Source organism: Grammomys surdaster, unplaced genomic scaffold (assembly GCF_004785775.1).
Source record: "Grammomys surdaster isolate TR1022 unplaced genomic scaffold, NIH_TR_1.0 262, whole genome shotgun sequence".
Classification (NCBI taxonomy): Eukaryota; Metazoa; Chordata; class Mammalia; order Rodentia; family Muridae; genus Grammomys; species Grammomys surdaster.
The window spans coordinates 1,650,690-1,762,248 of record NW_021604703.1 but is presented as its reverse complement, the minus strand read 5'-3'; the positions used below and the strand labels follow the sequence as shown (position 1 = coordinate 1,762,248).

The 111,559-nt window shown below is 41.7% G+C and overlaps 2 protein-coding genes across 4 annotated transcripts in view; one reads left to right on the top strand and one right to left on the bottom strand.

Annotated features, from left to right (window-relative positions):
- Rapgef6 (Rap guanine nucleotide exchange factor 6) overlaps positions 1–36,270 on the top strand; it is a 168,327-nt gene extending 132,057 nt beyond the window's left edge. For 2 of the 3 annotated variants that reach the window (XM_028775866.1, XM_028775867.1), the window contains 9 exons: positions 2,574–2,785; positions 6,934–7,057; positions 14,790–15,010; positions 17,571–17,759; positions 21,312–21,446; positions 27,314–27,542; positions 29,124–29,626; positions 31,451–31,765; positions 33,065–36,270. In XM_028775866.1, the coding sequence (XP_028631699.1) occupies positions 2,574–2,785; positions 6,934–7,057; positions 14,790–15,010; positions 17,571–17,759; positions 21,312–21,446; positions 27,314–27,542; positions 29,124–29,626; positions 31,451–31,765; positions 33,065–33,090 (1,954 nt within the window). In that variant the 3' untranslated portion in view covers positions 33,091–36,270. Of the gene's footprint in view, positions 1–2,573; positions 2,786–6,933; positions 7,058–14,789; positions 15,011–17,570; positions 17,760–21,311; positions 21,447–24,559; positions 25,057–27,313; positions 27,543–29,123; positions 29,627–31,450; positions 31,766–33,064 lie in introns of those variants that run through there. The other variant, XM_028775868.1, reaches the window with a different exon arrangement.
- A 9,934-nt stretch (positions 36,271–46,204) lies between these two features.
- On the bottom strand, positions 46,205–107,708 carry Cdc42se2 (CDC42 small effector 2). The gene is made up of 6 exons (XM_028775981.1): positions 107,606–107,708; positions 77,454–77,583; positions 63,037–63,350; positions 52,186–52,287; positions 48,976–49,090; positions 46,205–48,427 (listed from the first exon to the last, which is right to left on the bottom strand). The coding sequence occupies exons 3-5, from the start codon at positions 63,088–63,090 to the stop codon at positions 48,992–48,994; spliced, it is 255 nt and encodes an 84-aa protein (XP_028631814.1). The 5' UTR covers positions 63,091–63,350; positions 77,454–77,583; positions 107,606–107,708; the 3' UTR covers positions 46,205–48,427; positions 48,976–48,991.
- Positions 107,709–111,559: the final 3,851 nt, after the last annotated feature.

Sequence of the window (111,559 nt, the reverse complement as noted above, 5' to 3'; positions counted from 1 at the left end):
GGTGGTAGATTAAAGATGTACACCAACACACCCAGCTAGGAAAACTAATGTTAACTTTTGAAGAAGCAGCTCACAACTATCTGTAACTTCAGTTCTAGGGGATCTAATGCCTTCTTCTGGCCTCTGCAGGCACCAGGCATGCATGTGGTAAACATACATGTAGACAAACACTCATATACATAAAAAAAATCTTTAAAAAGTATAATATGCTGTTAAAACCTCAAACATAATTGGTCTGTTTCTACATTCTAGCCTAGTGATTCAACTGTAGTCGCTAGAGCTTTAAAGCTTTAAAAGCCTTGAGTTCTCACAGAACTAGTCAAGCTCTTTGTTCCTTTTCCTCCTCCTTTTTCTGGCTGTTGCTGGTGTGTTTGATACGAGCCTCAGAGTCAGTTCATTTATGTCTTTAAAAAAGTATTGTGGAATATTTTTGTTGAAATTACACAGAATACATAGATTTATTTAGCAATGGCTCCTTTACCCCCAAAACACTGCTACACTTCATTTTCCCTCTGTGACATCCATAGTTTTGTTCATGTGAGTCTTGCACTTCTTTGAGTGTTCAGTATATCTTATGACTGAATGGCATCCTTATATTGTCTTGATCATTTGTTGCTTCTGCTGAGCATTCTTCTGTATATATGTATCAATTCCATATATTGGAATAATACTCTTTTTTTTTCCTTTTGATTTTCCTTATGGTTTTGGGTTAATATTTTAGGGGGCATTGTATAATCTCATTTTCTTGTTTCATTCAAATAATAGTAAACACTTAGTTTCTTCCCATTTACCTGTGTCTTTATCTTATCTGCTTATTTCCTCTTATTTACACATTAAATAATTACAGATATGAGCCTTTGCACAATTGTGGTTCATAATAAGTATATTTTTAATATTACTCCATTAAACATAATGCAGTCTTTAGATTGAAAAATGGGCTATTGATTTTATATTGCTGACTAAAAATTAGGAATGAAAATTGAATTTAAGGCTTATTTGATTTTTTTCACACAGTTGAGACTTGAACCCAGGATCTTACACATGCTAAACAAGCATTTGGCTGCTTAGCTGTACCCTCAGCCTATATGATATTTTAGTATCAAAGTGACCATAAGTTATATAGTAAATTATTTTAATAGTTTCACAGTAATAATTACCCTACAATCTGATGGAAGGGGTGTGTGGGTGTGTGCGCGCGTGCACACATGTAATCATGGTAAGTTTTATCACAATGTTCTTTAATGGTCTTATGGTTTGTGAATGTTAATGTCAGTTCTATGCTGGGTTCATAAAATTTGGAAGCATTGTACTTTATCCTCCTAAGGCAAGTGTTCTTTAACTATTCTTTTGCTGTATGTATTTGTTGCATTCTTTCTCAGTGAAGACTTTCCTATACTAGCTATTTACCGAGGCTCATCTGAGAGAGAAGCTGGGGCACAATCCCTAGCTAACAGGATTGGCCTTGTAAATTATTTTGCCTTTGGCTTTTTAAGTGAGTGGAGATTGGCAGCCTTAGGGCTATGTACAACTTAGTTTCTCCCTGCTATCCTCCCAAATAGCTTCCTTTTAGAATTTATCTTTACAGGCACTGATTTAATATTACTGCCCTTGACACTCATGTTGTAGAAATCAACCCTTCCTGATGTCAACACATAGACTTTTTTTGCTGTTATTCCAAATGAGGAATTGTTCTTTGTTTCTGGTAACTTTGGAGCCCTGTTCAGTCTTCCTTCATTCTTTTAACTGTATGTGTCATTTTTTTTGGTATCTCTAGTTACTGCTGTTTAACCTTGGCTAATTTTTGGCAATCATTCTAGTTTGGGACTTGGCTGAAGTTACATTTTCTGTTTTATCCTTCTTACAGTAGTGGGAAGATGATTTCTTAGAAACAGGGGGGAACAAACATTTAATTCCTACCTTAAAATTGGAAGTTGGAGAACGTTTTACATGTAGTGGTGTAAGTAAAAATCAGAAGCCTGAGAAGCAGGGAACTAAACTGTAGGAATACTGATGTATTAGATACACACTGTTTATTGATAGCTGACCTTTGGCATACAGCATGAAAGGAAAGGAATGAGGAGAGAGCGCTACCTAATGGACATGAATTATATTTTCAACTTAGGGAATATCTGAACTTGTCTAAAGTCTTCTGCAACAGGGATAGTGGATATCTGGAGACTTAGGGGGCAAAATGGGAGACTTGAGATACAGAAACTTGAAACTACCTCAGTCAGTCATTTAAACTGTTTGAAGTCCATGTTGTTTAAGTTAGTTGATAAAGAACAACACTGATGCTTACGTTCCTTTTAACTATTATGTGCTCATTACATTTGTCTCTTACATGCAGAGTCTAAAGCAAGTGTTATACTACCAGAGGTCCTTTGGAAGAGATTTTTCTTATTTAAGATTAAAAGAGTCCCTTTTGTTTATTTTTTTATAGTTCTTTTTTGTTTCCAAGTATTAAAATAGATCCTGCTTATTTCCTCCTATAGATCATGGTTGTGTACTTTATTGACCTGAACCTACCCTTTCCTTAAAATTCTTTCTTAATGTTTTTATTCTCATTTTGACAGTGGCTTGAACCTGGCACCAGTAGCACGACTCAGAGGCACTTGGGAAAAGTTACCAAGCAAATATGAGAAACATCTTCATGATCTACAAGACCTCTTTGATCCATCTAGAAATATGGCAAAATACAGAAATATTCTTAGTAGTCAAAGCATGCAGCCTCCAATTATTCCACTCTTCCCTGTTGTCAAGAAGGATATGACATTCCTCCATGAAGGTATTTCAGTCATTTGAAAATTAGTGTGTTTAGCTTTAGCTGCAGCGTTTTAATTTATTATCCATTTCAATATAATTATTTCATGTCACTAAATCTTCTTAAAGTTAAATGCAGTGAATTTATGACATCTAAAGCTGTATTGTTGATAGTAACAAATTGAAATGTTCACAGTAAAAGTTCAAATATAAACTTGACACTAAGATGAAACTATTTGCTGACACTTAATATCCCGTGTGAGGTATGCTTGTTTGAAGTGGAGTCTCTCTGTAACCCCGAGTGCCTGATCTTCCTCTGTCTACCTCTCTAGCACTCGGGCATGTACCAGACATTCCCAGCCTTGTATTTGCTTTAAGTTTAGTAATATTTATTCCTCCCAGTTTTTTAAAATTTAAGTCTCACATAAGTAAAACTGTCCAAAACAAATGAACAACTAATAAAATCTGACAACATAATAGTTTTATGGGCAAAAATTAAGCATTGCTAGTATCCTAGAAGCATGCTCCTGCTCACTCCCAACCCTCCCCTCTTCCTCTCCCCAAAGGTGACTCCTATCCTGATTTCTTATGCCGCAGTTAAGTCTCAATTGTTCTTGAACATTGGACAAACAGATTTACAGAATGTTTATTTGATTTGATTTTTGGCTTATTTTGGTTAACATAGGATTAGAGAGAATCTTCACTGTTGTCCAAAACTGCTTAGGTTAGTGTTCCAAGTCTTAGTGCTGTACAGTGATTTATTCTGGTTTGTGGGTTTTAAGTAGTTTCCATTGTTGTCCTGCTGTGAAGAATGCTGTTTATTCTCTTTTCATACTCTTTAGGCAGATGTATTCTTAATGACTATACAATATATTCTGAGAAGACTCTTTGGTTCAACCCTTTAAAAAACCTGGTGTGGTGGTGAGGTTGGTTTCTAGCACTGTGGGTATTCTCTCACTGCTCATCATTAACATTGTCTGTTAAGGTCAGGCTCTGTTTTTACACATTACAATAAGCATGTGCTTGTATCTTGACGTTCTTATAATGTGTACTTCCATGACTATGAATGAGGCTGAGCATCCTCTGTGCAGTAACCCTCTTGACAGTTACCAGTTTGGATTCTTTGCTCATTTTATAGTAGGTTTCCTTTTTTGTTTACAATTTCTACAAACAAGAATAACTTGCCCTTTGACTGTTTTAAGGTTATTTTTTGATGAGTAGAAATTCTTAGCTAAAATTGTTTTTTAATCTTTTACCATTATAGTTCATTTACACTCTATTTGCATTAACTTTTCTGTGATAATGGTATTTTTCCTACTCTGTTCCCTTAGTAACCATGTACTGTTTTTCTATTCTTCTGTTACACCAGATGATGTAAATGTCAGTGCGTTTGCCAGTATTCATTAGTGTTGTGTTATTTTAGGCCATGTGAAGAATTTGGACTATTCAAGTTTTATTTACTCGTCTCCAATTTTATTCACCCATTGTGCTGTCGGTCCTACGTTGTTTTACTGTCAGTTACTAAAATCAGTGTTTAATTTCGTGTGTGTCTATTTGTGTTTGCTGCTGTTTCTTTCATCCTACGTTTCTTCTGTCTGTCCATGTGTTTAGTATACCTTGTGGGTTTGAGGGCTTTGTTGTCTAAGTTGTTTAGGAGTTTGATTTTTGTTTGGTACATCAGACACCATTATTACCTTAAGGTGATGGAGATCTCAATTTTTGTTCATCTGAAAGGCCAAGACATCAGTTTCAGAAATGTAGTTTTGGATTGGCAGCCACTTTCCTTCAGCATTTTGAAGTCATTTTAGCATCCATTATTTTCTGGCTCTCATTGTCAGGATTGAGATATCAATCATAGTCTTACTATTCTTTTCACTGCCTCTGCTGATAGCTGCAGTTGTAACCTTTGCCTTCTCATGTCTTTCTGTTTTGCTAGGTTTTATAAGGTATGAGGTTTGTAATTTTGTTTCATTGTAGACATTTATGGGTCATATGGAAATAGATTATTTTCCTTCAGTTTTGGAACATTCTTATTTGCCCATTTCTGGCTTCAGTTTTGGGGCTCTGGTTTTACTTTTGTCTAACTTGAGTACTGTGCCTCTTTAGCCTCACATCTTTCTGCAGATTATCTTGTTGTCTTGCTGTCCTCCAAGTATTATCATTCTTGTTGACACTCCTTCTTCTGTTCAGCTGTGTCCAGTCAGTTAACCTGTTACTGAATTCCTATTCTAGTTCATTGTTTCTCAGTTTTACTATTTGTTTTGTTTCATATTCTCCGTTAAAGTAGCAGTTTTGTATCTTTGAACATGTTTAACATGCGTATTTCAGAGTTTCTCTGTAGTGACTCTGTAGTCTGGGTCTTCTCTGGTTCTCTTTCTGGATCCTCTTTCACATCTTTTCATGTTCACATTCATTTTTTTTTTAATGTACGTTGCTGTTTTTATTTTTTGTTTTGTTTGTTTGTTTGTTTAGAGAATAATGGAAAAGTTGCCCAAGAAACTCGGAAATTTATGACTAATATTCTATTCTTCCAGAAGGGATCAAACCTTGCTCAGTTAAGGCTGTTATTTAATCCCACATTTCTTTAAGATTTATTTTATATACATACATACATACATACATACATACATACGTACGTACGTACGTACGTACGTACGTGTATATATGTGTGTGTGAGTGTGGGTGTAGGTGTGTGTGTGTGTGTGTGCGCGTGTGTGAATGAGTACACTGTAGTTTTCTTCAGACACACCAGAAGAGGGAATTGGATCCCATTGGGGATGGTTGTGAGCCACCATGTGATTGTTGGGAATTGAACTCAGGACCTCTGGAAGAGCAGTCAGTGCTCTTAACCCCTGAGCCATCTCCCCAGCCCCAAGCCCAAATGTTTTTAATTCATTTCCAGGTTTTTAGGCTTTATTCCAGTCTACATTTGGTTCCTCCTTATCTGCAGAATAAAGTCAGAGTCCCAAAGCAAAACATTGAAGTTTAATTGGATTTAACTTGGTTTTATTCTTGTTACCTCAAAACACTGAAGGGCTCTATTCAGCTCTTGTTTCAGCTCCCTGTCCCCTGTCTGCCCTTGCTAATTGTCATCATCAGGAAGCGTCTCCTAGTTGCCTAGTCTTTCTGCCTCAGAATTTTATCATTATCACCACATTACATAAGAAGAGATCCTCACAGACTTCTGACGTACTCTTACAACATTGATCTGACTTGAGCATAATAAGTTGGTGGTGTTTTGTTTCCAGCTGGCATTGAAGCCATGAACCATTCCTGTGACCAGTGTACAGATGCCACTTACTATGAAAAGAGATGTGATCTAGATCCATAGAGTTCTCAAACTTGGCTTCAGGGCCTATCTTGTTAGAAAAATTGGGTTGCACTAACAGTTACAGACGTGCAGTTAAATGCTACTATGGTCAGGCAAACTGAATTTTGAACATTGACATTTTTGCCTGATGATTATGGACTAGGTAAGGCAATAAATGGGCTCCATCTGGTCTTACAACAAGTCTCTCCAAGAAAAGTTGACAGTCTTCAAAACTTACACACAGGGATTTTCATACCAATGATTAAAGTTTCAGGTATAAATTCAGATTCTGAGACACAAAAAAGGGAATATAAGACCAGAAAGTACCCCTATGCCACCGCTACCTTAGTTTTAGCTAATTTTTGCTGTTTGAGAAAGAAATCCAGTTCAACTTAATCTCCCACTATTTAGTCCTGTGAGTATATCTGCTACTTCTTAAATCATTTTTATTTATTTGAAAATTTTTAAGAATTATAAATGAAAAAAAATTGTAGGCCGACTTAATTATTAATAAGTAAGTAGGCCAGACAGTGCCCTTGTCACCTGGCTAGCCTAAGTTTTCAGGTGCTGTAGTCTCCTTCCAATAGAGCAAAACATGTACAGAACGAGATTGTGTGCTGTGTAACTTGCGTACATGCCTGAGAGACAGTGAACTAGTTTTATAAACCCTAGACATTCGCTTTCTGTATTCAGAGTGATTAATCCCATGGGAAACACAGCTCTTAGAAAGTCATTCCCTGGGATCACGGCAGAAAGGAGTTGGGGGGACACTTTAATAAAGAAAGCTCAGGAGTAATAACTGAACTTATGCTACTTGGAGATAAAATTATAATTATGAATGTTTAAAAACATATATTTCGTAGGAAATGACTCCAAAGTAGATGGCTTAGTAAACTTTGAGAAGCTAAGAATGATTGCCAAGGAAATCCGTCATATTATTCGAATGACTTCTGCTAACATGGACCCTGCCATGATGTTCCGACAGAGGTATGACATGGAAATTACGTTATGGTAGCGTCAAGGGTGGTGAGGTAATGATGTCTGTCCTCTGTTGTGTACTGTGCTAAGTGTTGTATGCACATCAGTCTCCAGTAATCTTTCATTACGATAATCCTCACAGGTAAGCAGTAGTCTACTTCCCTTTACATCTGAAGAAATTGAACCCCAAGCAATTTTGTTTTATTTTTAATTTATATATGTTTGTCTGCATGTGTGTCTGTGCAATGCTTGCAGAGTCCAGAAGAATATGGTATTGGCCTCTCTAGAGCTAGAGTTGCAGATGCTTGTGAGTTACCATGTAAGTGCTGGGAATTGAACTCAGGTCCTCTGCAAGAGCGGTCAGTGCCTTTAACTGCGGAGCTATGTCCCCAGGCCCTCAAGCAGGGGACATAGTTTTTATATAACTTGCTAAGATTTGAGCCCTAGTTTTTCCAATTACTTTTCTGACTATACAAGTAGTTCTGTATGGTTGTTATATAGAGTACCAACAAACAAAAAGAAGAAGAATGTTGAGCTCCCTGAAGTCATCTGAATGCATATTGTCTCATCTCTTTGAATTATTCTGCTTCTCTTTTAAAGTACTAGCACATCTAACTGGTACTTCAGTTTTCTAAAACATTTCTTTCCCAAAAGTCACAGTTATACTGTAACTGTTGGCTTGTATGTAAACTCTTTCCCAGAAAGTACATTTAGCCATGCTACATCTTCATGAGAGTTTTATTTATCTTTTAATTTTATCTGAGAATTCTTTTGGACTCACTTTGTAACTGAGGCTGGTCTAGAACTCATGATCCTGCCTCCACTTCCAATTGCTGGTATTACAGGTGTACATGGCCATGCCCAAAACGAGAATTTTTTTTGGTACTTTGTGTCCTATAAAGGCTACCCCAGATTTATGTATAGAGCTTATAGAAAGTGTGTTGTTAAGCTGTCCCCAGTGATTTTATAGTCTTCAGTATGTCAGTAGACATTACAGTTTACCTTTTTTTTTTTAAATCAGATTTTCCTTTTGTACCTCTCCAAATAGGGCATTTATAAATAAAGTAATTTTAAGGACATACAATTGCTGTGTTTTTAAAATACATATATTCTAAGATACTTGATACTTTATAGTGTGTGTTCAATTGAGTTTGGCTGGGAGAGGTATTGCTTTCACTAGCTTCACTTATGTCACTGTGGAACAGTCACTGCTTTTCTTAGTAGATGATCTCCTGTTTGCTCTAGTTTAGAGATTCTCAGAGTAATGTGGAAAGAGTGCCAAATTTCTTTTCTTTCTCTTGGTAATGTAATGAAATGTCACTTCTCCAAAATGTGGAAACAAAAACCACTAAGAACCAGGGACCGAAGCACACCTGGAGGAGGCTTGTTGTCTGTTTTTGTTTTTGTTTAATGTCCGAGTACAGTGGATTTTCCACTGTCTCTTGTCTTATGTGAACCTCCATTTACTCATGCATGTTTTCATTCTAGTGCCTGAAGACATAATAAATTAGTTCCCTGCCAAACATTTGATAGTGTACTAAGGTGCCAGCTGTGCTTCCAAATTAACATAAGAGCCCCACCCCGTGAAGTGCTTGCAGTGAGAGCTTAAGTCCTTATCAGTCCCAGCATCATGGAAATTGGCTAGCTACCAGCCAATGAAGAGAATCCTGTCTCAAAAAAGGGGGAACAGGTTTCTGACACATTAGAAACAACACCAGAGGCTTAAGCACACATAAATGTGCACATGTACCCGCATACATGCATGCAAACAATTAAAAAGAAGCAGCCTGGCTATTTGCTTGGGAATAACCTGGGTTGAGTAAGAAATGCACAGGGAAATAAATATATTTATTCTAGTTCAGTTGTTTCAACCAATACCTAAATTATTAGGGTCTCATTGTGTTCCCAGACTGGCTTGGAATTCATAGTGCACAGTGCATAAGTGCACACCATCACCCCTGCTTTGATATGTTTTTATTTTCAAAGTTGTATTTGCTAGTCAATTTTTCTTGTAAAATACCTTATTAGAGAAATTTCTTCACTTAAAAATGGTTTTATATATCTGTATGTTCCGTGTAATTTTTCAGCATTTAAATGAGTGGCTCCAAAAGTATGTAGAAACTCTGTTCTTAAGACCAGTCCCCACACTTCCAAAAACAGAATAGAAAGTTTGGAGTAAACAGATGGGGTCCTATAAGCTGCTTAGTAACATCAGCTTATAATGGCAACCCATGGTGGCTCACACTTTTGATTCCAGCACTCAGGAAGCAGAGGCAGGCAGATCTCTCTGCATTTGAGGTCAACCTGGTCTACAGAATGAGTTCCAGGACATCCAGGGCTATATACGAAAACCCTCTCTTAGAAAACAAGCAAACAAACAAAAAAAACTGTCAACTAATGGCTAGACAGGTAAAAATTCAGTTGATCTGAAGCATATTTTAAAGTACATGCTATAGAGGGATTTGACCTTCAGGACTCAACGTGTCCTTCCCATTTCTTCATTTCATTAAAGCCATTTTTTACTGTTAAGATACAATTTTTTTTTTCCTGGTAAACTTTTCTGTTCTGTTCTGTCTGCATAAATTCTCTGACTCTCAACTGTTGTCTTTTTCTGTGCTTTCCTATTCAAACACATGCTTCAATGTTTGTGGCTCTTGCTTACAGGAAGAAGAGGTGGCGGAGTCTGGGGTAAGTGGGGAAGTGAACAACTGGAATGAAGGTTGTGCCACTCTTAACATGTGCTGCATCCTTTTCATTAATGCACGCCAATCAGATAGCATGCCTTCTATTAACTCCGTCAGCCTACACTCTGATAAATGCCTTTTTCTAACAAGGTGACAGTAGTGATAGAACTAGCCTTGTGTTAGTCTCAGTTTCATTTGTTTTGTTTTTCCATTATTGGCATTCTGTAATCCCTTTTTAGATTTAAATTTAACAGATTCATGAGATGTAGAAGATGATAACAGATATTTGTTGCATACTCCTGTGTCCTGTACACTGTTGTAAGCTCTCTAAATGAGTAACCTTTAAAAGTCTCCTTTTACACTATGAACTGATCTGTTATCCCCGTGGTGCGGGTGAGGAAGGTAACTTACCCAGTCTTGCAGCTTATTGATGGTGTACCAAAACCTAGACAGTCTGCTTTAAAAGCTGACTGCACCTTCTCTAATTTCAGTGCCTGTTTTATGAAAGTGAACATATATGTTAGTGTATAAAAGGTCTGTTTGTAAGGGTTGCATTTTCTATCAGTTTTCCAGAGAGACATCTTTATTTGATCTGTATTGTAAAAGTAAATAGAGTTTTTAACTCCTCATCAGATCCACTGAATGCCTGAAACTTGAAGCTTAGATTGAAATTGACTTTAAGTTTCAGCTTTGTATAAAAAGATCACCCTTTGTATAAAAAGATTCCCTTGTCTCCCTAAAACTTAACTGCTCAGCCTTTTGTGGTTTAAGTAGGTTCTGGACTCTTAGTTCCGCATTGCTAGCCATCCGGTTTAGAAACACAGATCTTATGCATCATTTTCTTAGACCTTTCATTTTAAATGAGAAAAGAGTTGGAACTGTAGGTATATGGAATTTCATACAGAGAACACAGATAGAATTTTAATGTTTAAAACTAATGAATTGTGAGGTTAGATACTTAGGCTACATATAAGAAGGTTTTTAACCATGTCTTTGAGTCTTATTTGTGGTCTTGTTTTTTATTTGGTGAACTTGACTTTCCTCCTCTAGTGTATTTCTTGTGTGTTTTCTTCTATGTCATACATTCGTGTCTTGGTCTTCCCTGGTTCTTCTTACTGAAAGTAGAAATTGATGGCATTACTACCTCAGCAAGACATCTTATGACCTAGTGACTGAGCTACAACAGCCACTGTTCAGCTGGTAGGGTTCAGTCCTGTAGTATTTGGGGCTTGCAGACATCTGGTGTTTTTATTTCACATCAGTATTTGATGCTTTGGCAGTAGTTCAGAAGACACTTTATCCTGTCGGTCTCATGTATTAGAACTTTTCTAATAGTTGGTAGGTTTGTTCACAAGCTGGCTTTTTTATTTTGGATAACAACTAAGATAAAATTATTAAATGCTAGCATTAAAAATTTGTTTATAGGGGCTGGTGAGATGGCTCAGTGGTTAAGAGCACTGACTGCTCTTCCAGAGGTCATGAGTTCAAATCCCAGCAACCACATGGTGGCTCACAACCATCTGCAATGATATCTGATGCCCTCTTGTGGGGTGTCTGAAGACAGCTACAGTGTACTTACATATAATAAATACATAAATACATAAATACATAAATACATAAATAAATAGTTTAAAAATAAAAAGAAAGCTAAAAAAAAATTTGTTTATAAATGTTACGGCTTCATTTCACTGTGAGTTTGATCCCTGGAACCCACATAAAAGTTGGAGATAACCAATTCCATACAGCAGTCCTGTGACCCTCACAGATCTACTGTAGCATACACATGCATGCTCACACAGTAATAGTCACCACATTATAAGATGTTTTATCTATGTACCAAGAAAAGCCAGTGCATGTGTACCATGCTTGTTTGAGCTTATTGACATGCTTCTCATGTGTCTGGATGCCAGTGGAGTCTTGGGGCTTCCCCAGCACAGAGAGGAGAGTTGGAGGGTCATAGCTGACAGGACAGCCAGCAGAGGAGATAAGGAAACAACCAGGGGAGGGAGGGAGTCAGGCATTGGTCAGGGGAACTTAGCAGCCCTGACTGTCTAGCATGCTAGCAACCAGGTGCTTCTTTATTTATATAAGCACCACAAAACAAAGACAGACTAATGATTATCCAAGTGGTACTTTTTATTACATGTCTAGGGTTACAAGTTCAGTCACAATTAGAAAATACAAACAGATTATTCTTATTATTAGCCATATAACTCCAAATTAAAGAAAGTATCTAAACCAGTCTTTTTGTCACATATTTTTTTAAAGATTTATTTATTTTGTTTATATGAGTACACTGTAGCAGTCTTCAGACACACCAGAAGATGGCATCAGATCTCATTATAGATGGTTGTGAGGCACCATGTGGTTGCTAGGAATTGAACTTAGGACCTCAGAAGAGCAGTCAGTGCTCTTAACTGTTAAGCCATCTCTCCAGCCCCTGAACCAGTCTTTTTATGAATAGCAAATACTAATACCTAACTTTTTACTGTGTGTTTCATCCTCTACGCCATAAAGTAGGAAAAGTTTGTTTTAGCCAACCTATCTTATTTACTGAATTCTATTCCTCCAGGGGTATACCCTGTACAACACCCCCTTTCTTTAAACTATGTTTTCAGAGCTCTAAGCCTATAATAAAGAGAGACCTTGAATCTGTAACCTATTTTCCTAGTCAGTCAGAGTTTGTCAGTTATGTCTGTTTACCCTGTACAAATTACGAGTTTGAGTTTGCTCAGGGGCTGCTACCCTAAGGAGATTCTTGGAGTAATGGCTTCATCTATCGATGTGCTTATCTGTGCTTAATGATCTCCAGGGCATAAGGAAGACTTCCAAATAGTGGCCAGATAGAGTTAATTCTAGAATTTTCCTAAAAAGACTCAGACACAGTCTTTCTTAGGAAAAGACATAAGTCGAATCATAATGCAAAAAGTATCCAAGAACACAATACACAAAGACCAACACCCAAAAGTTGGAGATAGGACAGTAAGTGTAGCAATGCACTCAGCTTTGCTGGAGCTGTGTCCAGCTGCTGTGCCATCTGGAATGAGTTTTGTGTTTTCCTCACGTAAAACCCTTACACAGACACAAAAAGGAAAATATAAGGAAACTGCATATTGAGAAGTTGAATCTTCCAGATCATTTTTAGAATCACCAATACCTGTCCCTTGACCCTGCTCACAAGGAGTATACACAGTACTACCCTCTATACCACCAGTATAATGGTCATCCATGACTTAAGGATAAATCAGAAACGAAGGCAGATCTGACCCTGTGGGAATCTAGGCTGGCTCAGCACACAACTAGGGCCTTGTCTCCCTTAACATCGTTAGATATTTACTGAATTTTTCAGGTTTCATCCTTTTTAATCAAGTACTTCTTAAAGGTTAAAGGGTAATTCACTAATTACTAGATTTTTCTTCCAAACCATTTTTGCAAATTTTGCAGTCTTTTCCATGGGTTGCTTACAGCCACGCCATCATTTCTGCCTGACTCACAGCTAGAAGTTGTCATCAGTGTGCCAGGAGGTTACTCTGCATGCCTTTAATCCCAACACTTGGGGTGCAGGAGTAGATGGATCTCTTGAGTTCAAGGACATCCAGGGCTGCATAGAGAAACCCTGTCTTTAAAACAAAACTAAAATGCAAGGCATAACTGTACTATTTCCTTCCTCTTTGCTTTTCTTTTCTTTCTTTTTTTTTTTTTAAGAATTGTTGGGTTTTGGCTTGGTTTGGTTTGGTTATTTCAGTAACTTCCAAAATAGTAGGTTTATTTATGACATTTTCATGCATCTGTCACTGCACTTTTGCCTCCTTTTTCCCCGTCTCCTGAGAACCCTATTTCAAAATTCTTAAAAATGTAACCCAAAAAAAAAAAAAATGCCAATAATAGGTTTTCAGTTCTGCCTTATATGATTTACAGTGAAACAGTAAGATTTGGTGTCTGTTTTAAGCTAGGTGTGTGAGCATTAAAGAACAAGTAGGCCATGTTTTAGAACATTTTCTGTAAATACGATGCTAGTATCAAAAATAGAGATATTCTTCTTGTCACATTAAAGACCATTTGAGCCATGCTAACCTGGAGTCATGAGTGGTACCTAGAGTCCACATAAAGGCAGGAGGAGAGAACGGCTCCTCAGACCTCACAGTCTTGCAGTGCCATGTTCCCACCTCTGCATACACATGGCAATAAGTATACAAACAATCCTCTGTAAGCATTGAATTTGCTAGCCTGTTAGAAATGACCTGCTACACAACAGTTGCTACCTTCCATTGGTTCTGGATGTGCGTGGTATAAGCAGGCTTGACAGAAAAGGTAGAAGTGGATAAAGTTGTAGTTTATTTGAGTAGTACTTATTTTTGAGACCCAGTTTGAAGTCCCATCATGTTCAGGAATATTACCAAGTGAATTCTAGAATGCAAATAATGTCTGACCATATTGTACCTGCAGAGATGGTAGCAATTTTTACTGCATTTCTGATCTCTCACTATCGTAGGTTGGAATGTTATTTTTAGATATTATCTTGGTTCTCTTTAATTTTTGGTCGAGATGTGGTTTCTGATAAAATTAATCTCTATTTTTGAAATGCCCTGGCTGTCACAAAATGATGTTTTAATAGCATACTGTAAGCAGCCCAGGTAACAAAGCTGCTCTGGTTGCCTTTGCTGAAGGGCTGAGAACAAATATATCCTGACCTAGACTTTTGCCACATCTTAGAGTGTGCATGGCCTGAAAGGACCAGAGGAAAGCTTTTGTTAGCACAGTGTGCCATGGGTTGCATAGGCACAAAGATTGTAATTACAAAGATTGTAATGGGATATGTTGCTCAGGGAGGAACTGGTATCTTACTCTTTTGAAATCCATGTTTCGCCGGATCTTGTTCTTAATTGAGAACATTGCCATCTGTGCCAAATTACTTTGCATTAATGCTCTTCATCTTTTAACTCATTTACATCAGCATGCAATAGCATTAACAGAAAAAAAAAATACTTGAGTCTTCCTTCTTTCATGCTTACTTCTCATCCTTACAGGTTCTCATTGCAGTTTCTGTCTTCTTACAGGTCATTAAGTCAAGGCAGCACAAATTCTAACATGCTAGATGTCCAGGGAGGTGCTCACAAGAAAAGAGCACGCCGCAGCTCACTGCTGAATGCCAAGAAACTGTATGAAGATGCCCAAATGGCAAGGAAAGTGAAACAGTATCTTTCTAGTCTGGACATAGACACAGACGAGGAGAAGTTCCAGATGATGTCACTGCAGTGGGAACCTGCATATGGTACCTGTGAGTAGTTTTCCTTTGTGTCCTGGGTAAAATAGACAGTTTGCTCTCCAGAATTAGTGCTGATTTCATTTGCACAGATGACTGCTGTACTCTAGCAGCCGGGGTCTGCTCATGAGATACTGAGTCCCATGTAGCCATTAAATAACTCTGAAGGAAGGAGAGGGGTCAATAGTTCTTTTAAAGGCTTTATAAATGAGGTTTTTAAAATTGGAGCATTGCCAGGCAGTGGTGGTGCACTTGGCAGGCAGAAGCACGCTAAGTTCAAGGACAGCCAGGGCTACACAGAGAACCCCCTCCATCCCGCCCCTTTTTTTTTTTTTTTTTGGTTTATCGAGACAGGGTTTCTCTGTGTAGCCCTGGCTGTCCTGGAACTCACTCTGTAGACCAGGCTGGCTTCGAACTCAGAAATGCGCCTGTCTCTGCCTTCCAAGTGCTGGGATTAAAGGCGTGCACCACCACCGCCCGGGCCTCCCCCCCTTTTTTTAAGGATCATTAATATTTTAAATGGAAGGAGATAATACACAGTCACTGGAGAGCTAGCTCAGGGGTTAAAAGCACTTTGCTGCTCTTACAGAGCCTGAGGTCAGTTTCCAAAACGTATATGGTGTCTCACAACTGTCTCTAATCCTAGTTCCAGAGGATCTAGCGCCCTCTTCTAGACTCCATAGGCACTACAAATACATGGTGCACAAACATACATGCAGAAAAAATACCCATAGACAACATAGGAATACATTTTTTATTGGAACATTATAGAAAATTGTTTGAGAACATTGTTGCCCTCACCTTTAAATGCAAAGTGACATCAATACACTAGCAGTGAAAACTGACCAGTCAGATACAAGAGAAAGTAGACACATCCTGACGTTGGGAGAAGTTTTCTCCTCACTATTGACACCTCAGAGTCCACCCTGCCCGGTGCTGCTCTACTCAGGAAGTACTGTATCCTCAAGGAACACCCTGACCAGTGCTACCTTCTTTAAGTACAGGCTTCAGAACACATGTCTCTGGGTTAAGAAAATTGTGAGTTACAGGAGGTGAAGTTGAAAAAAAACCTATTAAATGGTAAAGTAAATGTTGTAAGAAGCACAATGGAATTGCAAGTTTTCTGTTGACAGAAGGGAATGGTATTCTTCGTGTATTGACCTAAAACTTGATAAATGTGTTGGTATTTCCATAGTAATATAATAGTTTGCCAGCTAAGTAGAACAGAGAAACAACTACTGGTTTCCCAATGAGTTTAAAATACTGGGTAAAGGGAGTCATTCAATGTATCATACATTAGCAAGAGTCAGGCATAGTGGTAACTTAATCCCACCAGACAAAAGTAAGAGCACAATTTCTGAGCCAAATTTGAAGCAAGTTTCATTAAATACTGACCAGGACAATGGACACTGGCCCATACATGGGATTCCCAGAAAATGGCTTCAAATTATGTTAGTGAGGTGCTTATAAAGGCAAAACTCACAATATGTATTTTCGGGACAAGCATACATCTGATGTACTTTATACCAAGGCACCTCCTACCTATATGTGATTGAACACTTTCTGTGCAGCTGGTGGAAACAGCCTTGTTTACAGAAGTGAAAATGTGTGGTTTGTTATCTTACATCAACAGCGTTCAGTATTCCAGGAAGTTATCTGTCCCTGGACAAGTGGAGTTTACAGATTAGAGGCAGTTTTGTTTTATAGATTTCTTTTTTTTTTTGGGGGGGGGGGTTTCCGAGACAGGGTTTCTCTGTGTAGTCCTGGCTATCCTGGAACTCACTCTGTAGACCAGGCTGGCTCGAACTCAGAAATCCGCCTGCCTCTGCCTCCATTTTATAGATTTCTTAAGCACAGTAATTAATATTTAAAACATAATTTTAGCCCTCACATGTGTTCTCCAGTGATAAACAGTACTTGAGAAACTGAGACAGGATAGTATATGTTCGTGGCCAGACTGGGCTACATAAATAAGACATGTTTCAAAAGAGAGTGAGGATTAAGCTAGTATCAAAACAAAACAAAACATTGGATATTTAATAAAGAAAATTAGCGGGGTGTGCTTACACTGACACCAAACAGAGCAAAGGCTGACTTGATAGAAACCTCAAGCCCCTGACATGGAAGAGTGGGAAAATACATGGTGGAGGCAGGCTGATCGTCATGGCTTTACAGGGCTTGCTAGAGTCTTTTGAGAGTATGAGGAGTTGTGAGGTCTGTGGGACATACAGAGAAAGAAGGTAGTAGGTTACTTTTCCATGTTAGTGGTCACTCTGCTGTCATCTAGAGAATGGCTGGCAGTACACCTGAGTTGATCCAGTGAGAGAATTTCAGTCATAGAGATGTGAGAGTGTGAACTTGGCCTCAGGAGACATATAATGATAATAGATTCAAGAATTTAAGAAGCCAACAGCTTATTCCACAGCAGTTTTAGAGTTTCAATTTTTTTTATGAAAATAGGTCTTTGATAATTTGTTTGTATAAAAGTGTGTAGTTTTTAAGTAACTACTTGTCGTTGCTAATAGTCTTGCCTTAATAATTTGCAGTTGCCTGACCAGTCTCTCTTTCCATGTAGTGACAAAGAACTTAACTGAGAAGAGGTCAGCCAAATCATCTGAGATGTCTCCTGTGCCATTGAGGTCAGTTGGCCAAACAGCTAAAGTCCACTCGAATCAGCCACACAGAACAAGCCAAGTGCTTCAGGTGCCAGCAGTTAATCTGCATCCCATCCGGAAGAAAGGACAAGCCAAAGACCATGTGCTGAGTGAGTGCTCATAGCCCTAAACTCATTTTACTCTTAATTTCCAAAGGTAATTAGCTAAGTGCTAACAAGACTGTGGTCATGACATCATGAGTCAAAAAGCTTTCATTTTGCTTCAAAATAGTTGATGACAGCCTGTTTTAAATACTAGTGGTGGGATTTCTGTACTACTAAAATCTGTTTATCAACAGAAATCTTACACAGTTGTACATCTTTGAATATCTACATCAAATCTTAGGTACCACATCAAGCTGAAGTCCATCCTTCACTCAAAGCTGCATTTCACATACTACAGATGCAAGCCTCCAAAAGCTATGAGAATCAAGTTGTGTACTATGAAAAACACATATACAATGCCTTTTTCATTAGTGCCCCCTCCAGAAAACCTCATTAGGTGAAAAGAACATGTAAAGTACACAAGAATATGGGGCTAGAGCAGTGGCTCAGTGGATAAGAACACTGGCTGCTCTTCCAGAAGGCCTGGGTTTAATTGCCTACATCCACATGATAGTTCACAACCATCTGTAACTTTAGTTCCAGGGGATTCAACATCCTCTCCTGGCCTCTGTGACCACTGCACACATGTGGTATACAGGCACACATGCAGTCAAAACAGCCATATAAACACACACTTTATTCACTTTACATTTAAATCTCAGCCTTCCATCTCTCCTCTCCTCTCAGTCCCACCCTTACAAATTCATCCCACCATGACCCCTCCCCTTCTTCTCAGAGAAGGGGAAAACCCCCATGGGTACCACCCAACCCTGGGACATCCAGTCGCCATGGGCCTAAGCACATCCTCTCCCATCAAGGCCCTACCAGGCAATCCAGTTAGGGGAAGGGGATCCAGTGGCAGGCAGCTGAGTCAGAGACAACCTTCACTTCAGTTTTCAGGGAACCCACATGAAAGCTAAGCTGCACATCTACAAATGTGTAGGGGGCATGGGTCCAGCCCTTACATATTTTTTTGGTTGGTAGTTTAGTCTTTGTGAGCCCCATGGGCCCAGGTTAGTTGACTCTGTAAGTCTCCTTTTGATGTCCTTGACCCCTCCAGCTCCCTCAATCCTAACCCACTCTCTTCCACATGACTCCCCAAGCCCTGCCTGATGTTTGGCTGTGGGTCTCTGCATGTGTTTCCATCCCTTGCCGTATGAAGCCTCTCAGGAGACAGTTATACTAGTTTCTGCAAGCATAGCAAAGTATCATTAATAGTGTCTATCAGGGGTTGGCTCTCTCCCATGGGTCTCCCATGGTGCCACTTGTTGGTTGGCTGTTTCCTCAATCTCTGTTCAACCTTTATCCCTGCATATCTTACAGGAAGGACAGATTGAGGGTTGAAGATTTTGTGGGTAGATTGATGTACCCCTTCCTCCCCTGTAAGTCCCACCTGACTATAGGAGATGGCTACTTCAGTCTCCATATCCCCTGCTGATAGGAGTCTCAGCTAGGGTCAGCCCCATAGACTCCCTGGAAAAATTTTAATTGGAAATAAATGTAGAAGGGTAGAGAGATTGCTCATGAGAACCCAAGTTAGATTCCCAGCACCCACATCACATCAGGTGGCTCACAACTGCCTGTAACTTGAGTTCCAGATGTCTCTGGCTTCCTTGGGCATCTATATGCTCTTGCAGACACCCAGACACATAATAAAATCAATCTTTGTGATTAGTTTTGGGAGTTTGTGATTTGTTTTGTTTAAGTAATAGGGCTAGAGAGATGGCACAGCGGTTAATAGCACTTGTTGCTCTTGCAGAGGGAACTGAGTTTGGTTTCCAGCACCCATATAATGACTCACAACCATCTGTGACTCCAGTTCCAGGGGATCAAATGCCTCTCTGACCTCTGTGGACACCAGACACATTTGGCACACGTGCATACAGGCAAAACATTCATACACACAAAATAATAAATCTTTTAAAAAGTTTTTAAACATAAAATAAGTATAATCAACAACTCTGTTTTCCCCGTTGAGCCATATAGACATTACTGGAATTCACCTTTATTTGGTGTTTTAACAGTATCTCTATGTCCATTTTTATATGCAAAGCTAGATTACTTTTGTTTCCTGGTATTAACATGGTCCATGTATTATACATATTACATGCTTATTAGAAATATGTGATTTTAATTTGATTTGATGTGAGAGTACAGAATTGACTTAAAAAAATATGGCCAAGGTTTCAATCTAGTGTCATTATAGACACAGATTGCTTCTTTATTATGTGTATGCTAACACAGTACATTAAAAGAAAGCAAGAGAAGCCTTTAACAGGGGCAGGGATAATGTTTGTTGTCTGTAAGGAGCTACAAACACTTTGGTTTACTACAAATTGCATGCATGTTAAGAGACAGTAAATGAAAGTCAGGGTTGGGGATTTGAAGCTCACATTGAACACTGAGTTTCAGACACAGCCCATCTTTATTAACTTTGTATATTTACTTGATCTTCATGATAGCCTATGAGATGGTAGAATAAGACAGCCTCATTCTACATGGATTCTTAGTGATGGACACAGTGCCGGTACATGATCAGTCTGGCAGTTGATCATAGGCTGGTTGGCTCTAAAATCCTTGCGTTTTAACCACCAGACTAAACAGCCTCCCAAGGATATGAGAAGTAAAGTCATAAATATGTCTAGATTATAGAGGTGTCAAACAAAATTTGTCACTGGGAAACCACTAAAAAGATTGGAAATCTTGCATGGTGCATACCCCTCTAATTCTAGCACTTGGGAGACTGAAGCAGGGGGATTGTATGTTCAGTGTTAACACAGGCTACAAGTTTGAGACCAGCTTGAACCGCATAGTAATACTGTTAAGAGAGTAACAGGAGACAAGGAAGGGGAGATGGAAGAAGAGGGGGAGGAGGGAGATGGAGACATACTTGAACACGAGACAGTGTGGAGGAAGAGTAGAGCAAATCCAGAGGCAAGAGAGCCTGCTGGTGTGAGTGCCTTGTCAGAAGACTGCTGTAACTGTAGCAGCTCCTCACCACAGTTGTCCTTGCTCCATGTTGAGAGTAGTCTGAAACTCAGTGACTTCTTAGAAAATATGTAATAAATGAGTGGGCTAGAACCGTTTTGAATCTCGCCTAAGCTCAAAAGCTAGTTAGTGTAGGATAGAACTTCCTAAGAAGCATATAATTTTCCTGTCTGTTGCTTACTTTTGTTCTGTAATATGAACTTAGTGCTCTTGAAAAGGGCTGGCCTGGCAGCCCTGCAGCCTCATGTGCATACCTACAGCAGAGATGCAACTCGGGTGGTAACAATACCTGTACCACACGTAATTGTGAGGGTTAGGACACCATACCACAAAGCAAATTGCCTATTAATCTGGGCTGTACTGGCCAGCTGAGGTTGAACAGATAACGTAGAGCTGAGGCCTGTATGATGTTTCCTAGCCACTTAAGTCCCTAACTGCACTTACATGTCTTGGTTGACTATACCAGCCATTGTCTTTAGTTACTAATGATCTAGACAACTACATATATTTTCATTGTAAAATGTTGCTGATTTGCTTATTTGTTGGTTTGTTTATTCACTTTTTTTTTAGGTTCAGGTTTACCTCAGAAAGGTTTAGGACCAACTGAAGAAGTGAGTGGTAAGAAACACACAGAAGACACTATTTCTGTAGCATCCTCTCTTCACTCTAGCCCTCCTGCATCTCCTCAAAGCTCCCCTCGCAAAGGTAAGATGGACTGTTTCCCACTAATGTTTCTCAGACCAAATAGCACTTCAGCACAGTTTGCTTTCAGTCTATAAGCAAATGGCAGAAAGGTGAAAATGCTAAGGCCTAGTTTTGATTGCATACTGTTCAAACGTTTTTCAGGTGTTATCAGGTAACTAGGACTCCAGTATTCAAAGCATGATCCTTGGCTGTTTTAAAGAGGGCGAGCATGGGAAGAAATGAGACCATAAATCACAGTTGGTTTTGGTCTGTGCCAGTGCTCAATGCCATCTTCCCACTTTCATATAATTGAACATCTCTGTGGAGAATTTGCAAGTAAAATTCTACAACAAATTGTATTTACACTGGGTGTGATGTTGCACACCTATCATCTCAGCACTTGGGAAGAGGAGACCAAGGGGTCAGGGTTGTCATTTACTACATAATAGGTTCAAAGCCAGAAACCCAGCTCCCAAAAACCCAGCTTCTTTTGTTTTTGTTCAAGTACAAAGTGTAGAATAAGGAATACTAGTTGTGCATGGTGACGTAACCCTTTAATCCCAGCACTCAAGAAGCAGACACAGGTGGAGCTCTGTGAGTTCCAGAACAGCCAGGGCTACACTGAGAAACCCTATCTTGGAAAAAAAAAAAAAAAAAAAGGGGGGGGGTGGGTGGGAGGAAGAAAGGAAAGAAATATCTATATTGCTCCTTTTGGTTTCTTCTGTTTTTCTTATTTATGGGGATTTAAAATAATCTTGTTTAGGGGTTTTTACATTTACACAAAATCAAAAAAGATATAAGTCCTGATTCTTTACATGTATTTTCATGAGTTAGACTGAAGATTTTCTTGGCTAAACTAAATTATTGGGGTGCCACATGATGTTGACCACATGTAGGCATGTTAAAGAATATGTGTTTCTTACTCTGGTCTTCTATACTCTGAACCTATAATAGAGAAGGGGCATCCTAGTCCTGGCTTCTTCATGAGTGTAAAAGAAAAAAACACTTTATATAATCACAGTAGAGGACCATGCCTGGCCAGAGGGGAGATTATGTTTGGCAGTCCTGGCTATTAGAGCTCCCCCCAGGTCATTCTCTTCCCAAGATCTAAGTTTCACTCCTTAGGAGTATGCCAGCTGCAGCACAATAATATTAACATTTGAGGTTGACACTCTGTCCCTTGTTACTTCTTTGTTACTATTCATGACTTGTTCATAAGGTCCAGAAAGACCCTTTGTCTTAGGGTCTTAGGGTCTGTGTTTAACAGAAATGTTATTTCTATGTGTGGTAAGTGATTAATACATTCAAATGTCCCTTTTCCTGCTGTTACCCCAGAGTTGCACAGCTCACTTACTCCCCAACCAGCTCTTTCTGCTGTCAGGTAGCTGAGATTTTACTAAGGAATGGTTCATGAAAATCAAATAGGACATAGAAGGAGTATGTATAGTAGGTATATTCATAAAGCAGTTTCTGATTCTGCCTGCATCTCATTACACTTTGTAAGACACAGAGACCTATGTCTTCTCTCTGTCTATATGAGCTGATTATCCAGAATGCCTTCATCAGATCTCTAGAAGCAGCAAACAAGCCTGTAGTCAGGCAGGTGGTCAAATGTAAAGGGCCTGAGTTTGGAAACTGCACAGACAGTTCTGTAAGGAAGAAGCTGCTAGGTCTGATTGTGGTTTGTGCTTACTGTGCCTTAAAAAGAAATATTATGGATAAGGATATCCCAAGAAAAATTTACTGTTTTGCTTTTTCTTTTCTGGAACTTGCTATGTAGGCCAGGCTAGGATTGAGATCCACCTGCCTCTGCCTCCCAAGTACTGGGATTAAAGGTATGTGCCACCACACCAGTCCAAAAAGCTATTCTTAAACTGGTGTAAATTCTCCTTCTCTCTGTTGTCTTTCAATATGTAGCTGACTGTTGACCTTAATGTTTATAAGTGTGGGCCTGACATAGGGTTTTTTTTTTTTTTTTAAGAAGAATTCTCAGTTTCAGAGATTATATTCTTAAATATTTCAAGACTCCATCAAGACAGCCAGGCATAGTGAGTGGTACATACCTGTAATACCAGCACTCAGCCAGCAGAGGCAGAAAGACCTGACATGCATTCTAGGACATCCTTGGGGGCTATAGCAAGTTTGTGGCCACTTAGACCTGCATAGTGAGACCCTTCCAAAAAGAAAAGAAAAACCCAACCCCACCTCAGTACCTCTATTTCCATAAACAAGTACATGCTAATGGCCTGTGGGTGAACAAAATTTTTATAGTACAAGTCCATTGTTCGTCTGTTCTCAGTTCCTGTTAAACTTTGGAATTAGGTTTTTTCTCATCACTAATAAGGTAACCCTATTTCATATTTTCATAAGGAGAATTTAAACAAGAACTTAGAAGCCAAGAGCTGGGGAGACAGCTCAGTCAATAAAGCACCTACTATGCAAGTATGAATACCTAAGTTCACTGCTAGCAACATGTAAAATGGCAGGCATGGTAGCACCTTCATAATTCTGGGGAGGAGAGAGACAGATCACTTGGGCCAATCAATGAGCTGCTCCTTAGGGAGAGCATCACTTAGCTTGTCTTCTGACCTCCACTGGGGCACCTGCACATACACACAGAGTGCGCACACGCAGTGCAGGTTAAGCCAAACAACCTGAATATTCCTTTGTCTTGGAGCCCCACATGCACCAGAAACAGTGCTTTATAGAAGTGCATCTATAAATCCTGTGTATGTCCTATTTGGTTTTTACTGAGCTTTTTTAAATTAAAATCTCCTGAAAATTCTAAAGCATTATTTCTTTTAAGGAGTGGTTCAGATTACCTGATATTGTTGTCATATTTGTCTTTATAATTTTTACCAATATGGCTAGCTTTCAGCATTTTTTGTCAGCATATTCTGAGCAAGATACTGTCTATCCTCTTGTATTGTGGTAACAGATGTACAGCTGTACAGTAGCTATAGCTCTACAGTTTCTTGATTTATTAAAAAAAAACTGTTACTATAGTTCTGTTCTTAGATATTGTCAAGATGATAAAATTTTAAAATAGTGAAATGTTATGTAAACCAAGCTAATTGTGACTAGTTGAAAAGAATTAATTGACCATGTCAGGGTTTTTGCATCTCTTCCTCCAGTTGGCAGTATCCCATCTGATCACAGCATCCTGCTACATCTCTCAGGGCCTTCCTCATCCCCTCCCCGTGAGCCCAGCACCAAGATCAGTGGCCAGAGCTGCCCCGGAATAGGTGGGGTTTACTTGCAAAAGAAAATCCTTCAGATTACTGGGAGCACAGCCAAAAGAACAGACAGGACCAAGAAGGCCACTGAGGAGAGTAGAGACAGGACAAGTTGTGAGGACACTACCAGGAGAAGGATGACATCCCCGTTTAGAAGATTTAGGGAGAGAACGCTTTCAAGGGAGAGACTAGTCAACAACCAAAAAGAGGATGCACATCACAATCAAGCTACAGACAGCTGTGAGAAAGTGAAGGATGTTGGAAGCAACATCACAGATGAGAGAGGGAATGCCATCCACGACTCGAGTAGCCAAGGATACAGTACCGCGCTAAGCTGCTTCTGTACGCGGTTCAAGACTAAAAGGAGAAAGACTCTCTGAAAAGTTCCTTACCTAATATTAGTGTTAAACTTGTTTTAAGTTATTCATGTAAATGTAGCTCGAACTCAGCCATCTGTCAGACATTGGGCAGACGATGTAGTAAGTACTATTAAGCATTTTATGCATATTGTAGATCCTCTAACAGCAAAGAAATACTGATTTACTGTGCCTCACTTGTACATATGTTCTCTGACTGCTGTGTTAAGTTAGTAAATTTTTATCCACTTGTTTTCTGTACTTTACTGTATTTTCTTCTGATAGCAGCTGAGACTGAGTGAAATTATCAGAGAAAGCTTCCTTAGGAAGCTGTTTGCCATCTTACTACCTCAACTTTGGGCGCCCCCCCCCCAAAACAAAACAACAACCAAAAAAAAACCTGTAAGCCAAGAGGGCAGTTACCCCGGCAGGTTCAGAATTATCTGGAAACTTTTAAATAAAATTACCATGTCCACTCCAGATCATAAATTTGAATGGGTGCCAGATGTATATGTAATTTAATAAATGTTCCAGGCAGTTCTTACTATCAGTTACCTTTGAGAAATTCTGGTGTAACAAACATAAGGATCAAATTGATTTGGAAGAGTGAAACAAGTCTGTTCAGTACAGTGAAAAAGGCAGTGGTTCTCTTGGAAGTAGACGGTTAACTGGTTTGATTTTTCATTTGACATATTTATTGTCTTGGTCTTCTTAAAAACTGAATAATCATTTCATGGCACTGGTGACACTGACAGTGAGCCCAAATGCAAGGCTGTGTGGTAAAAGTCAGAAGCACTGGTTTATCTGTCTTACTGGGTTGTTGGCCCATAAGCCCAAGGGTAAATCACACTTCTGGATCTTGATTTTTCTGTGAAGTAACTAATGGCACCTCTTGGAAATGTTGTTGCTTCACAGCCATTTTTTTTTTTCAGTAAATTTAGTCACACATGCCAAAATCCTTAAGGCCAAAGGAGACCCTAGCACTTAGTTTGCTGTCTTCTTTGTGGTACTGAGGACCAGGAACATATAAAGGCCTCCATTTCTTTTTTAGTGATATTTTGAGAATTGATCCAAAACTCACATGACCTGTCAGACCTCACTTTGCCCTGTGAACAAGAAGGTATTGTTGCTTCTTAAAGGCCAGCCCCTTGTGGAACTGCTACAGCATTTTCTTTCATTTTGAAACCAAAGTATGATTTCTTGCTATTATCAAAATAGACCACTTTGTACATTTAGCCATCACACTGTAGATATGGTTTTAGATTCTTCACCATACTCTCTCCCTGCCCTTTTATCCATCCAAAGCAGACAGGTCTTTTGTGCTGGTGCATTATGCTCAGCTATTTAATTCTTAACAAAGTTAATCATGTCAAAATCTAAAACAATTTGCTTAAGTAAACTGAACCAGGGTTAGGAAGGCCTTTAAATGTGGGTACCTGAGTCCCTGTCCCCTGCATCTAGGTAAAAATCCATTATGCATTATATAACCCTAGCATGGGTCAGGGAGTTAGGGATGAGAGCACACCTGGGCTCTCTGGCTAGCCAGCTGCTGAGTAACAGATTCCGTGTCTTACAAACAGTAAGGCAGAGAACAATGTAAGGAGAACATCGTACTGATAAGCCTCTGACTTACACACCTAGCCACATGAACATGTGCATACACCACTAATGTGTGTGTGCACCCGCACACCTGTACACAAAAACAAAACTGGAGCTCTCACTGCTAAAGCCTTTGCCCAACCAGAACAAGAATGCCTGAATTGTATTCTTAGAATCACCACAAATGATTGATTGAAATAATGGTCCTATATTTGGGTAGAGTAAGTAGAATATCTGAGGTAAGTGTATGCATTTTGAAGATTTCCAAGTACAGTTCTTTGAGCCTGCCTACCGCTTCCACAGGGTGGGCCATGAAATATTTTATGTCAAAGAAGGGAATACAGAGTTAAAACAAGGTTGAAAATTGTAGTATATGTATTTGTTAATGTTTATAATGTATGCATCCACTGCTCTTGTTTTATTGAAAATTTGAAAGTATGTGAGTCTGGGACAGTAATACTAGATTTTGACATTTTCCTGCAATATGGAGTTCTATGGGTGTGGTTGTGGATGGTAGGTGAATGGCTGTACAGGGAAAAGAGTGGAGAAGTTGCCATCCTTACATCCTCAAGCATGAATCCTGACATTTCCTCCTACTTTGTTTTTTGGCCTTCATTTTTTTTTTTCTTGGCCTCCCATGGCTGCCCCTGTATGTGCCCTTATTTTGAAGTTTGATTGGTGTTCTTTTATCATTCAGGTTATACACTCACACCATCAAGTAAATGTGACAACTTGTCTGACTCCAGCCACAGTGAAATCTCCTCTCGGTCCAGCATTGTGAGCAATGGTTCTGTCGACTCCATGTCTGCAGCCGGGCAGGATGAACGCTGTTCCACCCACAGCCTAGCAGTTCCTGAGCCCACAGGGGCATTGGAAAAGACAGATCACCCTTCAGGGATCTCAGACCACAGTCAGCTTGCTCATGGGTAAACATCCATGTCTGCGTTCCTATCTCAAAAGCAGAACCAGTGTTCGACATTCAGAGCCTGACCTGCACCCTCCCCCAGTAGCTTAGGGATATGGCATACTGAGTAAGAGTATGAAGCTATATTTGTGCCCTTTGTACACACTGAGTGCAGAAATACATACTACTTGAAAGATAAACAAATATCCTTTGTTTATTGTTTTGTTTTGGTTTTTATTTCTTGAGACAAAGTTTCTCTGTGTGCCCTGGCTGTCCTAGAACTCACAGAGATCCCTCCACCTCCAACTCTACCTCTAGCTCCACCTCTAGCTCCTCCTCCAGCTCCTCCTCCACCACCCAAATGCTGAGACTAAAGGAATGTGCTGATGCGACCACCTGGTAGATACCCTTTGTGTGTTCCTGGACTCTCTTTATTCAGGTTACTTTCTGCCGTGTGTCTTGTCACTCACTAAGAACACTGTGTGCCTGCTGTTGTTACTGGAGATGTGGCTCTTGCAGAAAGATTGTATCATACAGCAGACTTCCAGGCTAGCATGCACAATACAGGAGCTAGGAGAGTAGGACCAAGCATTGGTCTGTATTCCCATGTCTAGCATTTTGACATTGAAACGATTTTGTCTTTCAAAAAAAAAAAATTGACTTTCAAGAAAAGCACAATTGAGTCCGTCTTTACTTCAAAAAGAAAAGAAAAAATGCCTCACCATGTTTTTATAAGCATATTTTATTTATTTATTTATTTATTTATTTATTTTGGTTTTTTTCGAGACAGGGTTTCTCTGTGTAGCCTTGGCTGTCCTGGAACTCACTCTGTAGACCAGGCTGGCCTCGAACTCAGAAATCCACCTGCCTCTGCCTCCCAAGTGCTGGGATTAAAGGCGTGCGCCACCACTGCCCGGCTAGCATATTTAATTTATATGCTTACAGATTTTGTATTGTGGTATGTCCGTAGCTATTAGTGCCAGCATGCGTGCCGCAGGTTGAATAGAAACCATCTCTACCCCAGACTGTACAGAAGCAGACTGTTGGCTGCGTGGAGCCCATGTTTGGAAACCTTGCTGTAATGCATCTGTGTAGTAGGCACTTTGGGAAGGTGTTGTTGACTTCCTTGCATACTTAGTTTACTTACGTTTGTGAAAAAATAAACCATGGCTTCTCTGCTTAGAAATGCTGAATTTTCCACATTGAGGGAGCAGTGTTTTTACAAAGATAGACGTTCCCATTCATTTCTTCTTTTTTTTTTTTAAGATTTTATTTATTTTATGTACACCATTGCTCTCTCTAGACACACCAGAAGAGGGCATCAGATCCCATTACAGATGGTTGTGAGCCACCATGTGGTTGCCAGAAATTGAACTCAGGACCTGGATGAGCAGTTGGTGCTCTTAACCACTGAGCTGTCTCTCCATCCCGTTTCCCACTCATTTCAAATTTCATCTTTTAAAGTCAGTCAGGATTTCTTAGAGGAAACATTGCCTAGCTAAGGATCTGATGTGTCCTGGTCTCTTATAGGAGGGACATGTGCTGGGAAGTCTCCAGTGCCCTACCGGATTGCTCATTGTTTCTCTGTTTGTTCTACTTTCAGGTGGATGCTGTCAAAGCCATCTCTTATCAAGGGTATAGCTGTCTCGTCTTCTCTGAGCAGCGAAGAGATGTCTCACGAGCATGTTCTACTGGAAGCAGCTGACAGTGGTCGGGGCAGTTGGACTTCCTGTTCCAGCAGCTCCCATGACAATTTCCAAAGCCTTCAAAATCAAAAAAGCTGGGACTTTCTGAATTCTTACAGACATACACATTTAGATGACCCTATTGCTGAAGTTGAGCCCACTGACTCTGAGCCCTGTGCCTGTCCTAAAGGCTGCTCAAGAAGTTGTGGCCAGTGCAAAGGCTGCCTAGAGACGAACCAGCTGAGGCAGAGTTGGGCCTCATCCAGTTCACTGTCTGACACATGTGAACCAAACTACGGGACAGTTAAGCGGAGGGTATTGGAAAGTGCACCAGCAGGGGCACCTGATGGCTTGGAGCTGAGGGATACCACTGACCCTGTTTATAAAACTGTCACTTCCAGTACAGACAAGGGCTTGATTGGTAAGTGCAGGTTTGTTTATCACTGATGCTGAGGCATTATTTGCCCCTCTCCCTATAAAGAGATATGGTGCTATCTTTACCAGATCTTATTTCTCTCACTCTATACTTTTTTTCTTCCCTCCATAATTTATTGCCCCAAAATTCTTGGCTTCTCCAGAGCTTTGTTTTCCTCTGTCATGCATGTCCTTGTATTTCTATTGAAACAAGAACGGAATTAACAATGATATTAACTGAAAACACACTTATCTCTCAGATACACGGAACACACAGACACACGGGTAAAGCCTTGGTGATGCCTTTTCTAAAGTGGATACTCAAGCCATTAGGAGTATGAGCAGGGGAAGAAAAGATTGTTGGGACCACAGTTGCTATGTATACATGACAGAAACAACGGGTCCTCTTACTTTTAGGCAGAGAGACATGCTGAGATACTGAACCAGCTCAGTGATAAAGCAGGTCTTAGCGCCATGCTCCCTGCACGAACTCCAGGCACCACAGAGACAGAAAGAGACTCCTCAGGGATTTTTGTGTACCTAGCCTGGTGTACATCACCAGGTGTCAGCTGATTTGAGGGTTGCTGTCTAGTAAGCTTTTGCAGTATATTTAGTCATCAAATTGTTTACTCCCTGAATTACATGAATACTTTCACATAATATCTCTACTTTCCTGTTACATGAAATGACCATCAAATGTGCTAATCTTGTAGCGTCTTGGGTTTGTGTAGTATTTCTCAGGATTCTAGGAATCTATAAGCATAGGTCCCTCTGAGTGTTAATTTTAATATCTTTCACTTCTTGGTGATTTGGGTAAATCCTTCTTCATTTTTCTCTTCTCTTGACAACTTTTCTACTGCCATCCATAGTCATGTGTGCTTGTCCTCAGATGAAAGCAGAGGCCTGTTCTGACCTTGCGAGTTTTACGGGTAGAAGACTAGAAATCCACAAGGACACAGCTCTTTGTTGTGATGGTGTGATGTGAGATGTAGAAGGGAAGATTATTTACTACCCCTTAAATCCATTCTGCTCGTGTGTTGGCAGAGTGCCTTCTTAAATGTTCTTTGTGGAATCAACAGGTAGTTGAGTGGGCTTCACTCCTTTCTTGTTCTGATGCTTTTTGGGCTTATTATACATTTAGCAAAAGGAAAAGTTACCATTTTCTTAAGGTCACATTTTCTAAACTTCGGGGGTTTTTTCTACACTTTAATCAAAAAGAAGATTTAGGAGTAAGATCCTAGACAAGGATGGTGGCATACGCCTTTAATCTCAGGAGTCAGAGGCAGGAGATCTCTGTGAGTTCTAGGCCAGCCAGGGCTGTGTAAAGACCCTTTCTCAAAACAAAAATAAGATCTCACAAAGAATTAGTTCGTCTAAACTTGGAAAAGCTCATTGGTTTTCATGCCTGGACTGAAAATGTGTCCCCCTGAGCCCCAGAAGACAGTCTCTGTGACCCATATGCCAATGCTGTGATTCAAAGTAGATGCTTCTCAGCCAGCAGAAGTGTGTTTCTGACAGGTTGTCTTCAGGCTTGAGGATTTGATTGAGCTGTTGGGTGTGAGGGCTGTCCCTGGGGAGAGGTGTCCGTCCTGTCACTGTTCTCTGGCTTCATGTAGCTGTCTGTGTTTGGAGCTTTCTTAAAATATCTGATAGGTCTAAATATTAGTGTTTGTAAGAACATTTTTAGTTTGCTATCATTGTATTTAAGTGTATTTATTTTGTCTGTTTTTAAGTTATATTTTTGCCATTGTGTTGTTCAGTGTGGAGTTTTCTTTCCTTTGTTTCTTATGTTTTTCCATTAACATTTCCACTGCTTATTTTTTCACCCCAGTGTACTGTGTCACCTCACCCAAGAAAGGCGATAGGTATAGGGAGCCGCCTCCCACTCCTCCAGGATATCTGGGAATTTCTTTAGCGGACCTAAAGGAAGGACCCCACCTGCACCTAAAACCTCCCGACTATAGTGTGGCAGTACAGAGATCAAAGATGATGCCTAACAGCCTGGCTAGACTGCCTCCAGCTCCTCCCAGCAGCCACACCTCGGCCTGGGTTCCCTCGAAGACCGGATCCCAGCCTCAGAGGCATAGCTTGCAGCCGTCCCATCCCAGACTAGCAGATGTGGCTGATGCAGATAGTGAAGCAGATGGTACGTTGACAAACTGTCTCGGTGGCTCTAAGTGGGTTGTGGAGCATAAAAGGGTCTTTCCTCCAGTGGCTGTGATAATCTATAAGGTTCTTAATCTCTTTAATTTTTTTTTTTTTGAAAGCTTGGATCTAGGAGTATAGCTCAGTGATAAGGGTGACTAGCCCAAATGAGGTCCTGGGTTCTGTCTCCACTGCTAAAAAAAAAAAAACAAAACTGTATTTATTATTCTACTGAGCTCATCAATAGTACTTGTGCAGGCCTGGGAGCCTGAGTTCTGGCCCTCAGAGAGACCAACACCACAAAAAGTGCTCCTGGCCTCCCCTCACAAATACTGTACACACACACACACACACACACACACACACACAGAGTCAGGCTGCTATCTCTGTGCCCACTGCTCTGATGCCAGCTCAAATGGAGTACCATTGTCTTTGATAATGAAATAGGAGAATTCTGAGAGAAAGCACCTAATGTCTGTTGAGTAAAGTTTTAGAAAAGACAGTTGTCTAAAAGACACCCTTGGCTTAGCTCCTCTGACAAGCAAAACTTAATGAACTTTGTAACTGTAGCAAAAGTTTAAAAAGTAGTGGCCGCACTAAAAATAAATGTTTTATTCTTCTACACAGTATAGTAGTAAAGTGATACATTAAAACTATCTGGGAAGATGGCTCCACGAAGATCAGAATTCAGAGTCCCATGTAAAAACTGGGAAGTAGAGTGGCCAAAATCCCAGCACTAGGGAAGTCAAGACAGGATTCCCAGAGCAAGCTAGCTGTGTAGACTAGTCAGATTAACAAGCGATCCTGTCTGGGTATAGAGAGTAAATAAAATAGAGTGATCCATCCATTAAGACATCAGATGTCAACCTCTAGTCTCCATACACATGCATACACACATATGTACCTATACACATGTGCATGTACACACAAAGAAAATGAACCTACAGGGACCAGCAAGATGGCTCAGGAGGTAAAGGCACTTCCTGCCAAGCCTGATGACCTGAGTTTTATCCCCAGAAAAAGAGAAGCAATTCTGCAAATTGTCCTCTGACACTTCACACATGCACAGTGGCATTTATGCACACACACACACAAAAATAAGTGTAAAAGAATTTTAATTTTGAAATGTCCAGTTTTCTATTAGCCCTTAGTGTTACAGTCAAACCTGGGCCTTGATGGGATATCCACCAAGATTTGTTGAGATAGAAAAGCTTCTTATGTAGCAGATAATCTGTCTGTTATTGTTTGATCTGCATTAACAGATAGATGTGCTGGCTAATTATGTCTTCATTATTTTCAGAAAATGAGCAGGTGTCAGCAGTCTAGCCTTTGGACAGCTCATGGGAGACCACTGGAAGTCAGGACCATGGACAAGAGCACGTGGCTCTGCAGGCCAAGGCCAGCAGCTCACTGCTGCCACTAGTGCTGTGGCTCCCACACTGGCTCGGAGGATGAGCTCTTCTGAGTCGTGCTTCCTTTTGTTCTGTCCCTGAAGATGCAGGCCCTTACCTGGGTGTTGCACCTGATCTCAACCTATACTTTGCACATCACTCCTGCCTTGGGACTACTACATCAAGCTCAGAGTTGTCCCCCGTATATCACTATAAGTTTTTCTTTTCGAGAGTCATTTTAAAGATAGTGGTATTATTATTTCCAAGCCATAGCTTGGGCTAAAAGGACACATTCAAAATGTCTACCAATACCAAGGATAGTCTTGTGTATTTGAAAAGTAACTTATGATTTGAAGTATTGTGGTTTTGTTTGTATTCAAAAGCTCTTGCTAGCTGTTATTTGTCTTAGTCTATAAAGCTGTCTGTGGTTTGAGCAGCAGACATCATCCCAACACAGGTACGGAGATGCGGCACCATTGTAGCAGACACTCCGGTGGGAACTAGTCACCTGTACAGGTGTAGTGCAAGCAGCCAGCACATCATGATGTGGGCTACAGCAGCTACAGGGGTCTTAGCGGGCTTTAGGAAAGGAGAGCAAAGCCGGAATAGGAAGGGAGAACTCTAATTTCAAAGAAGGAAAGACTAGCATTGAACTTGTTTCTGAAATGAACATCTTGTTGCATCCAATTCTGAGGATACTACAAACCCACTGGCAATGGCTTCTAAAGAGTTTTTATTCTATAGAAACCCTAAGCTAACATTTCACAGCATAAGTATGGAATTCCTAGTTTAAAAGAAATATTGTAGGAGCTGGAGAGATGGCTCAGTGGTTAAGATGTCTTGCAGAGGGCCCGGTTTAATTCCAGCACTCATGTGGTGGCTCACAACTGCCTGTAACTCCAGATCCAGGGGATCCGACATCCTTGTCTGACCTCCACAGGCACTGCATGCATGTGGTACATAGACATACGTGCAGTCAAAATACCCCTATACAAAAAAGTAAAATACATATATATATTCATTCTCATGGATGCAATGGTGGAGGTTCCCTGGGCCTGTGCTGTGGCTTACAGCACACAACGACATGTGCAATCATTGAACTTGAGCTTTGAGCTTTCCACAGAGCTCAGTCACTACGAGGTAGACTCGTATAAGAGAGAGAAGCTAGAACAATGGAGGAGACGTCTATCCTAAAAGGGACATTCTTTTTGACCTCCTGGACATGGCACTCTTAAGTATATAATTCAAATTCAGTGACTGCTTATTAAATAAAGTGGACTTTTCACAGTTTTACAAATTAAGTATAACATTTTGTATATATGTTTAAAGGTTTTGATTTGCTTTTTAATGTAAAGGCAAATAAGATTTCATAAACTTCTGTAATTACAAAAAAAGCCAAAGCCATTGAAAGTGCACTGACCATGGCAGCTTTGCTACAGAGCAGTCATGTGACCAACTGCCTTTTCAAGTTTGTACTTTTCCCTTGCTCTCTCTTCCTGTTTTTCTGTCCAATCACTCGAGAGTCAGAACAGTTCCAAATGTAACAGTATTGTGTCTTCCCACAGAATGCCTGTCTCTAGGAAACATAATGGCTGAAGAATTCCCCTGGGGAAACATTTACCCAAAAGCCTTAGACATGAGCCCAGGTGCCGTGCCGTGCCGTGCCGCGCCGCGCCGCACAGCCTTACTGACCCTTTTAAGTGCAAAGTAGCCTGAGTGTCAGCTGCAGCTTGACAGCCATGCTTAACTGATCTGGCCTATGAACTGTGCTGTTTTCTGATTGTGAATCTTTTTATTCACCTACTTGCAGATTGTTTTCATGTCCAAAACAAAAGAAATATTTTTGCTATACCTACCTTTTTATCCAAGTTTGGGTACTCATTGTCACCATTTTCTATCCATTGCTCCTGAAAAATATGCTGTTTGCACCGCTTCTTTATCCACCAGGTCTTTAAACAGATGGACCCTTTCCTGCCTTGGTCCTTAAAGATGAAAATGTCTTGCACACCTGCATTGTGTAAGCTGCCTTGGTTTTAATCGAGCTTTATCTGTGAGTGTTCAGACCAACTGATCACATTGATCAGAATAAAAACCAAATGCTTTGTAGTTTGGTGTATATGAGTCCCTGAAAAAATCATGTCTGCTTTTTTTTACTTTGTCGTGTGACTAGAGCAAGGGAAGCCTTAAAGCCCATGCTTGTTCCAGGTCCAAGCCCCCATTTGTCCTTGTTCTAAGTGTGCAACATTACTAAAAACACTAGTGCACAGCACCTGCCAAAACTATCAAAGCAGGAGACTGTTAGTACAGAGTTTTGCCAAATAATAAATTTCAACAAAATCTCATAGTAAACCATTTAGAGATTAGTGAGTCCAGCCACTGCTTACAGCAAGGTTACTTGCAGTCACCAAACTTCATTTCCTCTAACTGATGTCTTTATAAATGACCTTTGAGGAGAAAAGTCCTTTAGAGAGTATTTATGAGGGTGACATGTTGATTACCTCCATGGTCTCTACCAAGCTGGAAGAGTAGCAGTAACCATAAAGATCTCCTTACAGAATTACAAAGAAAGAAAAAGGAAAAAAGATTTCCTTAAAAATGTAAAGCAGTGATTATTTGGATGTAAAGGTTCTAGAAGACATTGAGTGTATCCTTGCAGCATCCTATTACATGCTCCAAAAAAGGTGGAGTCCACCAAGATGAGTCAGGTACATTCTCAAGTGGATACTTGAGCCCCAGTCGTCTTTAGCTTTCGTGTTGTTTAAAAGGCCTTTTTTATTTTTATTGTACAAAATGAATGCAGTTGAACTTGATAGGTGTTTTAAAATTGAAATGTGAGTTTGTCAAAAACAAAAGCAAAATTGCACAGTTGCTAGGATCAAGTGACAATTATCTGCACAATTCAATGATTGTAAGGCATCCTGTCACAAGCAATGTTGTCTTCTGGTTTTTGATGCCTCTTAAACTTATGTCTTTTAGAAAGACAGTGCCTCTGTATGCTTTGTATTTTTACTGAATGTAAATACTTGTTATATTTTGGTTAAGAAAATGTAAGGGTATCATTTATTACCACATCTCCTAATTCATCAGAACCAATAAAGAACATGCATTAACTGTGTGCTTCTTTCCCAAGTGTATAAAACCCATGGGACTGAAAGGAGTGTACAGGCTTCAGGGTGGCTCATCAGGAGACCGCTCACCCCCTAACATGCACGAAGCCCTGGATTTGATTCCTAGAGCCACATAAAAGTGGATATCACTACACATAGCTACAGCCTCAGCACTGGGGATGTGGAAGCAAGAGGACCAGAATTTGAAAGTCACCTTCCACTAAATGGATAGTTTGAAGCCAGCCTAGAACACCCTAATTAAACTTAACAAGAATGCCAACTTGGGACCTGTGTTGCCTCCCAAGTCACCAGAGAAATCAGGAGTAATTTAAAAGATGTTTTTTGTTGCAAATGAAGTAACAATGACTTCAAACCCCATTGAACTTGCTTTCTAACAAGAAATATCCATGGGCAGACTGTCACAGTTGGGACAGATGCTGTTGGGCCCTAAAGAACTTGTCAGCCTCCATTCATTTCAGGGCATCATCTCAATCAAATAAAAACATGGTCCCTTTTTATTGGCGAATGAGCTTTTCAGAAGCTCTGCTCACACCAAGGTCATCAGAGCCACCGTGTAGACTGGAACCTATAAGGAAGTTTAAGACACACGTGCTGTGACAGCAGTGGACCCCATATAGTCCAGTGAGTAAACGAACAAGGAGATCCAGTGTGTGAGCTTCCGTGGCAGCCAGTGAGCCTGTACAGCCTCTCTACTCAGCCTTGGGTCATACGCAGGTAGCCATTTCTTTTTTGGATTCAGGTCACTCTAGACCTTGCCAGTAAAGTATCTCCCAGACCCCTCTATATGTAGGTTTTCTCAGATGGGAACTAACACCTGTGGGCTCCAGATTCCCATCCAAACACAGGTTTTTTTCAACCTTTTGCTCAAGAATGGGCAGACAGTTTGAAAAGGACCCTGTATGTTACGTTCTTTGAGAAACAAGTCTTTGCCTTCACCGTGAGTTTGGGCTTTTAGAACTCAGAACTGACAATGTTTTCTGTCGCTAACCCACCTTGTAATTTGTTAGCAGGTCTAGGTAACAAACAGTAATTTACATACTTGGGGACCTGTTGTTCATGGGTCTAGTCCATAGCACACCTTGAGACCCCACTAAACTTCATCCCTAGAAGCCTGTGAAGAGAACAGCTGAGAGGAGCTAGCCATCCCAAGGGTAGCCTCAGGAGCAGTCCAGCCAGCCTATTCCTCACTCGAGGTATGCAGGTAAGTGTGTAATATGTCTGATGCAGTTGGCCAGTACAACTAATGCTTGCCCTTCGTGATACTGTTTGATGAAGTCTCCCTTGTAACACTGGGTTCCTGGGGATCTAGCTGTGGGGATCACAGCCTCTAATCCTCATGGTGCTCATTTCCAGTCTCTGCCTTACTACACTGGCCAGCGTGTCTGGTGCAATGTTGGGAGTGGTCACGTTGGGTTCCTTTGTTTAGTTTGAGTAGGGTTGCCTACAGGAGCATGAACTGCCTTACCAGTGATGACATTATTGAAGAAAGCTTCTCTTCCCTACCCGGCAGGCCTCATAGTTTAAATCCTCCAGCTGCCCTAGCATGTGATGGAAGCCGAGCCTTCCCTAGTTGAATGAATATGTGGGAGTAAAAAGGACACAGCCCATCCATATGGGAAACACTTCCGACACCTGCAGACAGTGGATGCTAGATGAGCCCAGACCACACAGCAAAATGGAGCATTTGGCTACTGAAGGTACCAGCAAAGTCAGGCACGGTGGCATAAACTTGTAGTCAGTCACTGGGAGAGGAAGCAGAAGCCCCATATAAGAAAAGCAGATATTTTTTAAACAAATATCAGGGTTCCGTGCTTACATTAAGCTTGGGGAGTAAGACGTTTGCCATCCTGATGATCTGCGTTCAATCTTTGAACCTACACAGTGAAAGGGGAGAACTGAGTCCTGTAAGCTGCCCCTAACGTCCATGTACTGTGGCAGATGCATGCACACACAAAATAAATGTAATTTTTAAGATTTACTTTTGAAATGATCTCAACTTTGTGGCCCTGTCATGGAGATCATCTTATAGACAGGTCTGGCCTCAACTCACAGAGATCACCTGCCTCTGGCTCCCATTTGCCACCCCATCAGTTTTAACAGCACACTTAAAGGGAAGCTGATAGCTTTGAGATGGGTATATTAGACAAAAAAATAATATCTCAGTAATAATTGTGATTAGCAGTAAGTTAATTTAGAATAATACCAATAATACTTAAACTAAGATTAATAGCAGCATAAACTAGTTAGGTAATATGCCCAAAATGGATACAGGTAAGCTCTGTGAAAATCTGTGGTGAGAATGTAAGGGTGAGGAGTAACCCTGGTTAGCAACAGGAAAGAACCGTAATTGTGAAGTCATCGAAGTAACAGGCTTGTGAGTTGGTGCTAAAAAAACAGCTCCCCAGAACCATGCTAGGAATACCAAGGAGCTTCAAGTGGAGTGAACGAGCCTCCTGGGAGAGTACCTGCCCAACTCCATACCAGAAGGTGCAGGTGGAGAAATGAGAAGGTCACTGTCATCCACTGCATCGTGAGTTTAAGGCTAGCCTGGTACTGTGAGTCCCTGCCTTGATAAGGAGTCGGGGAGGGGCAGTTGAACCTGCCATTAAAAGCTTTTCAAAAAAATTACAGTCTTGGACTACTGCTCTGGTAAGTCATGCATGTGTGGAACCTACCTGTTGGGATTTGGGGTTTTTTTAAAGAACAATTGAGTAAAGCATACTGAAGCATACATTTAATTCCACCACTCAACTATCAGAGGGAGATAGGGCTCTTGTCAGTTCAAGACAGTTCTGGTCTACATAGAGTCTCAGGACAGCCAAAGCTACACACAGATGCCGTCCTTTTTTTTTTTTTTTTAAATAGACTTGACAGTATTAAAAGACATACATACTGTTTGTAAAAACAAAAGGCTGGGAAGTAGGGAGATACTGTTGTTCACATACCTCCAAGGGAGGATACGTAAACTGTATACCAAAAGGGCAAACATCTACAGTGCCTGACGGGCAAGCCTAACAACTGAGCCCTCATTAAGGCAGGAGCAGAGACCCAACTCAACAAAATTGTGCCTCCCTCCGTGCATGTGCCCATACAGGTGTCATGCACACACAAGTTTTTAACAAGCATTTCTTAGTGCAGGGCCAAGTCTGAGGTCCAGCTCTCTTCAGTTTCTATTACAGCTCTCGGATGTTGAGAGTGAATGTTTTGTTGTAATTCAGCCAATTTTACAATGTGGGCTTCTGGTGTGAGTTTTTGCAACTTGAGTTCTTTGGCAATTGGAGAGAAGAGTCTCTCCCAGGGCATAGTTAGGAACCTTTAGAGTCAGAGTCAGCCAGGTGGTTGTGGCGTACACCTTTAATCCCAGCACTTGGAGGCAGAGAGAGGCTGATCTCTGAGTTTGAGGCCAACTTGCTCCACAGACTGAATTCTAGGACAGCCAAGACTACATAGAAAAACCATGCCTTGGGGGGAAAAAAAAGAAAAGAAAAGTAATGTCACACAGAGACACCAGGTGGCGCCATGCTACAATGTAGTTGGATAGTTTCGGTTTAAGACAGGTAAGCCCAGCATACTCTCACCTCCCACCTTCCAACTACCCCTGCCAACACCCCACACAAATTTCTCTAATTCATTTCTTGTTTTGAGACCCACCAGTTCCATGTTTGTCTCCATGAGTGTGAAGTTGCTTTGGAGTCCAGTGGGCTTAGTACAACTTGCATGCATCCAAAGACAGTGAGTCTCACTGAGTCTATGCATCGGCAATAGTCCTGGATGAAAGGAAGGTCCTGTGAGCCCCACCCACCTCCCTGGCTGTTTGTTCACAGGCTGATCTCCTGTGGCCAGCACAGACAACTGCAGTTGTTCCAGGCTGTGATATTGCCACGTAAAATCTAGGGAATGGCACTTTGTAGCCCTTCACTTGTCTTCTGACTCATACACGCCCCTCTTCCAGTGTGCTCTAATCATTAGAGCAGGGGGACGTGTAAGTGACTTGTTCAGGGCTAAGCCCACAACTGTCCCTCATTCTCTGCATCCTGTGAGGGGAGGCTTCTCTGATGAAAGATGAAGGCTACTCTATCTGCAGGTATAAGCATGGGTGTGTTTAGAAGGCAGTATACTGCTGTGTCCAATTAGTTAACCATCAGAAATAGGATCCCTGCATGGGCCTACTACCTCCCGGGCCTAGATTTTCAATCAAGCTTAGAGTACCAGGCATTGGTCCCCTTGTCCCCTGAGAAGTGGGCCTTAATCCATTCAGAGGTCACAGTAGCTAGAAAATGGAGACAGCCTACATACCCAACAACTGGTGACTGCACGACAAGGACGTAGTACATGTGTACCCTTGTACTTCGGCTGGACAGAAAGTACAATTTACAAGGAAATGGACAGAATTGGGAACAATCAAAGTGAGGTAGGGATGTAGCTCAGTGGTAAAGGGTTTGCATCACATAACCAACGCCCTGGTGTTACTCCTCAATACCACCAGTAAACACAGTGAAGTAATCCAGGCCCAGAGACAAATGACACATAGGTTCGAGCCTTTAGTATGCTCTATCAAAAATGGACTTCCACTATGAGACAGAAAATGAGGACAGGGAGCTCAGGGGAGAAGGGATAGCAGAACATAAACTACTAAGGATTAACCAGCATAAAGAGTGTAAAGAAACCCGCTGGATAGTAAGATGTGAGCTGAGTGCACTTTTAATTCCAGGACTCGGAAAGCAGAGGTAGGTGGATCTCAATTTGATGACAGCCTGGTCAACAGAGAGAAACCCAGTCTTGAAAAAGATGCCCACCTGTGTAACAGCAGCTTGTCTGTTCTGTGAGTGGTGGCTAACCAATGTTCACCCCTAAAGCCTGTTCAAGCGTGTTCCTTGGAACTGAGCTGCTGTCCCATAAATCACTTTTTTTGACACAAAAAGACCAACTGAAACAAGGGACTCATCCCACGAGGAGGAAGGAGTTTTGTATCCTGCTCAGAACATGAAAATGACTCTGATGCCACTAATGGCAAAGGAAGGGCTCCTCCATCTGGTTGTGAACAGACATTTCAGACTCCTCTACTGAGCTATGCAAATTTGGCTGGGGAAGAAGGGCCTGAGCTACTACTCTGTTGGCAGGAGTATAGCAGGCCCTCCCCCTCCCCTACCTCTGCCAAGCCCCCAGGCATTCTGGAAGCCTTTCCAGCCAAGTGGATCTTGGGCCATACATCAGAGAAACCCCTGGGGTGCATGGTCAGTTTTTCTATGGGAAGTCCCTTAGCTGTGCACCCTGGAGAAGAAGACTGGAGGTAGCCTTACTGTATCCTAGTGCCTGCTGTTTAGACTGGGTCTCCAAGTCAGTTCCTCTGAGACAGTATGTTCTTACTGTTACTGGGACTCCCTTTCCCTATGCCTGTGGTCTGCCTTTGTCTCTGCCCTTCCACACCGGGATACTCTTGATTTTATTTTTACTTTTCATAGATAAGACTAAGGGGAAAAAAAACAACCTGATGCCACAGCTTTTGAGACCCTTAGATATAAGGTTTTTTTGGCTGTTTAGTAGTCCCAGAGTTACAGATACCTGTAAATTTAAAAAGAACAAAAAATAAAAATGTTAACTGTTTGCCAGGCAGTTATTCTACTTTGTAGAATAATTATATTCTGCAACTCGATGCCTTCATAAGAGAGGGAATACTTAGTAAGCTATTTATGTTGTCTGCCCATCAACAGACACACAGAGTAGTTAGGAGTATTTTGATCACTGGTTTATTACTAGAGAAAAAAAAATGTCTTTTGGATATAATGTTGGAAAATAGTCACATGCTGTATGTTAGGTATCAAGCAAGTCTCACCCAGAACCTGGACAGTGAGCAATGAGCAAAACAGATGTCCCTCAGCCTCTCTCCCTTCCCAGCTTTGTCCAGCAGCCCAGCCCTTTTGTTGTTGGTAAAGGGGCAATGTAATCTCCTGAAATTGGGGTGGTATTGTCACCTCTAAAGCTACTGCTAACGTGTGAACTCTCTTCGGATCAATGAGCCCATAAGAATGTTACAAATGATATAAATATGAGCCCTTATTTCTAAAAAATGGGGCTAAATTATTCTAGACAGGATAAAATTATATAAACAAACCATCAAAACTTGAAGCCAAGTCACAAAAGGTCTGAATGTTACACAGGACTGGAGGAGGTGGAAACGTAAAGATAATATACTTAATGGTTAAAGTTGGTCCCACGCTTCAGCCCAGTCTAATGAGGAGGAGGCTGGTGAAGGTCCCACCTTCCTTCACCAGAGGCCTGATGGGGAAGCAGCAGAGGGAGAAAGCCTCTGCTCAGCTTCCTCTCAGCTCTTCCCACCCTGGCAGCCTGAATCTAAAACAGGCTTGTGAGCGCCATGTCTGAATGCATCCCCAGCTGGGGGTGCTTTGAGATGAAGTAGGCCCCTGGGGTAGCTCATGGAGATTGTGAGGAGTCCCAGACAAGCACCCACAGCCAGCCAGCCAGATCCTCACCAGGACAAGCACCCGCAGCCAGCCGGGTCCTCACCTTGTCTTTCCTGGCAACTCGTGTGAAAGGGAGAGGGGTCACGGCCACCCTCCCCTCCTCTAAGTTTCTTCTCCTGTGTTTGGTCACAGCAACAAGATAAGTAACTAACGTGTTGGTGATGATAGAAGGACAGACAGCAGAGCCTGGTGGTCCTGCTGCAAGTCTAGCGACCTAATGAGACCCTGGGTCAAAATGAACCTTAGAACCAGCCCAGAGGCAGAACATGCGCCTTGCTTCTGCAAGGTACTGGGTTCAATCTCTAATGCAGGGGCCGGGGGGAAATTAAAGTTTTTCTCAGCTCCTTAACATGATGAAACTCCAGGACTGAACTTGGGACAACTCCTCTGAAGGCAAAGGTCAAGTGTCTATGAATTTTTTTCAGTCAGTGACTATGCAGTGCTCACCAGCAGTTTCAGCTCCAGTGCCCTGGGGTTGGCGAATGGCTAGAAATGGGATACCAGGAGGGAGGAGTGCCAGGAGGGAGGAGTGCCAGGAAGGAGGAGGTTTAGAATGTTTTCAGCCTCTGAGACTTGCTGCTGAATAAGCTCACCCTTTCTTGTTCTGCGCTCTGGCTGGCTGGTTTGACTCAGCTGTCCTGGCTCAAACTCCTCTACAAGCTGACTGATTGAATCTAGCTTCTCTCAGCTTCTCCTGAGTTGCTCTGCTTGGCCTCAAATCTTCTGACTCCTTATCATTTTCTAGTTTGTTCTGTCTTCATCTATGTCTAGCTTGTTCTTCTTCTTCTTTTTTTTTTTTTTTTTTAGTTTTGGTTTTTCGAGACAGTGTTTCTCTGTATAGCCTTGGCTGTCTTGGAACTCACTCTGTAGACCAGGCTGTCCTCAAACTCAGAAATCCGCCTGCCTCTGCCTCCCAAGTGCTGGGATTAAAGGCGTGGGCCACCACTGCCTGGCTAGCTTGTTCTTTCTCTGCAACCTGTCTGTATACAGCTGTCATGATAAAATTGTGTGATGGTTTGAATATGCTCAGCCCAGGGAGTGGCACTATTAGGAGGTGTGGCCTTGTTGGTATAGGTGTGTCACTGTGGGTGTGGGCTTTAAGACCCTCATCCTAGCTGCCTGGAAGTAAGTCTTCCACTAGCTGCCTTCAGATGAAGATGTAGAACTCTCAGCTCTCAAGCATGTCTGCCTGGATGCTGCCATGCTCCCACCTTGATGATAATGGACTGAACTCTGAACCCATAAGCCAGCCTCAATTAAATGTCCTTTATAAGACTTGGCTTGATCATGGTGTCTGTTCACAGCAGTAAACCCTAAGACAAACTACTTCCTATTTGCCTCTGTGTTGTTCTCTTAGGTAGCTTCCCTTTCTCTTGAGAGGTGGGCGTATCCTATTCTGTCAAATCTTTCTCTGATTTGTCACTTTGTCTACTACTCAGACATCACTTTCAAACATTGGTGTTTCCTTCTAACAAACTAACTTTACCTTCACTGTTTGGACATAAAGGTGTGTGCTAAGGACTGAGTCACACCACTAGAAAGGTTTTTTTGTGATCAAATATCCTGCAACAGTGATTACACAAAGGATCCCATGATCCTTTGCATGAGTCATGAGTCCTCTGAAAGTGCCTAAGTGACCACCAACCAAGCCTTCTGTTCAGCCCTGCTTTAAGATTTTTATTGTAAAGATCTTTTACTTCCTTGAAGGGGCTTCCCTACTCCTCAGTTTCTTTTAAACTACTGTGAATCGGACTTTTCCTGATTTTTCTTGATATACAGAAAAGTAACTGACCTTTATATGCTATTTATCAGATGTTTTCAAATGTAGTCTTAATTATAAGATCTGATTTTTTGCAAATAGAGATAATTTTACTTATTTCCTATTTATACCCCTTTCTCTTAATGACCAAAGAGTGGGCCCTTTGATACAGGATCTCATTCTGTAGACTAGGAAGACCTTGAACTCACAAGAGATCCTCCTGCCTCTGCCTCCTGGGTGCTAGGATTAAAGATGTGTGCCACCATGCCAGCTTTATCATATTTTTACCCCTCCAACATTTATCTAATTTTGCTCACAAATATCTCACTTGTAGGCAATCTTTACAACTTTTTGAGGTATGGGTATGTGCACATGGTACCAAGAAGATCAATCCCTCAGAGCTGGAGCTGCAGACAGTTGTGAGCCATCAATCATGTGGGTGCTGGGAACCAAACCTAAGTCTTCCACAAGAGCAGCCAGTGCTCTTAACCACTAAGCCATCCCTCCAGCCCCATGAACCATTCTTACAAATGACTGTAGGTAATTTGGTGAAGGGGTGGAATTAGATTTTGTTTTGTTTTGACTTTTTAAAATCACAACGGTTGAGGAGGGGTGGACATAAGATGGGGTGTGTGTATGTGTAGTGTGTGTGGCAGAGCCGGTTTTCCATGTCTACTCTCCCGATCCCTGAGTTCAGTCAAGCCCTTGACCTCACCCTCTGAGCCATCCTGTCACTGAAGAGAACTTTATGTCAGCTTCCTCTCAGTATCTTTCGATGTACAGGGCAAGCTATCAAAGCCTGTTGACAAATCTTCTAGCTTTTCTGTTTACAGGATTACATGTGGTAGTTCTAAACGCAACTGATGCACCCTCGGCTCCTGCCACTTTGGGGCTCTTGTGAGTGGAGTGGTGCATACTAATCTTTACTCTTCTGCATCAGAGGTACAAGTGCCACTGGGGCCTGTGCTATGTCAGACTGTCTGGCCAGGTTCCTAGGTCCTACCCACCAGATTGTCTGTCCCCCTTCTTGAAGCCATGAAGTCAAGTGTCCCGTAGGGAGTAATCAATTGAATGTGATTCCATTCTGACAGGATCCTTTGGAGACACTGTTACTGGATGTGTTGTGGTCAAGCCTGGCCACCTGAGCTCCATCCTGAGTCCAGGTAACGGTTATCCTCTGATTTCCAGCCACATGTCTGGTTAGCAATAAGCAACAATTGTCACTCAGAAGCTGAGGCAGGAGGATTTGTTGGCCTAGGAGTTTGGTGAGAGCAATCTAGTCTATCCAGTAGATTCCAGCAAGTAGTACACATTGAGGCTCTGAAGAAGGAAGGGGAGGGAAGGAAGAAAGGATTATAATTACAGACAGCCTTTCTTCTAAGACAGGGTTTCTTTGTGTAGACCTGGCTGTCCTGCAACTCACTCTGTAAATCAGGCTGGCCTAGAACTCAGAGACCCGCCTGCTCTGTATCGAGTGCTGGGATTAAAGGTGTGCACCACCACACCCGGCTGTAACGAAGTCTTGAAGGCTGACCTAACATATGAATACACAATCCTGTTGTAACCTCTCACACTGTAGGTAGGCCTGCACCCATGGGCTGTCACTGGAGAACACTAGAAAATTCTCTACGTAAGTTCTGGTGAGTAAAATTTTATTAAAAGAGAAGAGAAATCCAAACAAAGACTAAAAGAAAAACATTTATTGAATCAAAATCAATACTTTCTTTTAATATCTACAAGCCAACAGTGAGCTCACTTTATTCAAGAATGAACACAATGTACAAAAAAAGTATGCTTAAGATTATAAAAATACGTCCATCTTGTCTTCTAGTGCTGAGCACAAGTCACTGAGCAGGTCAAGCAGCTGCCCCACACCGACAGCTCATTCAGTGACCAAGGGGAAGCTAACAGCCAGAGCCTCCAGGCCCACTGGAGAAGCTGCGCCCAGCACACTACTGCCATCTGCTGTTTCTCTTGCTTACTAGTTGTTACCATGTATTTCAGAGAAGTATTAATATAATAAATTCTGGGTACAAAATCCTATTAGCTCCAATTTAAAAATGAGATGTGTGACTAGGGGGGACACATGAGTCCCCAAGGTTTACAATCCCATGGAGGGAGGTGGGAGTGTGCCTCCCTGCACCTCTGCCGGCTTCCTTTGGCCTCCATAAACACCATGTACCAGGTTACTCTGTATGTTCTCTTGACCTTACTGGAACCCTCCAGGGCACCGGGGTGGTGCACTGTGTACAGTGTCTCACTGTGCTGAGAGGTCAGAGGCTGCCAGGACCATCACGGGCTTCAGGAGCCTTTGGCTTATTAATGACTGGCCTTGGAGCAGCAAACAGTGATGGGGGAGGGGACAATGGCTCCCTGTGCTGTCCCATCCATCAGTGCTGACGATGCCAAGAAATCCCTGTCTGTTATACAGAAAGAGTCTGCACACAGCAGTGCCCTGGCAGGAACCTCACCCTGGCTAAGCAGAATGACAGACTCTAGAGTGCAGTGTCCATACGGTGAATGAAAGACAACAGTGAAGAAAAGGTTTCTCCTTGACAGAGAAATTCTCTGTGCTCAGGACTGACACCTAAGAACAATAAGAATTGCAAAATCAAACAATCAGGTCATCCAGTGTTCCACCCTACTGGTAAGTTATGTTCAGAAAAAATATAGGAGAAATGCTTTCAGCTTTGCCTGCGTCAGCCTAGTGGCTCTTGAGTCAGCATTCTCAGGACAGGGTCAGGCGAAGGCAGGAACGATCACAGCTTCTCTAGACAAGGACCACACGCCTTCAGCGTTCTAACCTCAGTTAAGACTCATCTGCACAAATGCTAATCAATCAATCAAAGGCAGTTAGATAGTAAGTAATGTGGACCACAGGGCCCAGCTACCTACACTCAGCAGGGAAAAGGAACAGAAAGGGACCTGAGCAAAGGCCTCTTACTAACCGCAGAATGTCACTGTGAGGCTGACCCTGTCAGTGAATCAGCCAGGCAGCAGGTTGCTGTTGGAAGCTCCCACAGCCTCCACAGTAAGTGGGACACTGGAAGGCCAAGGACTCTGCAAGTCACAGCTGGTAGCAGAGGCCAGAATTTCGACACACAGCTAGTAGAAACAATTCAACACCAAAAGACTCAATAGAAAACAGAGCGAGGGGTACACAACAAAGAGCTAACAGGACAAGATGCTGAGGAACTGAATGGGCTTCACAACACTCAGATGCAGACTGTATCTGCACACAATCACAGGTCCTTACTCTCAAATAAATACACTGAACATTTACAGCCAAGCAACTGCCTCTGAATGTAGGCTTTCCTGCCACGGCTAGTCAGACCGGAACCCACTCAGAATATGTGTGAGAGGGGCATCCTCAGGCCACAGCAGCAGCTCAGGATGGATGTCTGGTGTCCCATGGGGTCCCCCCTGAGCAGCACCATGGAGTGTGCTCAAGTTTCCAGCAAATGAAAAGGACTATTGTGCTTGTGGGTCTCGTGCCTTCAATCTACAGAAATGGTGGCAGTGATTACAGGTCTTTGTTTACCAGTAAAATCACAAGGCAGAGGGGCTGGAGGGGCAATGGAAGGGTTTAAAATGGAGACAGTACAATGCAGTGCTAGCAGTCACAAAAAGACCATGCTAAGATCCGATCCGTGTCAATTCAACATGGAAAATTCAGCTACGATCCAAGAACTCTATCAGAGTCCCAGGCATGCATGCCGCTGACAGCAAGGCAGGTCGGCCTGACGCTGCCTTCCTTGGAGCAGGAGCGTCTTTGCTGGAGATCACAGGGGTGAACAGATTGCCGCCACACTTCTTTTTTATAATTAAAATAAAAGAAATCCAATCACAAGACAAAAATATTATCGAACTGTGGACAGAGAAAATACAGGAATTCACAATGACCTAAAAAAACAAAAGAATTCAAATTATTATTTTTTTTTAGTGTTTTGTTTTATAAACAGGGTCTCTTTATACAGTCCTGGCTGTCCTGGAACTCACTATGTAACTAGGCTGGCCTTAAACTCACCGAGATCTGCCTGCTTCTGCCTCTCAAATGCTGGGATTAAAGGCCCGTGCTGCCACATCCAGCCAAAAAATTAAAATTATTTCTACACTCTTAGGTAAATAAATCCTTCCTTTTAAGTAGTCATTTTATTTTTCATTTGAGAAGCTTATGGATATATTTACAAATCACCTCACTACTCAGTACACAGTACTGTCTCTCTTGGTAAGAGGACAAAGCAGCATTTTGTCACCAGAATCACAGGCCAAAGCCTTTTCCCTAAACTGTCTCTTAAGGGCTTTAGATGAGGAGACAGCCTGACATTTAAATCTAAATTCAAGCATATGCCAAGGCCACAAGGAAAACTAATTTGACTAACTTTTTTAGCCTCAAGACTAAGACTCTTGGCTAACCGAGAGCCACCCCACCCCAACTCTGAGGTACTCACCGGTGAAGGACCAGGGCTATCCTGCCTTTGTGTCCACGAGCTGCATCTGCACATTGGCAGGCATTCCACCTCCATAGCCTCCCTTGGACTGCATTTGGTTCTGAATGGAGCTGACCTAAAACAAACAGGAACAGAACAGATGCACAGCCGGAACCAGAGACCGCAACAGTGATTTCTCCTCTATCTTCCGGACACAGGAAGTCTGGAGGTGATGCCCAGTGACAGTCAGCCAGTCTAGGGGGAGGCCAGGATGCCCGGGCCACGTTCGTGAGTCTATTTACTGAGTACTACTGAGTATTTACTGGGACACATTCACTTTTAAGCACCTCAATTTTTCCTGGTTATGGTACAAATGGTGAGGCCAGTACTGAACGCTCTGTGTTTTAGTTTGGTTTTTCTCCCCAAGCAAGGCCTCTTGTAGCCCACAGGATGGATGGCCTTGAACTTGTAGTCACACTGCCTAAGCCTTCCGAAATTGCCACCCCCTTCTGCAATGCATAATCAACAGACTGATGAATCGAAGGTGTCCACAGACACAGGACAGGCCATGTTCACTTTTTAATCCAGTCAACGAGTGAACTACCACCTCAGCCTGCCAGGCCCTGCTCTGTGGTAAGACCAGAGTCTCATCGTGATGAACTTCGAGGTGTGGGAGCAAATGCACACACCACCCTTCAGCTCATCACTATCATTCCAACCCAGGTCCTGTAAAGTAGAAACATTCTAGAAGCAGAGAGTAAGTCAGGCCACACTGCTGGGAGGAGGGACCCACACAGAAGTTTGGGAGTGACGCTCAGTGGTGAGTCTGCACGATCTGGGGACCATGAAGGGTCACTTCCCAGAGCTGAGACCTGAGGGGAATGGGATGCTTGGACCATATTCATGAATCTATTTACTGAGTGTTCCTGAGCATTTACTGGGACATAAAGGAAGCACGGGACCTTTTGCTGGTGATCCTAAGTCATTAATTAGACATTATCGGGGGCATTATGTAACATGCAGCATTTTTATGAATAACGTTAGTCAGGTAAGCTATTTCCTCAGACACCTATTATTTCACCTAATCAATTTGTTGCTGGCATTCCCAACCCTAATATGCCCATGTAAAGAAACACACAATCCAGTTATAATTATAAGCTACTTGTCTACACTGGGCAAAACTAACACTATACTACTAACCTATACCCCAGCTTTAAGACCTCCTGCTACTTGTGGTTTCTCCTAGCCTCATAGATCTGGTCCATCATGGCTTTTCTTCCTCCATCTTCTCTCTCCCTCTCCCTGCTCTCTGCTTCCTGCACCCCATTCTCAAACCTCCAGACCCACCTTTTCCCTTCACTGCCCAATTACAGAGGCTTGCCTAAGTTATTTCTGGAATAACAGGTTTAAATGCGCTGACAGAGAATACAGCGGTGCTAAGTTGACTCAGCTCCAGACAGCTTAAGGACTCTTCCTAATAGGACTCACTGCTCTAACTTGGAGACTCTGACTTCCGTGAAGCATCTCACCCCAGTGGCATTGCACACACTACAACTAAACACCTGTACTCAGGACTGATGGCTGCTTCAGGTGAGAATGTACAGCTCATCTTTAAGCCCTGGGGTATGGCCGAATCCACATCCCTTTGTGATGCAACATGACCTCAGCTCAGATAATAGTATAGTCTATACCCAACACACACACACAGCCTCTGCAGATGTTCCTGGTCAAGACTTTCAAACTCATAAACCCACACAAGTCTAAGAAAAAGGTGTGTGTTTCCTCAAAAAAAAAAAAAAATTAATTCTGCAGTGTCAAACTGAAGGGTCAGGAAGTGACCTATTAGTATGAGGGCAGGCACATGACTGCAGGTATACAGTGTTTTAAAACTATTACTAATGGCTCACAGAGCTCTTGCTGGCAAGAGGCTGGCATTAGAAAGTAAGCTTGCAGGTGTGGCAATCTACATCTGTAAACAGCACCATCCAGTGACATCCAATCATCAAAAATCAGTCCATAAAGTAGCCTTGGGACAAGCGTGTGATCAGAAGTGGTCAGTGACGCAGTGCAGGCGGGCAACTTCCCACACAAGCCTGTTCCTAACAACAGTTGTTCCAGTCCCAGGACAGAGATGGGGAACACCTCCTTGGACAAATAGCATTTGTATTCATGTTTTTTTTCTTGTTGTCACTATTCTTACACAGGAAAAAAACAGTTTCTCTCACAGTCATGTTTATGCTAATGAGAACTATCAGTAGTAATTTCCAAAACCTCCCTGACTGATCTCACTGTCAGCAAGAACTCAGCACTCTGTGAGGGAGGAATGCTTTAGAGTAGAGACAGCAGGGTCATCCAGTGAAATAACTACCCAAGAGGACATTGGTTCTGCAGAATGTATGTCAGTCTCAGGGAAGACTCCAGTGGCCTGCAGGGTAAAACCTGATGCTGTCAGCGCAGGAACCTCTGCTGCAGCTGACCTTGTGACGATTACTAACTAATGGTAAGATGCAAGCACAAATTTTAAAGAAAATTCTGAATTGTGCACAAACAAGACTGAGAATGTTTCCAAGCACCAGGAGCTAGATTTAATCTTAACAGTTCGAGGCAATGTCCCAGTATCGGCCAACCTGAGGCAGCAGCTCAAGTTGAAGACAAGTTCACCTTTCATCTTTAGATTAAATCTGGCCTCTGCACACCAACACATAAATAAAAAGTAAGTCTTAAAGTATGTGAACAGCCGTTCACAACAGGAGAGTAAGTACTGATATTTATTTGAGTTTTTTGAGGCAGGATCTCTAGTCTTGGCTGTCTTAGAATTCACTATGTAGGCTTCAAATTCAGAGATCCTCCTGTCTCGACCTTCTGAGTGCTGGAATTAAAAGCACACACCACCATGCCTGACATAAATATTAAATTAAAGCTGACCTTCGAGTCCCCATGGTGGTAGCATAAGAATCAATCATTAACCCGTTCCAAATTCAAGTCTAAAAAAAAATGCTCCTTGGTGTGGCTGCTCCTGTATGAAGCGGTCGCCTTGTACACAGTCATCTGTATGTATACAGCAGTGTATTTAATAGAGTGTCAGTAATGTACAAATAACTGCTAGATAATATTGCTTAGGGAGTGGCAATGGGAAAGGGCTATGCAGACACTTTGAAGGTGTGAGTCTGTCATACAGGTCCCACTGGGCCTTGTCCCACAGTCCCGTGTATGTCCCACCATCAGACTTACTGAGTTCATCCCACTAAACAGGTCTCCGGATCCCACGTGAGCTGTGTGCACAAAGTTGGTGGGCTCTCCAATCATGCTTCGGTCAATCCGCCGTCGCCTCTTCTAAAATGTGAGAGATAATGTGTTGAGAAAATGGCCTTATCCTCCCACACTGGTCTGAAACCCCAATTGTCATGCTTTTCATTTCTCCTTGAAACAATGAAACATCAAAACTCTAGAGGATGAACAGTCACGACCATTCAGCCAGTAAGAAAGCCTACCGTGCACGTCGAAAAACCCAGCTTCCATCCATGGAGGAAAGAGAACTAACTCCTCAAAGTTGTCCTTTGATCCCACCCCACCCCATGATGCTGTGATGTGTCCACCCACTATGGGGGGTGGGGGGAGAGAACCTAAGAAACAGTACTTTAAAAAAAACAAAAAACAAAAAACAACAGAATCTCATGTAGCCCAGGTGGGCCTTGAACTCCTGACCATCCTGCTTCTATTTCCCAAATGTTGAGAATAGAAGCACTCATTGCCATGGCTAGGTAAAATAATAGATATCTAAGGAACTAGTTAATCTGACTAAAACATTATACATAAAAACACTGCACATTATACAGTGACCTCTGATATTTATTTTTATGTCAAAAATAAGACAACTGTAAAATCACCCTCATCGTTAGCCAAGAACATGTGGGATATGACCTCAATGCTCTTGATTTTAAGCACAATTTTCTAGCCCTTGATAACAAGTTGATTATATTCTGATGTCATTTATTTGGGTTGCATCCAACTGCCCTCCACAATGGAATGAATGTATCATTCAGCAGGCCCAGGAGGAGGGGCAAGATTTAGCACTGGTCTGTTCACCGCACTCACTGATGCCCTGTCTAAACTCAACAAGCCTGGAGCTTGCTTCCTAATTTTCGACAACCACATTTTACTTTTGTGATAGAGTCACATCATTATAGCCCAGGGTCACCTAGAACTCAAGGTCCTGCCTCAGCTCCTGAGTGCTGAGATTACTGGTGTGTTCACCACGCTCCACAGGAGCGCTAGCCAGTTTCCCAGTGAGCAGGCACGCTGGCTTTCCACCAGTACACCCACCTCCTGCCTCACAACTGCCCCTTCCCTGCTCATCTGAGGTTTGCACAGATCCCTCAGATATGACACAAGAGCAGCCACCAGTGTAGCTGGGTCACTGTCCTCACAGCTGGCTTCCCTTGTGACAGCACAGAGCCCCAAAGTTTGTAAAGAACTAGAACTGTAGGAGTGGAACCTCAGGACACAACACCCCAGGTCTGCAAAACTGCATAGTTGCTGCCATTCTAGTATGTTCTAAATCTGACAGTGCTTATGGCAGCTTGTCTGTCAGAACATGGCTTTCTAGAAACACAGAGAAGTGGAGAGTTTGCATGTACAAGGCAGAAGCTGGCTTACAGTCTTTTGATTGTTTTTATTGTTGCTGAATAAAACCCAAGAGCAGCTGGATTCTTTCCTTTGGAAATACTTGATTCCCCTGGTTCAGCAATGGCATGTGCCTTCTGTGAGTTGGCTGGGGTTTATTCCTGGTAACTCTGCATGGTAACACAGTGTCTCTTACCCACATGTTCCTAGAGCTTCTGCTCATGTGTTTTTGCTCACTTGCTCATTGTGTGTGTGTGTGTGTGTGTTAGAGAAAGAAAAGTAGACACTGAGAGAGAATGAGAGACAGAGAGCGCTGTTTGTTTTCATCCCTTATTTTAAAATGTCTCTTTATAACATGTTATAGGACAATAACTTGCTCTATTCAGGAGTTGACCAAAGCTAGAGTGTAAGGTCTTCAAGTTCACGGTCCAGTCAGCTCTGACTCACCTCTAGCGGGGTGAAACTATCAAGGCCACTAAAGCAAACACTCAGCCAGGCGTGTCCCGTCAGCCCGGCCCATGTGAGGCCAGATGGCCCACTGTCCTCCTTACTTTTGAGCAAGTTTCTTTAAAACATTGTTCAAGTTTCTTCTTTGAGAATCTCGTGTGTGTGTGTGTGTGTGTGTGTGTGTGTGTGTGTGTGTGTGTGTGGTGTGTTTTGATCCCACTCACTCTCGTCACCCTCTTGGATCCTCTCCCATGGCTACTGAACCCCTTTATCCAACCCTACCCCCACTCTTCCTTTCATGCCCTTTTAAATGACCCACTGAATTTAGAGATGTTTACATGAGCATGGCTGTGGTGGTTTTTCTTTTAGATACTTCTATTTTATTCTTTGACAACTTCATACAAATTTATAGAACCCACCCATTCATTCCCTTTCAATTTTACTCTCTACTTTAGGCTTTTTAATTTTGTTTTTGTTTTGAGACAGGGTCTCTCTACATAGTGCAGCTCTGGCTGTCCTAGAACTCTGTAGACCAGGCTGTTTTCAAAATCACAGATATCCAACTGCCTCTGCCTCCTAGTACTGGGATTAAAAGCATGTGCCACCAAGTCTAGCCTCCCTCAGCTTTTGAGATGGGATCTCTCACTGGACCTGGAGCTCAATGGCTGCCTAAGCTGGCTAGCCAGCAAGCTTCAAGGATCTTCTCCATCCCATCCTCTCCTACAGGGCTGGGCTTTTTATGTGGGTGCTGGGAATGCAACCATAGATAATGGGTCTGAAGAGATGGCTCAGACTTTAAGAACACTGGTTGTTCTTACAGGGGACCTGGGCTCTATTCCCAGCACCCATATACCTATAATTTCAGTTTCAAGGACTCCAACACCCTCTTCTGGCCTCCTCAGGCAACTGCATACACATGGCTCAAGACACACATGCAGACAAAACACCCTCACATAAAACAACCTCTCAAGCTTCAGGTGTGCCTCTGCACAGCAAGTGCTCAAGTGGCCTTGCAACTGCAATTCTAGATCAGAGGATTTTTTTAGTAGCAGCAACAATAGGAGTAATAATACTTATCACTATTACTGGGAGGCCTGTCCCAGAGCACACATGTGGAGGTGAGAGGAGGGCTCATCGAGTGTGCTCTCCTTCCACCTGTACATGGCTTTTGAGGACTGATGTCAGGTCACTGGGACTGCATGGCACACACCTTTACACACCACAGCATCTCTCTCCCTGGCCCTTATGATGATTTTTCAAGGGCTCAGTCTTAGATGTTACTGACATGGGAAGCCTTTGTGAGCACTTGCAATGCTAGCCTCTAACACGATGAGTCAACACTCTCACCTGTGTCTCCTTCCATATTGTTGGAGACAGGTCTCATTATATATATAGGCTGGCTATACTGAAACTCTTTATGTACGTGTGTGTGTGTGTGTGTGTGTGTGTGTATGTATGTATGTATGTATGTATTAGCCTCAAACTCAAGAGCTCCTCCTGCCTCTGCTTCCGAAAGGCTGGGATTAAAAATATGAGTTAACTCACCCAGGTCATTTGTGCTTTATTTCTCCAAATCTAATCTCCAGGCCTTGAGTAAGGGTGTCCCGGAGGGAGCCCCGCTCATTTTTAATCTAGGTCTCAGCCAAGAGAAGGTGCAGATCCTTCCTAAGCTTGCCTCACCCAGACTCAGCGCGTGTGCACCCACCACACTCATCTTACTTCCCTCCCCGCTGTTCCTGCGTGGGGCAATAAATCACAATTCTGTAAAAGAGCCATAAGAAGCAAAGCAAAAGCTGAGATGACAGCAGTCTCGTTCCCTTTCCTCTTTGCTAATAACCACTAATGTGGCCTCTGGAAGCCATTCATCCTAGTTCGCCCACCTGCACGTATTCCAAATCATGATCAATTTCGCAGCATCTCAAATGTGACAGCTTAGCTGACTTTCTGCCCCCTGTATACCAGCGGAGGGTAGAGACAAGGAGAAAAGGACAGCAGCTGTACGCTGGGGCACAGGATCTGCAGGACTGGGCCATCTCCCAAGGCCTCACAGGAACCTGATCTGTAGGAGCAATGGCCTCTGCTGTGCTCTCAGTCAGCTGGAGGGCCTCTCTACAGACCTGGCATTCTTTGGAGTCACACCTTCCAGGCATCCCTAGTTTCTATCATCCTGGCCCTGAAGTCTGCAGAGGCATCATGTCCCCCATCTCCATGCCACCCATAAGATGTGCCTGGAAGAAATTACACACAGCCCAGACCCTACACCAAGTGACTCACTTCAACTCCTGGGTGAGGCTCAGAGAACGGCTACCACAGTGAGCTCAGTACTCCCAGCATGTTGAGTCCTGAGGGAGGGTGTGCAAACACATTCCAAGGGGCACTCTTACACATAAAGGCAAAGGTGGGAAGCCTCCAGCTCACTTTTTTCACAAAGACACATGGCTGTCCACAGATAGCTTAAGCTGACACGGTGGAGAAGGAAGAGGGTGGGGATCACGCATATGAGCCCATGCCAGTCAACACAGTGAGCACGCCCATCCTGTCAGCACATGTCCTTCAGCGGTTTCCTGAAGCTCATTTAAATGGACTCTACAGTGTGTGCTTTCCTTCACTTGGTGCAGTTTCTCTGAGGGTGGTAGCTGTTGCTACATATACCAGGAGTCACTCCTTGTTAATCACACAACTCTGAAACAGGTTAAACTGCAACAAACCAAAATCAATAATCTGAATTTCTTGCTATCATCTCATCTTGGTCAGCTGAGTTTCCCCAAGGTCCATAAACATACTTTGATAGCATACAGAGCACATGAAGGCAAGGCTCACAAGGTGGCAAGACCTTCTGTATCAACTCCAACTCACTGGGTACACTCCAACTATGATGTAATGATGCAGAAATTCCACAGAAAGAGACTCTTGCCAAACTACCTCTACTCTAGCACAACTGTTCACATTTGTGCCTCTAACCCCTGACCTTGTACGGAATGAAAGCATTTTAAGTGCAACCCGGATTATTTGCATGGCCAACAGCTAATGAAGTGCTCTATAAGAGGGAAGTGCTCCAGGAAACACAGAGACTCTACCCAAGTCCACACAGCAGGGCTGTGAGCGAGCGCCCTCTCAAGCTTCCTGTTTTGCTTTGATGAGACCCAACTGTGGAATTCCCCTGGCTGCTGACAAGTGCATCTGTGTTTGTCTTGAAATTTTAATGCTATGTACTTGAAAAAGTGTGCTGTTCCCCACCCCCCCCAAAGTCCACCTTATACTTGAAAAATACTGGTTGATTGGGGCAGTGGAATTATGCCATGCAGCCATAGCTGGCCTGGAATTTGAAATCCCCCTGCCTCAGCCTCCTTGGTACACCTGCCTTTGTAGTTAGGACATTTATACTTAGCCCTGGGTACTGTGGGCTCCACCCTCCCTCACATCTCTAGAACTGTATAACACAGAACACCCCCAACACACACACACACACACACATACACACACACACACAAACACACAGAGTCAGGTTGTCTCTGATCTCTTTAATTGGATCCTTCCTGACTGAAGTTGAGCATGATAGAGTCTCCTAAGTACTGAAAACATCTAATCTGCCCTTTCTCCTATGAAGAAGAGAGCTATGGAGTCTTGTCATAAATATTTTATTTAACTATGCAAACTAATTAGTAACTATACAAACCAGGCTGGTCTAATCTCTTGGAACCTCTAAATGAAGACAATGTCACACTTGTACTTACAATTACAGTACTTGTACAAGAAATACAACCTACAGGACATACATGCATTAGTCAGCTCTCTGTTTCTATCACGAAATACCCAGAAAATAGGGTTAAAAAGAGGAAATGTCTATTCTGGCTCAGCCTTGGAGGCATGATTGGCTGCCCCCATCACCTCTAGACAGTATGTCACAGAAGGAGCACAAAGCACAGAAGCCGTGCACTCAAGAGGAACAGACTCTGACGGCACCGTGCAGATTACCAGATGCATCTCCAGTGAAGTGTGACCTCCTATGGGTTCCACCACCACCCAGAGCTGAGCACAAGCCCTAACTGCCGATCCAGCCTTGCTGATGTCACAGCTCAGCCTCTTAGGAGGCAGGCAGTTTCTGCCTAACAGTCTTGGGAATTTGGGGCCTCAATTACACAATTACATTTCAATCAGTCCTCTTCAATGACCTTCCAAAAGACAAGGCCATTTTTCCCCCTCTTAATTGATAAGGATGACTTTTTTTCTTAAATTAATTCTACTTAAGTGTCTTGAGACAATTATGATTTTGTGTGAGATTAAATGAATTAAGAATAGGCACTTCTGTCTTCAGAACGATTGGTACGACATCTCAGCAGCCATGCTTCACGTTGACCCCTGAAATCACAAAAGGCCAGGACTGCTGGCTGCCACTCTCCTACTTCACTGAAGACAGATTTTCTACAATATCCAAGCAGTCCATAAAACCCATCTCCTCAACCACTTCCCTTGAAGATCCGCCAATTCTCCTGCTCTGATGCCTGGTGGCCAGGCTAGCAGTCATTTGCAGCCTCCTTCCTGCTTTGCATTATGGGTTAAAACTGTACAGCAGACAACACATGGCAGAAAAAAAAAAAGCTAATACACTACAAACTCAGCTCCTGAAGCTGAGGAGATGCTGCTCTGTGTGAGCATGCCTGTCACTCAAACTACTCTGAAAGTGTACAAGTTCTCTCACTAGTTTCTTAGCTCAGACATGCAAGAGTTGTTTAGGTTGCTTGTTTTCACAAAGAATGAAATCAGTGTTTTGCGCCCTGGAACAGCTACGGCTCTGGTCCTCTCTGGCCTCACTCCACCAGGGGCCTCTCTGCTCCAGCACAGGGCTTGCTTCCTGGGTGTCCTCACTCCACCAGGGGCCTCTCTGCTCCAGCACAGGGCTTGCTTCCTGGGTGTCCTCACTCCACCAGGGGTCTCTCTGCTCCAGCACAGGGCTTGCTTCCTGGGTGTCCTCACTCCACCAGGGGCCTCTCTGCTCCAGCACAGGGCTTACTTCCTGGGTGTCCTGTTGCTCTGCATGTGCTCTGCGAGCTCTAGGCTCTGACAGAAATCCGCTTCGTGAGGATGAGTGCTACTTACACCTCTCCCTAAGTCCCTGCTTCTCGCCTGCTTCTCGGCCTTCTCTGGACTTGCACACACATTCCTGTTTCTCCTACATCCCTGTTGTCTTCATCAGTACTCCTTTCCCACAAAGCGGTTACCACCTTCAATGTCTGTTCAGTACTTCGCTCAGTCAGAAATTCCAAGGTTCTGTTCAACACTCCAACACAGGGAAACTCGACAAACTTCATCCCTTCATCACGCTTTGTAATGACATGAAGCTACCAGTATTCTACAGCACAGCAACTGAACGCAGTTGTTAAAACTTCTTAAATTCAGTTACAGGGCATATGAGCTCAATTAAAAAACCTACAGCCTTAGTGCAATGTAACAGCAGCAATGACATCTGTATCAAGGAAACACCAGGGTGATATTATGCTATGTATTGCACTGTGTTAACGTGAAGGAAGACAAGAAAGAGATTCTTAGCCACTGTGCAGAAAACTGCTTCCTATCTACTTTCCTGCATAAGGCTCTTCCCTTTGCGCCCATGGAATGTGTAAGAGCAGGGTCATAAAGGAATGAGAGAGCTGGCATGTGGCACTTTGTCCTAGCAAATACTTCAGAAAACTCTAAGAGGTGACCGAGCAAGTTTCAGAGAAGGCTACCTTGACACTGGCTGCAAGAACAGCAAACACGCAGTTCTGTGGAACATAAACGACATATGGGTATAAGTGTGCTCTTTAAGTGTGTGTTTGAGACCAACAGCAAAGCCAACTCCTCCACTATGGTGACCACATAGTCTGCTGCATATTTTTTCTTAGAAAGTAAAGAAGGCTAAAGATGACTGTGGAACAGATATAAATTAATACATGCATCTTTATTATATGACTGACATGCCAAATCTTACACACAGAATCTTTCTAGAAAGAAAGACTCCACTTCTACTGTCTGTCCCTCATATCTCCAAGGCCTAGGCCCCAGCTGCTTAAAGTTCTCACTAGGTGTGAGTGTGCTCAAATGGGGCGTTCACTTCACTATACACACTCTTCTCAAACATGGCAACAACAAACATGGGGCTGGGGAGATAGCTCAGTGGTTAAAGTGCTTGCATGCAAGAGTGAAGACTGGAGTTTGGATCCCCAGAACCCTTGTGTCGGGTGAGCATGCAGCCCACCTGTAAGTCTAGCCTCCAAAGACAGAGACGACAACTCTCTAGAGCAAGCTGGTTGGGGACACTAGCTGTGTCAGTTAGCTCTAGGTTTGACAGACTCTGTCTGCCTCAGTGGTTATGGCAGAAGAACAATGGAGGATAATTCTTGACATCAACTCTGGGCCTCCACATCCATGTGCACACACATGATCCATACCATATGTGTAGAATAAAGACACACACATGCACAAAATGGAAAGGGAATAAAATGTACGGCAATGTGATGTTGTCTCTGGGCTGACCTATAAGGAGCAGTACCACAAAAACCACACAAGAAAAGCCTGATCAAACTGAAATCCACAACTCTTCTTAGATCCACTGGCAACAGGGCTCAGAGAAAACTGCTATCTTAAGAGACAAGCATTGGAGCATCACAACCACCAGAGCAAAAACCTGTGTAGCACCTAGCACTGGGCCAGAAAAGCCGTGTGTCACACATACACACATACATATCTATATGATAACATAAGGGAACATGTAAACACAGTCCACCTTAAAAACCAATACTATTGACAAAGAAGAGCTATGGAAGGTCCCTATGAGACACGGAAGTCAGCAACTCCAGCTGTAGCAGGCACTGACCCTGCACACATGCTGCGAGCTTGGGCTCAATCTTAGCCCCACCACCAAAAGACAAAACAAAACAAAGCAGCAAAGTAACAGAGGGCACTATGTCAAAAGCACAGAATACTGCACCTCTCACAACTGGACTCAGGAATTTAAAAATAACAGGTAACATTTCAAATCACTAATTAAAAGACCAGCTGTCTAATGAAGTGTCTTTAGATAGTTAATTAGCATGGAAAAGTACACCTAACTTGATGCCACATCAATGAAGCCACTAAGTGTGAAAGAAGAAGACGGTATGCAGCTGGTGACAGAGCACAAAGATCACCTTCCACAAAACCTACTATAACAAAATTATGTTTAAGAGATGACACAGCAATACACCTGTAATCTGAAAAGCATGTCTGAAGCAGCAAAATAACTCAATTAAAAACTGTTAATAGGCCGGGCAGTGGTGGCACACGCCTTTGATCCTAGCACTTGGGAGGCAGAGACAGGCGGATTTCTGAGTTCGAGGCCAGCCTGGTCTACAGAGTGAGTTCCAGGACAGCCAGGGCCACACAGAGAAACCTTTTGTCTCGAAAAACCAAACAACAACAACAACAACCCCCCCCCAAAAGACTGTTAATAGACAATGAAAAAAGAAGACTAAGTATATGAAAAGATATCTGACCCTTCTAGGAACCAGGTTAAGTCAAATTTAAAGCATATGTAAAAATATATTTAAAATTTTAATCCTTTTCATCCTTTGTACACTGTTATACACTTGAATAAAATACGAATTCATTTTCCCAGCCAACCAGCTAGCATGCATACACACATTCCCCAAGACAGTACTGGGTCCTGAAGACACAAAGTAACATGGTCCAGCCTCTACAGAGTTCAGAATAGGGATAAGAGATTTGTATAACACCCTATATAACTCAGCTTCCTGAGAATTACAGGTTCTGAGCCAAAACCTTGCACCACTAAGCTGTATCTCCAGCCTTCCAGAGATGACTTGATGCAGGCCTCTGCAAAGATGGACAAATAAATTTTCTAATCTTTAATATATAAAGGTTAAGAGGTAAAAAAAAAAAATAGGGTTTTTGTCTTGGAGTTTCTATCACTGTGATAGAACACCATGGCATAAGCTACTTGGGGAGAAAAGGGTTATCATTTGCTTATACAACACAATCCACTATGGAAGGAACTCAGGATAAGAACACACAGAGGAACTGAAGCAGAGGCCATGGAGGAAACCTGCTTACTGGCTTGTTCCCAATAGCTGGCTTGGCCTGCTTTCTTATAGTATCCAGAATCACCAGCTCAGGGATGGTACCAACAACTACCGTGGGTTGGGCCTTCCCCCATAATTAAGATAATACCACACAGGCTTGCCTACTGTCTGATCTTACAACGGTAATTTCTCGGTTGAGACTCCCTCCTCTCAAATGACTCCAGCTTGTATCAAATTGACATAAGCCAGACAGTACAGCTTGTGAAGTCACACAGGGCCATGTAACACCAGTGTGACTGAACAAAACAACTGAGCCTGCCACAGCTGGAAACAAGAGCTGTGAGGAAATGAGCAGGTGAGTGGGGAAGAGCTCACAGGGACCTGGCTGGCAACCAGTCTAATGGCTGAAGTGGCCCTTAGCACTCAGCCTCCTTTCTCCTGTTCCTGCATCTGTCAGTGCTATGGAACACTGCCTTCTCAGTGATGCACAGTGGGGCCTACCATGGGCAGGGGGAAATCTTACCATGCACCTCTAACTGCTCTGGAACTGGCTTCAAATTCTAGGATCTGCCTGCCTCTGCCTCCCAAATGCTGGGATTAAAGGCATTCACCGTACTAGGCTTCTAGTACAATTCTTGACACCCAGTTAGTTTATCACTATCCTTTGTTTTGCTTTTGTTTTTTGAGACAAGATCTTGCCATATAGCATTGGCTAGCCCTAAACTTTCTTTGTAGACCAGGCTGGCCTCAAACTCAAACCCCAGCTTCTGTCTGCCCAAGTGTTGGATTACAGGTGTGCACTACCAAGCCCAGTGTTTCTTCAGCAAACAGTGTTTCTGTTTGGTTTTGTTTCTGTTTTTTTTTGATGGATGCTCAGAGTCCTAAAACTGCAGTTGCTGCCAGTCCCCAGGGTCCCCATGCTCAGTTTGAGAGCCAGTGTCCCACAGATACTTACAGGCTGAGGCTGCTCTGCTATACAGCAGTTGAAACACAACCAGAATTCACTCATGCTCTCAGTCCAAGGTCTGAGCAAGCACCACTGAAGGCTCCAAATCTTCAGACAGGAAGCTTCCCAATGTGCACCCTCAAAGTGAGGAACGGTCGTCAAAATAACTTTACGTCACTGTGCCTCTGTCCCTGAAGTGAAATGTCTCAAGTTGATTGAAAAGGAAGTCTGATTGTTTCTTTTCGCTGCTTCCGGTTCTACAGAGACTGGTTCCAGGTCAGTGGGAAGGAAAGAACAGCTTTGGTCCAGAGGTGACAGCAGGTCTAGGAAGAGGAGGAGAAGGAAGTGAGGCACCTGCAGTATCCTTGGATCTCTCAGCCTTTGAAATCTGTAATAATGTTAAAGATGTTACCTAAGGCAAATACTGCAAACCAAAATTTCATAAACTGAGTGAGTTAACAAATTATTTTTAAGTTATGGTTTGACCATGGTGGTCAGGTTTTAATAGTGAAAAATGAGAAAAAAAAATCCTTGCTTCCATGGAATATTCTATAAATATAAACTATGAATTAGTTTAAAAGCATTTTACTTTAAAATCACCAATTAAAACATTATGACTGCCATACTTTTAAGTTCCACAAAGACATGATGATCATCCTTTCATGTTTCATTGAGTCCTTTGTTTTCAGACAACCCACAGTAACTAACAGATCATGAACTCTAAGGTAACAAGATACAAAACATCAGAAACCTTAAAATGATCACCCATCCATGGAAATAGATAGAAGTTAGCTTTCTTTCTGTGGATCCAGCCATTAAGACCCCTCCTCCACCTAAATAGCCTGCACTAAGTGGAGACACCTATTATCCCCACCACAGCAAGCCAGGGTGTGTCCAAGAAGTCCTTGTCAAGGTGACAGGGAAGCAAAGGAAAGAGCCAGACAAGTTCCAGTCATTCATAAGACCAGCGTATACAAGTTTACATTAAATGGACTCATACTCCTGGCAACCTACCATACACATTAACTGAAGATGCCCAACACTAGATATGTAAGCTGCAAGCTAAGGAAGCCTTAGCAGTCGGCCAACCATGACTGAGACAATGGTGAAAATATAAGAGAGGCAGCAGCCTGAATAATAAAGAGGGCTCAAGAGTGGAAGGTGTCAGAGCAACTACAATTACATGACAGGAACAGAAGTTTACTAAGGACATCTGGCTACTAACAAATGAGAGAGAAGAGAAGCTATTAAATGCCACTGAGAAACGAGGGAGGGGCAGCCAGTGGAGCCCACAAGTGAAGGCAACAAACGCAAGAAAAACAGAGAGCTTAATTAAAAAGATAATGGGGTAGAGAGTGAAGGAAAAAGCCACCCTTGAAATGAAAAGATCAGATGCCAAAGGTGACTTCATCTGGTTACACAAAAAGATGTGAACATTTCTGACCCAAGTGGTAAAATATAAGGTGAGCATTTGTAAACCTCTCAGAGAAACCTCATAAACTGGTAAACTTTGCCATCTATAAATGATTATCTCATCAGCTCTTTTAAAAATCACATTATATAAAGGTAACACAAGATTATCCTTTATTCTCACCAGTGTGACTACTTGAAAAGGTGTTATTTTATATCATGGGTTAAGTATCCTTTAGACTAACCAGATACATTTTTGAAAATTCTTCCCTTTGATTGCTCCAATGCAAGGAAGACTCTAACCTGCTGAGAGGGCACTACAGTCACTTCTGAATAGACAAGGTCTCTGTGGAGATGACTGTGCACAAGTCACAACCTAATTAGCTGCAGAGCAAACAATCCTGGACCTCACAGTTCATGCAGGAGGCAAACAGTCAAGACTGAAGGAAGAGAAATTCACAGTTTTAGTATAATTTAAATACAGACCTTGAAACAAACATTCTTTATTTTACCCAAGAAACCCTTGTCGAACTGACAGAGAATCAAAGGAAGGGGATCCTTCCAGTCATTCTTAAGACCAGTGTCTTAAGATCAAGTCTAGATACAAGAAGTAGAGATCTCAAAACTGAGAAATAGTTTGAGATTTAATTAGATCAAAGGAAGTCTTTTACTTATTTCTTCTGTCCAATCTTGGTATAAAAAAATATACCAGAAAGTGAGTTAAATTCACAGTATTCAATGAGCACTTTAAAAATATGAATTAAAAATATGAATTAAATATTAAAAATATGAATTAAAATGCCACAGATAAAACTGACAAGATAGTGAGTAAAGGCACTGACTCCCAAACCTGAGGGCTTGACCTGGATCACTCATCCTCTAACTTCCACATATGACAGCCAGAGTGTTAAAGTGTACACACACACACACACACACACACACACACACACACACACAGAGGTGGGGACAAAACACATACACTCTAAGTATAAAAAAAGTTTAATTCATATACATGTGTGCATGGGCAACCCCCAACACCAGATGCTATGATATATGTATGCACTCTGTAAAGTCAAAAGTACATCTATCTCCTTAAACACTGATTCTTTATGGTAACAATTCTAAGAATTCTCTTCTAGCTTTCTGGAATAGACATAAGTACAGCTTCACTACCAGTCACCTTCCTGTACAAGAGCATAGCACACCTATCATCCTTACTGTAACTTAGTACGCTGTGATTAAGCATATCTCCAAGCAGGCTTAACTGCCCTTGGGTCCAAGGCCTCAGCCAGTGCCTTTGTGGAAACACCCTCACTGCTCACCATGGTGCAGCCCACAGATATGAAGCTCCTCTGGTATTCTCACATCTGTTATTTGGTTAGTCCATGCATGTCACAGGCTCTGATTTATATATAAACAGCTAGAACCACCTTCAAATACTAACTTCTCATTTCCAGCAGGTGCATTTTGCCCCTTTATGCACTTGTCTTAAATGGCTACATTGTTTATAACACAAGACTTCTTGCTTTACCATCTATAGTAACTGTCTACCAACCCACATTTCCCCAAATTCCCATTTTCTTCACATATCTGGTAGACACACCTTTAATCCCAGCACTGGGGAGGCAGAGGCAGGAGATCACTGTGAGTTTGAGGCCAGCCTAGTCTACAGATCGAGTTCCAGGACAGTCAGGAAACACAGAGAAACCCTGTATCGAAAAATCAAAAACGAAAAACTAAAACAACAAAAGATATTTCCTAAAATGCCTTGGGAAATGTCAATGTGCTTGCCCTCCTCAAACTACATTTTTAGAATTATTTCAGGTGTATAAACCTAAAATATTTATATATAAACATCTTCAAAGAATACTGAATCTGTTGCTAAAAAGTCCAACACTGTTATTATGTTAATAGTTACCTTTACTTCTTGAGCTGAAAGTTGTTTAAAATACTTCCATTTTCAAAACTTTATACTTTTAAGGCTAAGTACTGTTAAAGAAGACAAAGGATCAGGAGTCCAAGGTCACCTTCAGCTATACAGCAAGTATGAGGCCAGCCTGGGCTACATGAGAGTTCTCAACAAAATGCAAACCAAAGCAAAACCTCTACACTTAAAAAAACGAACAAACTATGCACAGGGGAGCAGCATTCCGACAGCTACACAGCTCAGCACATTCCACACAGAAGTCAACATAAGATTGGTCTATGGCAGCATAGCTTTCTCCTAAAACTAATCTAAGGAAGGAAGAGTTGGATACAGTTCAGAAACTGGGCACACTCAGTCTGCATAGCACTGTACCAAAGTTCAGAATTTAGACTTTGAAATAAAGATATGCGGCATGTGCTGTGCGTAAAGCCGAGTTTAGAGCTGTTGCTCACTGAGAGAGGCATGGCTCCCGCCACCCAAAGACTTTCAGGACCTTAAGTATTACAATCATTTACAAGTGCTAGCATGGAGCAGTGACAGGCCCCAGTACCCACTGGTTTTCTGTTATAAAACAGAAAGCCATGTTTCAGTTTCCAGACCTAAAATGAAGGCTAGGTTAGATATTATATACACAGGCACAGCATACTGCATGCGCTTACTTGTTATCAAAATTAAAAATGACAAATACAAGAATAAACTAACATAACGGGTTTTTTGGTGGTGGTTTTGTTTTGTTTTGCTTTCCCTGAGATGAGATGGCACTATGTTGCCCAGATTAGTTCTAACTTCTGAGCCTCAAAGAATCCCAGACCTCAAGCTTCAGCCTCCCAGGTAGCTTAGCCTACAAGCACACACTGCCATATCTTACAGTAAACTAAGAAACACCTTAGAAGTCTATCAAGAAGAAAAACAAATTTTAAAAAAGGTTTATTTTCAGTTTTGTGTATGTGTGTGAGGCATGTGCACATGCATACAAGTACATGTGGAGGCCAGAGACGGTGTAGACCTCTAGCTCTGGGGCTACAGCAGCAGGTGGTGTGTGTGTGTGTGTGTGTGTGTGTCATGAGCCACCCAATGTGGGAACAGAACTAAGGTCCTCTGCTAGAACTATGCACCCTTAACCACTAAGCCATCTCTTTAGCCCCAAGGGGAAATTTTTTTTAAATAAAAACGGCATATTCATACAAAATAACAATAAATACCAGCTTTACAGAGCATAATTCTTGAAAAGCATTATATAAAAGAGCACACAGAGAACCACTGCCACAAAATTCAAAAACAATTTTAACAATTTTTGTCTAGAGATACAAAAATAGGTCAAAGTAAAGTTGTTAACAGCCAGGAGGGCACTCATGGGTAGGATTCCAAACAGAAAGAGATGCATAAAGACTCCTGGACCACTGACAGTGTTCTGACCTCCCCTCCACTCCCAGTGGAGCTAGAATCAAAGTCAGGCAAGCAGTCCATCACTGGCTATCACCCCAGCCTGATCTATCTCTTAAATCTGGACGGTAGTTATAAAAATATTTGTTAACCAAGAAATTTGTGCACCATGCAAGTGTCTACATACATTATTTTTAAAGATTTATCTTTTAATTTAAAAACATCATTATGTGTATAGGTTTTTTTTTGCCTGCATGTATGTATATGCAACATGTCTATGGCCTGGTGCCCAAAAAGTCCAGAAAAGGGACTCAAAACCCTTGGAACTAGTTACAGATAGTTGTGAACTGCCATGAAGGTGCTAGGAATTGAACATGGGTCCTCTAGAAGAGCAGTGAATATTCTTAACCACTGAACCATCTCTCCAGTCCTTCTTCTTCTCCACTTCCTCTGTGTGTGTGCAATGTGCACAGTGCTCTAAGAGGCCCGAAGAAAGCACCAGATTCCTTGGAGCTGAAGTTACAGATGGTTGTGAGCTACTAGACACAGGTGCTGGGAACCAAACTCAAGTCCTCTTTAAAAACACCAAGCATTCTTAACCACTGAGCTAGCAATCCAGTCCTACATAATTATTTTTAAGTGCCCAAATGTTTAAATAAGATATAAGTAACAACAGTAAATGTAATTAGCAGTTCTTAAATGAACTGAGTAGGATCAGAAGTGAAAATGCAAAGAATCACTGAAGTGTTGGGTAAAATTAGGGGGAAATGGTGTCTAACTTACACCAAATGTCAAAGTTGTTTCCTATAGAAGTACAAAGCTATTAATCAATGACAGGTATGACTTATCAATATAGCTCATTCACAGTCAACATGAACACAAACTAGCTGTCCCCACACTAGTTTTGAATGGCTTTGTTTTCAGGCTCTTCTTGTTGTTTTTTTAATGTTCCATTATGTCTGTGGATGGGTGTGGATGAATGGCTGTGGGGATGTGCATATGTGAAGGTCAGAGGGCAAGCTCAGAGGTCATTCCTCAGGAGCTATCTTCTGTGTTTGGGTGTGTGTGTGAGTGACAGGGTCTCAAACTGGCCTGGAATGTCCCCAGGCTGGGCTGGCTGAACAGCAAACCCCAGTACTAGGGTCCCACTGTGCCCAAGGTTCTATTTTTAAGGTTTAATTCTTTCATGTACAAGTATTTGGCTTGCATGTGTGGATGTGCACTGGGCATGCCTGTACCACAGAGGCCAGAAAAGGGCATTGGATCCCCTGGGGTTGGAGTTACAGATGGCTGCAATCTTCCATGTGGGTGCTAGGAACTGAACTTGGGTTCTTTAGGAGAGCAGCAAATACTCTTAATCCAAGCCCTTTCTCTAGCCTCATTTTTTTAATGTGGGTTCTGGGGAATCAAACTTGGGTCCTTGCCGTACCAACAATCTATCTCCCCAGACTCTTGTTTTCCACATTACAGGAAAGGCCAAGTTACATCCGGTGTCTTCAGTCATATACCATCATATTTTTTTGAGGTACAGTCTCTTACAGAACCTGGAGCTCATGAACTCAACTAGATTGTTTAGCCAGGGAGCCCAACAGATAAGAATCTTAGTTCTGGTGTTATATGTGCCCTTTGGCTTTTACTGAAGGCTGGGGATTAAACTTGGTCCCTCAGTAAACACTTTGCCAATGGAGCCATCTTCCAAGTCCCTTGTTTACAGCCTTTGGAGATACGGGTCTTATGTAGCCCAAGTGACCCTGACCTCTTAAGATTTATTTATTTATTTATTTATTTATGAGTACATGGCAACTATCTTCAGACACATACCAGAAGAGGGCATCAGATCCCATTACAGATGGTTGTGAGCCACCATGTGGTTACTGGGAATTGAACTTAGGACCTCTGGAACAGCAGGCAATGCTCTTAACTGCTGAGCCATCTCTCCAGCCCTCTGGTCCACTTCCTACATGGTAAATTTATAGAAATGGTAACCACACCCAGATTGAAATTGTTCTTTGAATATGATTTGTAATATCTCTTGGAAGAGTTTCCAACTGAACATATTAACAGATCCACTTCTGTGTGGTTAACCAAAGCCCAAAGAAGCCACTGTTACTGAACTATCTCAAAGAGTAGAGAGGAGTGCATGCAATTATGGAAACAGTATTTTTCTCATGCTTGAAATGACTAGTTAGACACTAGTCTTTCCCACTGATTCATGTAAATGGAAGACAGACTAAGCTCAATATTTAACGGGGCTGGAGGGATGACTTAGCGGTTAAAATGGCTTGCAGAGTTCAGTTCTCAGCACCTATACTGGGTAGTGCCTGTGCCTCCAGCTCCAGGGGATCCAACACCCTCTTCTGGCCTCTGTGGGCACTATCCATGTCCGTACTAAGCACATGAATGCATGAATGGACAGACAGATAGATGCATGTAAATTTTTAAAAGTTTTAAGTCATGTACACATGCTGATAAGTGTTTGGGAAGAGTTTTTATTTTGGGGGAAAACATAGGAGGGGAAATCCTACATCAAATTTCAAGCCCAGTATGAGTTTTACTTTCTAAGAAACTGTCCACCACTTTTGCAAACTGATAAAACTTTACCTTCTTTTCAGTTGTGTGTGAGAGTCCTTCAGTTCCACGTCCTGCCATTCTCTACGCTATGGTCAGCATTCACCTTAGTCACTGAGATGTACAGTAGTGTCCCTCTGGTTTAATTTACCCTTTCCTGGTAGTTAATAATAATTAATGATATTTTCCTTCTTAAAAAGCTCTTACCATCGTTGTATGCATCCATGTGAGTGAGTGCTGTGTGTGTGCAAGTCCCTGCACACACACATGTGGTTATGTGCCACCGAGAACTGAACAGAAGAGAAGCACGCACTCTTGGCTGCTAAGCCATCCTTCCAGCCCCATTAAGTATTTTCATGTTTGCTGACATTCACACACCTTGCTTGGGCCTGTATTTTCAGATCTACTGCACAATTTTATAAGATATACTTTTATTATTTCTAACTATGTGCATGTATGTGTCCCCATGTGACTATGTATGTGCAGGTACTCTGAACAGCAGGGTGCAGAAGCTCAGAGCTTCAGAAGGTTGTGAACTGCCCAGATGTGAGGACCAAATCTGAGCCACCTCTTCAGATCCCCAATGCTCATGTTTAAATTCTAGTTATGTTCTGTTACTGTAATCAATTCCACTTTAATTAAACCAAGTTCTTTATATACTCTAGAAGAAGTCCTTTGTTCACTACATATATGAGGGTTTTTGTTTTGTTTTTCTGATCTTTTTCTTTCATTCAAATGTCTTTTGGAGAGTTTAGCTTGCATGAACTCTGATGTATAAACTCTATCTTTATTATTTGTGTTCTGCCTAAGAAATTTCGACATATTCCTCAAAGTCACATAGACTGTATTTATTCTAGACAGAACTCCTAGGTTTAATTTTGTATCTACAATACAATTTGTAGTCCAATTTGTGCCCCCTGCACCTCCAGCTCCACTGAGGTAAGACCTGCAGTTAGGAACAGAAGTGCCCGCGCTTTTATTGTTAGTTTTCAAATCCCATCTGATTTCTGGGCTCCTCCTATTTCCACATACACTTTAGAATCAGTCTATCACTGCAAAGTTTGACTGTTTCCTTTTAACTCTTTTGTGAATTAATCATGACTGGAGGCCTGTTTTTCCTATGTGAGCCCAGTGCTCCCTAAAGAGCAGTTTGCATTTACTGTTGTTTAGATAGCCACAAGGTAAAATGCCTAAGTATGAATTTTAACTTAATTCCTTGGCTTAGAATGGTTATATCACATAGACAGGATAGATCCATTCACAGTGAACACTGGTATGTAGAGGAAAGGTTAGAAAGGAATATGGAATGCTGGTTTAGAATCATAACAGCTGGCTAGTGCTAGTGTTACTGAAGACCAGCCTGGGCTACACATCAAGATGTCACAGACAAATTGGCTTAGAACTGCAGAATATTTGATCTTTGTACACCTTATTTTACTGATCTATGAAATGATTTCATATTAGTGTCTATTTCTTTGGTACAGGTGATGATTCAGTAAGTAAATACAGACTACCTAGAAATGTGGTTGGGAAGTTGACAGAGTTGTGTGTGTTTAACACCTTTCCTATGTAACTGGTTTTCATTACTGTTGCTACGTTACTATTGTTGCCCTCATTACCATTTTCTCTTTGGCCTTCTTAGTGCTACCCTGAGTAGAATGTGGACAAAGACTTTTCTAGTCAGGCTCCCTATCTTAGATTGAGCAAAACATATAAAAAAAAGTGTCTACGTTTATATTTAAAAGAGAAAATAAAGCAAAACTGGTATCAAGGTAGAGAAAAAATAAACCAATTAAATTAATTCTTCCTTTTTATAGAAATGTCCTAATATCTTCCAAAGTATTTTAAATGTATAAGTAATTTATATGTCCACAGCATATATTAAGTTTACAACAGAGAACTCTCAGTAGATAGCTGAACTAGTAAATCTAACTCGGTTACTTTATCAATTAATAAGTGTTAATTAAAACAACTGTACACTAAATTGATTTGTCATGTTTTCTCCTCTAAAAACAAAAGGCTCTGGACGCCTGTGGTATAAAGGTTTAGAAGGGAATAACATTCAATACCGAGCTACTCCTAGCATGTCTACAGGCAAGAGGACAACAGAGCAGGCCTCACAAATGAGCTGTGTAATCCATGCCTCTTGGCCAGGCAAAGAAGTCCCTATCAGTCCCTTGGGATGTGAAAGCTAGTTCAACACAAACTGCAGTGGCTTATCTGGGTGTAAACAAGGCAAGGTGGAGGACAGCTTTAATCCTGTTTCAGATTACTCCCCAGAGACAAAAGATCACTTGGGCCTACACTTCACTCCTATGTGCTTGGTGCCAAGTCCCTCGGACTTGTCAACTTGATATTTTCCTCCAATAACAGGCATTTTCATCCATCAAATGAGTTTTTAGATGGAAATCTTTTTTAAAAAAATAAAATAATCTGCAACAACAGAATTAATTATACCACACTCTGTAAAGAGTTCTCTTACTTTAAAGGTTTTTCAATTTAAAGTGTTTTTCCATATATTGTTTTATGTATATGGGTGTTTTGCCTGGGAGATCAGAAAAGAGTACTGGATCCTCTGGAACTGGAATGATACAGAGTTGTAAGCTACCACATGGGTGCTAGGAAGAGAGTGTAGGTCCTCTGAAACCACCCAGCCATCTCTCCAGGCCACTGTCTGAAACCCCTTCACTCAGAACACTATCCTCTTCCTAGCGCCACCTTTCTCCTTGTCCCGCCTACACTCTTTATAGTGAGCTTCTTAGCTTCAACTGTCTTCCTAGGCTGACCTGGACTCCTGGGCTTAAGCATCGTCTCCACCTGAGTCTCCATGGTAGCTATGACTGTACACACACTGTACCAGGAGTAAGTTGTATGTTTTTAACAAAAGTCTGCATCCAATTGTATTACTAAAATTAACCTGATAGTTAAAACAGATAACTGATAAGCAGTGTCTACAGAGTGTCTAGCATCTGGCTTAGTGTGGACTCTAAATCTGTTCTTAATGAGAAGGAGAGGGACAGGGAAAAGAACAGGCACTCATCTATGAGGAAGCTGTGACAGCTTATGCCAACAGTCAGAAGAGAGTGATGGGACTCCAGAGGCTAAGGCAAGCTGTGAATTTGAGGGCTACATAATGAGATCCCGTCCCCCCAAAAGAAAATCATTTTGAGGGAACAGGGAGAGGGTTCAGAGGATAAGAGTGTATGCTGTGCAAGCATGAGGACCTGAGGCGATCCCCTCCACCCATGGAAAATGCCCACACGCCTGTGACCTGTGTGCTGAGGGGAGTGAAGACAAGCAAACTGATGGGGTGTGCTGACCAGCTAACCTGCAAAATCAGCAAGTTCAGCAAAAGACTGCCTCAGGGGAATACGGGGGAAATAGAGAGCAGGGCACCTGATGATCCTCCTCTGGCCTACACATACATACATACATACATACATACATACATACATACATACATACATATACACACACACACACACACACACACACACACGCAGAAGTCTTACTAAAAATCAAGAAAATCTGACTGTTTAACATTTACTTGCTGGTCATACTGCGCATGCTTCATCATGTAGCCAACCTGTCTACTGAAGGGGCAATTCACTTTTGGAAACTTTAAACCAGAGTCCCAGGAACAGGGAACGGGGAAAATGTCTGAAGTGGCTGAAATGAGAATAGCCCCCACAGGCTCATGTTTGAATAATTGCTCCCCGATGATGGAACTTTTTGGAAAGGATTAAGAGGTGTGACCTTGTTCAAGGAGGTGTGTCACTGGGGACAAAAGACTAGTGCCACTCAGCAGTTTGCTCTCTGCTTTCTGCTAGGGTTCAAGGTGTGAGTGTCCGCTGCTGCTCCAGCCACCTGCTACTTTCCACTCACTACCCTGTCTTAAACTTGAACCTTCTGAAGCCATACGACCCAAACAAACTCTTCTGTAAGTTGCCTTGATGGTGGTGTCTCATCACAGCAATAGAAAAGTAACTAAGGCACTGGCAATCACATATATGTGAATTTCAGTCCTTTTATGAAAGCAACTTGAATTTTCACAATTAGTAATCTATAAAGAACTCAAAGAAAAAAAACCTATGTGCATAAAAATTCTTCACTGAAATACTTCTTGGGTTTTTTGTTTGTTTGTTGGTTGGTTGGTTGTTTTTTGTTGTTGTTGTTGGTTTTTTCGAGACAGGGTTTCTCTGTGTAAGCCTGGTTGTCCTGGAACTCACTCTGTAGACCATGCTGGCCTCACACTCAGAAATCCACCTGAGTCTGCCTCCCAAGTGCTGGGACTAAAGGCATGCATCACCACTGCCTGAAATACTTCTTAAAATAGGATAAAAACAAAAACCTAGGTACAACCTAATGTCAAGTGGCCAAGTCGTTACCGAATTGTGGCTTAATGATAGCTTTTACAGCCATATCAGTGTTAAAAGAATATGTTTAACAAATTGTATTACCTAAAAGCATTCTAGAAGTGCAACAATCACAGAAAATTTATGTGGCCATTTAAAATCTAACATTAAAAATAAACCTAAAATCTTGCTTGCTCTTTTTAAGGTATTTTTATTTTATGTGCATGAAATGTTTTACCTGCATGTATGTCTGTGCATTATGTGTGCCTGGTACACAGAAACCAGAAGAAGGCATCAGATCCCTTGGAAGTTGAATTACAGAATGTTGTGTGCTGCCATGTGAGTGCTGGAACAAGATCCTCTTAAAGACAGCCAGTGTTCTTAATCATTGGGTGGTCTCTTCGGTAGCAAATCTTATCTTTAAAACATCTGATAAATCTGGTATCATGTTTCAAAAACATCTGGATTTCACCAAAAATGGGTGCAACAATTACATTTTAGGTATAAATCACAGAAATAAGTATTAACTTGAAAGGCTAGATTTTTTTAATACTCAAACTATAACATAGCTACTCTTGAGTAAATAGCTTATGACAGCTTTTGTAGCTTTTAAATAATAAAATATATGTGGAAGATTTCAATGTCTTCTATACAACACAAAGAACTAGGCTTATTTCTATGAATGCTTTATGTTCTCATCTGTTTCATTAGCACAGCTCCACAGGAGACCACTGGAGGCCTGGTTCTGGAAATTTGCCCCAATTCTTCTCACCCAGGCCTTGTTGCCAGGGCTGCAGCTGCACAACCAATTCTTATTAAAATGGGGTCTTTGAAATGCTGGTCTACGGCAAAGGATATAAAGGATTTCATTATCTCTTCTCAAAACTCACAGTGAGGACTACGCTCCACCCTTCCCTTCCCAAGGCACACAACCACTCACATCCCTTTCTGCCAACTTAAACACCAAGACAAAGGCAGACGCTCAGCCTTATGAACAATGTAAGAAGTCATGATGGAGAACACTGCTCAGCAATGAACCTTAACCTAGCAGGTTATTTTTCAAATGAGTATAAAATCAGTGATGTGGCCATGAGCGACAGTCACTCTCACGCATGGATGTGTCGAGAAACAAGGCTTCTAAAGAATAAGCATCTGGGGAAAAGACTCAGTGCTCTCTAACAACCAAAAATAATTTCACAAACAGAAACGGGAAAACTGAAAGGATCCGCTCACTCTGCTATTGTACTAAGGGCCCTGACAGCTGCTGGGAGAATTTTATGGATGGGTTCATTCTTCTCCATTTTCATTAGGGTCACATGCTCTGTGCTCCCTCAATAAAATTCTTAACAACTGCAGGCCTGGCTCACAAGAGGCAATTTATGACTGAATTTATCTTATAAAAAACATTAATGTAAATTTATGAAGTTATTTTCAACTGAATGTAAACAGATAAATGCTCAGTGGCAAAGTAAAAACCAAGGCCAGATTTTTATTAAGTAGTATCTTCAGTGTTCGTAGAGCACTAGAATTTTTGTAGCATGAAGAACCTTAGAATACCAATGATTTTAAAGACAGGAATTTAGGCTGGGAACATTCCTGGGAGTCTACTGTAGACTTCCCCAGCCATGCACAGTGTGAGAAGACAGGAAAGCAGAGTGGGGACGCTACCCTGAAGACTGGACTACACACGTGTTTCAGGTTAGAGAAAAGAGGCTCAGTGAGGCCCAGATCTAAACGCACAAAATTACTGGCATTTTATCCACTGCAATAAAAGCCAAATCAGTGACTTCAGTGTCTTTAACACAGTTGGAATCATGTTAGACAGCTCCTTTCCCTCCACTTTTCAATTCTTACAGCTGTCCGGCTCTACACAAAATGTTCACTCTGAGTATTTGCAAAAGAACTTTAAAATACTTTCAAGTTTTTTTTCTCATAATAGGTTTTGCCCTTAGTACATTCTATTTTTAAAAGGTTGATATAGTTGCCAGCTTTAAGTTCCCCTTTATTTTAGAAAAACAGTATTTCTATTTTATTTAAAGTGTATAGCCAAAAGACTCTCCAGAACTCTCACTGTCACTGTGGGTGTTGACTGCATGGTGGGAACACTCTCCTCCCAGAGGGGGTCTGTGTTCTTTCCCCTGAGACTGCACTGGAAGGGTCCCTTATCTCACATCTTGCCTCAACCATCCTCATTCTGTTATGTAGTGGGTCACATGGTAGAAAAGATAAACATGCTTCTCTATCCAGAGGAAAAAGTTCAGGTCTTTTCTCCCCTTTCCCTTTCCTTCTCTTTCCTTCCTTCCCTCCCTACCCCTCTCTTTCTTTCTTTTGAGAAAGGGTCTCTCTAGGTAGTCCTGGCTATCCTGGAACTCACTATATAGACCAGGCAGTCTCTGCCTCCCAAATGCTACAATTAAAGGTATACTCCATCATACCTATCTTCCAGTAGATATTTAATAATTAAGATTAGGCTATTAAAATGGCTCGAAGAGTAGACAACTACCACTGGCTGATTAAAGTGATAAAATGTGGAATGTATTGTGACTAACTAGAAGATGGCCATGAGATGAGTAAACAACCATCACTGAGAGTAAAGAGAAAACCATAGACCATGGAAGGCTGTGCTTAACCTATAGATCAAAGGCACACTCTAAAACCACACACTAATCCTGGAGGGGAGAACACCAACAAAATGAACTGACTGCTGGTGAGTGCTAAGAGCAGGAAGTAGACTGGCTCTGTGGACATCATTTTGATATTTAGACATCAGTGGACAGACTTACCACTCACTCAGCTCTCGGAATGGAGACTATGCCGAAAGACACACACGGGAGACTGCAGACTCATCAGCAGAAGTTGTTCCTTGAAGACTTCTTCTCATTTGGTTTCCGAGTTACTCAACACTGGCCCTATCTGAAAACAAAAGCATGCAGTTAGGAGTCAAAGCTGCAATGAACAATTCTCCCCTCTATATAATTAACTGATACAAATAAAAACTGAACTCAAATGCTAGAGCACACTTAAGCACCATGTTTAAACAAACAACCTACTTTTCAATGCCTGTAATGTGCTTATTACACAGAGTTACCACCCTTTTCTCATCATATAAATTGATCATTGCTTTCATGCTATGCAGGGTATAACTCAGACCAAAGGTGGCCCACTGTACAGAATCCAGTGACAAGTCTTCTGTGGATACACACTATGTTTAAAGACACCTTCCTACATCGACAAATCTGAAAACTTCACCAAAAAAGTCAGACTTCTAATCTCTCTTGAAAAAATGAACTCAGACAACCTGAGGTCTGCTCCTACATGGAGTGCTATCAGATTGAATTAACAGCCATCTCTCGATGGGCATGGGCTTTGTGGCTCTCCACAAATACCTCCTGCCATTCTCTCCAATGAAACTTAGTTCACAGTTACCTGTCTGGACCTGATAAGCATCTGAACTTTCAAATTCTGCTATGTATTTTTAATAGCTCACAGAGAACGCTGTATTATTGTCGAAGTCAAACGTGTTCTGCTGACTTAGGAATATAAAATAACATGAGATAAAAACATGAACTTTGAGTCAGAAAGCTGCAGATATAAGTTCTGATTCTGAAAATGAGTAGCTGTGTGGCCAAGCCTATATTAAAGCTAAGCAATTTCTTCATATACAAACATCCAGATAAACACATAATGCACTATGCTACAATGGGCCTCAGATCTAGCATGCACAAGCTCAACTGGCAATCTAACCACTACTTCCTCACTCTTGCTCACCTCGGTGACACTGAAACTCACATCACCACTATCCATCCAATGTCTTCACCCCAAAAGCATTGTCACAAGAAGCCATTCTCTTCCAATTCCAGCCATTCAAACAAACAACAATTTCTCCCTAGACATCAACTGCTTTGTTGAAACTGCCTGTATATTCAACACTTTAAACTGTGTGTGGTAGGCTAAGAACGTACCTCAGTTGGTAGGGTGCTTGCTATGACAAGGCCCCAGGTTTAACCTTGGCACCAAGAACTACAGCAAAAATAAAAACAACGAATTGTGTCTTCCAAATGCTGCTGGTACAAGTTTGCAATGCATAGCTATTTTTTTAAATTTTGTAGTCCCTTTTAAAATATACACACAAACACTATCTGTCATACAATGCAGCCATTAAAGTCCTAAACATTACATTCCATATTTATCTAAAGAAGCAAAAGTGCACATCTGTAAAACTATTTACAGCAATTTATTTGTAACAGATGAAAAAATGAGTAAGCAAAAAAAAACAAAAAACAAAAAAAAGCAAAAAAAAAAAAAAAACAACAACAACAACAAAAAAACGAATCCTCTGAGTCTGTACCTATACTGAGTTCCTATACTACAAAACACATTATACTGTATAGAGCTTGGGTCTGGTTAATTTTGGTGAGTGATGTTTTTATTTATTTGCAAGGTTTTTTTTAATAAATAAAAGTTCATAAAATTTTCAAAAATTAAAGAAATGCACCTAACTCACTATATAAACAAACAGAAAACCTAACTGATTGGCAGAACAAGCAGCTGAGCCTCTCCCAATCACAAGCAGCCGAACTTCAGCCACGCACAGGCTGCCAAATATCCAAACAGGGTAGAGAAAGAGATGAAACCCTACTGTATTTCCTTTTTTTGTCCTAAAATACACAATTCTCAGACAAAACTGTGGATCTTTCATGATTATGAGTATTACCTAATTCAGAAAAACCACTCTTTAACTCAGATTTATTTAAATTGTCTAACTTTTTTTTGAACAGCAAAAAACATGAAACAACTCCAGTTGCCTGTAGACAGGTGAATGGACGGACAGGAATATACCTCCATTCAGGCGCTTGCAGCCATGCGCCACATATGTCCTAGGATAACTATGAACGCAACCCAATACAGACACTGCCCTTCAACTTGCCCTCACCTCCACACATGTGCACATATGCACCAGACATCCACGTATATACATATACACACATATAATAAATTAGTAAACGTAACTGTTAAAGATAGAGTAACAAAGAAAAATAACATAACTCTGGCCTTTACATATTGACATATGAATCTCTCTCTCTCTCTCTCACACACACACACACACACACACACACACACACACGTTTGTTACCTTACAGTGCTGGAGAAGAGACCCTGGATTTTGTGTATGTTAGCCAAGTGATCTATCATGGGCCTGTGTAGTCAGTCTGGGTGGTTTTTGTTTTTTTGGGTTTTTTTTTAAGATTTATTTATTTATTTATTTATTTATTTATCTTTTTATTTTTTTATCACACACACAAACACAACAGTATGCTATAAAATCCATTTATATAAATTCTAAAAAACAAAAACTTATTTCTGGTAACAAAGAGCACAGGTATCAACTGCCTGGCAATAGGTGTGGGAGGCAATAAAGAAGACTAAAAAGACTGAAACCAAACTTTTGGGGTGACAGATATTTTCATTGCAGTCTTTTCTGTGATGCTAGAGTCACACCACAGCCTTGGGCACCCAGGCAAGTTCTGGCCCACTGTCCCTACCCTCAGATTTTCAGTAGAGTTTATCAAACTGAACACTTTTAAAATATGCTATTATTCTATTTAAAACCAATTACGCCCTGAAGATGGATAACAAGTATCAAGACTGACTTCTGGGTAGGAGAGGTGGCTCAGAGGTTAAGAGCACTGACTGCTCTTCCACAGGGCCTGAGTTTAATTGCCAGCAACCACATGGTGGCTCACAACCATCTGTAATTCGATCCAGTGACCTCTTCTGGTGTGTCTAGTGTACTCACATACATTAAATAAATAAATAAATCTCAAAAAGACTGACTTCCATGGAAAGCTGGACCCTTTCAATGCTTGACACATGATCACAATCTTTTAAGAAAAGATTTTCAGAAATGTGTATAATGTTAAGTACCAAAAACACTAATTGCTGATCATAAAGAAAACATGTGCCAAAACAGCACTGGATCCTAGTGTAACTGGGCACTCTCAAAAAAGAAAATTCAATAGACTTATTTATCCAATTCTAGTCAGTATAGTTCCTTAATCCCTTATTATATTTTGTAAGAATCAAATATTTTTAATCACTTCACTGTCAGCTAAAACTACATTTTAATGTACTCACTCAAAGAACATTCATGAACCCGTTACTGGCATGTACTAGATTCTCCTTAGAACCTCTGAGGAGCCATGAGGCCTCAGAAAAGCTACCTTATGACCTGGCATGTGGTGGTGCTTTTGTACAGCATTAATGCCACCTTTCCCACCTGCCTCTTGTTCACCATGAGGAGACAGAACATGCTGCACTACCTCTCTAGCTGGGTTTGAGATTATAGCACTCTCAATACAGAAACTTCTGTTTTTCCAAGGTATCCGTCAAAGTGCCGTGACTAAAAAGGATTATCTTTAAATGAATTCACATCTTCAAACACACTCAGGCAGTCACAGAAAAGTTAAACACGTTCTTCATCACCCAGCAAGACAAGATGGATAAGGAGAAACCACTGGAACACTTTTCTGTGTCACCGCTGCCTGAAAGTATAATGTCCTGCTTTGGTATCTGCTATCAGGTTAGTGAAGAGTAACTAAAGATCCCACTAATAGCAGAAACCCAGTTACAACTCCTTCTAATCCTTACACCCTCTTACGAGCTTTAAGTACCAATCCACTGTCACTCAAAAGTCATAAGCTTAAACTGATCAAACTGTAAGGGAGAGCCCTAGGTCTTACTAAATTTTTTTTTCTTACTTAGTTCTCACTTTTCCCAAATGGATATAAACTCACATTAGCAGGACTTGATCCTATTTAATTACTTCAGATAATCTAATAAAAGATATATGCAGGCCTTTAATCACAGCACTCGAGAGGAAGAAGCAAGCAGAAGCGCCACTTAGTTCAGTTTAATGCTTGACACACACAACTAAATTTTGAAATATTTCATTATGCTACAAATACAAATAACCTTGTATAAGGTTATATCATGGTCCCAATTTACACTTATTTTCAAGGTCATTCCTGTCTCTATCTCAGGATGTCCAGTTCAAATAACAAATTATATCAAAATTCTACCCAATCAAAAATTCCATGACCACTCTTGTGTATAACTGAAATGCCTTCAGATTTTTCCCTATATTTCATTTTCAAATGTTCTTTCACCCCTTCTTCTGTGGAACAGTGCCACACTAGACAGGCTAGCATGGGAATTCTCTATGCTCTTGCCTCTGTCTCCCAAGAGCTAGGTTACAAAGTGTGCTGGTTCCCAGTTTGCTCACATTCCCTCTTTGGTGACAGGATCCCTTTGCTCCACCAACTCACCATGACCTGTTTCCAACCCAGGCTCCAAGTCTAAGATTCCTCTTTAATCTCACACAGTATCATGTTTTCCAAACTTAATCTTCCTTACATTTCTATCTGAATTCCAAAATAAAGGTTAGTGATCTAAAAATATGAACACTACCGTAACAGATTAAAAGTTTATCCCTTCAGAAATAACTACACTTTAACAGCAACTCCAGGAAAGGCAGTGTTTTAACCCGAAGGGAAATACTAATAGTGGGAATTTCAGATACTATGACAAGCTGCGTGGAGCTTGCTCAGGGAGGGCAGTTTTCATTCTTCAGATCAAATAGTTTGGCTGATAATTACTTGCTTACACATTAATACTGAGTCCTTTCACTCCATACAGGCTTCTTAACTTGTGTCCATCAGCCCAGGGTTTATGGGGCATATGTATATTGATGATGTGAATTGGTGATACTCAAACCCACATTCCCAGCCCAAAGCTCTCCACCCTATGTGTTCTTCAATGTAAATGCAGAGTCTACAGCAGGCAGCACATCACACAAGATGTGTGACCTCTGCCTTCAGCTTAACTCAATTCCACTTTTCATTAAGTGTCATTCCTGACTCCTGACTTTCTGCTTTGTTGTTCAAGGGCAAACCAAGGTCTCTCTTAATTTTTTTTTTTTTTTTCAAGACAGAGTTTCTCTGTGTGGCCCTGGCTGTCCTGGAACTCATGCTGTAGACCAGGCTGGCCTTGAACTCAGAAATCCACCTGCCTCTGCCTCCCAAGTGCTGGGATTAAAGGTGTGCACCACCACTGCCTGGCCTCTCTCTTAACTATTTTTACATCTTTTTAATTCTGGATCTACAGCCACTAGTAAAAGTGACCGCCACCAAGCCTGACAATCGGAGTTACATCCCCAGGGCCCACCTGGTAGAAAAGAACCTTTCATAAACTGTCCTCTGACCTTCACAGGCATGCTATGGCATACTCAAAACCCCTCCTTCCCAAGACACATAAACATATACACATACCTACCTACACATATGAACAGGCAAACATATACCTTTTTAAGACTAAACCAGAATCTGGAAGTTACTTAGCATATGTACCTTTGTTTGTTTTGCTCTGGGGAGATTTTTTGTTTTGTTGAGGAGGGATCTCTAGCAGGCCAGCTAACCTCAAACTTGCCATGTACTATAAATGAAGGGGCCTTTATCTCCTTCTGAATTTCCAATCTCCACCTCCCAGGTTCTAGGATTACAGGGGTGGATGTGCCACCACTCTAGTGTTATTTTGATTTTGTGGAACAGGCTCTCCTTATTTAGTCTAGTCTGGCCTTGAAGTCACTGTATAGTCCAAGCTAGTCTTGAGTTCTCAATCTTCCTGGCCTGGGATTATAGATATGCACCATCATACACAGTAGACACACAAGACACACATATCAAAACCACACAGCCATCTGTCGTTTCCTGAAATGTGGGAGGGCATGAAAAAGAACACACTAAAATAAGCTTTTTAGTTTCCTACTAAAGCACAGTTAAGGAAATGTTTAAAACTGAGTAATGATAGCACAAGACGAGGCTGAAGGGATGGCTAGCAGTTAACAGCACTTCTCCTTCCTGAGGACTCAAGTTCAACTTCTAACTTCCACGTGGTGGTTCACACTTATCTTAACTCCAGTTCCGGAGGATCTGATGCAAAATCCTCATAAACATAAAGCAAATCTTAGAAATAAATACATAATAAAAGCAATCATCCTCTCAATATAGTCTGGGTAAAACTTGTCCATTCCTAGTGCACAATCTTATTTTTGAGACAGGATTTCTCTGTGCCTTGGCTGTTCTAGAACTCAATCTGCAGACCAGACTAGCCTCTCATACTCCGAGATCCACCTGCCTCCACCTCAGCATACTGGTATTAAAGGTTAGGTGCCACGACATCTAGCCTGTTGCACATTTTGTTTTACATTTTTAAAATTAATTAATTATCTATTCACTTTACATCCCAATACCAGCCCCACGCTCCTCCAAGTACCCCCTCACACGGATCCTCCCCACTCCTCTTCTCCTCTGAGAAGGGAGAGGCCCCCTTCCCAGTATCACCTCCCACACACACATTATCTTTGAAAATTATCACAACCTGTATCATTTCAATAAGATAATAAAAATAAACTGAATTTAAAAAAAAACCATAGCAAGTAGAGATGGTTCAGCAAATAAAGTCCTTGCACAAGCATCAGGACCCGAGTTTGAACTCCCAGTACCCAAGGAAAGCCGGGAATGGTGGTACATCTCTGGTCCTGTGTTCCTACAGAAATAGGAGAATCCCAAGAAAACTCACCAGCCAAACAGCCTGTGAACAAGAGACCCTGCCTCCTCTCACCTGTACATACATGCTGTGACACATGCATACCCGCAGACACACCCACAGATACACAGACACACAGACACACCAATACACACCTACACACAATCCAGCAGTAAGAGAGAAAAATAAAGATTTTACAGTTACATCCCTAGGCATACTTTCACCAATTCACTATGAACAGTAAATACACTATAAAAGGTTTTTACAAACACTAGCTTACTTGCAACTGAAAACATCAGGCCTGAAAACAAAACAAAAAAAAACTTTATATAAACAACAAAATTAATGGTTCATATTTAGTATAACATTTCGGAACATATCAAATCTAAGTTGAAATGTTTTTAATCTTACCACCTTCAAAATACACTGCATGCAAAACCTTGTAACCAAAGCAGAAGGATACTCATGATCCCTAGAATATATTCCTTTCTATACTTCAGAGGCAGAAAAAAAAATTTTTAAAGTAACAACCAAAAAAAATCCCCTGCATTTTCCAGATTTTCCTCTTGTAGTTAATTTATCTGGAATGTAAACAGGGCTGAGTAAGCAGCTCCTGAGAGTGAGCAGCAGAAGTGAGGCTCACTGGCTTTCTGTTGCTGAGTAAGTGGTGAGTGGAAGACCCCACCCTCAGAAGCTACTGCCACCAGCAGCAGTTGTGGCCCCAGATTCAGAGTTCTGACAGCCACTTATCAGTTTCAACTTCCTGACCTCTAGGACATAACTATGGGCCAACTTCTTGAATATATTAATTCAAAACTACTTCAATTCTAACCACCCATTCCCTTTGTGTGTGTGTGTGTGGGGGGGTGCTGAGACAGAGTCTCTCTCACGTGGTCCAGGAACTCCTGATCCCCCCACACATCTGATGCACCTTGAGAATGATCTTGAATCCACATCCTCCTTATCCAATAATTTTATCACCACCAGCTGTCCTCTCTAAAATGGTGAAGTGTCTGTTCCATAGAATGGACACTGAAAGCTATAGTGGGTATCTTGTGTTTAAAATATGCACTGCATATATTTATTCCTTCATCCCATTTTATGTGTCTAACACATAAGACTTAGTATTATTAATTGAATTTCTAAGGTCAGTATGAAGAATTAAAGGTGTGTGACTTTGAGGTCTCAGAAGCTCAAGCCTGTTCACTTCCTGCTGCCTGTGATCAAGGTATATAATTCTCAGCTCCTTCCAGCACCATGTGTGCCACCATGCTTTTCATGATGATGATGATGATGGTGGTGGTGGTGGTGGTGGCGGCGGCGGTGGTGGTGGACTATAAATCCTCTGAAACTGCAACCCAATCCCAATTAAATATTTTCCTTTATAAGAGTTGCCATGGTCATGGTGTCCCTTTACAGCAATAGAAATCCTAAGACAACTCCTAAGATTGCATGATCCTGTTTTTCTAAGTTGAATACATTTTTGTTAACATAAAAATGCAACTGCTGTTGTTTTAAAAGTTTCCTTGGGCCGGGCGGTGGTGGCGCACGCCTTTAATCCCAGCACTCGGGAGGCAGAGGCAGGCGGATTTCTGAGTTCGAGGCCAGCCTGGTCTACAGAGTGAGTTCCAGGACAGCCCGGGCTATACAGAGAAACCCTGTCTCGAAAAACCAAAAAAAAAAAAAAAAAAGTTTCCTTGGCAGGCTTGGTGATACACACATCTATAAGCCCAGCATCCAGCAGACTGAAGCAGAACAATCAGGAGTTTAAAGCCAGTTTAGTCTATACTGCTAGACCCAGTCTCAGAAACCAAAAAACAAACAAACAACAACAAAAACACGACGTTATATAATGTTCCTTTTCTTCTGGAAAGTATAGAAATGTTTAAAAACTCAGTAACTTTCACCTTCCAGACTACTCACTGAACAGCTGCACGTGCACAAGCTTAAATCATGCTCTGACCACCATTCTCCCTTGAATTCTCTCTAGAGTGAATCTAAATTACCAGTGCAATGCCGGGGATGACAAGCACATGCTTGTATGTGGACATTTTGTCTCCATGTATGTCTGCACACCAAATGAGGGCATTGAATCCCACAGGACTACAGTTATAGATGGTTGTGAGCCGTCATTTGAGTGCTTGGAATTGAACCCAGGACCACTGGAAGATGAACCAGTACCCTTAACAGCTGAGCCATCTCTCCAGTTCCTAAAAGGACTTTTTCAAATATAAATACTAGACCTGCAATCCCTCTTTGTGCAAGAGCCTGCTTCCCTGGGTAAGTGTAATGACCACTTCTCATCAAAGAAGCCTCTCTACAGCAAGTAGAGACCATCTTAGAAAATCACAAATGGATACAACCCAGAAATTGTGGGTAGTCCAGCCCCAATGGATACATATTCATTACAACTCCTGTATCTATGGCTCAGGGAACATCATGGAAGAAGGGGTGAAAAGACTGTAAGAGCCAGAACACAAGAAAGTCTGCTGTGAAACAATCTCTTAGAAATGGCTACATAAACAAAACAGGAACAACGGATATCAATGGACATGTTAACATGAGAGGGGGAAATTTTGAAATATTGGTCAGTCTTGAAACCATATACATACAAACAGCAAAATACTGTGTGTGTGTGTGTGTGTGTGTGTGTGTGTGTGTGTGTGTGTGTTGACAATTATATCAACTTGACAGCAAGAGGGCACATGGGAGGAGTTTGAGGAAAGGTAGCTAGGAGGGGCTGGAGGAAGGAAAGAGAAAAAGTGATATAATTCTATTTCAATTAAAAAACTTAAAACTAGGGCTGGAGAGATGGCTTAGTGGTTAAGAACACTGACTGCTCTGCCAAAGGTCCTGGGTTCAATTCCCAGCTACCACATGGTGGTTCGCAACCATCTGTAATGGGATCGAATGCCCTCTTCTCACGTTTGAAGACAGTAACTATGTAATCACATATATAAAATAAGTAAATCTTAAAAAAAAAAACACACACACACATTTAAAAACTAGGCCAGGCCGGGCAGTGGTGGCGCACGCCTTTAATCCCAGCACTTGGGAGGCAGAGGCAGGCGGATTTCTGAGTTTGAGAGTTCAAGGCTAGCCTGGTCTACTGGTCTACAGAGTGAGTTCCAGGACAGCCAGGACTACACAGAGAAACCCTGTCTCGGAAAAAAAAAAAAAAAAAAAAAACTAGGCCAGGTATATGGGCATTCGCCTTTAAAACCAGCACTCAGTAGGCAGAAGCAAGCAAATCTCTGAGCGTGAGGCCAGTCTGGTTTACAGAGCAAGTTCCAGGACAGACAGAGAAACCCTGTCTCAGGGGTTGAGGTGGTACGTACGTACGTACACACACACACACACACACACACACACACACACACACACAGACTAATGAAATGGCTAAGTAAGTAAAGGTCATTTGCTACTAGGCCTGATGCCCTGACACAAGTTCCATTCCAGAAATCTCCATGGTGAAAGGAGAACTAACTTGTACAAGTGTCCTCTGACCTCCACATAAACAAATGCACGCACATATGCCATAAATAAATGTGAATTTAAAAAATATACTGGGTTATTTTTGTTTTGCTTTGTTTTGAGACAGGGTCTCACTATGCAGCCCAGGTTGATATCAGCAGTCTGCCTACCTTTGCTGCTAAGTACCAGGATCACGTACATACAGTCTGCACAGAGTATCCCTCTGGAAGGTCTTCAGGAGCAACAACATGCATGCTGCTGTCAGTTCCTATGACAGCAATGCCTTCCAGAATACTGGCTGAGGACCTGTCTGAGGCTGTTTTACACATTATATGTTTTACATATAAGTAGAAAGAATACTCTAATGATGAAAACTACATATTTATAGCTATGTAAAGTTTATGTTAGCAAGTGTTATGTACCTTACATAGCTGTATTCTATACCTAGCTATGACCAGCAGCACAGCAATTTTAGACCAACGTCACCACAATCAGGTGGTAGGGCAGATACCATAACATGTTATTGGGTGACAAGAATCTCCATCATGGTCTAATGGGACCAACTTTGCCCAATAAGTTGTTGGCCTCCATTATTCAATCACCAGACTACGATTAAATGTTCACATTCTTAACTGGATTATTCATAATGGCTGATATGTAAAGAAAAAACTCAGTGTTCACAAACTGATAATAGAAAAATAAAATGTTGTGCATGTACACCATGGAATACTCAGTTGTAAGAGACAGTGACAGGTGCTATGTTACTGACAAACCCCGAGGAGAGGTCATAAATACAGGACTCCTTTCCAGCCAAAGAGGCAAATCCCAGGGACAAAAACTTCATTCTTAGGTCAGAGCGCAGAGCTGGAGGATAAAATTACTATTTAGACAAAGAAGGCTGTTAACAGCACTGACTTACACATTTCAACAAACTGAATCTATTATTATGAAAAATTTCTCCTTAAGCCTATTGGGGGAGGGATCACCCCTCCCAAAAAAAGAGAGGCGGGGGGATGGAGCGGGGTGGGGAAGTGCTTTTTATCCCCAAGCACATTCTTAAATGAAAATCCTAGGATCAATAGTTTGGCCAGGCCAGGCAGGGTGTTTGGAGAATAGAACCAGCAGCCCACTCCCTACAACAATGCGCTAAGAACCACACTGTATTCAGGACCAAAATACCATTGTCTCTCAAATCTGGTAAAAGAAACTTGTAATTATTATTGAAGTTAAGAGTTGCTTCCTCCGTATTTTAGCTATATTTTTGTTTCCAAAAGGGTCAACTTATTAAAACAGACACCATTATGAATAAATGTTAGAAATACAGATGTGTCTATTTCTAAGGAAATACAGAAATAGTTACTTTCTCACCCTTTTAGTCAGCAGTAATTAACTCCTCTCAATTCAGCCTGGCTCAGCTCAGCTCAGAACAGTTTAATCTCAGTTGTTTGTTTTGTTGTTGTTGTTTTGTTTTTTAAAGGCTTAGTCTCAAGACTGAGACTGGCCCAGAACTCACTTGCATTCCAGGGTCACCTTGTACCCATAGATATCCACCTGCCTGTTTCCAGAGTGCTAGAAGTAAAGGCATGACTACCATATGCCTGGCTAATTCAGTTTTCAACATTAAAACTTCCACTGAAGTCAAGTTTTTGTTTGTTTTATTTTGCTTTTGTTGGGGGTGGGGGTCAAGATAGGGTTTCCTGGCTGTAGAGAGAATCTCTTGTGCATTCTGTAAAAGCGTTCACCTGTCAATAAAAAGGCCTACAGCCAATGAGCTGAGGCAGAAAATAGGAGGTGGGAGTTCAAGGAGAGAGAAAGAGGATTCTGGGAAAGAGTAAGGTGCTGGAGATTCACCCCAAACACAGAAAACGATGGTGGCACAAAACTGAAGACCAGGTAACCAGCTATGTGGCACAACTTAGAATAGCATAAAAGGGTAATTAAGTTATTATAAGCTAGTCAGAGAACAAACATAGCTTTTGCCCTAGGCATTTATTCATAAACTATTAAGTCTCAGAGTCCTTATTTCTGGAGTAAAGTGGATGGAAGGAAAACCCCTAGTTATAAATGACTTTAACTACACCTGGCTGTCCTAGAACTCATTCTGTAGACCAGGATGACATTGAACTTAGAGATACACCTGCCTCTGCCTCCTGGGTGCTGGGATTAAAGGTGTGTGCCACCATGCCAGCTTTGGAGTCAGGTACTTTTTGTTTTTTTTTCTTTAATTGGTTTTTCCAGACATGGTTACTCTCTAGCCCTTGCTCTTCTGGAACCTGCTCTGTAGACCAGGCTGGCGTCACATTCAGAGATCCACTTACCGCTGTTTCCTGAGTGCTGGGACTAAAGGCAACATGCAACACCACCAACTGGCCATAAATAGATTTTTAAAAGACTTTTAAAGTCACAAGAACCACTCTCATTCTCAAACAGGGAGGTTAAACAATCACCACAAATATATGAGTTCACCAGAATCTCACATATTTCTAGTTTCCTGACCCCAATTAACTTTCAAGAGCGTCTGAAGACATTTAACACAATAGGTACAACAGAAAGGAAATGAAACATTATTAACATCTTCCACAAGCCAAGTCATTCCCAACACACCTAATACTCTTTCTTAACTGAGAGAACAATGGAAAGCACCAAGGGTAAGAGGACTTGGCATGTCACTCCCAGCACCTCCCAAACTCATCGGCTGAAAACAGTGAGACTTCAACAGTAGTTCCACCACTTGCTGTGTGGCTAATTAGAAGCCTCTAGAACACTGGTTCTCAACCAGTGAGTTGTGACCCCTTTAGGGGTAACTCACCCTTTCAGGGGTTGCATATCAGATATTTACATTACAATTCATAACAGTAGCAAAATTACAGTTATGAAATAGTAACAAAATAATGTTATGGCTGGGGTTATCACAACATAAGGAACTGTAGAGTCATAGTATTAGGAAGGTTGAGAACCACTGCCTTATACAGACAACAAGGTTTCACAAAAACATGGTTAGTATTCATAAAATAAATGTAAAGAAGGACAGTGATTTCCTAAGAGCACAGCGCACGCACGCACACACAGATGCACCTTGACCCCACTAGTTAAAAGTTCATGGAACATGAAGAAGGGCAGAAAGAACGTAAGAGCTGGAGGAAGGAGATGTGCTGATAATGTCTTCAGGACAGGACATGACACTGCAGTCATGTGATCGCTGCAGCTGCAGTTACCTCACCAGGTCAAATCGACAAGATCATCGAGCATCCAATGGGCAACGCTAACTGGACTCCATGGGTTATTAGCACAAAAGTAGAGAAAATAAAAAAGATGGGTGACATCTTGGGATTGCCCGGGAGTCATGGGAGGATAGGAATTGAGGGAACATATGATATATTTATTGTTCATATGCACAAAATTGTCAAAAAATAAGAGCTATTCTAAAAAAATAACAGGCCAAAATTTACTCTGAATTTAAACTTTAAAAAAATATTTTAAGCATAAAAAGTATGGAATAATTCTCAACATTTTTCTTAAATAGGCAAACAGTTGCTTATTTGTTCACAAATATGCCGTGTTTTTAGGGGCATTCTCAAGGGACTATCAGTCTCTACTTGAGACAACAAATGTACTATTTCTCAGTAGAAAAAGCCACATCAACAATATTGCTTTTTATTCTTCCTTACCACATTAAGAAGTAGTTTGAGCAACATCCGTACAACCAGGAAGTGGTACTAAGGTAAGAAAATGGCTATAAAGAGACAAACTGCAGGAGCCTGTGAACATACTGTAATGCCACACAGAGAAAGGCAGCACTGGGGAGGATAAAGCCAAAGCAAGAAATTAGCAGTCCATCCTAAGTAACTTACCACCCTAGTAAAAGACTGGTCACTTACTGTAAAAACCTAAGGGCTCTTGGATAGCTGTGGCCACTACTACTTGAAGATGCAAACATCTTCAAGATGTTGACAAGATTGAGACAGTGGTTTTCTGAGAGTACAACACACACACACACAACTCTCCCACAAGTACTTTTACATGTATGAAATAAAAATCAAATCAAACTCTAACGTAACAATTCTTACATATTCAACATTCTCCTAAGAACTCCTGACATAGAGTACAGCAATAGGTAATGGAATGGTCAACTGCAGACGACAGAGTTTTTACACAGACTTAGTTGCAGGCCTTCAATTAAACACATCCTTGAGGCTGAAAAATGTATGACTCAATGGTAGAGTCCACATCTGGCATGCACAATAGATTCTGCCAGAGTCTAATCCTGGGGACTGGGGGTGAGTTCTTCTAAAATTACCTTTTTTCTCACATTTATTTACTTATTTATGTATGCCATAGTGAAATCTGGAAGTTGAGGGCACTGTGTGAAAGGCAATTCTCTCTGTCTGTGAGTCCCAGGGATCGATCAAACTCAGGTTGTCAGCTTAGCAGCAAGCACCTTTGCCTACTAAGCCATTTCACAGGCCCACTATAATTATTTTAACATTAAAGCAACACAAGACAAAGCAGAGAGAAACATATGAATTGATCCTCCAACCTTTATTTTATCCTAGGGCCACTATCAAAGTAATTCTACTGTATATGGAACTACAATTTTTGTTCGTCAATATAATATAATCAAGTGTGACAGTAAGAATGTTCTTAAGGAGAAAGCAAAACAAAACACTACTAGCCAGCATTCTGGGACAGGCCTGCTGTCCTAGCACTTGGCAGGTAGAGGCAAGGGAATCAGGAGTTCAAGACCAGCCACCATATAGGGAGTTCAAAGCCAGCCTCTGCCTCAAATAAATGAACAGAATAAAATAAGATGACCTGCTACATTCCACTGCCCATAAACACGAGAGAGAGGCGAAGAGAAAGAACATGAGAACAGTGAGACAGGGCCTCGCCATGTAGCCCACACTGCACCATATTCTTTTTAAAGGTTCTCTTTCATTTTTATTCAGCATAACATTTGCATGCTATATAATATGTTGCATAGCTTTCTAGCAGGAACAGATGACCATAGCTAAGAGGTTTACCATGAGTCAGGAAAATGCTTTCTTAATGTTCTCCAAGTCCCTGGACACATAATAGGGACTGACTTCAGAGACACTCTTTTTCCCTCATCTTCACAATTGAACCTATAGATATACACAGTGGCTACTCTAGGGATGACCAAGTACAAGCCCATTAATGGTGAGGCCAGGGAGACTCTTGACCCACATCTCCATATCATGAGATACACTCTGAGCCCTCTGCAGCTCTTCACAGGTGACCTGGCTTCACCTCCTTTCCCATGCTCTTGCTCCTCCTGCCTCAGCCGCCAGAGTGCTGAGGTTACAGGTGTGCACCACCACACACATCTCACCAATACTTCTCTCCACAACTTTACCTCTGTCCAATGTTAAATTCTCCTTTCCAACAGATCCTCTCTAACTGAATAAAAAGCAATGCTTTTGTGGTGGTAACATTTGCTGGAGTGAGATGCAATAGAATCTTTTGAGAAAAAAATTCACTGACTCTTCTGCAAAGACATTCATCAAAATTAACCCCCCGTAATGTTGCAGTAGAGATTCAAGCCTTTTCCATTGGTTTATGTTTTCTGATGTTCTTTATGAAACAGTTACTTTATTTGGTACTGTGCATTAGAGAACAATTTGAGTTAAGGGATAATAAATTAAGTAAAACAAATGTGGCTGACCAATGCCAGCAACTCTTTCAGTCAACCAAGTTCAACTACTGAACAATAAATTTACTATGACAGGACAAAAATCTTTAGAACTAGAGTACTGAAAACAGGAGAAGCTGTGAATACCTGAGGACTGACAGGAGATCATCTACTGAGTTGATAACACTGACTGGGAGATAGTGAGAGTAGCAGAAAATGCCAGGAGCATTTAGATATGCTGACAGGCAAACTCCAACCAAAATGCTGAAGTGGAGTGTTTATATACACATTACAGAAGGAAGGGGGCAGGGAGCAGGGAGCTGCACACAGCACATCGGCTCAGCTGGACTTCTTTCACTACAGAGAAACAATCTGAATAGACTGATCAAGGCTCAGTCACAAAACCAGCAAACTCTCAGAGGCATTGTCAGATCTTTAGCATCTGCACTGAGATGAAGGAGCAATTAGAAATGAAGTTAAGAAATTAATAATCAGGTCCACTCTGACCTCTACAGGAGTACCAAAGCATGTGTGTACATTTACACACAACACAAAGTAAATTAAAAAATGGAAAAATATGCATGAGTTCCCGAATAAGGATCTTATTAATCCTAGGTCAGTATTTCACATATAAACTCGATTAGATCAATGCTGGATTCTAATAAAGATAACCTAGTCCATAAAAATAAATGGATTTGAAAAGCATTCTAGTGTGCCATTCAAAATTATTTGACATGTAAAATACATATTAAAAATGTAACAAACAGTAGGCTGGAGAGATAGCTCAAGGGTTTAGAGCACATATTGCTTGTGTAAGCAAAGGTAGGTTGCCAGCACCCACATCAGGTAGATCACCCCACCTGTAGCATCAGGTCTAGGGGATCTGACATCCTCTTTGGGGATCCATGGGTAACTACATTCATGCTCACACGCGCATACAACCATGCTCATATACACGTGCACACACACAATTTTAAAATAATAAATATATATTGTTTTGGTTTTTGAGATAGACTCTCACTATGTAGCTCTGGATGTCCTGGAACTCACTATGTAGACCCTGCTGGCCTCAAACTCACAGAGTTCTACCTGCCTCTGCCTCCTAAGTGCTGGGATGAAAGGCATGTGCCACCACACCTAGTTTAAAAATATTTTTTTAATTATGAAAGAGAGTCATTGTGGTGTGACATACTTATAATCTCAGCACTTGGGGCTGAGGTAGGAAGATGACAAATTTGAGGCCAGTCCAAGCTAAACAGCAAGACCTTCTCTCAAACATCACAACAGTACACAAATAAATACACAGGTAAGTTATATTTCTTTTAATGTAAAATAAAAATACAAAATCTGATTTTTATGGTTATTATTGCTTAGGAGTTAAGATTACTAGACATAAAAGTTTAAACCAGGCCGGGCGGTGGTGGCGCATGCCTGTAATCCCAGCACTTGGGAGGCAGAGGCAGGTGGATTTCTGAGTTCGAGGCCAGCCTGGTCTACAGAGTGAGTTCCAGGACAGCCAGGGCTACACAGAGAAACCCTGTCTCAAAAAACACACACACAAAAAAAAAGTTTAAACCATATGTACATGTTTATACAAAAGCACACACATAAACTTAACTCATATGGCCATAAAAATCAAATCCATATTATGTCCACATACTAGTTCCACAAAACAAATCAATGAAAAGATGGATTATTACACATTAATAAAAATGTAAAAATGTTTAATAGAGAATAATTTTTATTTGCACCATTATTCATTCAGGAATTTCTAAACCTTTCAAAGTTTTACCTAAAAGACTGCTTTATCAACAGGATATGGCCCCTAGATCTTAGGGTGGAAAGTTAAGTAAGAACTCTTACTCAGCAGAGCACGGAACACTTGCATGTAATTAACTTCATTGGCAGTCTCCTTTCTTACTGAACTTAAGTTGCAGTTTAAAAATGCACTTCAGAGATGGTTCAGTAGCTTAACTGCCATGCATATATAGGGCCACTGCTTCAACCTCAAGCGTTACAAAAATGAAAGCACTCATGTAATGGCCCAGCATTTTTCGTTTAAGAACACAAATATATACATCCATACATTAAATACTATTCAAAATAGTATAAATTATAGTAGCTAGGTGCTAATATACCATGGAAATGCAGGGTATTTGTGGGACACACCACTACTCTGCCCTCTATGCTCTGCTTTTGAGAGAGGAGTAAACAGAAAGTGCACTTAGTCTGTCTGACAGGACACCATAGTTATCAACTTTTGTGCCCCGAAATTTCCCCCAAAACTCTTGAGAACTGTTTGAGCTTTTGACAAGCAATGGTAACAATAATGCAAGAAGGGGCTGGTGAGGCAGTTTAGTAAAGTGTTCACCATCAGGACCTGAGATCAATCCCCAGCCCTCATAAAATCCATGCAGTTACACACACCCATAATCCCAGCCCTCTCACTGGCCAGCCAACCTGATTAAATCTGCAAGGTGCCAAGTCCCAGTAAGACTGTTTCAAAAAATTGGGGAATGGGGAGAAGCTCAAGGAACAACACCCAGAGGTTAATCTCTGGGATCATGCACAAATATACAAAAGAATACTGTCGGGTTATGTAAGTGACAGTAATTGCTTTTTCTTTAACGAAGTTTACCAAAAGAAGAACGTTTTGGCTTCCAATCTCATTTCAGCAAACAGCTCTGGTAAAAAGCAAAGTACAACATAGTCAAAGCTGGAGTGTGTTTGTCCATGTAGGTCACCAACACTCAGTCTTCAAGAATTGTTATCTTAAAGAGAAATACAGAGTAAGCACCCTCAAAAAGTTCTAATGAGCTAGCCAGACATAGTTCATTTTACTATAGCACCCGGAAAGCAGAGGCAGGAGCATCTCTTAAGTTTAAGGCTATCCTGGTCCACACAGTGAGTTCCAGGACATCTACAGTTGAATAGTGTGAGACCATGTCTCAAAAACTAAAACCCACAGAAAACAAAACAAAGTGTTGCCTCCTTCCAGATCACACTCCGTCTCTGCATCTCCCCGCCCCACTCCTCCTCACTTCTTTTTCTGGCCCTTATCACTTATTTCAGTGTGTCTCCACTTTCCATATCAAAAATAACTAATTTCAAACTTACTTTTTCCTTTTGCATCTTTTATTTTCACTAATTCTCCCCTCTATAAATACTTTTAGCTACAAAAACACACGTGCATTCCACCAGCTCCACACACTCATTTAGCAAATGTTAGCACCTTCCACAACTATCCATTGTCCAGACACTGAGATACAATCCAGAGAATGAGGCAAAGTTGTATCTACAGGGGCACAGACAGCACAACTGTATACTAGGGGAACTTGAAAAGAGACCAGGACTAGAGTCCACCAAGGGAAAACAGAACTTGAGCTCGGGATGATACAAACAACAGAAGGTCTCACAAGCTCTGCAGTAACTCTGGTTTCATTTTCTGTAACAGAGCCACCTGTTGCAGTTTGCACTGTTCTGTGATAAAGCACTGTCTCTAGCTCATTTACCAGCTCCTGCTTGAGTTTTCTGCCCTGACTTCCCTCAATGATGTACATGACCTGGAAGTATAAACCAAATAAATCCTTTCCTCCTCCCAAGTTACCTCTAGTCCAAATGTTATCATAGAAGAAGAAGAAGGAAAAAAAAAAAAAACACCTAGAACACCACAGATGGCTCTGGAACAAAGAAGTGAAATTATCAGACTTCCATTTTTAAAAACATGACTTGGTTGCTCTGCTGAAAACAGAACAGAGGAGGAGCAGCAAGAGAATGGCTGCTTAGAGAGTGACAGGACTTGAAGATGGCAAACTGGGTCAATTTACTCCTCAGTGTCTATGGGCCTGTTTGGGGGGTCAAACATTGGGCCTTGCACGTGCTTGGCAAGCACACCCACCAAGCTGGACATCCCTAGAGGTCCTACATTTATTCTTAACATGACTTTTAAGGTAGATAAAAGCATATGTCTCAGGACACCTTTATTTTAATTCAATGTGGAGTACCAAGAAGGTCTGCTAGGTTTTCTGCCACAGACGATGACAAAGTTGCCATTTAACAAGATGAGGAAGACTGGAATGGGAATAATGACCAGAGAAGGAGAAGTGGGAGGGAGAATGAGTTTAGTTGTGATTTTTGTTAAACAACATGAGCCTATTAGATGTCTAGTGGAAAATGTTGAATAGGCAGATGGATCTATAAGACTGAAGGTTAGAAAAAGACTCGAACTAAAGATAAAATTCTCAGTTTTTCTCTCTAGATAGGATGAGATCACGAGAGACTAAATATAAATAAATCAGAGATCTAAACATAGATCCTGAGAACACTGCCTCCTTTTTAAAAAGCTGGGGCAACAAAAAAGGAACCAGTAGAAGAAACTGAAAACACACAGTATTTATTATTCAGAAAGAAAGGTTTCAAAGACATGATTATCAACTAAGCCAAATGCTGCTATCTCAACTGAAATTACTTTGGAGAACTGACTGGGGAGTCTATCCCCAAGGTGCAGCTATGGCCAGAATAAGGAGCCAGAAGAGACAAGCAAAAACCAACCAATAACCAAAAACCACAACTTTTTTAGAGCAGTAACAAAGGTAAGAGATGAGCATGTTGAGGAGGGCTTTTTAGAAGATGGGAGATTTTTCAGTATTATCTTTATATGATTAAAGTGCTCCAGGAAAAATAAGACAAAGGTATACATGCTGAATGAGATCAAGACTGAAGCAATTAATATCCTTGACCAGAGAAAAGGAACAAAACCAAGAGTCAGGACAAAAACAGAAGATGTGAGTAGAGGCGACGGATGGCCAGGAAATATATTCTGATTGTTTTTGTTGTGAATATACAAGAAACTAGTTCATCAGCTGGAAACAAAAAGGGGGAAGGAAGTGTGGTACAAGAGATGACGGCCAAGATGTGAACAGCCATTCAGAAGACAGCACTGGACCAGGGGAAAGCACTGGGATTATAGACTGTGACAGCACGCAAGGCCAGTGGGCACTTGAGAAGAGCTGGGCATGGTCCAGGTAAAAACTGCTATACAGGCTATGGGTGACAGGGTGGTCGGAAGAATGCAATGACGAAAGGATGGAGTGTAAAAAGACAAGACAGTGGATACCTTGGGTTCAAACATGACAAATAATATTCAAGAGACATTCTGGAGAAAGGAGCCTTAAAAGCAAATGATGCTACCAGTAGTTGAACCATGAGTCACACACACACAGAGAAGTACCCTGAATGTGCATTACGAAAAGTAATTAGTTGGGAAGGATGTTGAGGTCCCAGGGAAATGCTAAAAGCTATGCTATATGAAGTTACTTTAATGTACTATGCTTACTTCTACTAACATGCTATTCAGCTAACAATAGAGTGTGGTTCCCAGACATGGAATACCCAAGAATATCACTTACAGTATTCCTAGGACAAGATTCATCTAACGACCCACTGGACAAAAATGGCAGAAAGCAGTTGAACTAACCACTCAAAACCTAATTCCCTCCATCTCTAAACAGGGGAGGATACCCTTTACTGAAGAATTGGCAATATTATTTATGAAACAAAGAAACAAGTAAACAGGAAAGAAACCACCAGGTGTGACAGAACACCTGGTCTTTAATCACACCACTCAGGAGGCAGAAGCAAGCAGATCTCTGAGTCCTAGGTCAGCCTGACACACATAGCAAGTTCCATCAGGGCCAGCCAGAGATAACCTGTTTCAAAAGGAAAAAACAAAACAAAAAAAACAAAAAACAAAAAACAAAAAAACAAGTAAAAGAAAAAAAAAACAGTGATAAACCCAGTGTTGAAAAAAAAAAAAAAAAAAGGAGGGAAAAAAAGGGACCAAAATAAGGCCAGTGCTAACAGAACACTAGAAGACTTCACTATCTAAGTGACTAGGGAAGCTACATGAGCTTCATAAGACCTTGAGAATGTCTCTCCAGGGAAGGCTTGACAGCACAATGAGAACCTTTCTTCTACTTCAACCATATCAAGACCCATCACTGAGCAGAACAGCTGCACAGAGACCTATAGTTCCCCACAGCAGGGAGGGGTGAACACAGTGCTGGAGAGAATCCAGGTTCATTTTGCTTTCCTATGCAAAAGGTCACAGTAGAAGACTGATGTACAGCTCAACATTAAGCAGTTACTCAATACCTGGGGCACCCTGGGGTCCACCCCCAGCACTGAAAAGAAAAAGTCAAAGTAAATGACTTGGTAAACCAAATAAAACAAAAATAATTTTGTGCTTTAGTATAATACACTTTCAAAAACTACCATGAAGATGTCATAAGAAATCATAGCATGAATTTCTAGAGCAGTAAACAAAACTGGTCAGGGTTCACACAATCCCTGCTTAAAAAAAAAAAAAAAAAAAAAGAAGAAGAAGGCAGGAGATTTAATGTGAATTCATGTATCATTTTCTAGGAAAAGAAGGAGGCTTTTGTTTGTTTGTTTGTTTGTTTTTTACCATAATCCATCTTTAGCTACATACATTTATAAGCACTATATAAGTTTCAGATAAAGATTACTTATTACTGAAACTGGCCGTTTTCAGTCCCTTTTGTATGGGATAACAAACCTCTGTTAGAAGGATCAGAAATTCAAGGTCATCCTTAGCTACACACACAGCTGTGAGCCAGCCTTAGCTTCATGGGACCTGTCTCCAAAAATAAGTGAGCCAATCCATCAATCTACAAGAAATCAAAAATATACATTTTCAATTGTTTTTAAATTCCTCCAAGAGGGCTGACCAAATGCTCAGCAGTTTAGATTACTAGTTGCTTTCTTGTAGAGGGCCTGGGTTCAATTTACAACACCCACATGGAGATTCACAACCATCTAAAACTCCAGTTCCAATGGATCCAATGCCCTCTTCCAGCCCCCACAAGCACTAGACACACATGTGATACACATAATTTCATGGAAGCAAAACACTCATACATATAAAGTAAAATAAATCTAAAACTTTTTTTTTTTTTTACTGTTATAAAACTTAAGGAGCTGGAGAGATGGTTAAGGAGTTAATTAAGAGCATTGGCTGTTTCTTCCAGAAGACCTAACAAAGAGCCCAGGGCTAGGAATGAATTCGTCCTTTGGAGGTGTTGGCAACTAAGGTCCCATAAGCCCCAAAACACTATACTCTACTGCAAGTGCTGTTTGTTACCCTCCAGAACTTGGTATTAAGACCCACTGCTGCCAACACTATGCACTTGAGTCACAGAACATGGAGATAATATGCTGTTGCTGACCGGGACGTTTCATCACTACTGGCTAGCTTTCATAATTCCAGAAGGTGCTATGTATGCTATTGAAGTCATCATCAATCTCAGCGGCTGTGAATCTTGCAAACTACAATACCAACAGTTCTGGCAACACATGTCCACTGGTACAATAGTGACACAAACATCATGGGACTCACCAACCACTTTCTAATTGGCTGTAAGTCTCACTCCATAAGATGAAACCCATACCTGGCACCATTTTGGGGCTAAGAACCTGTGGCTCACAGGCCTTATGGGAGAACCTATCCCTTTTATTCTGCTAAATGGACAAAGTACTAAACTGACTCTTAATGACATATTGTTTACCTATACATTAATGCATCTCTCAACTCTCATCAGAGAAGCTTCTATTTGCAGTAGACAGTGATTAACACAGAGACCCACAAGTGACTAAGGCGCAGAGAATAAGAGCCTGTAGAATGCTCAGCCCTAAACGAAGCATCTGTACTATACACTCTGCTCCCAAGGCTCAGGGATCATTTCAGAAGAGAGAGTAGAAAGGCCAAGAGTCAGAGGTGGTGAGTGAACACAAGGAACAGTGTCCTCCAGGCAGGAACAGACAACTGCACACGTGAATGCACAGCAGTCATCATAGCATACATTAACCAGTGCAAGCACAAGCTAATCCAAATCCCAGCATGAAGAGGGGAAGTGAGCACCAAGTCCCATGCAGAGGCACTATTGGCAAGTGACAGCTTCTGAGAAAGGGGAGTCAATTTCTCCCAAGAGTGTTATTGCTGGCCAGATGACCACACTCCAGCAGGACATACACTCATGTATATATTGACAACCCAAATCAGACCTGATTTGGGGGGGAGAAGAGGATACAAAGTTGGGTTGGTTGGGAAGGGGAGTGGGCATGAGAGTTGAGGGAAGAAGTGAAAAAGGTCAAAACTCAGTTCTCAAAGAACCAATTATTTATAGAAAAAAAAAAAAAAAACCTCCACCAACATTTCAGTATTTCAAATATTCCAACAGTTATAAATAAGATTACCCTGGGCTTTACTTGGTCTCATATAGTATTTTAAATATACCAAAAATTATGAATCCTTATTTTCTTAGCAAAGTTATTTTACCATGTCTCAATGCTGTTGTCAATAAGTCTGAAGTACTTACAAACATTTCTGTCACTTTAATTACTCACTGAAGTAAATAGATAGCATCTTAACCATCTTCAGTGCACCAGAAGTTATGTTAAGCAGTCACACTGTGAACTTACCATCTGCAGAACAGAAATCCCCTACTATTAAGTAACTCTCCATCAGCCACATGTATTTATAAAGTTTTTTATGACTGATTTGCTTTTATTTTTTCCTATAAGAGCATTTTGTCTGCATGTATGTCTGTGCACCGTGTGTGTGGTACAGTGCTTACATAGACCAGAAGAGGATAGAGCATCTGATCCCATGGAACTGAAGTTACAGACAGTTGTCAGCTGCCATGTGGACACTGAGAATCAAACCAGGGTCCTCTGGAAGAGCGGCCAGTGCTGCTGAATTCTCTCTCCAGCACCAGACACATCTGTATTTAATAACTACTTCTGCCAGGGAATTCTACCTCCTGTTGATCCACTACCTTCTCCACCTCCTGCCTTTCCTCCCTGTTCTCATGCATGCTCATGCATGTACGCACCCACGCACGCACGCACATGCATACATGGACACAGACACGTTCACACAGCACAGCTCATCCTCTGACCTCATGACCCTCACCTTTCCTTTCTAACCATTGCTCACATTTACAGAAAAAATGCAAACAGCATAAGTCACAAAGACACTTCCCCCTCCACAAGCTGCTGTTCCAGCCAGAGTCATCTATCAGCTCAAGTGACTGTCACCTGGAACTCTCAGACAGGAAGAAGCCTCAGGCTCAAAAGCACCAAGAAGAAATCTGTGGAGTAACAACCACTAGGTTCAGATCTCTATAAAGGATTATTCTATAATCAAGAGTCTTCCTTCCTTCCATTGGCTGTGGGGAACTAACATAGGCCACACTCTGGTGGCTTTCAAGCTGGCCAAGAGTGAGCAGCCATCCTTGAGCAAGAACCAGGTAGCATCAGACATCATGGCAGCCTATCTTCAATGTTCTTTACTGGCTCTGTAACCATTTTCCCTAAGGTTTTCCGTAACACTAGGCTGTCATGGTATACTATCAAGTAAGTTCCTACAAGAAATAAACTTTCTAAAACTATCACAACAACTCTCTACCACTAAAATCGGAAGGGTTACTTTTTTTAATGGTCCTAACAACTACAAAACCATCCAGTAAGTTTAAAATCAGTAAAGTTCTGTTTTCAGGCACTCATGACATTGTTACCCCTAAGAATAGCCATAAAAAAACCTAACAGTCAAAAAATAGTGGTGCATGCTTTTAATTCCAGCACTTGAGAGGCAGACACAGGTAGACCTCTGTGAGTTTGAGGCCAGCCTGATCTACAAAGCAAATTCTAGGACAGCCAGGGATGTTATACAGAAAAACCTTGTCTTGAAAAAACAAAAACCAAAAACAAAAACAAACAAAAGAAAAAAAAACAAAGACTAACGGCCAATGTCTAAACTTGGAAAGTCCTATTTGAATTGTCACAGTCTACACAATGACAAAATAGTCCCAGCACTGGTAAATCACAAGGGCCAACTAAATTAAAAAACAGTGGCGAATCTTCATTACCTTGCAATGGTGCAGACAGACTTTGCAGAACATTAATTTCGACTACTGAAAGAGTCTAACATTCAACGATGGAGACATTCTGCAAAATGTATCATTAGGTGATCGCCTCACAATATGACTATTATAGCATATACTTTACAAAAACCCAGACACTACCACATTCTACAGACTGAGACTATGTGGTGTACATTCTCATATAACTCTTCCTACAAGAAATATAACATTTAAAGAACTGTCGGGGCTAGAGAGATGCCTCAGCAATGGAGAGCACATACTGCTTTTCCAGAGGAACCAAGTCTGGTTCCTAGCACCCACATCTGGTGGCTCAAACTGCCTGTAGCTCTAGGGGATTCCCTTCCCTCCTTTGGCCTCTACAGACCCTTAACTGATGTCTAGATATCCACACCTGGACACACAATTAAAAACAAAAACAGAAATCCTATTTTTAAAAAAAAAAAAAAAAAAAAAAGAGAAACTACAGACGGAGAGATGGCTCAGTTGCTTAGAACACCAGAGGCATACATCCATAAATAAATTTTTAAAACTTTTAAAAGGAGAAACTATCATGATTCTCTATCAATAACATGTGTGGGGGTTACTTTTATTATTCCTAGAAAAACACTGAATATGGACCCTCTACACATCTAAAATCAAAACACTCTACCAAATGTACTCTTCCCTTACTATTGCTAGGAAGAGCCATAAAAAGTCAATGCTGGTGACTAGAAAATCATCATGTCGCATATAAATTCACTATTTGTAAGTCATACATGAAAATATAAAAATAAAATGAAAATGGGTTAGGGCTGCAACTGACTGAGGTGAACATATGAGGCCCTGGCTCGGTCTCACCCAAAAAGAACAACAAAAAACAACAGAAACTTCATGTTCACAGTAAATGCAATGCTGCTCTCCACCTCCCTGTTCCTGAGGCAATGCTGCAGTGCACCACCAAGCCAGGGCTTCATGGATGCTGGGAAAAAAAATCTATCAACGGGGCTACTGAAGTCTTCACTGTTTGGTGTTGTTTTGTTTGTTTGTCTGGGGGAGTGGCTAATTTTTGTTTTTTGAGGGGGCTGTTTTGCTGGTTGGCTTTGTTTTGAAAAAGGGTCTCAGGCCGGGCAGTGGTGGTGCACGCCTTTAGTCCCAGCACTTGGGAGCCAGAGGCAGGCAGATTTCTGAGTTCGAGGCCAGCCTGGTCTACAGAGTGAGTTCCAGGACAGCCCGGGCTATACAGAGAAACCCTGTATTGAAAAACAAAAAAAAAACAAAACAAAAAAAAAAAAGAAATAGGGTCTCATGTAGCTCAGGCTGGACTGGAACCTGATAAGCTATCAAAAATAACCTTTAACTTCTGATCCTTCTGCCTCTACCTCTACCTTCCCGGTGCTAGGATTATAGGAAGGTACCCAAATTTATGCAGTGCTGGGGCTCAGACTCAAGGCCTCATGCATGTTAAACAAATTAACAACTAAGGTATATCCTCAGCCTACATCTTTTTCTTTCCCCCGTTTTTCATCTGTTTTTCTGGGTGGCTTGGAACTAAGTATGTAGACCAGGCTGGCCTTAAATTTAGAGATCCACCTGCCTCTGGCCTCCCAAATGCTGTGATTAAAGGTGCATACAACAGTGCCTAGCCCACACCTGCATTTTAATATGCAGTGTTACCATAATTGTAATTCTAGAAGGAAAGTCCAAAGAGCACCACATATTATTACTAATAATTCTTTTTTTGTCAACATTATTTAGTCAGTACTGCATTTTTTTTTTAATGATAAACAAGGAGACAAAACAAAATTGCTGGAAAGGTACTTTATTTATTTCTTTTTCCTACCCATCAACTCCATTCTTTTTGTGGTACTGAAGATGGAGCACAGAGCCTGGTACACGCATGCTAGGGAGGTGTACTACCATAAGCCACATCCTCAGCTCTGTAAAAATGAAATAAAATGGCTAAAATATCCAAAACAAAAGAAAGCTAATTTATCTTGTTGTCTTTTGGGTCTCTAGTTCAAGTTGGCCTCATGTTTGTGGGTTCTGGGGGGTTTTTTTCTTCTTGTTTTTCCCCCTTCCCTTCTTCTAGCTGTGCTTGCTCCAGGCCCTGCTTGCAGATGGTTGTGAGCCACCATGTGGTTGCTGGGAATTGAACTCATGACCTCCAGAAGAACAGTCAAGTGTTCTTAACCGCTAAGCCATCTCACCAGCCCACGTTTGTGTTATATAGGCCAAAGGCCTTAAATTCCTGATCCTTCTGCCTCCGCCATCACAGATGTTGGCAGTAAGGCTAGCACTATCACATCACTGGTGGTGCTCGTGACTTAGCAAGGGACTTCACATCAACTGACCCACATTCCCTGCCCATCTTTTGGAGATCAATCAATCTCAATCTCTCTCTCTCTCTCTCTCTCTCTCTCTCTTTAGTTACTGCTTTGTAATTATGTCTATGTGTGTGTATGTCACCTATATTAGGGGGCTCCATGAAGACCAGAAGAGGGCGTCATATCCTCATTACAGACAGTTGTGAGCCATCAGGTGTAGGTGTTGGGAACTTAACTCCAATCCTCGAGATGAGCAGCAAGTGCTGGTTTAAGCACAGAGCAGGGATTTTTAATATAGATAATGTTATTACAAAGATCACTGAAACAGATCTGGAATCACACTACCGGAAAAAAAAAAAACACTGCATCAAAATCTAGTTCAGTAAAAACACCATCTTGTTGAAACCATTCTTCCTGTCGCTTTAAAACCTACATGGATTTCTATTAACCTGACAAATGAAACCATAACCCAATAATCTCAGCCTTAAAGAGTTACTCATTAACTTTTAAGTAGGATGCTATGAATGAACACTTCCTGAAGTTCACCAGCCATCTTTCCCAAGGGAAGCGGCCCTAGGGGTTTGAGGACGCCCTCACTGGCTACATGGGTACCATAGAATGAACTTCATGCTCAAGCTTAAGAGAGAAATAACTTGAGGCTTTGTTCCCTTCCACAAGCAACATTCAAAATCTCTCTGTGCTTAATATTTGTCTAATGAGTATGCGAGTAAACGGTGGGGTTTAACCACCAAGGCAACATCAGGTCTCCTCCCCTAAAGTTCAGAGCTCTCTCTGGCTCATAGAGATTCAAGACCCTGCCACAGTCCCTCAAAAGCACATACACTTCTTTGCTCCTACAAAATAGAAAACGAGCCCTTAAAATACACCCCAGCATCTTTCTCAATTATTTTCGAAGAGGAGAAATGGGCCTGCTAAGAAACAGAAACTTGTAAATCAACTTCTCTCAAAAAATTCCACACCTCAAAGGTACTGTCTGCAATGCTGGCAATAATGACTAGTTATCAATAGTTTACATGGGGATGGCAGCAGAAACTTGCTAGGCATTCTTTCCAATAGTCTCTTATGTGAGTCAAGAAGCTATGTACCTCATCTTACTAGTAGGAACAGCTTTGTGTGTTTTGAGATTCATTCATTTTATCAGTATTTTACTGAGCATGTATTATGCGGTAGGCCCTTTAATAGAGCATTTTTTTTCTTTGTGGCGAGTGGGAGTATTGGGAAATTGAACCACTCTGGGCCTCTTTACAGGCAAAGCAAGTTTCCCTACCACTGAGCTGTACTCCCAGGCCCAGAACGTTTCAGTTCTGCGCTCTGCACATCACCACCAAACTCCTCCAAGAAAGCTCAGCAGCAGCAATCACTGCTGCTAAAGCGGAATTCCCAGGATTGCCCGAAATCAGCCGGCATGGGGCTGCTCCTCAGCTCGAAACGCGACGTCAGCGAGCCGCTACCTACCACACCCGTTAGTAATGCTCACCACCGTGGCTGCGAGCTCCCGGTGCAACAACCTGTAAGAGTCGCCGGAGCGACTGCGAGGCAGTGGCCCGGCTTCCTCTCCCGAGGTCCCCGGCAGGCCGGGCGGGAGTCGGGGTTTGGGAGCCCAGCCGCTCCGCGCCGGTCCAGACTGGCGGGGCTGCGGACTGGGGGAGGGGTCCGTAGCGCCTCCCCCATCAGGAAGGTGCAGGCTTCAGTGGAAGCTGGCCTCACGAAGAATGAAGAGAACCATACGCCGGTCCTCGCGTGAGGACCTCGCCCAGACTGGAAAATGGAGCCGCCGCAGCCTAACCAGCAGCCCCAGTCTGCTGCCCCAGTCCGCAGCGCGGAGAGGCCCGGGCCCTGCTCGCCTTCAACCTTTCGAGTGGCCGCTCTGCACTTGGCGCCTCGGGCGGCGGGGCCATCGTGGGGCTCTCTCTCACACTCACCGTCGCCTTTGTCTCCGCCGCTTGCTCCAGCCGCGCGGCTCCGAGCGCCGGCTCCGAAGCTCCTAAGATCTCCACACACCAGCAGCTGCGCTCCCTGCCTCGGGCTCCGCCCTCCCGCCTAGGCTCTGGCGCGCAGAGGCGGAGCCACAAATGGTGTGTGCGGCTGCGCGGACACGCCCCCGCCACAAGGGACACGCCCTATCCCCCCAGTAGGCGGACTGGTAGCTGTGAGGCCCCGCCCAGTGAGGGAGTGCCGAGACCTAGGGGATGCTAGGCTTGCATAGAACGACCGCTGGGTGGGCGACGGGGAAGATGGAGGCCGCGGCCTCGCACCACAACACCTTCCTATCCAGATGCTGCGGTGACGCGCCAGGGCGAACGAGGGCGCTGCTAGGCAGAACTGGCCACCATCAGAGGTCTCTCAGCAGCAGTCGGAAACTATATCCCCAGATGCTCAGATCACGTTACTTTTAAGGAATCAGAATCACTGATTCATTGGAGAGCCAAAAATATCTACCTGGCATTTGAAAAGTATCCAGTGCGTCTCTGTGACTTCTTGTGGGATCGTTTTTTTGGTTTTGCTTTGTCGTTGTTTGAGAGAGGGTCTTTTTATAGCCCAGAGTGGCCTCAAACTCACTATATAGCTATGAATGGCCTGGATCTTGTGAACCTCCTGCCTCCATCACCCACGTGCTGAGATTACAAGTGTGTGTGACACGCCTAAGAACTTTTGGAGTAGAACCCTGGCTTACCTGGAACTCACAGCAGTCCTCCTGCCTCAGCCACCACCTTCTGTTTTATGACTACATCGGCTGTACACTTTATGTACCCAGAAGCAAGAAACAAATGGATGTCTTTCCACTGAAATCTAGCCACACATATTCAGCGAGCTGCGTGACTATCACGATTGATAGGCATTTTTTCTAGCAGTTCAATGGCAAAGCTGGAGTACTCCTTGGTTTCTCTTAGTCTCAATTTTACATCCATTCTGTCCATAAGGGTAATTGGTATGGTTCTACATTAAACTAAAACAAAATCAGACTTTTCACCTACATTGTTTCTGTCATCCACGGTGTCAGTCATATTTCAGTGTCTTTCTTAAATGGCCTCCCTGACCACTATCAACAAACTGTTGTCAAAACAGCAGGGAGAATATCCTCCCGCAAGGAAAGCCAGCTCATGTCTCATCTGATCAAAATCCACCAGTGTTTCAGTTACTGTAGAAGATAAGATCTTTACAATGGCTGACAAAGTCCCGGAGATTTTTTTTCCCTATAGGTCTCAGAATTCATCTCCAACCTCACTGGAGCTTGCAAAGTCCAGACTGCACTCAGGGACTAAGACATTCTTTAATATTTACCTTCACCTATCAACTCCACTCAGATCTTTAACAATGGTGCGGAGCCTAAACCCACTTCTTTACATTGCTACAGCCTCCATCCTTCCCCATTTTGTCCTTGTTCTCCTGGTCCCTGGATAATCTGCACAATTTATTCGATAATTTTGTTCTTGTATGGCTATCTTCCCCAGTAGAAGCTGGATGTTTGGGTTGGCTGCGTTTGATTTCTGCAGTGCTGTGGGCGAAACCCAGGGCCTTGCTCTGGCTTGGTGAGTACTTTACCAGAGCTACATATACAGACCTTTGAGGCTGGGCATAACTGTTCTAATCAACTGATTAAACAACTGCCTAGAGGAAATGAAAAAAAAATTCAAATACCCCCAAGATGTTCAAGAACAAAAATAAACAGTTTTATTTTCAGTTTCCTCTTGATTCTACTTTCTGCCTGTCAACCAACCATTATATTTTAACCTACATAATACCATAGACATTTGGACTTCTCAGTTCTATTGTGTACAGTAACCATTTACTTGATATTTGATGCAATTTTTGGCCAGTGACATCCTCGTATCCTATTTCACTTCGTAAGAATAATAGATAGGGTAGAGAAAATTTAATATAATACTTTTTTTTTTTTTTGGTTTTTCGAAACAAAGTTTCTCTGTATAGCCTGGGATGTCCTGGAACTCACTCTGCAGACCAGGCTGGCCTCAAACTCTGAAATCTGCCTGTCTCTGCCTCCCAAGTGCTGGAATTAAAGGCATGCACCACTACCGCCCAGCTTGATATAATACTTAAAGACACATTGTTTTGAAAAACTTTCCTAAGGCAAAAAAAATCCCCAAAACTTCTCAAGTGTCATACATTGCTTGCTTTGTTCTTTGACATGCAAATACAGTCACCTTAAACAATATTTTCTACCACTTATCCATAAAAGGTTACAATCCTTATGGGAATGGTTACACATTATTTCATATTCTGTAAAAGTGTGAATCTGGGTGATGGTGGCTGGCCTATGCCTTTAATCCCAGCACTTGAGGACAGAAGCAAGTGGATCTCTATAAGTTCAAGGCCAACATGGCCTACAGAGCAAGTTTCAGGACAGTCAGGGCTATACAGAGAAATCCTGTCTCAAAAAAACAATAAATAAATGTCTGTGTATGTGTGTGTGTGTGTGTGAGAGAGAGAGAGAGAGAGAGAGAGAGAGAGAGAGAGAGAGAGAGAGACTGAACAGCATCTAATTTTGGTTGCTAGGCCCATTCATACTCCCTTTTGTTAAGGACACAATTCTGTTCAATTAGATGGGTATTGTTTTATTGCTACAGCTATTATTGTTATGGCTTCTTGTCACAGGGTCTCACTATACATAGGTTTGACTGCCCTGGCACTCACTCTGCAGACTAGGGTAACCTTGAACCATGGCAATCCACCTGCTTCTGCTTCTCAAATATTGAGATTAAGTGCATGGACCTAGCTTAGAAGATACTATCGTTTACCAGTAGATATACATGATGGTTTGCTCAATATTATATTAGTAGCAGTCTCTTCGCTTGATTTATTCTTTATGATTTAAAACAAAGCTACAAATTATACCCTATGATTCAGATTTTTAAAATAAAGTTTTAGACCAGCCATATAGTTTACAACGTATCTTTAATCCCAACAGATCTTGTAAGTTCAAGGCCAGCCTGTTCTACATAGTGAGTTCTAATATAGCCAAAGCTATATAGTGAGACCCTGTTTTTGTAGGAGGGGTGGAAGGGGCTAGTGTTAACTTTTGTTCTTCTTCACAAAAAACATTGACAATGGATTTCATTGTGTCAAAATATACTTTGTAATTATGATAACACCAAAAGCTGTTTCTAGAGTCAGAGACAGGATGTGACTTCACTGTCTTTAAGACTGTCCCCAAGTACAAGCTTGCTCCCAAAGAAGGACAAGGAAAGAAAACAGACACCACAGCTCATCGCTGCACAGTGGCCTGCCTCTGAAGATACTGATAAGTACCATAGTAAAGTACAAAAGAAGCTGTCTCGCACACTTCCTAATCCATAGCAAGTGGAAACACCAAGGACAGCAGGAAGCAACATGTTGGTCTAACCAGCTCTTAATCTCTTCTGAGCTCACATAGCTGCCGCAATGGCCTGATTCTGCAATCGTGCTAAATTGAATAAATCTTCTTTTGAAGATCTCAAAGCAATGGCTGGGAGAATGCTCAGTAGGGGAAAGTACTTGCTGTACAGTACAGTACAGATGGACTGAGTTCCATCCCCAGACCCCATGAAAAAAGCCTGTAATCCCAGCACTGGGAGGCAGAGACAAGAGAGGATCCCCAACTAGCCTGGTTGGCAATTCCCAGACTCCTGAAAGACAAAGCCTATCCTTGAAAACAAGATGGAGAATGATAAAAGATATGTGCTGTTAATAACAGGCCTCTACATAATACACATGCACACACTACACACATATACCTACACATGTATGTACTACACATGCATACTCACACATGCACTCACTGTGCATGCATAGCCACAAATGCACATACTGCACATGCATAGCCACACATGTACACACTGCACATGCACACACACACATGCACATACTACACATACATA

Coding starts and splice junctions, on each gene's coding strand:
- Cdc42se2 (XM_028775981.1), bottom strand. CDS start 63,090: ATGAGTGAATTCTGGTTGTGTTTCAACTGCTGTATAGCAGAGCAGCCT. Junction 52,288..63,036: donor TAGCAGAGCAGCCTCAGCCT/GTAAGTATCTGT, acceptor CTCACATTTTAG/AAGAGGCGACGGCGGATTGA. Junction 49,091..52,185: donor TGTTTAGTGGGATGAACTCA/GTAAGTCTGATG, acceptor TGTTTGTTTTAG/GTCAGCTCCATTCAGAACCA.